The sequence below is a fragment of the Balaenoptera borealis genome, assembly GCF_965194805.1.
Source record: "Balaenoptera borealis genome assembly, chromosome: 14".
Taxonomy (NCBI): domain Eukaryota; kingdom Metazoa; phylum Chordata; class Mammalia; order Artiodactyla; family Balaenopteridae; genus Balaenoptera; species Balaenoptera borealis.
In genome coordinates, this window is record NC_138875.1 from 19,773,752 (window position 1) to 19,905,812 (window position 132,061).

General features: G+C 37.0%; 3 protein-coding genes across 19 annotated transcripts; 1 reads left to right on the plus strand and 2 right to left on the minus strand.

Moving 5' to 3' along the window:
- Positions 1 to 390: 390 nt before the first annotated feature.
- On the minus strand, positions 391 to 24,359 carry LOC309610479 (lung adenoma susceptibility protein 2). Of its 3 annotated transcripts, none has more exons than XM_082353416.1 (9): positions 24,140 to 24,359; positions 23,464 to 23,560; positions 21,419 to 21,747; positions 19,919 to 20,701; positions 19,435 to 19,585; positions 15,727 to 15,829; positions 9,268 to 9,399; positions 7,504 to 7,574; positions 391 to 2,276 (listed from the first exon to the last, which is right to left on the minus strand). In XM_082353416.1, the coding sequence occupies exons 3-9, from the start codon at positions 21,699 to 21,701 to the stop codon at positions 2,204 to 2,206; spliced, it is 1,596 nt and encodes a 531-aa protein (XP_082209542.1). In that variant the 5' UTR covers positions 21,702 to 21,747; positions 23,464 to 23,560; positions 24,140 to 24,359; the 3' UTR covers positions 391 to 2,203. The 3 variants fall into 3 exon arrangements, with proteins under 3 accessions (XP_082209542.1, XP_082209543.1, XP_082209544.1); XM_082353417.1 differs by lacking the exon at positions 391 to 2,276 and adding an exon at positions 2,283 to 6,805 and having other exon boundaries at positions 24,140 to 24,352; XM_082353418.1 differs by lacking the exons at positions 391 to 2,276; positions 7,504 to 7,574 and adding an exon at positions 13,292 to 13,326 and having other exon boundaries at positions 9,266 to 9,399; positions 24,140 to 24,352.
- Positions 24,360 to 24,445: 86 nt separating this feature from the next.
- STARD6 (StAR related lipid transfer domain containing 6) lies at positions 24,446 to 50,992 on the plus strand (the record flags this gene model as incomplete). Of its 6 annotated transcripts, XM_082353440.1 has the most annotated exons (5): positions 24,446 to 24,563; positions 24,937 to 25,228; positions 44,292 to 44,418; positions 46,977 to 47,068; positions 50,791 to 50,992. In XM_082353440.1, exons 2-5 carry the CDS (start codon positions 25,197 to 25,199, stop codon positions 50,990 to 50,992), a joined length of 453 nt encoding a protein of 150 aa, XP_082209566.1. In that variant the 5' UTR covers positions 24,446 to 24,563; positions 24,937 to 25,196. The 6 variants fall into 6 exon arrangements, with proteins under 6 accessions (XP_082209566.1, XP_082209565.1, XP_082209567.1 ...); XM_082353439.1 differs by lacking the exon at positions 24,446 to 24,563 and having other exon boundaries at positions 24,571 to 25,228; XM_082353441.1 differs by lacking the exon at positions 24,446 to 24,563 and having other exon boundaries at positions 24,571 to 25,228; positions 44,292 to 44,400.
- A 2,872-nt stretch (positions 50,993 to 53,864) lies between these two features.
- Positions 53,865 to 96,329, minus strand: POLI (DNA polymerase iota). Of its 10 annotated transcripts, none has more exons than XM_082353406.1 (11): positions 96,123 to 96,319; positions 95,074 to 95,130; positions 94,574 to 94,696; positions 92,407 to 92,571; positions 88,388 to 88,540; positions 85,974 to 86,210; positions 84,991 to 85,169; positions 84,074 to 84,162; positions 81,645 to 81,775; positions 76,533 to 76,738; positions 72,645 to 74,574 (listed from the first exon to the last, which is right to left on the minus strand). In XM_082353406.1, exons 1-11 carry the CDS (start codon positions 96,199 to 96,201, stop codon positions 73,753 to 73,755), a joined length of 2,241 nt encoding a protein of 746 aa, XP_082209532.1. In that variant the 5' UTR covers positions 96,202 to 96,319; the 3' UTR covers positions 72,645 to 73,752. The 10 variants fall into 10 exon arrangements, with proteins under 10 accessions (XP_082209541.1, XP_082209532.1, XP_082209538.1 ...); XM_082353407.1 differs by lacking the exon at positions 72,645 to 74,574 and adding an exon at positions 81,416 to 81,471 and having other exon boundaries at positions 76,586 to 76,738; positions 96,123 to 96,327; XM_082353415.1 differs by lacking the exons at positions 72,645 to 74,574; positions 76,533 to 76,738 and adding an exon at positions 53,865 to 54,104 and having other exon boundaries at positions 96,123 to 96,329.
- Between the last annotated feature and the right edge of the window lie 35,732 nt (positions 96,330 to 132,061).

Here is a 132,061-nt window from a genome sequence, read left to right on the forward strand (position 1 = left end):
CATATGCATCACACTTTTATCCCTTGATCTCAAATAATTTTTGGAATTAGGTTAAATTTTTTCATGCTCAATTAAAGATCTGAAATGTCTTATTAAAATTTTATCACTTTTTCTATTTAATATTTTTCAATATACCTAAAAGAGAGAAAAAGGTTGATAAAACTTTATATTCACAATTCTATTTTTAAAATCTAATTGTTCTCATCTGCTTTAAATTCCCAACTCAGCAGTCTCAATACGGTTGTCTCCTTTTTTTTCCTCTGGAAATCTCAAAATAAAAAATACTGAAATATTTAACAATTAACTAAATCAATTCCTTAAAGAATTTATTGAACATTTATCATTTACATTTTTTTCTTGTTTGAATCTCCTATATTTTTTTTTGAAAGGTTAGAATTAATCATTTAGATAAAGTTCTCTTTTTTGCTAAAAAACTTAAATTTCCATATTTAATACAAAAGGGTAAGTATAATCAAGTTTCTTAAAATACTAGTTATAACAAAATTTTAGAACAGGCTTATCTTATTTAGTACTGGATATATGTTCTTGCAAATGGGAGCACTAACCAAATCAGTGCTACTCAGAGTCAACACAGCATAATAATCCCTTTGGAGATGCTTTCTAGGTATACTAAACATATTACATCTGATCAACATATAATATATAATTATCTGATATCTTTGTCTGCTCTGCCTTTAGAAGTCGTTGAATACTGGATTTCGCTGGAACATGCTCCGCTCAGATCTATGTTCATCCACTTAAAATCTATCTGCACTTTTAACGGCCAACCACATTTCAATCATCAAAGTAATGTCTTGTTTGATTGTATGCAAACTATCTGCTGTGAAGCAGAACACCATAATCAGAAATAGAATGTCTGTGGCAAAAACACCTCCACAGAGTAAACAAAACAAACTTATTAGCAAGTGACTCTCAAACTGGGCAAAAAGAATAGTACAGTGACTGACGCACTAGGCAAGGAAAAAAAGACAGGATTGACTCCAGTCTTTGGCATGTAAGTTCTATAACAAAGGTCTTAGATAGTGCTTTAAATTGGGGGGAAAAATTCTTTGACCCAATGTACTTAGAAATTCCTATTTGACAGTGAAGCTACTTATTAGCAAAAACGCTCCAATTTGGGTAGTGTTAATTTGTACTATTTGTATACATACCTATTCTCTAATTTCATCAGGCTTTTTTAATATGCTTCGCCATGTCTTATGAATTATTTCTTCATTTTGTTGGTAAAGATGCTTCCTGCTTATTAGATGCTCACTTGGTAGAAGTTGCAAAATTATAGAGCAGTCCTAGCTAGTGACAAACCCTAAAGAAAGTCTGCTTTAAAGAAAGTTCAGCACTTACAAAATAGCTTTAAAATACAGTTACTTTCTGATTTTCCATATTCACTTAAGTTTAGTTATCAAATTTCATAAAGCAACTGGCCACTGATATAGTTTTTACTAGTTTGAGCTAACCTCAAAACTTAAATCTTGGAAATAATATCAAAATATTAAAATCTCAAATATCCCCCCCCCAAAATATTTTATAAACTGTCAAGTACTGTCAAGATTATCTTACATAGAATCAAAGCATTAATTAAATGAGGTTTTCCTGGAATTCACAATATAAAACATCCTTTTAGCACTGCATCAATTAATGTTATTTACAAATATAACATATTCTTAAATGTTTGCTTTATGAAACTTGAAAGTAACATACTTCCATATGGATAAGATACACCATAACAATTTTGACATTCCTCAAGCTCCTTAAGTGGATGCTAACTTTATAAAAGAGTCTATTTAAGAGATTTTGGATAGAAACCAGGAAAAGCTTCTTAATGATCCAGAATCAGATGATAAAATGATGAGGATGCTGAAGAAGGTTAAGTCCATGTAAGCTTCAAGAACGGAAATCATCCATCTTCGAATATTAGACATCTGACAGCCTGAAGACCAAAGTCAGACTAGGACATATGGTGAGGGTCCTTCTAGTTCACCTCCTGGTAGTTTGGCACAAAATGAGGATAGGCCACAAAAATCTATGGACATTTTCAAGTCTGGTTTTTAAAAAATATATAATACTTGAACCAATCACAGAATAATATATGGCTTCTAATTACTTTGTCAGTTTAAGCAATAGGAAAAAAAATACATTTTTGTTCTGTGGTGACTATTTATTGGTTAGACTTTTATTTTCCTCTTCACATTTTCGGTGACTGTTTCCCACTGGAATCATCAACCAGGTCTCTCAGGCGAGATAAATGGTGCAAAGCCCTTCATTAAAAAGTATAAAACACGTTATAAACCAGTATTAAGGAGTGAATAGGTAATGCAAAAAGAAATGGTGACTACATTGTTTCTTAACTTCAAAATTAGTATGAGAGATAAGTTTATGGAATAGTTTTAGTATCAAAACTGAAAATTTTTCTTTACAAAACCTTGCAATCTGAATAACTGAGGGTTAAAATAATTCATCTAAAATTCTATAAACACTTACTTTAAAAAATTATATGTTTGACATTTAAGGGTTTTTTTTTTGAAAGTGTGCCAAGTAGCCTAATAAGAAACAATAATAGGTACCATTTGTGTCACACTTAAAGCATCTTTTTCAAGTACTCTGCAGAATGAAATGATACCTTCTGATATACTGTGTATAACATTTAAGAAATAAAGGACATAATTCATTTTTAACATGTACATTCAAGGCAGCTAAATTGAAATAGCACTAAAGAATCAGTTACAATTGAGGAAAACTCATTTTTATTGAGCATGGGGGAAAACAAATGACAATTACATTGAATAATGTAGTATTATACCAACAACCTGGTTTTTCTCAATCAGCCCTCAGACAAACCAAGAAGATAGGAGCCCTTAAGTTTCCAGTCTTCCTCTAAAAGTATTCTTCCAGGTTTCCCTCTCCCTTACCCTTCAGATCCTTGAGGATCACTCAGAAAATATCAGTTAATCAACCATATTTCAGATCTCTGATAAATAAGAGACCAAGAAAAACAGAAATAATATACCAGTAATCTCTAAGGTGAGAAATTAGTGAGAAGTTACTGAAAGGTGGTGACTACAACACCTTATTCTACAGTCTCCAACACAGGTTCAACTGATGTATATTAAATAAAATACATCTTCCACTTTACCAAGGATAAGGAGATGGAGGAAATTAGTAGTGTTAATTACTGCATTACGTCTATTTCCCTGTACTCTATTTCTTAGACACTTTTACTCAAATGTATTAAGAATCTGAATTCTGCCATCCTTTTGGCAGCTTCTGTTAATTTTTGAGATTGTCATCTTCATTAACTAAATGACAATAACTCACCCAGAGTTACTAAGCAATCAGAGGTAAAATTAGACTTTATTATTTCTACATCCTATAGTAATATCTCTCTACTTAAAGAATTATTTTCTTCCTACAGACATATTTATGAGGAAGAAGATAATCTGTAAATATACTTGGGGCTTATCTTCCTTTTCCTTTTCAGGCTGTGATTCAAGAGAAAGAAGATGACAAGTGGCTAGAATCTGATGTTATTGTTTACAAATCGGAGGGTCAACAGATCCGTTAGATTTAGAGGGTCTATGAAATTGGATGGGGAAAAAAATCATCTTTATTTTCACTAAATGCTATCTCTAAATTAGCATTTCCTTCCATTATGAATGTAAGCAACAGCCAAAATCTGTGACCTCATATGCCATAGAAATCAGAGGTATTTTCATATCACATTATAGTCATTGCAAGTATGTTTTATACTCATCAGTACTTCAAAATTACAATAGTTATATAATAGTTACAAAATTATAACAGTTATTAAACCCACTGCTAAAACATACGTCCTCTAAGTCTTTCTGTCTACAGTCCAAAAGTTCATATGACATAACTGGCCAACTATTAGACAATTTTAGGTCTAGTTGTTCATCCACCAAATAGTGAAGTCTCACTGGTAACCCAGACATCAATGCCTTCCAATATTTCCTTTAATTGTTTGCTGATCAATATGTGAAAGGTAAGTAAAAGAGCACACCATGGTTTAATGCTTTTATTCAAGTTATGCAAAAGGCCTTCACACTAATACATGTTTTTACAAAATGAATTTTAGCTTACCTGTATTTTAAATGTATTCTTATTTTAAATGCAATAAAGAGAAGCATATATTACTTTTTAATATTTTCATAGTTAATTCACTATAACTGGTTTCCTTTCTAATCCCATGTAGTATATTTTATGCTTTTAAAACACAATGTCAGGTAGAAAGGGGAGTGGGTAATAATGGGAAGGAATAAAAAAGCTAAGTAGAAGTGTGAAATCTTCAGTCTCCCTACCTCAGCTACGCAATCAGTTGGCAGTTCCTTTCATCTAACCTCTATCTCCCGTTTTGAGAATAAAGCGATCTGTTTAGAGAAGAGTCTATCAAAAGTGATTGGTATTTCAAAGTTAAGTGTAGGGAGAAGGGAAGGATAAAATTGTAGAAGGAAATTATTCTTGATTTTCTTCTCTCAAAAAGTTAAAAAGCAGGCTAATGGGGAAAACATCAACCTAAGGGTTGTATTACAACATTGAATAGTCATTCACCTTAAAAACTGAAATTAAAAAACTCATTTCTTATTGTGACAATGTATCTATTGATGATCATTCAAGTAAATACTAATCAACCCACAGAAACTCAGTAACACTGATTATGTGATGGCAATTTAGCTATAATTTACTCATTGACATCTTACATTTGTTTTTCTACTAGTACTACTATACTGGCTGTTCTCTTAAATACTATGTTTACTGGCCTATATTCAGCCTAGTATCCAGCAAGAACTGAATGAAAGGCTTTTCAGAACAAACTGCCTACTATTTCCTAGATCTAAGTAAAGTATGAGTGCATTAGAATAAAGAAAAATATTTGCTTTAAGGTCAAGTTTTCCAAGTCTGAGAGCTAATTCTGTCTATCCCTAGTATAGAATGAAGACCAGAAAATTGAGCAAGAAAAGAGATCCGAGAAATGAGACAATTTTCCAGCTATCATTAAGTTTGGTTTTCACAGCATGGCCTTTAGTGTTGAGAATTACAAAATCTTACACATTCATATCCAAATTACATGTAAAACAACACATTCTGAAGCCAAAAATTTTTGGATGACTGATGATTCTGCAATCGTCTACTACTGCTCACCTTTATAGTATGCGAGCAATATACAATTGCTCATTTTTTATGACCAGCCTAAGCTTACATGACATAATAGAAGATTCTAGAAAAGGCCCTTGCTCAAAAACTACAATTTTTTCACTGCTTAAAGATAATAATTTTAATATGTAAATGCATAAGACAAAGCTAAGTGTTATAGGGATACAAAACAATTACAACTTTGATTCCTACTAAAAGCAAAATCCCTCTGGGAAAAATAACATTTTAAGCTGCTACCAATCATTTTATACTTCAGATCCAATGAATCTTTCTCAGCTATTTCTAATGAGAGAACATAAGAAAACTGAGTTTCCAAGGGAATAAAAAGAACCCACACTAAGATCCTGGAGTTTCCTAAGGCTAATGAAAGATATTTTAAAACCAGTCAGCAATCCAAAAGCAGTTATTTGAGGAATGGGGAGAAACATAATAAGAAAGCACCCAAGGTACAATCCGTAACTTTTGAAAAAGTTGGGTCTATTTATTTTAAAATATGAAAAGACCATAAATCTAAACAAAACATTTTACAGTCTAGAAAGAGGAATTCTGAGACTGAATTAATTTTAAATTATCCTTAAAACAGTCAATCTAAAGACTGAAAATAATGGGGAAAAATGTACTAACATGCTTTTGTAAGTCTAAACTTACTTCCTAACAGTACAAATGCCTTACTGATAATACTTTTGAAATGTAAAGTAAAAGCCAAATTAAGATTGCTTCAGCTACTCCAACAGAATCAAAAGCTAAAAGCCATCTAAGAAAACATGAATCTCACTCTCTAAAAATGGCATTCTACATGTAGCAAGACTACTGATTGCCTACGCTGGAAAGAAGTTACTACTATCAAAAAAAATTACAGAAAATGGTAAAAGCACCTATAATCAGTATCAATTTTTGTGGTTATTTAATTACTCATGGCTCAGGGTTCATTTTCACCGAGAAAAACATCTTCCAGGGTATGAACTTTAACTCGGAAAACACATTTAAGTCTATGACACAAGTTCAGTATCAAAGCTTGAGGTCATCTACTTTGAATTTTAAAGCAGAACGAGATCTTTATCCTAGATAATCAACTGAGGCACTGCACCTAGTCTAAAAGGATAATGCACCACTATCACTAATGAGAGGAGTGTTAGGAACACAGGCTATAGAATCAGGCAGTCTGGTATGAATCCCAGTGCTGTTTTACTAGCTATGTAACCTTGGGCAAGTTACTTTATTACTTGATTTTTATTACTTGATCTGTATTATGAAGATAATAATAGTACTTAACCTCATAGGGTTGTGAAGATCACATGAATTACATACAAAAGCACTTAGAACATTGATACTTGGTAAATGTTCAATAAATGTTAGTTATTAGTATCATTATTCACTGAATCCTACTAAATATGAAACACTATATCCAAGACTATGTCAAGCTACAAAGAAAGAGGCATTATTTCTACCCAGAATACTATAAGTAGAGGGGGAAAAAAAATCACACATATATACATATTTTTTTAAGTATGAAAACAGAAATGATACATATATATCATGACAATTAGAGTCATAAGTTTACATGTCTAGTGTTTCACTTTTCCACCGCTTCCTTAGGTAAGAGAATCCTAAGCAAATTCTGAAAGGACAAAAGGTAGACCGTATTTGTTTAGCCCCACTTACAGTCAAGCAAAATGGTGTTTGTTACAAAGTGAAAAATCTTAAACTCAGTATTCCATGTTTTTAGGGCACTTCATATTCACACAATCAAATCCATAAAATAAATACCCGTCTCTTCTAGCAATATCATGACTACAGGAAATTCTTCCCAACTTTTTAAGATATGTAACTAAGAAAATAAGTAGATTAACACCTTAGGGCATTTAGACCTATCTTTATATCCTGGACACTATATCCACTTAAATTTCTGTGGCGATATGTCAAATAATGATATACTTACTTATGATTATTTATCTCTTCTAGAGGGAATAAATGACAACACATTTCACATACAAGTTGTTCTTCCAGAATATCCACACCAATACGATCTCAAATTGTTGGTATTACTCAGAAATGAAAAGAGAATTTCTCTAGGCCATTCATATCTATTATACTTTAAGTGCTACAGTTATCTCATTAGGTCCTAAGAACATTTTAAATAGAAAATAGCACAAGTTTAAGAGAAAATCTCAGGATTAAACAATATGCTCCGAGAATCTTAAATATACCTAGCACACCTCCTCTTCCAGCTACTTTAATTCCATCCTGTAACCTTCTGATTTCAATCAGAGATGTTTGTATCCATAACATACTCAGAAATTAACAGAGAACACTTACTTTTGAAGTGACCTATTAATAGGAGCCATACTTTCCTTCAACTGTAATTTAGAGAAATCATCTTCTGAAACCTATTATTAAAAACACCAAATATAATAAAACAGTGAAAATATTATATAATTATAAACTTAAATGCTATTTAATATGTGTGATTAATAAGAACATTAAAAATACTGTCTGCATTCCCAAGGAAATAATTCTAAGCAAATAATTTTCAGTAAAGCATTAAATATATATATATACATTTTTATTTTTTATTTTATTTTTATTTTTTTTATAACTATATTTTTCTTCCCTCTCTTTGTTTGCCAAGTGCTATTTAATTCTATTTATTTCTTTTTATTTATGGTTGTGTTGGGTCTTCGTTTCTGTGCGAGGGCTTTCTCTAGTTGTGGGAAGCGGGGGCCACTCTTCATCACGGTGCGCGGGCCTCTCACTATCACGGCCTCTCGTTGCGGAGCCCAGGCTCCAGACACGCAGGCTCAGTAATTGTGGCTCACGGGCCCAGTTGCTCCGCGGCATGTGGGATCTTCCCAGACCAGGGCTCGAACCCGTGTCCCCTGCATTGGCAGGCAGATTCTCAACCACTGCGCCACCAGGGAAGCCCTATATATACTTTTTTATTCTAAAAATACTCCAACTTTTTCATCTTGCAACTGTCCTAAAGTATGCTTCTAAATGTTTGTTCATTAAATATCAAATCTTGGCTTGAAATTATGACTTTACTGAACAAGGCTTTATCTCAAGAATGTTTAAAAGGGGAAGGAAAAGAAGGATGGATTGCACTGTATGTTAGTGTTATGATCATTAGAATGTAAAGAGAAAAATTAAGAAATACAACTTAAGTGAGTAGCATGTGATAGTTCCCAGAATCTAGTCCACGCACTTGTAACGAAAACTGAATTTTGTAAAGCTCTACTGAATAACAAAATAAACAATATCAATTAAAATGTATTAAGTATTTTCCAGGTATTAAGTTTTTACCAGGTGCCAAGCACTATAATAAGTACTTTCTATAGTTTGTTTCAATTTGTCTTCTCAACAATCTCATTTTACAGAAGAGGAAACTGAAATTAAGGAGGTTAAGTGATCTGTACAAATACTGCACTTGCTAGTAAGTGGCAGAATTAGAATTCACAATCAGGCTTGGGAGAACATAAGCTAGGTTTGTAAACACTATACTACTGTGAGGAAAATTCGACCCCTATGAAATATCAGCCCAAAGCAGAAACAGATTTCCAAATTCCTAGGAAATACACAAAAACACACTACTTTAAAATAAAACTTTACATAACCGTATTAAGAGTCAATAAACACATGGTAACAAAATTAAACTTCAGATGACAAAGGTTATGGGGAGAAGTCTAATGTTGAAAGGTTCTTTAGGCCACCTCAAATATAAACACAAGAAGTTGGACTAGACAGAATAATTTTGTAGGGCATTAAAAAACAACTCTTACAATCCTTTCATCTACAGTTTTAATAACATCGTATCTAAATATGATGTTGTATTTATAACCATAAACTTAATAGAACAATCCATTCAGGGGTACACAACTGCAAAAATCTTAGTGTTAAATTTGAGTAAGTTACTTTCTAAAAAAAAGAATAACAACAGTACAACTCTACGACATGTGTTATATACCATGCTTATTAACATAAAATTAGAGGTCAAGCTAAGAAAGATCTAGGAGGAAATCTTACCCTTCAGAGATCTCAATTCACATTCATAGATTTCAATTCATAAATTAAGTTTGTGCTTACTTGTTTAATTTCGCCTTTTGGCTCTGTGGTTTTATTCTGATTAAAACTTTCTTGCACTGCTTGAAGATTAAATAACATTTGTTTCAGGGCTTCAACAGGACCATGATGTTTCCCTCCAGAAAGGGTACAGCTCTAAAAGTTAAAATAGATGAATGATGAACCATCCAAATTCAGAAGGGGAAAAGTTATATTTTGTATTATTTCCCCACAATATAAAATTAATGCAAAATCCAAACAATACACGTCAATAAAGTGTTCCAACAAATCAAAGCTGTAACTCATAAGCCTCCCCTTACCCAGTCACTTAAAGACAATCATTATTAACAGCTTGGCATATCCTTCCCAGTCCTTGTTCTTTTAAAATGAATGGTACATGTTTACATTTGCAATGCATTCACTTAGTACATTTAAAATTATAGATTTTTAGAACTGAAAGGTCCTCAGAGAGCAGGTAAGTCAATATGCTCTTTTCAAGTGTGTAAATGACGCTGGTTATCAGCTGAACAAGGACTAGAATTTCAAATATCATATTCTCTGCACACTTCCAAATACGTTTTCACACAGGGAATGCTGGTTTTTCACCTCTTTAAGGACCACACATTCCTTGCTACCTTAAAAAACACTCACACCTCGATTACCACTGATCTTATCTGCATCCAAAGAAAGCAACAGCACTTAGCCACATAAGGTGGTCAGTTAAGAGAACCTGTACAGGATATTTTTAAACTTCTTTTTAAAAGTCTTACCTTTATTTTTACATCTTTCAAATGAGTTGCTGTGTCCTGATAATCATCCACAAAGTGGAAAATAGGCCTCTTAAGATGTCTATGATTTAAAATATTTCAACATAGACAGTATAACATATATACAAAGTTAAGCATAGTGGCCAAAAATATTTTAAAGGCACTCTCCACAGTTATATGAACAGGGTATAAGAAACAAGGTGTGGGAACGTAATAAAATGGTGCAGCTCCTGTGGAAAACAGTATGGTAATTCCTCAAAAAACTAAATATAGACTTACCACAATGATCCTGCAACTCCCCGAGTATATACCCAAAAGAAGTGAAAGCAGAGATTCAAGCAGATATTTGTACACCTATGTTCATAGCAGCATTATTCACAATAGTCAAAAGGTGGAAGCAACCTAAGTGTCCATCAACAGATAAATGGATAAACAAAACATGATACATACACACAATGGTGTATTATTCAATCTAAGAAAGGAAGGAAATTCTGACAGATGATACAACATGGATGAACCTTGAAGACATTATGCTAAGTGAAATAAGCCAGTAACAAAAGGAACACTATAGTATGAGTCTTCTTATACGATGCTATGGATTGAATTGTGTCCCCCCCCAGAATTCATGGTGAAGCCCTAACCTGGAATGTGGCTGTATTTAGAGATAAGGTTATAAGGAGGTAATCAAGGTTAAGTGAGGTCATAAGGGTGGGACCCTGAAACCATAGGATTAGTATCCTCATAAAGAGACACTTAAGAGCTCAAGGAAAGGCCATGTTAGGACACAGTGGGAAGGTGGCTTATATGCAAGCCAGGGAGAGAGCCTTCACCAGTAACAGAATCAGTCAGCACCCTGATCTTAGATTCCCCCACCTCCAAAACTGTGAGAACCAAATATCTGTTGTTTAAGCCACCCAGCCTATGGTATTTTGTTATGGCAGCCTCAGCAGACTAAAACATATATGGTTCCTAGAATAATCAAATTCATAGAGACAGAAAGTAGAATGGTGCTAGCAGAGGCTGGGGGTAAAGGAGGATGGGGAGTTAGTGTTTAGTGGGTACAGAGTTTCAATTGGTAAAGCTGAAAAAGTTCTAGAGATAGATAGTGGTGATGGTTGCACGACAATGTGAAGGTACTTATTGCACAGAACCATACACTTAAAAATGGTCAAAATAGTAAATATTTTATATATTTTACCAAAATTTAAAAAGAAAGAAAGAAAGAAAGAAAAAGAAACAGGGCATAAGGATCCAGTTCCGCTTATACTCCTACAACCTTGGAGACAGCACCTGAGGCATTATCTCTAAATGATCTGCATCCAGCCACTGGTTTAGAAGAAATTCAGGTTGCCTAATGCTAACCATAAAAGTTACAAAAGCTTGCCTCTGCAATTTGCTATGTCTGCCTTGAGTGAACTTTTCAGGCAAAATTGTGGTCAGAATACCAAAAAAGAAAACTACAAAACAGATTATATGAACTGTTCTGTGCCATTCACGAATGAATGTTTAATAAACGTTGGTATGTTTGATAGAATTTGTTCTGAGACTTCTCATTAAATCCTTGTAGTGAATGTCTCTGAGTACGTTTTTTTGTATAGTATAGCTCTGACTCTCAGAACTATAGTAATGTTTCACGTATTCAAAAAACAATTATTGGGCCTTCCCTGGTGGCGCAGTGGTTGAGAATCTGCCTGCCAATGCAGGGGACACGGGTTCGAGCCCTGGTCTGGGAAGATCCCACATGCCACGGAGCAACTAGGCCCGTGAGCCACAATTTACTGAGCCTGCGCGTCTGGAGCCTGTGCTCCACAACAAGAGAGGCCACGACAGTGAGAGGCCCACGCACCGCGATGAAGAGTGGCCCCCACTTGCCGCAACTAGAGAAAGCCCTCGCACAGAAACGAAGACCCAACACAGCCATAAATAAATAAATAAACCCAAAAAAAGTTTTAAAAAAAATGTTTTACTTTTAAAAAAAAAAAATTATTTAAACCACATAAAATGTGGGAATAACCCAATTTACACAATAAAAAAATGAGCCACCTAACAGCATTACAAATGAACAACATGACCACACTGAAAGGAGTTGGGCAGAAAATAATTAACCACGGTAACTTTGGAAAAGAATATTTTGACTGGATATTGTAAGGCAAAAGACAAAAAGAACCATACACAAATAATATAATCTAATTAGTAAATGTGTTTCTTACAGCAGTATGGGTTAGCAATTCTGAAACTATGCATACGCTAAGACTGAAAAAATAAGTAAACCTATTATAGATAATAAGAGTAAAGATTCTCAACAGATGAGAAAGAAGTTACAAATAAGGAACAGAGGGGCTAAAACAAACCCTGTGGTATTGGACTGGAATCAGTAGTATCAGTACGAACTCATGATTTTATACCTACATATAAAATATACATATGGAAATAGATATACAAATATGTATGTGTGCATGCGTGGCTTAGTAAACTTATGTTTCCTAAGTCTGCCTGCTGAGAAAGTCTAGAATAAATAAAAACCCAGCAGCAATAAGCACACCTAGTGCCTAGATCTTAGTTTCTAAACACCATTTTCCAATAAAAAGAACCATGGCTCCTCAGAGAAGTGCTCAAAAAAGCATAGGGACATGTCAAAAGGACACAGGAGCAACTCTTTATGGCCTAAACTGAAACAATTTAAGCAACAAAATAAGTAATAATATTGTATTGTATTAAACCTAGAATAAAATAAATATCTATGAGTCCTAATATAAATAGTTTAATAAATAAATGGGGGAGAAGGAATAGCTCTTCATTATACAAGAATTTCAATTAATAATGCAGACAAAAAGTCAATATCCACCAAAGGATACTAAATTAGTAGATCAAAGTTTGAGACTACTTGCATAGTCTCACAGTATCTCCCCTACGATATTTATTAATTACCAGGGAAACCATGATTTTACTAAAGAGAAAACCAGTAGGCACCACGTGTTCAAGACCAACGTCACAAGTATTAATATATTATAATTTTATATATTACATATTATTGTATTAATATATTGCTCTAGACTGAATGTTTGTGTCCCCCTACAATTCAAATGTTGTAGCCTAACCTCAATGTGACAGTATTTGGAGGAGAGGCTTCTGTGAGGTAACTAGGTCATGAAGGTGGAACTCTCACGAGTGGGATTAGTGCCCTTATAAGAAGAGAAACAGAGAGCTTTCTCCCTCTCTGCTCTCTGCCGTGTGAAGATACAAGAAGATGACCATCTGCAAACTAGGAAGCAGGATCTCACCAGACACCTTCATCTGGACTTCTCAGCCTCCAGAACTGTGAAAAATAAATGTTTGTTGTTTAAGCCACCTGGTCTATGGCATATTTATTACAGCAGCCTGAACTAAAGAACATATCAATATTACCAATGATATCAATATATCATGAACCCTCTGATATGATGCACTGAGAAGGGCACAGCATGATTTCTGTTGCATTCTTGCCAAAAATTCATAACCTCATTCTAATCATGAGAAAACTTCAGATAAACCCAATTGAGGAACTATCTACAAAAAAACCAACTGACCAGTAACTCTTCAAAAGTGTCAAGGTCATGACAGACAAGGAAAGACTGAGGAACTGTCAGACTGAAGTAAATTAAGAAGACATGACAACTAAATGCAATGCTGTATCCTGCAACAAGACATTGGTAGAAAAACTGGTGAAATCAGAATAAGGTCTGTAGTTCAGGTAACAGTACTGGGCCTATGTGATCATTATGATATGAGATGTTAACATTAGGGAAGCTGGGAGAAGGGTGACAGGAACAACCTGTATTATTTTGGCAACTTTCTGTACATCTAAAATTATTTAAAAATAAAAAAACACCGTGGTAGTGAGGTTGTGTGTGTAAAGGCATAAGAAAAGGGATTAGTTGGTTAGTATTTAACAGTCATCCATCTCAAACTTTGAAAAACTTATGCAAATTTGTGCCTCTACCAGCGCTCCTTACCCAAGTAAATTGCACCACCCAATCCTTTAGTTGCTTGGCTCAAACATCTTGGACTCATCCTTTGAATCCTCTCTATCTCCATCCTACAAGGTCACCTTCAAAATAATTTCAAAATATTTCTGACCACCTCCAATGTACCCACCTAACCCAAGCCTTTACAATCCCTATCCTGGAAGACTGCAAAAGCCTCCTAACTGGGTTCCCTGTCCTTCTCTAGCTCCTTTCAAGGTCTATGTTCCATACAGCTGCCTGTTTATATTTTAAAATGTAGATCTGATAATTTCATTCCTCCAAAGTACTCCAGTGACTTCTCATCTCGCTGAAATAAAACGTAAAATCTTCATTCCATTGCTTACATAGCTACATGATCTGGCTCCTGGTTACCTCTCCATCTTACCTCTTAACCATTCTTCCTTGTTCATTCTGATTGAGCTACATTGACTGGACTCTGATATTCCTTGAACATGCCAAACACTTTTCTGCCTTGGGGTGTCTGCACTTACTATTCCCTCTACATGTAAAGTTACTTCCCTATGGGTACATACATGGCTTATTCACTCATTTTAGGTTTTGGCGCAAATATCACCTCTCTAGAGAGGCCATTCCTACCTACTCTAGTTAAAATTTCTCTATCCCAAGTAATTTTTCTTCATAACATTTGTAGTACTCCCTTATATATTACATTTTGATATAGCTTATCTCTCCAACTTGGAATAAAAAATCCAAGATGCAAGGATTCTTCTCTCTTATTTACTATCAGGAATACAGTTCCTAGAAAAGTGCTTGGTATCCAAATATTTGGCAAATAAATATTTGATAATTAAGCTTCACTTAATCAGCATCTGCTATAGTATCTTATACAGAGCTCTAAGGTCAGGGACTTCCCCGGTGGTCCAGTGGGTAAGACTCTGCACTCCCAATGCAGGGGACCCGGGTTCAATCCCTGGTTGGGGAACTAGATCCCACATGCATGCCACAACTAAGAAGTCTGCAACCCTGCATCCCACAAGACCCGGTACAGACAAAATAAATATTAAAAAAAAAAAAAAAAAAAAAAAAGAGCTCTAAGGTCAGACATATTCTGACAGCCTCTACTTTCTCTAGTAAATTTCACTGAACGAAAAGATATATATTGTATTAAAATTTTTAGCTAATTTTTGTTTTGAGTGTTCAATCTCTCAAATCTTCCAGATGTTAAAATATCAAAAGTGTATTTCAATATTTAACAGCCATGGCTTATATTTCTAAATCATATTATATATCATTCCTTATGTGTATATATACACATTTACACTTCATTTTAGGGTTACTTGCAAGATACACATCTGCTGATTTTATAAAACTGGATAATAAATTTCCCATTTTAAATCATAGGGATGTATAATTGTATCTTAGAAACATAACTCTCAATAAGCAACTGCTCTGTGGGAAAATATAATTTACTCTATAAGGGTCTGTTTTATATGTTTTCCAGAAAAAAAAAAAAAAACCATTGTAATGACAATTTAGGCTCCCTGTAGATTTCAATCCCAGGTCACTCTACTTTAGAATACTAAAATAAAATCAATAATTCTAGGAGTGATGGTTTTATGGATGTGTGTTGGGGAAGAAGGGATTTGAGTCATTTTTTGTTTTATACTATCTAAATAACTTAGAAATTAATATCTATATATATTAGTCATAAATATTCTTTTAATAAGTTAAAAAGATTTAACATCACCCACCTGATTATCATTATTTAAAAAGTCTTCAAGGAACCCGTCAGCATACTTTGCCCTTGAAGTTTGTTGAAGACTATCATCAGAGTTAACTGGAACAGGAGATTTGCTAGGATTTAAGGATACGAGACAGCAAGTAAGTTCCCAATTTACAAAAATTAGACAGTATATAACTGATGGTTATCATTTAAATTAAAGTGGTCGCCACTAAATAACCATTAGGATTCATATTGATGCTGCTTGGTGATTCCTTCACCTTCTCCCTAAACTTCTTCCTTCATCCCTCCCTATCTCCTTGCTTCTCCTTTAAAGCTTTAAGGAAAAACTATAAAGAAACTGAAGACATTAGTCTTCAACTAAACAAATAAGCCTTCAAATATAAGTATCCTCCAAAAGCTCATTTGTTTGAAATAAGCAGTGCATTTTTCCAATTAAACATTGTTAGTCAATATTAATACACAAAACTGCCAGAAATTTATTAACAGTTTCTACTGGGATGGCAGTTACATGTTCTTCTACGTCAAAGCAATAGGACAGACTTCTCCCCCAGAACTGGCACATATTAATATAGAGGACAGATTAAAGTGGGAGAAGGATCAATTCTGAAATTAAAATTCCTGAGTTCAAATACCAGTCCCACTCACTTATATGACTTCACAAAACTTTATCTTAACTTCAGTTTCTACATTTGTAGTCCCACTTATGTCACAGAAGTATTGCATAAATTAACTCCGTATACCTGGTACATTGAATAGAGCTCAATAAATAATAGTTTCTATCTTGATGTTCAAGCAGAAGGAAAGGGCATCCCCAGCAAAAGTAAAAATTTTCCCCAAACCAAATTCTATTAGTTACAGAGAATAAAGAAACTCATTTTATCTTTTTCATTTATATACCAATATAAGATGTGTCTCTAACTCAAGTGCTCAGATATCTAAGAATCTTCTTAAAACATTTAAATGTCATAATGCTAATTTTTTCTCAATAATTAGCAGCACTTCATTATTGACTCATTTGATTTGTAATTTACTAGGAACTTTTTCTCACTTCCAAGTAGTCTTTTCTCCCATTCTTTACGAAAGAGTTTGTACATCCACTATCATCAAAAAAGCATTTACCTGATTATAGAAGATGGGTGCTGGATACATGGGGAATCATTATACTATTCTTATACTTTTGTATTTGTTTGAAATTTTCCATTATAACAAGTTAAACCAAAAAAAAAAAATTGTCTGGTTGTAGTTATTCTATCTCTCAGTACACTACTTTGAGTATTTCCCAGTCAATTTTGTTTCTGATGACAGATTAATAATTTGTCATTATCACACTGAAGTCAGGTCTATTCCTTCTTCTCACACCATCATTAATTTAATGTAAAACATAACCATCATAATATGAATTTAAACTTCCAAAAATCAACTACTGTACCATAAGGTACTAGGGCAAACCATTAATAATAATTATACAAGTCAGAAGTCATAGTATCTAATTACAAAATACATTTGATGCATTCAAAAATTTTACTCTTGGGGCTTCCCTGGTGGCGCAGTGGTTGAGAGTCTGCCTGCTAGTGCAGGGGATACGGGTTCGTGCCCTGGTCTGGGAAGATCCCACATGCCACGGAGCAACTGGGCCCGTGAGCCACAATTGCTGAGCCTGCACGTCTGGAGCCTGTGCTCCGCAACAAGAGAGGCCGCGACAGTGAGAGGCCCGCGCACCGCGATGAAGAGTGGCCCCCACGTGCCGCAACTAGAGAAAGCCCTCGCACAGAAACGAAGACCCAACAGAGCCAAAAATAAATTAATTAATTAAATCCATGGGGGGAAAAAAAAAAAAAAACAACCAAAAAAAACTTTAAAAAAAAAAAAAATTTTACTCTTAATTTAAGCATCTCTGATATGATTTGCTCACCCATTTTGGTTCCATTTGAAAGCAAAGTATTGCAGCTATAGGATTTTACAAATACAGGTACAAATACAAATACAACCAACTGATAAGAAAATAAATTAGTAAACATGAAAGATAAGTTTGAGAATTAAGTGAGCTAATTATTAACCCAAGTTTTTTTTTTTAAAGATATTAATGAACCAACAAGTGCGAAATGAAGCTAAACAAACAAAAAATATTCTGGATGATCATCGCCACTATTACAATTTATAAGAGAGCATCATAAATCAGAAACTGTCCTAAGTACCTTATATTTACTTATTTTTTTAACATTTTTATTGGAGTATAATTGCTTTACAATGGTGTGTTAGTTTCTGCTGTATAACAAAGTGAGTCACCTATATGTATACATATACCCCCACATCCCCTCCCTCTTGTGTCTCCCTCCCACCCTCCCTATCCCACCCCTCTAGGTGGTCACAAAGCACCGAGCTGATCTCCCTGTGCTATGCGGCTGCTTCCCACTAGCTATCTATTTTACATTTGGTAGTGTATATATGTCAATACTACTGTCTCACTTCGTCCCACCTTACCCTTCCTCCTCCCCATGTCCTCAAGTCCATTCTCTACATCTTTATTCCTGTCCTGCCCCTCGGTTCATCAGAACCATATATATTTTTTTAGATTCCATATATATGCGTTAGCATACGGTATTTGTTTTTCTCTTTCTGACTTACTTCACTCTGTATGACAGACTCTAGGTCCATCCACCTCACTACAAATAACTCAATTTTACTTCTTATTATGGCTGAGTGATATTCCATTGTACATATGTGCCACATCTTCTTTATCCATTCATCTGTCGATGGACACTTAGGTTGCTTCCCTGTCCTGGCTATTGTACATAGTGCTATATATTTATTTTCTAATCAACTGAATCCTCACAACCCCAAAGCAGAAGTAATTTGTACAGAGTCTCAGCAAGGAAGTGACAGAGCCAAGATTCCAAACTAGAATTAGTCAGTGTCCACTTACAAAGAAATAAGATGCTCAACTGAGAAGTAATCAAAAAAAGGATTCAGGAATTAACAGACTCTGTCTATAACAGAATGAAGGCTTAGAAAACTGAAGATAATAAATTATCAGAGCCTAAGGCAGGATACAAGATTACCAAGAATGCATTTCTTATGAATATACATGTAATAATATCACTAAAAGAAACTTTCCTACCTAAGCTCTCGATTCTTCCTCTATACTCACATTCACAGGTATCTAGGTAAACACTTTTTAAATTATTCTGAGAAACTATGGCATAGAAAGGTTAAGTACACAAATGAAAACAATCTTAGAAACTTCAAACATTTACCATACAAAAAAATGTACCATTATTTACAGAAAATAATGACTAAGAAAATAAACTGTAAATGAAATGAATAACTCTAACACATGGAGAGAATATAGAGGAAGAAAAAACTTAAAATAAAAAAAATTAACAAGAATTTCATAGCCTTCTCCATTTGCAAAATAGCTGCTTTTGGTTCTAATTCCTCATATTTAATATATATCAATATTTTACAGTGCAACAAAAGGACCATGTAACAAAGACAAACATTATATAATGTACCTAAGGTTATGAAATATTACGCCATCTTGTGGTAACAAATGAAAAATGCAATTTAAAGCAAGCAACACTGAAAGCTATGCTCTACAGAATTACCATGTTAGTACCACTGTTAATTATCATTGTTACGTAAAAGATAAATCAGATGTTCACATGACATTCTTCATTTGGAAAACTGAATCGTTTTTCTATTGTAACTTACTTACAAAGTAACAGGAATATTTTCCCATGATCTTTCTGCTTCAAGTTTATCTAATGAACAAGGACTGTCATCCTTTTTCATAGACTTTGGTAATTCTTCAGTACAATGCTCTAGATTTCTCTTGGCCTTCAGGATAAGCAATTCAATTCTGTCACCTAATTTAAAAGATCACATTAATTCTTTAAGAAAAGAAATAAATGCAAAGCACAGCAAAACCTCACAAAGGCAACAAGACTTCAGATAATTTGGAATATACACATATCTGTAATAGCAAGCTATGTTAAAATGTGACATTTGTTGTGACACAAAGAAAAAAAGAAAAGACATTTTCCAGTCACAAAATGCTACATAAATGAAGACCATAAGAGTTCAAAACAGATATATCACTTGATGGTTACATCAAGAATATGACATAAAAACTCCTAGATGTGAGGTCAAATTTACAGCACTTTCTTTGGTTCCTAAAAACAACAAAACAAAACAATTACCACTGAATGGCTTTTCGGATCCTGGGAGAAGTGGATTGTCACACTGACATTGGCTATGTTCAGAATCACATTTATATTCATTAACTAATCCTTTATCATCACTCAAGGAATGTGAATTGTTTGAAGATTCAGAAGAATATTCAAAACAATCTAATTTATTCATTCGCCGAGAAGTTCTTCGTGCCTGGTAACTATGCCTAGGGGAACAGTGATCTTCTTTAAATATTTGATAAATCCTTTGACTATTTGTATCGGGCAGCAAGGCTTGATTGTAGAGCCAGACTGGGTATTTGAAATCCGGTATACTCGTTATCCCTGAAACATTAAGGTCAGACTTCTGGCTAGTGAGCCATCTTGGGTAATTCTTTTCAAGATTGTGTTCTGAACTGTCCCTAAAAGATGATTTCTTGTTAAAAGATAAAGATGGTACAGAAACACATTTATTAGCCTTTTTCACAAGTTTTGGGTTTTTCAGCCTACCACATTGCTTTCCTTTTACATTTGTGTATACAACTGGGGTAACTAAGTTATCCTTGCCCAGGAGAGAGGCTGGTTCTTGAATATTTTGATTCTTTTCCCTGTTGGATGAACTCAGTCTTCCAGTACGTTTCTTGCTTTTCTTGCTAATTCCGTGACCTGCTCCAACATAAGTGAAAGAAAATGATCCATCTGCTGGAAGTTTTAATAGATCATCAGTTGTTAGGCTAACGGAGTCCATGTCATTAATCGTCTGTCCTCTACAGGATAAGGACAAATCTTTTTTGTCATCAAGATTTTCAAAAGCTGAAAAACAAAGCATAGTTCTGTTTATCTTCGTGTATCACATATAAAAATACTTCATAATATTCAACAGTAAATGAAAATTAAGAATTAAGAATCATGTTTGCCATTTTCCCTTCTGGAATATATTACCCACTTCTAAGAGTAGAATGTAAACTTTTTCCACACTAGGGGCCATTCTGTAAGTGCTCAGTAAAGTGTTAACTGGATTATCAACAGATGCATTTTCCAAACTTGTATTCATGGAAAACTTACCAAGGAAAAACCCTTAACATCTTGTGAATATTACTGTCCCACAGAATACAGATCAGGAAGACTAATATAGCCCTATCCCATCAATTGGAATTGATCAAGTATAAATTCTGAAAGGCTGAGATTTGTTTAAAGTCATTAAGCTAGTTAATGAAAGCTAGAACCACCAAGTCAATGCTATTTCCATTATGCTATAACAGAATGGCTTAAGGGTTTAGGATCAGCCAGCTACTATTATTAGTTACATTTCATGATCTTCTCCTCCAAGGTCAAAAGGGGATCTTACCTGAAAACTCCTGAGAACCAGAAAATTACAGAATCATTTAAGAAATATATCCAGATCTCAATATTACAAGTCATTTTTACCCCAAAAGAACCAAAAAAAGCATTTAGTTTTCCAAGGCTACAATACATCTCTCAAAATGCTTTAAATCGGTAGGCAAAAAGAAAACAAAGAATAAAGCATACCATTGTTTGGTTTATAAACATAGTTGGAGAATTCTGGCCTATTAGCAGAACATTTATCGATGTTAATCTTTCCAGTGCTTGCACCAAGATACATTTGGCTTAGATCAAAATCATCAATATAGGCCTGTAGAGCCTGAGATGCAGAACTGTACAGTCTATCCTTATACTGAAAAAAGCCATCAGAGTTAGAGGAATTACTACCACTCAGGTTGCAGCTTGCTAACAGAGAAGATACTGAAGATTCCCGAGAACAAACTCTGCGCTTTGTATTTAATTTTGCCATGGCTTCCTCAAAATGGGTTATTTCTACCCATTTCTCTTAGAAACAACTGTAATACAAAAACAAGAGGTTAAAGTTCCAATTAAAAGGAATAATAGCTATACACAGAGAAATTACTAAATCTGTAAACGTTTTATAACTTTCTTTAAAAACTAAAATCCATTATCTATAAATTATTTTTAGGTAATGCACATTATAGATTATCTGTTTTAATTATTGTGAATTCCTTCATCATCAATTTAGAAAACATTTATTGATCACCTACTATGTGCCTGGAATTATGTACACAAAAATCATCTACGACTATGTATAGAAAGTACCAAGGGAAGAATACGCACTTTTTTTTTAAAGTCCTAAAAACTACTGATGTACAGTCTTTTCTTATGCTGATATAGTCTATGACATCACAATACCTAACATTCCCCTATACAAAATATTTTTCAATTCTTAAGCCTACCACCATTTGCTGCACATAGTAGGTGCCTGATAAATTTTTAAAAGGCATCAAATGACGTAGCTGAAACAAGAAGGAACAATGGAGAATACCCACCTTCAACATTTTAAATGCCAATATGTAACTTTAGCCAACCCCTTCCCCCAAGACTTGAGAAAACAAAATAATTTACAATATTCATCTATAAAGAAATAAACTGCAAGTCTTACCATATAATGAGCTAGCAAAATGCTCTTTTCCTAAAATAAACTGTTAATAATCGTTTTCTGACATTCATTTTTGATACTATCCTCACTATTTTCAATTCTTATGTAAAATGGATTCAGCCCACCTCTCTTTCAGAGCAGACTTAATAGTTTGGAAATTGCCTTAATGTATTCATCTGTTTTTCCATTATTAAAATTGAGAGAATTCCAGCCTACCTTAATATAGCAACAATAGGATCTATATTTGAAAACCTAAGAAATAACAGAATGAACAGGCACTACTTCAGTAAATAATATGACATTCTTTTAGAATTAAATCAATGGATTTTCTGAAGTAAAAATAAAAGCTTAATGTCTAGGACTTAACACATGCTATGATGTTATAAAATTAATATGTTTAATTTTTGGCTATAATTTTTGGCATGTTTAAGTTTTAACAACTTTTAATGTAATCTTAATAACTGTCAAATTTGACTTTAAAATATTGAGAAAGTTTTCCGTTTAAGAAGAAAAGAGTAAAGGTCAGAGCTGACACTAGTCAGTGCAAGCAGCAGCAGAACATAAGATAATGGTTATTTAGCCTCTGATTTCCCTGAATGCTGCGATACTATTGGTATACCTCTAAAGAATGGCTAGGCCACGTCAGCTCTGCCCTTTCTTCACCCCTCTCACTAATGATTTTAACTTTTCTCAAGTAAATATTGCTTGGATAACAAACCTCACCAAACGTTTCCTCCCTTATTCCAACACAGGACAGGTTACCGATTTTATCATTTATTTTACAAAACCTTGAAAACGAAAACAAAACCCTAAAAGGGAAAGCTGTTGGATTATAGTTCTCAGTAAGTGGGTAATAGGATTATAGTTCTCAGTAAGTGGGTAATAACATTTATCTTAATTCACAGGCAAAAGGAAAATCCACAACCGAATTTTTATTGTGCAAAGTTTCCAAAAGTACACCAAAGAAGAAAGAAAAGTTGAATCAACTCCTATGCACCCATCATCCTGCTTCAACTACCAACTACCAACACAACGAAACTCTATCCACCCACTTCTCCTCACTTCCGCCACAGAATTATTTGGAAGCAAATTCCCTGCATCTTACCATTTCTTCCGTTAACACTTCCGGGTGTATCTCCAAAAGGAAATCCATCATTCCGACGAATAGAACGTTAGCACGAGTGGCCAGAGATTTCTACTACCTTTCATTCAAAAACAGAACGTAGAGCGTTAAATTGCCAATGAGAATAGCTCACAGGAAACGAAGAGCAACTCTTGGAAATAACAGCTCTGTGATTTACGTTATGAAAATGAACATGTGTTTGTTCTGCAGCAAAAAGACAAGAATTAATGACCCTGGAAAGAGAAGATCGCTGGCGCCCCCGCAGCGGAGCATCTTCGGCTTCAAAGCTTCCGCCCTTAACTAGGAAACACCTCCCTCGGGGATTCCAGCACCCACCCACCCCACCAGCGCAGTCCCAGACACAGGCTTCTCACAAACCATTCATCAGACAACAAGAGCGAGCGGACAGTTTTGCCAAGGTGACGGCCCCTAAAGCCCAAGACCCTGCCTCCCCGCCCGCTTCTATCGCCGACAGCGCCTCGAGGTCCAGGTCAGGTCCTCTCCGTCCCGTTCCGCGACCCTCCCCCCTAAAGTTGCCCGCTTTCCACCGGGACTCTCATCCCGCCCCCTCCCTCGGGAGACAGCCCTCCCCTCCCCTCGGGCTGTCAAAGTATGGGACGCCTTTCAAAAATACACGCCCTTTTCCGGCCGAACTCACCGACAAAGGCCCGAAAAGAGAGAAAAGTGCACACGTCCTCAACTCTCCACCCAAAGCCCTGGCCTGCCACCCGACGGGAGACGCGACAAAGCACCCCGACCCGGACGCCACCCAGCCTCAGGCTCCGCTAGCTCGCACTTTCCTCCGCCGTCACAGCCGAGCGCGGCGCCCGCGCTCCCTTTCAAACTGACCCAACATGGCGCTGGCTTGCGGTGCGCATGCGTGGCGCTCGGGCGCTGGGGCTAGCAGGGCGAGGGGCAGGGGGCGGGGCGGGGCGTTAGGTCGCTCTCCCTGCTGGGAAGTGTAGTTTCTCCCTCCTGGTCTTTCTTGGGCGGGGAGGTTCTCGACTACCTCCGCGTCGCTACCCCGCGTGCCCTCCCCACCTCGGTCACGGCTCTGCGCGGCCGGTCTGCGCATATGCCAGGCTGAGCTTCCTTCGGCCAGTTTCCTGGGGCTTCGAGATGGGACGGGGTGGGGACGGGGCCCTGGGGCCCTGGCGGCTGCCGTTTCGGTCGCTGAGAGCCAGCCCTGCGGCCACAGTCCTTCCAACACGCTCGGCCTCCCCGCTTTCAGAGCCCCCCCCTCCCCGGATAAGACACCGACTCCGCCGGGGGGGGGGGGGCAGATCCCCCGACCACTTTTTTCCCTCCTCTTCAGCGCCTTCCCCTTCCCATCCCTGAGCCCGGCCTTCCTGAGTTTCCAGCCGGCCCCTCACCCTCAAAGCAGACGCGGGATTGGAGGAGGGAGTTTGGCCAGGGATGGGACTTAACAAACTCTTTGGGGACCTTGATTCCCAGGGAAGAATGGCAGTGACCCAGCACGGATTGGGGACCCAGTCAGGCAGCCCAGAAAGAGGGAGATTATGCAAACAGATGTAAAGACCCACTTAACAACATGTGTGAACCTGTCTACAAGGCTGGGACGGGATATGAGGTGCGAAGAATCCAGTTTCAACCGAGTGGTGTATCAGAAAAAGATGCCATCTCAGTGTTGGTTTGTGTTTATTTTCCGCTGACCCTATGGATGAAGATATCCTTGACCATTACTGCATCTGAATATGTTCCAGCTCATCCGATGTTACATCACCAGGTAATACAACTGTAGTCTTGCTGTTTGCTCTTTTCTTCTCTTGACCCTCTCTAGCCCACTAAGCTTAACCTTCCCTTTTTTTCTTAGCAAATGAAAAAGTCCAGAAGCTACAAAATTTAGTTGAGTGGTTCAATTAAACACATGTTTATTGTGGCAGTAAGTAGTGCTAGTGATTTGAAAATGAGTAAGACAAAGTCCCTGCAGGAAGTTTACATGCTAGTGGTATGTTCCAAAAACCTGCAATTTCTTCATCCTTCAGTATCAAGTATGTTGCTGGTAGGAAATAACCGTGTTATATATGCTGGGACAAGCCCAGGTCAGGGACCAGCCAGGGATTGTTAATGGCGTGACCTTAAAAACTTAGACATTTTTATCCACATTCCACCTAAGTATCTTTTTAACCTATTCTTTTTTTTTTTTTTTTTTTTTTTAAACATCTTTATTGAAGTATAATTGCCTTACAATGGTGTGTTAGCTTCTGCTTTATAACAAAGTGAATCAGTTATACATATACAATATGTTCCCATATCTCTTCCCTCTTGCATCTCCCTCCCTCCCACCCTCCCCATCCCACCCCTCTAGGTGGTCACAAAGCACCGAGCTGATCTCCCTGTGCTATGCGGCTGCTTCCCACTAGCTACCTATTTTACATTTGGTAGTGTATATATGTCCATGACACTCTCTCACCCTGTCATATCTCACCCCACCCCCTCCCCATATCCTCAAGTCCATTCTCTAGTAGGTCTGTGTCTTTATTCCCGTCTTGCCACGAGGTTCTTCATGGCTTTTTTTCCCTTAGATTCCGTATATATGTGTTAGCATACTGTATTTGTTTTTCTCTTTCTGACTTACTTCACTCTGTATGACAGACTCTAACTCCATCCACCTCATTACAAATACCTCCATTTCATTTCTTTTTATGGCTGAGTAATATTCCATTGTATATATGTGCCACATCTTCTTTATCCATTCATCTGTTGATGGACATTTAGGTTGCTTCCATGTCCTGGCTATTGTAAATAGAGCTGCAATGAACATTTTGGTACATGACTCTTTTTGACCTATGGTTTTCTCAGGGTATATGCCCAGTAGTGGGATTGCTGGATCGTATGGTAGTTCTATTTGTAGTTTTTTAAGGAACCTCCATACTGTTCTCCATAGTGGCTGTATCAATTTACATTCCCACCAACAGTGCAAGAGAGTTCCCTTTCCTCCACACCCTCTCCAGCATTTATTGTTTCTAGATTTTTTGATGATGGCCATTCTGACCGGTGTGAGATGATATCTCATTGTAGTTTTGATTTGCATTTCTCTAATGATTAATGATGTTGAGCATTCTTTCATGTGTCTGTTGGCCATCTGTATATCTTCTTTGGAGAAATGTCTATTTAGGTCTTCTGCCCATTTTTGGATTGGGTTGTTCGTTTTTTTGTTATTGAGCTGCATGAGCTGCTTGTAAATCTTGGAGATTAATCCTTTGTCAGTTGCTTCATTTGCAAATATTTTCTCCCATTCTGATGGTTGTCTTTTGGTCTTGTTTATGGTTTCCTTTGCTGTGCAAAAGCTTTTAAGTTTCATTAGGTCCCATTTGTTTATTTGTGTTCTTATTTCCATTCCTCTGGGAGCTGGGTCAAAAAGAATCTTCCTGTGATGTATGTCATAGAGTGTTCTGCCTATGTTTTCCTCTAAGAGTTTGATAGTGTCTGGTCTTACACTTAGGTCTTTAATCCATTTTGAGTTTATTTTTGTGCATGGTGTCAGGGAGTGTTCTAATTTCATACTTTTACATGTATCTGTCCAATTTTCCCAGCACCACTTATTGAAGAGGCTGTCTTTTCTCCACTGTATATGCTTGCCTCCTTTATCAAAGATAAGGTGACCATATGTGCGTGGGTTTATCTCTGGGCTTTCTATCCTGTTCCATTGATCAATATTTCTGTTTTTGTGCCAGTACCAAACTGTCTTGATTACTGTAGCTTTGTAATATAGTCTGAAGTCAGGGAGCCTGATTCCCCCAGCTCCATTTTTCGTTCTCAAGATTGCTTTGGCTATTCGGGGTCTTTTGTGTTTCCATACAAATTGTGAAATTTTTTGTTCTAGTTCTGTGAAAAATGCCAGTGGTAGTTTGATAGGGATTGCATTGAATCTGTAGATTGCTTTGGGTAGTAGAGTCATTTTCACAATGTTGATTCTTCCAATCCAAGAACATGGTATATCTTTCCATCTATTTGTATCATCTTTAATTTCTTTCATCAGTGTCTTATAATTTTCTGCATACAGGTCTTTTGTCTCCTTAGGTAGGTTTATTCCTAGATATTTTATTCTTTTTGTTGCAATGGTAAACGGGAGTGTTTTCTTAATTTCCCTTTCAGATTTTTCGTCATTAGTGTATAGAAATGCAAGAGATTTCTGTGCATTAATTTTGTATCCTGCTATTTTACCAAATTCATTGATTAGCTCTAGGAGTTTTCTGGTAGCATCTTTAGGATTCTCTATGTATAGTATCATGTCATCTGTAAACAGTGACAGCTTTACTTCTTCTTTTCCGATTTGGATTCCTTTTATTTCTTTGTCTTCTCTGATTGCTGTGGCTAACACTTCCAAAACTATGTTGAATAATAGTGGTGAGAGTGGGCAACCTTGTCTTGTTCCTGATCTTAGTGGAAATGGTTTCAGTTTTTCACCATTGAGGACAATGTTGGCTGTGGGTTTGTCATATATGGCCTTTATTATGTTGAGGAAAGTTCCCTCTATGCCTACTTTCTGCAGGACTTTTATCATAAATGGGTGTTGAATTTTGTCGAAAGCTTTCTCTGCATCTATTGAGATGATCATATGGTTTTTCTCCTTCAATTTGTTAATATGGTGTATCACATTGATTGATTTACGTATATTGAAGAATCCTTGCATTCCTGGGATAAACCCCACTTGATCATGGTGTATGATCCTTTTAATGTGCTGTTGGATTCTGTTTGCGAGTATTTTGTTGAGGATTTTTGCATCTATGTTCATCAGTGATATTGGCCTGTAGTTTTCTTTCTTTGTGACATCTTTGTCTGGTTTTGGTATCAGGGTGATGGTGGCCTCGTAGAATGAGTTTGGGAGTGTTCCTCCCTCTGCAATATTTTGGAAGAGTTTGAGAAGGATAGGTGTTAGCTCTTCTCTAAATGTTTGATAGAATTCACCTGTGAAGCCATCTGGTCCTGGGCTTTTGTTTGTTGGAAGGTTTTTAATCACAGTTTCAATTTCAGTGCTTGTGATTGGTCTGTTCATATTTTCTATTTCTTCCTGGTTCAGTCTCGGCAGTTTGTGCATTTCTAAGAATCTGTCCATTTCTTCCAGGTTGTCCATTTTATTGGCGTAGAGTTGCTTGTAGTAATCTCTCATGATCTTTTGTATTTCTGCAGTGTCAGTGGTTACTTCTCCTTTTTCATTTCTAATTCTATTGATTTGAGTCTTCTCCCTTTTTCTCTTGATGAGTCTGGCTAATGGTTTATCAATTTTGTTTATCTTCTCAAAGAACCAGCTTTTAGTTTTATTGATTTTTGCTATTGTTTCCTTCATTTCTTTTTCATTTATTTCTGACCTGATCTTTATGATTTCTTTCCTTCTGCTAGCTTTGGGATTTTTTTGTTCTTCTTTCTCTAATTGCTTTAGGTGCAAGGTTAGGTTGTTTATTCGAGATGTTTCCTGTTTCTTGAGGTAGGCTTGTATTGCTATAAACTTCCCTCTTAGCACTGCTTTTGCTGCGTCCCATAGGTTTTGGGTCGTCGTATCTCCATTGTCATTTGTTTCTAGGTACTTTTTGATTTCCCCTTTGATTTCTTCAGTGATCACTTCATTATTAAGTAGTGTATTGTGTAGCCTCCATGTGTTTGTATTTTTTACAGATCTTTTCCTGTAATTGATATCTAGTCTCATAGCGTTGTGGTCGGAAAAGATACTTGATACGATTTCAATTTTCTTAAATTTACCAAGGCTTGATTTGTGACCCAAGATATGATCTATCCTGGAGAATGTTCCATGCGCACTTGAGAAAAATGTGTATTCTGTTGTTTTTGGGTGGAATGTCCTATAAATATCAATTAAGTCCATTTTGTTTAATGTATCATTTAAAGCTTGTGTTTCCTTATTTATTTTCATTTTGGATGATCTGTCCATTGATGAAAGTTAACCTATTCTTTTTAAAGATAATTTCTTAAAGGTTCTTTTTCATAAACATTATCTTTAATGTTTCCCTTACTACCTTTTTCTTTCATCGAGGAAACATATATCAAATATTTCCAAATGAGTATATAAAGTATAAATAAAGGACACTGAGAAAATATTAAGGAAATTATCAAATATATTTACCTAATTCATGGATCAAAATAATTCTACTTCCACTTCATACCTTCACAGGTTGAAAGCTATGGAGATCTCCGCAAGGATTTGGAGAAGAGTCCTAATAGTTATTAAAATTCTGGACTAGATCTACTAGGAAAGGTAAAGTAACCATGGGTCTACTAGGAAGGAGGAATTATAATGGTTTACTAATGCTTTTCAAATATACATGTCAACTACGTGCTGTGCCTTGCCAGAGAACTAAACACGAGGAAATAGATTTATGATCCCACCTAAAGGCCTTTAGGTGAGAGCTAAGGAAGACATGTGCTGATAATTAAACTTTAAGAAGGTTTATTCAGGCAGCTCTTAGGAGAGTTGTTTTTTTTTTTTTAATAAATTTATTTATTTATTTTTGGCTGTGTTGGGTCTTCGTTTCCGTGCGAGGGCTTTCTCCAGTTGCGGCAAGCGGGGGCCACTCTTCATCGCGGTACGCGGGTCTCTCACTGTCGCGGCCTCTCCCGTTGCAGAGCACAGGCTCCAGATGCGCAGCCTCAGTAGTTGTGGCGCACAGGCTTAGTTGCTCTGCGGCATGTGGGATCTTCCCAGACCAGGGCTCGAACCCGTGTCCCCTGCATTGGCAGGCAGATTCTGAACCACTGCGCCACCAGGGAAGCCCAGGAGAGTTTTTTTTAAGGTAGATTTAAATGTGTCCATTTTAAGAAAAAAAAAAAAACTAACTTTTTGATCACCAAGAAGGGACCCGACACTGTTTCAATCACTTCTACGTATATTAACTCACTTAACCCTTACAATGACCCCATGAGATAGGTATTACTATCCCCAATCTAAGAAGTGAAAATTGAAGTTCAAAGTTTAAGCAGTTTACTCAAAATGATAAAGCTCGTGGTGAGTGGCAAAACCAAGATTTGAATCCAGTGCTGTGTTGTAGTATTCTTTCCACCACACCAGCCAGCTTCCCTTATTTGAAAACTGGGTGATGGGCCAAAGGACCAATGAGACTCCACCTTCCTGAGCTCATTCAAAGCAGAAACAGCATCTTACTCAACCTTTTTTTGCCACATCTGCCACAACGTCTAACCCTTAGCGAGGATTCAGTAAATGTGTTTGAATTGAATTGATGTGAATTTGATCCTCTCTGAAGAGGTAACATTTAAGCAAAGACACCAATGAAGAGGAGTCAGTCCTGTGAACATATTGGGGAAGAACATTACAAACAGAGGGAACAGCAAGTACAAAGACCCTGAGGTAGGAAGTTGCTTGGTTGTATTTGAGGAACAGCCAGGAGGTCAGTATGAGTGGAGCTAAGTGGGAGAGAAGGAGACAGGTAGGAATTGTCTTTGGAGAGGAAGGCAGGGGTCAGATCATTTAGTGCCACTGCCACTCACTTTAAAAAGATGAATTCCCAGTAACACGTGATCAACAGATTATGCTGCTTTACAAGAGAAAGGAAGCATGATTTAGCTGTTAGAAATAACAGTTTATTGAATAACTATTATGTGCCAGGCAAAGGGGTAAGACATTGAAGTGCATTATTTCATTTAATCCTCATATCAGTTCTATGAGTTTAGGTATTGTCCCAGCTTTACAACTTGAGAAAATGAGGAAAGAGAACTATGAAATAACATGGTTCACAATTAGTTTGTGGCAGAGACAGGATTTGACCCAGGTCTCTGTGACTCCAAAGCCAAAGCCTGCTCTTTTTACTATATCACATTTTCTCACTTGAAAGACTATGAATAAAAAGGAAGAGATTCGTGCATGCATGCCTTGCAAAAGTAGTTATTGTTCATTGCTATGTGACAGACATAGAAATAGTATTAAAATGTAATACAGCATTTAAAAAAATTTTTGTACAATTACATTCTCACCAGTCATTTGTTTTTAAAACTTTGCAGGTAGTTGGACTATAAGGCACTCGCCCAACAAACTGCTCAAGAAATTTTAGGTTACGATCAAGATACATCAGGCTGGAAGGTGGTTAAGACTTCAGTAAGAAAGCAAGTTAAATATGTTTGAAGAGTTTGTTTTTTAATGAGAAACAATTCATTGCAAAGACATTTTAAAAAATATTTTTTTTTACAAGCCAAAAAAAAGTTTTTACTTTTGCTTTATTTTTTGTTTTTTGTTTTTCATTTTTTCTGTATCTGACAGCTAATTTATTTGTGGATTTTTATTTCCCTTTGAGAAAAAGATAACTTTACAGCAAGGCTTCTAAGAAATTCCATGGAAATCTGTAAGTACAATCTCCTATTTACAATCATTGTTTTGAATTCAATGACATTGATGTATCTAGAATTCAATGCTACTTCATTAGCTATAAAACGTTATTTGATAGTGAACAGGAAGTAGAAATTAATTATAAAGTCACTTGGTTGAAATGTAAAATTAATAAAATGAGCAATATGTACCACCTACTTTTCAAATCGGAAGACAATCAGAAAAGAAAATCACTTCTGGTGAATAATTCACTAAGATAGGAAATTTCCACTTCAAGAAATAATTACTATAAAAATAGATTGATTTTTTCTTTCTAATAGTATTTCGTGGTCTTTTAAACACTTCACCTTTCCATTAAATGAACCACTTAAAGATAAAGTTTATTTCCCCAATATATTCCTCTTGCTAACATATATAATTTATTGTGTAAGCTGCTTTTAAGGGTTTGTTTTTTTTTTTTAAGCGCCTGATTTATTTATTTTATTTTTTTGGCTGTGTTGGGTCTTCATTTCTATGCGAGGGCTTTCTCTAGTTGTGGCAAGCGGGAGCCACTCTTCATCGCGGTGCGCAGGCCTCTCACTATCGCGGCCTCTCTTGTTGTGGAGCACAGGCTCCAGACGCGCAGGCTCAGCAATTGTGGCTCACGGGCCCAGCTGCTCCGCGGCATGTGGGATCTTCCCAGACCAGGGCTCGAACCCGTGTCCCCTGCATTGGCAGGCAGATTCTCAACCACTGCGCCACCAGGGAAGCCCCTTAAGGATATTTTTGAGGATCGTGTTATTTCAGATACAAGTACTCTAAGGGAAATTGTGCTGACATTTTTAACCTTCTTTTTAAGAGTTGTTCATTTGTTGCTCGTGATATCACATTAATGCCATCAGATCATCATATGTTATTGAGAAAACCAAATATTATTTAGTTTATTTTTGAGGGGTAGGGGTCCACTCCTTCTTTTCACCACTCTGTTTTGTGCTTATTACTCTTTTTTTCATCTGACTATAATTATCTATCTTGTGTTTCATTTCAATTTTTTTACTGTAGGACAAAGCTGGTATACTTTCTCCTATTCATTTTAATAATTATCAGGAAGGTAATCCCTACCTTTGTTATCTAAATAATTAATGATTCTAATAGTGGCACTTTCAAAAATAGATTGAGCAGGGGGTGGGTAAGGTCAAGCCCAGGCACACTATGGGAATAAACTTTTGGTTGTTGTAGTTTTTTGGTGCCTTCCAGGTCAGGCCAGTGTGGACAGCAAGCTATGCATCAAAGAAACCTTGGAAGGTATTTATTCTACAGATACTTGCTGGGTACTTTCATACAAGGTGCTCTACACAATGCCTAGAGCCATTCAAAAAATAGCCTCAATAAGGCTGTTTTAAAGCTTTATTGAAATTTTTCATCAACGATATTGTACTCTTACATGCCATACTACACAGACCAAAAAAATTGAAACTTTTTGCACTTGCTTTAAGAGAAATGTATATGCACTGCATACTAGTTTATTTATTAATACACAGTAATATCTTATCCCAGATCTTAGTGATTTAACAGACACTGTCTCATGGTTTATGTCATCAGGAATCCAGGTGTAGCTTAGCTTGGTGCCTGTGCCTCAAGGATTCTCACAAGGCTGCAGTCACGGTGTGGTCTGGGGCTTAGGTCGCATCTGAAGGCAGCTCTGCTTCCAAGCTCACTTACACAGTCACTGGCAGTCAGTTCTTCGTGGGCTTGTTAGACTGGGGGCCTCAGCTACTAGCCAGCTCTAGGCTGGAAGCCTTCCTCAGTTCTTGACATATGGGCCTCTCCATAGGGCTATTCACAACATGCCAGTTTGCCTCCCTCAGAGGGAGGGATTTAAGAGAGAGCAAAAGAAAGAGCAAACAAGAGAGAAGCCAGAGACTTTCTGTAACCTAATCTTGGAAGTGACCCCCCCCCCATCATTTTGGCAATATTCAGTTTATTAGAAGTGAATCACTAGATCCAACCCTGACTCAGGGGAAGGGGACTACATAAGTGTGTCAATACCAGGAAGTGGAGATCACTGGGGGCCATTTTAGAGGCTTCCTATCACACATCGATTTTGGCAAACTCTCTTTTAATTCTTTTTTACGGTTGAACTATCATCCAATAAATATCAAGCACAGCTTCAAAATTAAGACTGCTAGAAGATACACAAATCTCAATTTTGCATGCTTGTTTTTTGTCAAGCACGGCCCACTGATTCTTCTAAATTTAGCATGTTTATGTACAGAAGGAGATTGTGACTGGAGCAGTTAATACTTTTCAAAATATCTGTATTATTCTAAATCAGCTGGGGCAGATATTTAGGTTCTTCCAAAGGACATCAATCTGAACATGTTGATCAGGTTGGTCTGCCTCAGTCGAAACGTTTACCTCCCTCAGCTTGGAATGAGAAGAAGGTGAGATTGCCATCAAATAAATCAAGGGAAAAAGCTAGGGAAGCTTAAAATTTTCCAGTACTTCAAGCTTCACAGTTTTATTTATAGGGTTATAAATAATCAAAGCAAGAAACATATGCATGTTAATTTAGACTGGATGACCAAGTGTAAACATTGCACACTTTGGGGATATATAGCATGGTCTAATATGGTTTGCCAAACTAGTGTCTGGGAGAAATTATCCTTCAAAATGCCCTGTGGGGGAACATGGGTTGCATTGTCAAGTTTTTCAAAACGCTCTAGACTATTTTCTCTTCTCTAAGGTTCAGAGAAGTCCTAAAGCAAAGACATCTGTCAAACTGTAATTCAGACTCTTCCAAATGTTTTCAACAAAGAACATACTTGCAAAACATTGACCTAGATAGATAATGGGTCACTCATCTCAGATTTGGATTCTAATAGAAGCTCTAATTGACTAGGTATGTACAGAGAGAAGTGATTTATTTTTCATTATCTCCCTACTATCATTCTCTCGCATCTCATGGATTATTTCAGTAACTTCCTAGTGGATTCCTCATATATACCTTTACTCAACTACACCCCATTCTTCACACAATGGTTAAAGTAGATTTTTGAAATATAGTTCAGTGTTGCTCCCCTGCCTAAAATCTTCTACAGGCTTTATTATGCTCTGCAGGGCACTATCTGGCCCTCACCTACCTCTCTGACCTCTCCTACCACTGTGTCCTTGCTCTCCTTATGCTATAGCCACGTAAGACTACTGTTTGCACGAATGCACTGAACTGAAAGCCATCTCAGAGCCTTCATAGTTGCTCTTTTCTTGCCTAGCGTGCTCTTCACCCAAATCTTTCGAAGGCTGATGTCATTTTTGTTTTCAAGATCTCAGCTTCATTGCTTCTCTTCAGAGTGACCTTCCTGGCCAACCGGTCAAAGTTCTCAAATACACCAAGCCACTGTTTACCACCCTATTCTGCTGTTACCTTTTTCACAGCATCTATCACTAGATGAAATTTATCTTCTTCATTTGTTGTCTTATTTATTATGTCTCTTATTAGAATATAAACTTGAGAATAGGAACTTGAACAGGAACCAGACTAGAAATAAACTCTTGTTCATCGTAGTATCCCTAACACCAGAACAGTGTCTGTCACATAAACACTTAATAAATATTTCCTGAATGAATTTATGGACTTTAGTTATGTTATATTGGCTGCCAAATAGAAAGCATTTAAACATATTTGTTTCCCTTATAACTACAGAACAACAACAACAAAACCTGAAGATATTTTCTCAGCACTTTCACCTTTTCTTATTAATTTCCCACCCAAAAAGCTCCTTTTGTGGTTAGCTTTGAGCACTTGCCTATATGCATGAGAAGGGGGCCAGTTCTTTGGTTGGAATTTTTTTCCTTTCTACCCTCAAGAGATGAAATACAGACCTACCAGCACACAATTCAGCTGACACATTCCCCTATGTTCCCTATTAATTCCCCTATTAATCTACTGTATGTCACACACTAAGCTAAATAATTTCATTTTTAAATTTACTCATATATCCCACAAATAGTTTCTATTGCCTGTTGTTTTTCCTGTGTATAGATCACACTTTCCATGTTTCTCTGCATGCATGCCTCACAGTTTTCTTGAAAACTGGACATTTTAGGGAATTCCCTGGCGGTCCAGTGGTTAGGACTCTGCACTTGCACTGCCGAGGGCGCAGGTTCGATCCCTGGTTGGGGAACTGAGATCCTGCATGCCGCGTGGCTCGGCCAAAATCAATCAATTTTTTTTTTTTAATCCTTAAAAAAAAAAGAAAACGGAACATTTTAGGTAATATAGCAATTCTGGATACAGATTCCACCCACTCTCCCAGGGCTTCTTATTGCTTGGGCGTTTATTTGTTTAGTGATTTGTCTGGACTAATTCCGTGAAGTCTGTTCCCTCCCAGTCTGCAGCCTCAGATATACCTGCTCTGATTTTTGTCCTTGTTTTTATCTTTCAGCCTGGCATCCTATAGGTCATCCCTAGGTTAACATAAGCCATTATTGGTCACAAGTTGTGCTTAGCACCCAAAGCCAGTAAGATTTTTACCCTTTACTGTCAATTCTGTGTGTGGCTTGGAAACTGTTTTCACAGTTCAGGGAGTTTTATGGTTTTGCCCTGCATGTAGCCAGGGGGCCGGTAGCTTGGAAGTTGTGTCACCAGTCATTCCTCAGAGGACATAGCCTTGGGGTACACACATTCTTCCAGACCACCAGCGACGAGTGTGATTTTATTTTAAAGTGGTCGGAATAGCTTATTGCTCAGCCAGTGATGACTCAGAGATTATGCTTCAGTCTCTTGAGCCAGTAAGACTTCAGCCCTTCGCTACTTAATCTGTGTGTGGCTTGGGGAATGCTTGCAAGTCGGTCAAGCCGCATGTTGGACTGATTGCTCCTAAGTATGGGCAGCCTAGCATATCCAGCGTGATTTGTCTGAGTAAGGGCAGCCTAGTACAAAGCTCCCCTTGCTTCTCGGTTAGGGACAGCCTGCTACTTCACTCTGGATGTTCCTTAGCGGCAGCCTAGTACACCCACTCTGATTTCTCCTGAGTGTGGCAACCTCGTATATCTACTCTCATTACTCTGATTAGGGGCAGCCTAACAGTCACTCTGATTGCTCTGAGTAGGGACCTGTGCACTAATACACTGAAGCCAAGTAACACTTCTACTCCGTGAGCAAGTGGGTAACATAGGGGAAGGATGGTACCATGACTTTCTCAGTTTGCTCCTGTTATTCTAGGGGTGAGGGGCAATTTAGGCCCCAGGACTCACAGCCTACTGTGCCTTGGGCAAAGCCCTCACCCTACCAGTGAGATCAGGGTGTCGGGAAACCCTAGTCTTCTGAGCAGTGCATGCGGGGAAAGCTTCTACAACATGAGCTGAGAGTTTCGGTGATGAGAGATGTCAGTGTCCTGCTGATCCCAGGATGAAACCATAGCCCTACCCTGGATCTGGTGGGGAGAGAGAGCCCCTGTCTTCTAGTCTGCACCCAGCTGGAGCAGAGCTACCGTAGAGTGAGGGGGGGTGGCTGGAAGAAGGTCGTGGCTCAAATGCTACAGACTCTGACTTTTCCTACCTAGATTTAGTAGATTTTCTTGAATAAATGTTTCTTCATTTCCTGTGTGCTGTTAGGTCAATTTCTAGGGAATTTAAGTAGTTTTTGAAAGTAATGTTCACCAGTTCAGTGACTGTAGAAGAGGGTTTCCTTAGCTCCTCACATAGCCACTCTGGAAGTCCCACTCCCAACTCTAATTATCACATAGGAAATGCCAAAAATAAGATCACTAAAAAGCCTATCATCTTACAGGTGCTTCCCCAGGTTTATAATTTCTAGTATGCAAAAACAGGCACTTTCCACTGTTTTTCTCTTCCCTTATCCTCCTAGTTTACTGTTCAGCAGTACTCATTCACAGAAGCCATAAAAGGCTATAAAATGATTTAGAGACGCATGTTCAAATTAGCATGTTGAAACAAATGCACATTTACTAAAAGGTGTTCATTGCTTCATGAAATGATGATCTGTAAGAAACATAATTTCATGTATCAATTATCCCACATACCAGCTAAAGCTTGTCAGAAACTGTGAGAGACAAGAGAGAATAACTAAAATATTTTTCATTTGACTTGGTCACTTTATTCATAATGAGCATGAAGCTTTATTATAGATCTTAGTAAAATATCCAAAGAACCATTCATTTTAATGATCAATAGATATAAAAATATAGTTCTTAGATTCAAATATGACAAAATTGATATCTCTGAAGAGTCTTGAACACAGTAGATACTGAATTGCTCATTGAGTGATAGATTCAAGTATTCAAGACATAGAGATGTTTTATGTTTTCAAAGAGGCATGATATTTACATATTTTTTAAAAGCCAGTAGTAACTCCAGTACACCTCTAACTAGTGAATTAATATAAGGTACTTTTTTTTTTAAAGGTAGATTTTATGCATTTTTAAAAATTTGGTTCGTTTATTTTTGGCTGCGTTGGGTCTTCGTTGCTGCCCACGGGCTTTCTCTAGTTGCGGCGAGCGGGGGCTACTCTTTGTTGCGGTGCGCGGGCTTCTCATTTTGGTGGCTTCTCTTGTTGCGGAGCATGGGCTCTAGGTGCGCGGGCTTCAGTAGTTGTGGCACGCGGGCTCAGTAGTTGTGGCTCATGGGCTCTAGGGCACAGCCTCAGAAGTTGTGGCACATGGGCTTAGTTGCTCCACGGTGTGTGGGATCTTCCCAGACCAGGGCTCGAACCCGTGTCCCCTGCATTGGCAGGCGGATTCTTAACCACTGCACCACCAGGGAAGGCCAAGGTAAGGTACTTTTTAACTAGTAACCTACCCTCTACCCAAGACACAACTTTAATTATATTTCATAATCTTTTAGGAAGCAAAATAAATAATTTCTGCCTTGCAGTCATATAATACCAATAACAAACTTTTCTCACCTTTACAAATGACTGGAAAATGAACAATTAGCCATTGAGTAGACAGTCTAAGCCAGGAGTTGGCAAACTTTTTCAGTGGAGAAGCAGAGAGTAAATATTTTAGGCTTTGCAGCTCCTGTGGTCTCTGTTCTAACTACTTAGCTCTGCCATGATAGCACAAGAGCACAATACATAAGTAGACATAGACAATACATGAATGAATAAGTATGGCTGTGTCTCAGTAAAGCTATTTACAAAAGCAGGAAGTAGGCTAGATTTGACCTATGGGACATAGTTTGCCAACCCCTATCCTAAACAGAAGATATGAAAAATCACAAATCCTCAAATGCTGATAAACTTATATGTATATTAGGGACTCTTCTTTCCTCCCATAACAATTTTCATATCCAAGTCATAGAAACACATATGTAAACTACCCCCCAATGTATTAGTATAATATAGTGAAAAGAGTATGGGATTGGGAAGCAGTCAGAGTTTCAATCATGCATTATTATGAACTCAAACACATTTTTTTCTCTTCCATTATAGTTTATTAAACAATATTGAATATAGTTCCCTGTGCTATAAACCTTTTTGTTTATCTATTTTATATATAGTAGTTTATATCTGCTAATCCCAAACTCCTAATTTATCCCTACCACCCCCCCTTTCCCCTTTGGTAACCATAAGTTTGTTTTCTATGTCTGTTGAGTCTGTTTCTGTTTTGTCAATAAGTTCATTTGTATTATTTTTTAGATTCCACATATAAGTGATGTCATATCATATTTGTCTTTCTCTGTCTGACTTACTTCACTTCGTATGAAAGTCTCTAGGTCCATCCATGTTGCTGCAAATGACATTAGTTCATTCTTTTTTATGGCCGAGTAATATTCCATTGTATATATATACCACATCTTCTTTATCCATTCACCTGTTAATGGACATTTAGGTTGCTTCCATGACCTGGCTATTGTAAATAGTGCTGCTATGAACATTGAGGTGCGTGTATCTTTTCAAACTATGGTTTTCTCTAGATATATGCCCAGGAGTGGGATTGCTGGATCATATGGTAACTCTATTTTTTAGTTTTTCAAGGAATGTTCATGCTGTTTTCCATAGTGGCTGCATCAATTTACATTCTCACCAACAGTGTAGGAGGGTCGAACACATTTCTTAATGTCTCCAAGTCTCTGTATTCTCATCTGTAAAATGAGAATAATAATTATATAGATACCCCTGTGTTTGTGAGGTTTAGGTAAAATACTTTACACAAAGCTCTTAGCACAGTGTCTGGCACATATTAGGTGTTTAGTAAATGGAAGCTCTAATTATTATAATCACAAAGCAGCTTGAGGGTAAGAAACATTTTGTCTTGCAGCACCCCTGTAGCCTGAATACCTGGCACATAGTAAGTGCTCAATTAAGTATTTATCTAATGAATGATAAACAGGAAGATGTAAACATTTGAAATTAGATCTCTACCTCATAGCTATACCAATCTAAATTCCAGATGAATTACAGGCTTAAATGTGAATACAATATTTAATAATTAGACAATCTTAAAAGAAAGTCACAGTATTTTAAGACTTTTCCCTACAATAAATGAATGAATGAATGAATGGAGTGGGGAAGACTATGAGGTCAAAACAGGACGTTCCCCAAGACACTTAATTTATAAAGGCATGATTTCCAGCTATGACTTTTCAGCAGGGTATCTAGACTTATTTAAAATGATGTTGTTCATTATATTCAGTTATTCATTAATTACTTTCTAGGTGCTGGTAGTATAGTGGTGATCAAAATAAAATGCATATACTTGTAAAGCTTATAATCTTGACATCTCAAGAAAAAAACCTCTTAAAGTTAATTTTTCATTATTTTATCCAGCAAATTTGCTCCTCAAGGAATTTTTAGTCTTTGTAAGAGAGAAAAGTACATAAATACCTATAATACAAGGCAGAGTGGGATGACTATCATAAAAGAATCAATATATGTGAAATAATAATGGCTAACATGTATTGAACAGTTAATACATGCCATGTACTATCCTGTAAATATATTAATTTATTCAGTCCTCATGACAGCCCTATGAGGTAAATATTACTATCTCTACATATGAGAAACCCAAGACTTCGAATAAGTAACCTGCCTAAGGTCAGATAACTGGTAAGAACTAGAGCTAGAATTTGAAAACAGGTGGGCTGACTCTATATGCTACTCTCCTAACATTTTAATTTTATTGCCTGTGTGTACTAGCAACTATGAAACATCAGCAAAATCAAATATTAAGTATCTCAGCGTAAAGAACTATGCAGACACAGGTGTAAAGTATTATTAGAATTATTACAAGCCAACTTCAATCAAGAGAGTTTTTAATAAGTTCCTGTCTTTTCTAGGGAGCTTCTTTCAAATGTCAGGGAGGCTCTGCAATAATATATGGGTATGCTCAGGCCCTACACATGTGTGGAAACTTGATATGTAACAGATAAGGCATTACAAAAAAATGGAAAAGGATGAACTGTTTATAATCAATTGTGCTAACATAAGTGATTATTTATATGTAAAAAGTAAAATTAGATGCTGACCTCACACTATCCACCATCCATATACACAAATATCCATTCCAGGTAGATTAAAGTCCTAAATGTGAATACAAACTATAAAATTTTAGAATAAAATGTATGAAAGTAGCTTAATGATCTTGAAGTAGGGAAGGATATCTTGTAGAAGACATAAAAAAGCACAAACCACAATGGAAAATATTGGTCAGTTTGACTATGGTAAAGTGAAACACTTCTGTACCAAAAGAAATAAGTGAAAAGGTAGGCTGTAGCCAGAGATATAATATTTGCAATATACATAATTAATAAAGGATTTTAATTAAAAATATAGAGAACTTCTATATGAAGCATTTATAATATTATACAAGAAGTATAGCTAACCATATGCATAAAATTTTAAAACAAAGTTTTGAATGAAAAAAGCAAAATGCTTTTGTAAATTATATGTAATGTATGTACTGTTACTTAAAGTTAACTTCCTCTCCAAAATAGAAGAAACAAAGCAGCTGATGCCTAAATATCCTCCATTTCAATATTCTCCATCCCTAATTTTATCATGAATAACTATAAAAGGGTTTGGGCAAACCTTCCAAAAAGAGCTTCAGCACATTATTCCCCTTCTTACCTTGATTTTTTTTTTTTTGCTTTCTATCTCTTCAACACTTATCAAACCATTTAATAATTGTTTGATTATATGTCTGACTCTCTGCTAGGCTGAAGTATATATATAGTTAACCCTTAAACAACACGGGTTTTAACTTCGTGGATTTTTTCTTGATAAATACATATTACAGTACCGCAGGGTCTGCAGTTGATCGAATCTTTGGATGTGGAACTGTGGATATGGAGGAACCACAGATACATAGATCCGACTCTAAAGTTATACACGGATTTTTGACTGCATGAGGCTCAGTACCGCTACCTTTCACGTTGTTCATGGGTCAACATAATAAATAGTAAATGTTTGATCACTCAGTCAATAAAAGAGTGCTATTAAAAAATTAAGGGTAGTCATTATCAGTAAATATATAGTAAGTGCTTAATAAACGGTACCTAATTCGATGTTAGTTAGAAATACAAAAAGGTTAAAAACTCTTTATCCTCAAAATTTACAATATAATTAGAGAGAGAGAGAACAGATTAATAAAAAAAGCAATCTAGGGAGGTATATACAAACCTCTTAACAATAGTTTTGTGCTTAAATTTTAACTGTTTTATATCTGCCTTCTTTTTCAAAGGACCTGATAATTATTCAGGTTGTTTTGTCACTGTCTTCTATAGAGCTTAATAATAAGCTCTTAAAAACTTTGTAGATCTGAAGGAAGGAAACCTTACATACTAAGAAAATTTTAGGATATCTCACAGAGAAAACTAGGGACCAGCTGAGCTTTTAAAGAGAGACTAACATACAAAAAAATAGTCTAATGACTTACTTGTTTACCAAATCATAAAAACAAGGTTCAGGGGCTTCCCTGGTGGCGCAGTGGTTGAGAATCTGCCTGCCAATGCAGGGGACACGGGTTCGAGCCCTGGTCTGGGTAGATCCCACATGCCGCGGAGCAACTAAGCCCGTGAGCCACAACTACTCAGCCTGCACGTCTGGAGCCTGTGCTCCGCAATGGGAGAGGCCGAGACAGTGAGAGGCCTGTGCACTGCGATGAAGAGTGGTCCCCGCTTGCCACAACTAGAGAAAGCCCTCGCACAGAAACGAAGACCCAACACAGCCAAAAATAAATAAATAAATAAACCCAAAGTTAAAAAAAAAAAAAACTATGTTATTAAAAAAAAAAAAAAAAAAACAAGGTTCAGAGAAAGAACTCTTCATAAATATAACAACTATTTTCTGTAATAATAGCATTTAGTTTTTACCTCACTTCCTCCAAAAATTTTAACTTTTTAGAGGTTTAAAATTTTGATTTTACTTAAACCTATCTCCTTAGTTTAGAAAGAATGATTAACAGAGAGAGAAATTATGGCCAATATTATTCAGATTTCATTTTCATTTAACAACCTACTGCTAAATAGTGGGTTTTAATCCAGTTTTCTCACATTGTCCTAACTTCATTGATTGTGATAGCCCAACCCAATTCTATTGATGGATTAACATAAAGGTTAGTTACTTCTCCAAATCTTGACATGTGAAAAATAAATGAAATTCAGAAGTCAGTGTCTATAAATGGAGTTTGATTGTAACACAAGCGTGCCCATTATATATTGTCTATGGCTGCTTCACTGATACACTAGCAAAGTTGAATAGCTGCAACATAGAACATGAAGCTTGCAAAGCCTAAATTATTTACCATCTGGCCCTTTACTGAAAAGTTTGCTGACCTCTGCTTTAGACCACATTACATCCTTCAGTTAAGAATTAAGGCCACAAGATATTGCACAACCACACAAACTTCTTATCAGTTACTGTGGGCTTATGATAAATACAGTAGGTAAATGTTTATGAGAAAGAGTTTAGAAAAATTCTAAATGAAAGTAGGCCCTTTAAAAAGACAGCTATAGGGCTTCCCTGGTGGTGCAGTGGTTGAGAATCTGCCTGCTAATGCAGGGGACACGGGTTCGAGCCCTGGTCTGGGAAGATCCCACATGCCGCGGAGCAACTAGGCCCGTGAACCGCAGCTACTGAGCCTGCGCGTCGGGAGCCTGTGCTCCACAACAAGAGAGGCCGCGATAGTGAGAGGCCCGTGTACCGCGATGAAGAGTGGCCCCCGCTTGCCACAACTAGAGAAAGCCCTCGCACAGAAACGAAGACCCAACACAGCCAAAAATAAATAAATAAATTTTTAAAAAGACAACTATAGAAACATTATAAACAAAATTGTAGAAAAATGAATTTTTAAATAATTTATATTAATTATTACAATGCATATTTATATAAACCTGGCTACTTCCAATTGGATATTAGTATTTTAAATTGCTGATATTACCTTCAAGTTTTCTTTACATTATTTGCTAAATTAGTGTGCTTTATACTGTGATAGCATTATATTTTCAACTTAGACTAAACTTATTAAATTTTGAATTTTCTTTATTTCGCTAACTATAGATATCGTGTTGAAGGAATAATTCCAGAATCAACATCTAAACTATCTGATTTCCTCTACAAACCTGAAAACAGAGTCACGTGGGACAAATCATCGAAAGTGTACAACATGGTACAAAACATTGATTCGGTAATTTACTGTTTAATATTGGACTTTCACTGTATGAATACACTTTTAGTTTTCTATATTAGTGATTTGAGTTTATTAAATCTGTGTTATGTGGACACTTTGTATTTTATAGATTCAAATCAAGTTGAAATTTTTATAAAAAGCTTAAAACTTCCTTCTTTATTAGTCAAGAGTTCAATTCCAGTTACCTTTATTCTGTTTTAAATGAATACCACATTCTGAACTTGGTCAGCTCTCCTGCAGATGTGTGCCTTCGGTTATTGAGGGGACTGAACTCATGGATTCACCTCCTTCATTAGGTGGAATAAAAAGATTAAGCATGCCTTGTTGACAGTAAGTCAGCAGATTTATCTTAGTCATAATACACTAGATAACAGGAACATTGTAGACACTTACTGTAAGGACTTAAGAACAAACAGCATGTGACTTTTTTAAAGAGTAAGTGTGAAATAACATTATATTGTGGTTTTAGAAACACTTTCAAATACATCATCTCAGAAATGAAGAGGGAGAATAAAAACAGAAAAGAAAAATATAGGTAATGGAATAGAAATTTAAAATCATAGAGGTGAGAGAAAGAAAGAATGCAAGAGGCAAATAGGGCTTAAAAGGGGAGAGAAGATCAGGGTGAGATGAGGGTAGAGTGAAAGCTCAGGAGGAGAAAAAAATGAATGAAATGAGAAAGACTGTTAGCTGGTAGAAAGAAGGAGAAACAGGAAGAAGACAGGAGTGGGGTGAGCGATTCTGAACTCTGGTACAGCAAAGTATAGGTCTGACACTTATTAAGACTGCTAGACTTCACGGTATGTAAATTATACCTCATAAGCGGCTTTTAAAAATTGAGTCCTGCTGTTTGGCTAATAATAACTTTATTAGAAGGAGCTGCTAAATGTGAATGTTGGAGTAATGCAAACTTAACCAGTTGCATTTGTAAAATTCCACATCACTGAGTCTTTGGTTCTTAGAGTCTCCAAGCTGCATTTCACTTATCAAAACAAATGGCCCACATATCTGCCATCACCTTATCATTTATTTAGAACTCTGTAGGTTAACTTTACCTCCTTTTATTAAACTGATTTTGAAATCTGGGATGGGGGTGAGATTGTAGAAAAGCCCAGAAAGGTAAAGCAGTTTCATCTTGTAGAGAGGCCTTGAAGTTCTTATCCACAAAGAACACCTGTCCATGACCTTCTTGGGATTTGAACATGGCCCATCATAAATGAAAATCTGAACATTGGACTGTTTCATTCATGATTGTATGATACTAATTATACAGTTTCATTAGCATTTCAGATATTTCTGCTGTTGCTGCAGGTCAGCTGTAATAATGGAAAGTATACTAGATTTGGCATCAAAAATCTTGAAAACAGATTCAGAGGAATTTTGTGATTTGCCCAAGGTCACCACAGCCAATGTATGGTATAACCAGGACTTATACCTGATCTCCTGATTCCAAATTTGATGCCTTTTCCAGTATACCACAGTAACTCTGAATCACATGATACTGTGAGAAGAATTAGTCTGCCTTCCAGTGAATGTTTGTAGCATTCACTTCCAGGGGTGCATTTTAATTGACTCATTCACCCCATTGGTGAGGAAGGGATTCCTGCTCTAGGGTTATGGTGGTGGTCAAACACATGACACCAGCACTAGACAAATGAGGTCAACAGCACTTTGTTAATCCTTAATCACAGCCCAGGAAGGACTGTTAAGACTTTGTTAAATTAACATTTGTTAGTGGAGCACAGGGTGCCAATAGTGAGCCAGGTTCAACAAATGACCATAAGAGAAATTGAAATAGAGAAGTTTATTACTCACAGGTCCTGGAAGAAGTGTACAGCACACCTCAAGGGCCCCACGTGGGGAAGTCAAGGCAGGTTGCAGACAGAGAGAGGCAGGACCTGAGGCACATGCCTTTATTAGTGTCTGTGGGTAGAGTGCTTTGGGGTTCCTGGGCTAAGGCCAGATTGATCAATTGGAACCAAGAAGAGCACGGTTGTGGTAAGCTCCACAGGGGGCATCTTACCTAAGAGGCTCACAGGGGAAGGCCCTGGGAAGTGGGAGAGACAGTTGATCAGAAGCGCCGTTGGGGAAGTCATATCAGGAACTTACGTTTGCTTGTGACTCTGAGGGCTGTTATCTGGGGGTGTCACATCAAATATTTTATTTTAAAAATTTATAAACCAAAACGTCTATAAACCCACTATCCTAATAGAATAGTCTCTTTCTTTGTGATTTCTGCTTCAAATCTCAGAAAGTAATTGAACAATACTTTTAACAGTTTTTCCTGTATGTGAAAGATAACAGCATCTTTCAAAGTAGTACATGAAAAAGTTTGAGAGGACAGTAGTGATCATACTGATATTTTTTCATTTTTGGCCTGTGTATACATTCAAATGTGCAAACATACATACATATGTTTAAAACTAATGTCACTGCTGATAATAACTAAGTTAAATCAAGTGCTATGTCATACATTTTTTAAAATATGCTACTGGAAACAGAATTTTTCATCTTTGTGGAATAAGTTTCATTTTAATTTTTTTTTAATCACTTAGCTACTAGTGGATTTTCCAGCATATCCTTCATCTTCAAATTATATCCGTGGTTGTAACCATGCTTGTGGCTATATATGTTCACCTCTGCAAGAGTAAGTGTTATTGCCATATATTTATTTTTTAACAGTTTTTTAGTTCAATTTGTAATTTGTTAACTAACTCACCAGAAATATGTTCTGGTATATTCTCTTGGGAAAAAAATTGCCCCTAAATACAATTTTGAAAATAATTTTTTAAGTATTTTTGTCTTAAGCATAATCAGAATGGATAATTCCCTATAAAGTATGATTTGAGGTTTCTGGCACTAGTCACATATATACAGACATCCTCACCCCCTCCTACTAACCTTAACCTGATGTTTTATGTTTCTCCATTAGAGTCACTTCTGTGAATTATTAAGGAATTTTTGCAAATTAAAAATAAATTCTCTAGAATCATAATGCAGTTACGTTTATCAGCAATGAATGCTTTACCTTGAATAAATTCTTTCCAATGGACTACCTACTGAGAACAGATACCTGCAGAATGAGCCATCCAATAGGTAAATTCAGAAAGGGAGAAATTAGAGATGAGTCACTGCCCACAGGTGGCCAGCCTAGGGATAAGATGGTAACATCCAATACACATAGGCTTTAAATGCATATATATTAATTCAATGTATATCATTATACAAATTCGTTACATTTTAATTTTTGTTAAATGATTTTATATTAAATAAAAGATACTGACACATAAAACCAGGTGTAAAACTTTAAAGTGGTCAGATATAAACCACTCAATATGAGAAAAATATTTATGTGAAGGAAGTCAAAATAAAATTATATTTAGCCCCGTACTCCTTAATATTTTCTCTACCGAATTAGAGAACTAAAAGATATTCACAAATATTTACATTAATGGACAGGATCATTGATGCAGATGATGATGTTGATGACGATATGGCCTTTCTGCCCATCCATCAGTTTTGTATCCATGGCCAGGACTTTATTCTCCACAGCAAGAAAGAACAAAACAGGGAAGGATTATTACTCCAGATCAGCTAGGTACATCAGCTGCTGGTGGGGACTCTGGTTGGGAAGCTACACAACCTAAAGTGTGCTTCACAGGCAAAGTCCCCTTCTTGCTCCTCGTCACCGTTCCCTTTCCACCGCAAAAAGCATAGGACAAAAGCTCTGATTTGGAGATCCCACCTCGGGTGGAAACGCTGCCTAGCATCTCGCTGGAGAAGGGCACTGACAAAACAGTCACTTTGTTCCTTCTCTTCCCATACAGCCCAAGTCCTGTAGTAAACTTATAAAACATATTATCTGTAGTAAAGGTACCCTACAGTAAATGCTGGAAAGGCTTTGTTAAGTGTGTAAAGCCCTAGTAAACCCAAATAGAGATTTAAGACCATACAAACTGCTAGTGAGTCCAGCCATTTGAGACAATGTAAAAATAGTCTAAACTCTGCATAGAGAGGGTGTAAGAATATAGACACTCACGGTTTGTTGGCGCAGAGGTCTTCAAACCCCCCAAGAGAATTTTGTAAAACTGTATACTGCCTTGCACATTTTTAAGTTGATATTAAAATCTTTCATAGCATTATGTTAAGAGGGTGCAATTTCCAGCCTACTCTAAATCCTGACATTTAAAAAAAATGGTTATATCACCCTTCTAAGTGCATCCAATGGAATCTAAATACCATAACAACTTGAAACCCACCATTACGTTATCAATTTCAAAATACATATAACCTTTAACAGTCAGAAAGTTTATGTCATTTCTTTTCTCCTTGATCCCATATTTTTACTCTTTTTCCCTTGCATAATTTTATCCTAATAGAATACATCTTATGCTTTGGGTTCTTTTATTAATCACTATCTATCTATTTTCTATCATACCTCAGCAAAAATAAGTACCCAATTTTTAAAATTTGTTTTATTTTCTATGACCCCAAGTATCTAAATGTTAAAATATATATATGTGTACTGGTTTAAATTGTTATTGTTACACATTGATAAAAATAAAAATACATGACATAATTGTTCAATATAAAAGCAAATTGTTATTGGAAACACATATTATTAGCAAAACTTAGCACTTACTATGTGCCAGACACTGTTACAAACAATTTACATATACCAAATAAGTCAATTATTTGATCCTCACAATTACCTCACGAAGTCGGTTGTATTACTGTCCCCATTTTGCAGAAAAGAAAATGGAAGCCCAGAGAGATTAACTAACTTTCTCAAGGTTACACATAGGTAATAGCAAAGCTCAGCTTCAAACTATGCAGACTGGCTTCAGAGTCCATGCTTCTATCAGTTACACTCATTTAACTGTAAAAAACATGGGACAAAAGCGCTGATCTAGATATCCCATCTAATAGAATGAGACAACATTTAATATCAAGTCTACTTCTACTTTGCATTTTTATAAAATAAGCATAAGAAACTTTGTTCACATAAATGAGTGAGTTAAAATGGAGAGAGTGTAACCCTAGCACTGTCATTCAATCCCTTGAAATTCTTCTGAGTTATGTACTGTGAATTACATAGTGACCTATAATCAAAAATTGTTTTTAACGACCTATCAAGTGACAACTCAATTAGATCCTTACATTTTATTAAAAGCAAAGAATTGACATGACTTGGTAAGGTTTTATTACCCAGTCATCTGTCATTCACTTTCTCAACTCACTTGCAATAGATTGAATTTTCTCTTTAGCATCTCAAAGATTTTTATATGCCAGAGTAAAGCACCTTGGTACCATTCAGTATTATTCAGGGGGGAATGACAGGCATCCCTTGGTTCTGTAAAGCAATAGAAGGGTGGTGTGAACAGGCTGGTGGCAAGAGAAAAGCCAACATCTCCATCAGAAACGTATTCTCAGATCAGTTTAAGGAAAAGTTACATGGAAGTTAGAGATTTGAAAATTTATTCCCTTAAATGTTATTCAGTCTCTCATACCCCTTGGCAAGTCTTCATATACTCTAGTTTGAAGATCACTGGGTTAGAATGTAAAATACTACAGTCTTCTTGGAAGGCAATTTGGAGATAACATTTCAAAATGTTAAATGCACAAAAACTTTGACCTAGAAACTCAATGTAAGTATTTATAGAAGTGCAAATGGATACATTACAAGATGCTTTATTGCAGCTTTATTTACAGTGGCAAAAAGTGAGAAACAACCCCATGACAGTCAATAGAGGACTGGTTAATAGACTATGAAATACCATGTGCAGTCGTGAAAAACAATTAAGCTGATCTGTATAGACTGACACAGAAAGAGGTGCATGATATCATACTAAGAGGAAAATGAAACTAGTTCCAGAAAAATAAATATGTCTCATTTTTGTAAAAACAAGAATGTACATGTGCGTATATGTGAGGTACATATACATATATGTACATACATGCTATCTTTGTATATCCATAGACAATAACCTGAAAAGGTACAGTCAAAGTTATAAATAGTGATTATCTCTGGTGAACAGAGTGAGGGGGAATTGTGAAAATATAAGCATATATTACTTTTATAATTTTAAAAAGTCAATAAAATGACAAAAAGGAAATGATAACTAAAACTGAAGACTTTAAGATATAGTCTGACTCCTTAATATTTTTATGTAAAATAGTTATTTATGAGTGTGCAAATCACTCTACATATTTTTTCCTTCCTTCCTTCAGTAACTGTTTACGCTGTCATAAGCACTATATGGGCAGTCATTGGTGAATAAGATGAGAATCCTGCTCCTTATAAACTTGTAAACTCAATAGATAAACTTAAAAATTCTTTATATTTTTTAACTCTTCCTTTGTTTACAGGAACCCAGCATATTCCAAACTATTGATGTTTGTCCAGACAGAAATGAGAGGAAAATTGGCCCCATCGATAATTGAAGCAACAATGCCTTCCAATTTAATAAGCTTCCTCCTCAATGTAAAAGATGGACTAAAAACACACAAAATTCCATCAGGACGTGGATGTCATCATAATGGGCATTCATCGTTCCTAAAGAAGAAATGAGGCCATTTAAAATCATGTGTGGCAGTTAACTGCCTTTTACTTCTAAGTCAATATGCATAAATACTGTTACACTATTCTAAACTGTATTCTTGAACAAACTACTGAAGGTACTTTGTGAAAATAAGAGCTCATAGTTGCACAAGAGAAGCATTAAATATAGTTTTTAATCTCATATAAGAATAATGTTAAACAACAAGTGTTCTTAACGCACTTTTATCTTTTGCTTTTTTTCCCTGGAAAATGCTCTGCAAGAAAACATCAATAAGAACGCATATACAGTCAGAGGTCAGCATTAATTAAAGATTAAAATATATTTTAAATTGTTTTTCTTTCACTTACTGCTTAAATTGATAACTGTAGGAAACATGAACTTAAAAATTGAAAAGAATTCCACTAAAATGTTTGACAACTGCTATCTGGAATCTGCAGCTGAATCATGAATCAATTTTTGGTCTGGCCAGAATGTAGTAGCCCGTTCCTCCCAAGTCCTTCCTCGTAAAACTAGAAGACCTGCACTTACCACAACAGACAAGCGTAGGAAGACTCCAGCATAGGTGGCAAGAAGAAGGCAAACTGGCCAAGGACCTGGGGACTTGAGGAATGTCTTAGCAGTGAGTTCTCTGGGTTTCCTTATTGCCATCCGTATATTCCAGACGGGGCACTGCAGAAGCCTCCAACCTGGGACTGCTGACAGGAAAGAGGAAAAAAGAGGGGGGAGGCTTTAGGAAAAAGCCTGCTTCTCTGCTCCTCCTCGCCATAAGACTGCTCACAAACCAAAGGGGGGCCCAGCAGAACACCAGCCAAACACCAACCTAAAAACTGCGCCTACCCCGCCGTGTGGGCAAAGCAGAGCGAATCTGCCACCCCACCTCATCTCTGCGCCGCAGAAGCAGGCGGTGGTGCTTGGACACCCCCAGCCTGCGGTGTCGGCAAGGTTGAGCAGGGAGCTCATATTCCACTTTCCGTCCGGCAGAGGCAGGTGTGGTGCTTTGATATCCCTGCTGGGGTGGTGGTAGTGGGATTCAGTGGCAAAGTGAGCTTCCACCCGCACCTGGCAGCAGCAAGATTTAACCAGCTAGGTCAGGGAAGAGCTAGTCACCAGTCAGCTTCCCTGATCCTTGGTGTCACCAAGGCCCAGCACGATGTGAGCCTCCATCCCCACCCAGCACCAATGTTTTCCCCTCTATAGTGTGTTGAATGGTGACCCCCAAAAGGTACATCCTTGTCAAATCCCTGGAACCTTGAATGTGACCTTATTTGGAAAAAGAATCTTGGCAGATGTAATAGTTAAGGACCTCAGGATGAGATCATCCTGGATTATCAGGCTCTAAGTCCAGTGACAAGTGTCCTCATAAGAGATGCACAAAGGAGAGACATGTGGAGAAGAGAAGGCCATGTGAAGACAGAGGCAGAGATTGGGGTTGTGCAGCCCTAAGCCAAGCAACACCTAGAGCTGCCAGAAGCTGAAAGAGGCAAAGAAAGATTCTCCCCTAGAACCTTCAGAGGAAGTGTGGCCCTGCCGACAATTTAATTTCAGACTTCTGGCCTCCAGAACTGTTAGAATAAATTTCTGTTCCTTTAAGCCACCAAATTTGTGGTAATTTGTTATGATAGCTATAGGAAACTAATATACCCTCACTGGTGTCAGCAGGGCTCAGTGGGAATCTGGGCCTCTGCTCCTAGCTTGCATCAACAAGGTGAAACAAGGTGTGGGGCATGGGGTCAGTCAGCACTCCACTTCCCCTTCCCCTCCCTGGTGTCATTGGGGCCCAGTGGGGAGCTGAGCTTATATTTGCGCTTGGAGGCAACAAATCTATGCAAATCAGTGCCCATTTTTGCCAGGAAGGGGAGCTGAGCTGCCCACTCACATCTGCAATGAGGGTGGGTCAGTGCTCTACTTTCACCAGGGTGGTGAGAGCAGGGCCTAGTGGGGAGCCAAATGTACATACCTCCCAGTCCTCGCATTACACCTCAACTCGGAGACTGCCTGCTGAGATGGAAGGTTCAATAGGATCCAGAGTCCTTTGGAAAGGAAAGAAGAACATCAGAATGGGTAAAAAGAGGTGAAAATGTCAAATGTCATATACTATTCTCAGGAGTATATTAAATCACATTCGATGGTTGACAACGGTACAAAAGCAATTCAGTGGAGGAAGGACAGCCTTTCAGCAAATGGTGTTGGAGTAACTGACATCCAAAGGCCTAATCCTGCACTTTGTACAAAAATTAACTCAACATGGAACATGGGCTTAAATGTAAAACATTAAACTACAAAACTTCTAGGAGGAAAATCTTCAGAACCTACAGCTAGGCAGAATTCTTACACTGGATACCAAAAGTATCCATATAAGGAAAAATAGCAAATTAATCTTTATCAAAATTAAAAATGTATGCTCTAGGAAAGACCCTATGAAGAAGTATTATGGAAGGTGTCATCTGTAATAACAAAAATCCCATATAATGCAAAAGTTTGAAGGTAATACTGTCATCCAAATAATATGAAAAATAAAAATAATTTAATTCTAAACTTAGATTTGTCTTTAAATACTTTAAATAATCTTTCTAGTCATGCAACTCTCCTAATAATTTCAGATATTCAGACATTACTGGAATTACCAAAACAAAATGTTTATATTTAATCAAATGAAATGCTTATTCCCTATGCACCTTCAAATCTTGGATCTTATCTAACTGTGATGTTGGACATATAACATTAATGAAACAGAACCGTGCAACATGATTATATCAGTTAAGAAAATATTTGGCTGCAAAAAAAGAGGACTTTCAGAGAACATAAATGTTGAGAGGTTTATTGCTCTCACACAGGAAGTCTGGGAGTGCGCAGTACAGAGCTAATAATAATTGGGACCGGGGAGGCTCTTTACATCACTCAATTCTGCTTCGATTGTAGCTTCCGTCTTTCTGTCCCAGTGGCACTGTCCCAGGGTTCCAAGCAGGACAAAGAAGGGTAAAAGCTAAAAGACATTTTAGCTGATTTCATCCTGGTACGTAGCCTTTTTGGAAACCTCCACATTCAATCCAAGATGTTCACATCTCATTAGCGAAGAGTGGAACACACGGCCAGGCCTGGCATCTGAAGGTATTCTAGCATCTGTAGTAGAAAAAGCAAAAAGGAAGTTCTACTGGGGTGCAGAAATAAAATATTACAACTTCTACTTATGTTCATTTTTTTCAAAAAATCAATTACTAATATATGCTGTGTACCTTGCCTCCAGTGTCACACCTCACCAGTTATGAAAGGGTCCTGAGACATATTATAAAAGACATTCTGAGGAGTAAGAATAAGTTCCACAATGTGGAAGTTTTGAAAGTGATTGTTGGCTTTCAGTATATTTTGACAAATTGGGTTTTCTAGGGTTACAGTTAAATTGATATAGTTTTAATGAAAAAAAAAATCCTTGGAAAATGGAGAAGTGAATTTAAAAGATTTCTATAAAGAAACTAAGGATTGAAAATGCAAATAATGAAAGCAAAAATGAGAATATAGCAGAGCTGACATTTCATTAACGTGAGATCTTCGCAACATTACAAAGTAAACAACAATAACAATATATGTAGTTAGATCTCATAAGAAGTTAGAAAAATTATCAAGACTATTTGAAATATAAAATTGCATCCACTGTCAATGAAAATGAGCTTCATCCTAAATGTCTTTCATGTCTTAAGATATCTAACAACAATAGAATATAATTTTAAACTATGTAAAAATAGAAGTACATTGAATTAAATATATATTTTGGTCAAATAGTAGGTGAGTATTAAAATCAGTATTTGTCCAAATCAAGGCCAGCTCCTATTATCATCATCATAGAATGAACTGGGACATAAGGATAAATCTGAAGTTTTATCAAAAGATATGTATTATAATTTTGTTTAAAATTTTTAGAAGTCTACATTTTCAAGTTTGACATTAGTGTGCAGGGAAAAATAATTTCTCAGTATTGTCAGCTTCTAGACTATACCTACAGTCACTATATTGTACCCCTTCAGTACACAGGTGCAAGTGGCACACATAATGATATTACTAACTACTTTGGACATAAAATCTGGGAAAAGTTTCTTCAGTTCTATGAGTTTCAAAATGAACTTCGATTTAGGATTCATAGCTTTGGCAAACCTTAAAATTCCTTTAGCAAAATGGCAGTCTACAATAATCATTTTAATAAGTTGCTTTAAATTTTATCCTCCAGTTGAAGGCTGTTTTGGGATTTAATCGGTTGAACAAAATAAGTTGTTTTTCACTACCACTTTTTTTCACTAACACTTTCCTCACATACTTTATCTTTTTCATAAATTAAGATGACTTATGTATACTACTGTAAATTATTGTATAACTATCAGTTGCCACAGTAATGATGTTTAATAGACAACCATAAAACCTCAGAGGCATACAATTAACTTTATTTATCCTACGTCTGGCAAACGTCTGTGGGTCATCCGAGAAAGAATGGCCTGGGCTGGAACAACTGGAGTGACTTAGCTCTGCTTCGTGAGTCTCCATCCTCCAGCAGCCTCGCCTGGAGGTGGAAAAACTCTAAGTGCTTTTTCAAGTCTAACATCCCATTGGCAAAGCAAGTCACTCTGCCAAACTTGTAATCCTATATAAGCAAAGAAATAGAATCTGCCTTTTTAGTGAAACTGTAAAGTCCCATGGTAAAGGAGTATGAATACAAGAGGTGAAGAAGTGAGACCATTAATGCAGCTGATCTATGACAGTTCACCCTCTGGTCATAATCACATTCCTTCCACATGCATGATACACTCACTCATTCCCAAGACCCCCAGAGGTCTCATACAATCACAGTATCAGACTTCAAGTCTAGAACTTTGTGATATATATCAGGTCCAGATGCAGCTTCTCTTGGTCCAAAGACCTATGAAATAAAAAGACAAGTTTCCTAGCCCTCTGCCTCAACACACACGCAGCCAATATACAATAATAAAAAAGGAACAGGATAATCACAGTGAATAGTCCCATTGGAAAGGAGGAAGAATGGGAAGCATAGAGTCACTGGTTCATAACAATTCTGATATCCCACTAGGCCTGCCATTCTGACAACAGGGAAATGCTCCCTGATTAGACCCAACCCTGCTCTCTGGGAGCTGCTCCCTGACTCATTGTTCTCCAACTTTTTGTCCCACTATCTGAGATGCCCTCCTTTTCCCATCACCCTCCTTTATTCTTTGTGAAGAAATGACCCTTGTTAGCAGCTGAATAACTTTCTCAGGATGCTTCCTACCCAGAAAGTCAAGAGCCCAGAGGCCTTTGTATAGCTTGACCCCTCTTTTAGTCCAGGCAGTTGGTGTTTTCGCTAGTAGTACTCTCTTGAAAACGTCTGAGCTTTCTGTAATTGTCTGGTTATGGTCCATTACATATTCAAAAGCCACACCCCTGTAACTGGTATCAGCATATACTTCTCTAGATTTTCCTATTGCTAATTTTGGATCTGACTTCTGTGCAACCACACCCTTAGGCTTTTGTCCACTTCAGAAGATCTCAGCACCACCTTAACTCTCTCAGAAGTCTTATCAAAATATCTGATAGTCACAATCTTGATTTGATGTTTGACACATGCTCACATCTCACTTCGAGACTTTGCTAACTGGGATGGCTGGAGATAAGATGACAGGTTTTCCAATTTAGTAGTTCTGGCTCTCTATGTTACCTTTAACTTCTGCTTGCAACCTAACCATCTTTTTTTTTTTTTTTAAAGTTCAACCCTTTCTTGTACGTAGTATACTCCATGTAGCTAAAAGCCACCAGGTGGCGGTTTCTACATTTTGCCTGGAGATAACCTTGCCCAAACCCAAAAGTTAATTAGGTGTATTTTCTGTTTTCCAAGGTACCATAGGCAGCTGTTTTATCAAATGTTTCATAAAAGCTGTTCAATAAAGCAGTTTCCTCATCATTATTTCAGCCTCTGCTAACAGTTTTCTCAACTCCCTACTGAAACCAATACCATATTTTCAGGGTTTTGTTGAACAGCTCCCCACTTCTATGTATTAACTTTTGCAGTAGTTATCTATTAACGAAATAATGCCACAAAACAACCACAGATTTTTTGTTGACTCAAAAAGGATATGTGTTCACCATAAAGTTATCAAGTATTTTGTACTCTCTCAACATTCATATTAACTGTCAATATCTTTCCCTACTCAATAACTGAAAATTGTTCATTGTTTTCAATATAAAATTAATAGCTTTCATAATTATTGATTACTGCAACATTTTACTTTGCAATAATAATTACAAATGTATACTTTGACTAATGGAACTTGGTTACATCTAGAAAGCTTACCTATATTTGAAAGTGAATACTCAGATGCTCATAATAAATATAAGTGTGATAACAAATGACCAGTGGATTAACACTGATTAGATATGATGGTAGCCTACATAATCACATGATAATTTCACGCACAATTTCGGTGATGCCACAAATGATGCTGAAGTACTTGATTATTCAGCCACCCAAAAGCCAAATAACTCAATTTGGCTGAACACTATACCAAGGCTAGAGCTGAATTCTGGTGAATCCCTAGTCAAATATCCAGATATTGGGAATATGTGCCTCCACATTCTTTTCACTGCTATGACATTACATCAAAAAATTTGATGACTCTGAACTAGAATAAGTCCAAGTCTAAAGATGAAATATTTTATCAACATCTCAAATTTTTCTCTCTCAATATATGTCCATCCACATGTTTGGTTTAGATAAATCACATACACACATATATTTGACAGATTCTGTGCATTGGCTTACCTCCATTCTACCTTGCTTCTAGTTGGAGAGGTTGGGAAACAAAACAAAAAACAAAACAAGACAAAAAACACACATCCTAGGGGTTGCTTGTATTTAGTCTTCTGGCTGAAAATTAGGCTACACTCATTGTATGAAGTCTTGTGAGAGCTGTGAGTGACGCAGAGGCCAGTTTTCCTATTTTGTTGTTGTTTCTGCTGGCCAGCAAGAACAAGGAATGGTGAGAATTTTCTTCTGTGTTCCGATGTCCACAATTCAATAATTTATTTACAAGTGACAAAACAAATGTGGTAAATAAGAAAACAAATAATTAAATCTAAGTTTGCAGACAGAAGACAAAACCTTGGGCCCTACAAGGCAGGTAATGGGATGAGACCGCTCAGGAACCTCACAGGACTATCTTCTCAGTAAAATGGTGAACTAATAAAAATAATCCAACCACAAAATAAACGATGAATGAATGGAGAAGGGGGGAAGGGGGAGGAGTATCCCCTGAGAATCCATGCCTACAGTGAGCCCAGCTCTAGGGTTTAATTTTCAAGATGAGAAATTAAAATGATCCAAACTTGTGATTGCCCAAAGTGCTGGCAGAAGCAAGTGCAATTATCTTCTGGAGGGACACATCCATATCCAAACCTTACAGGAGTCCCATAGATAAAGCCCAGCAAACGTGAGCCCATACTCCAAAATCACAGAATACATGAGAGAAAAGGCCAGCATGAGTAAAATTGTCAGTAGAAATAATAAGACAAAGAATTAAAGTCTTCCACCAAAGAATTCAAACATTTGTATTGCCTAATACAGAATAAAAATGACTATGTTTAAAATAAATAAAATAAAGACAAGACTAATAAACTGGGTTTAATACAGACTATAAGAAAAAGTTCAAGATGATTTTTAAGAAAAGGAAATAGAACTTCATACCATTCTAGGAACAGTACAGAACAGAAACAATCTAGGTATTTTAAGCAGAAAGGGATGGATTTAATACAGCTAATTAGGCACCTAGAACATTGTTGGAAGAGTGGGAAGGACAGGTTCTAGGCCCTGAGGAATGTCTCCCAGAATACTATGGAGGCAACCTGCCAGGAGAGCAACTACCTCTAAGTCTATGTTAGAACCTTTAAATGCAAGAACATATATTACAGCTGTAATTCAAACGGCAGAAATCATTACTTATACTTCCACAAATAGGTCTTGGCATCCATGATCTGGTGACCAGGCACTGGAACAAGGAGTCTAGTCACCATCCCCATAACAATTCTATCTCCAGAAAACGGGAGAATAGACTAAGGAATGTTATTGCAAAGATGACTCATGCCTGCACAACCTTGACAGCAGAAAATAGCCAAAAGGGGCAGGAAGATAGATTCCATTTCACCTTCACCATGTAACTTTCATTGCACTTTCACCTTTCAAAAATTGTGGGAGTGTATCTAACTGGTAAAACCTAATTTTCCCCACAGGACTCATGCTACATTAGTGAGGTGATGCTAACATGACTTGCTAAAGATGAGTGGGTAAAAACTAATTGAGAATTATATCCCCAGATTCTCTCAACTCCAACAGAAGACTGGAGGTTTACTCTGCGGAGAAGAGCAAAACAGATGGACTCTGAATGGGACAATGCCAGGTACATTGGTTGACAACCTAGCAAGTGCACTAAAAACAGAATTAAATGACTTTATGTATATTGAATGCTGAAACTTCTAGTCCCCTTCCCCCAGTTTGTTCCTATAACACAGGTAGCCAGATAATCATAATCCAAGCAGGATAATTTAAGCATCATATTTGAGAAACATAACCAGCCTCAAAGGAAAGACATAAAGATGCTGATATCAGGAGTGCTCCACAAAATGGCACAGACAGATCATCCTTCATGGAATTTAAAGTTGACAAGTGCTACCAAGCTACCAGAGCTTCCAGGTTTTTAGTCCCACACTCTTAAACAAATAAAAGCAATTTCAAGAGAAATTATGCAGTAGGGGAAATCTTTGGAAGTTCTATCAGTAACATCTTTGAAGAGATAAGAATATAATGTATCCAAGAAACAAGAACATGAATAGAAAAGAACATTTAGAGAACTAGAAATTACTCTTAAAAAATAAAATAGCAGAAATGAAAACTCTGCAAATGAGGCCCAACAATTGCCCTAGATTACTTCTGTGAAGTGAGTTTCCAGGGTGCAGTACTGGATGGGGAAGTGAGAGAATCTAGCAGTCTCTGTGAATTGAGGAGACACAGCTAGGAGTCTGAAGACACCAGGATGACTAGAGTTGACAAGGCAAAGTACTGGACAGGAGAGAGCTGCACAGATAACTCTAGAAAATACCTCTCAAGTCTCCAGCTGAATACTGATTAGTACATGCATGTGAAGAAATTATCCAAGGCTTAGGGAAGAACCAGTGAAAGCAGCAGAGGGAGCTATCTTCTAAGACCACATAGGACCAGAAATATTTCATGTTATAACCAGCCAGAGTAGAAAACCTCACAAATCACAAGGCATATAATAGAGTCCTCAAAAGGATTTTGCCTCAGTAGTGGGGTAACATTGTCCCTAGATTAAAGGCTGCTCTGGTTGTACCTAATAAAGTAACTAATTAAAGTGGCCAAGAACCGAACTCATAAATATTTATGGAAAAACAGAAACATCTATTACTCAACAAGGCAAAATTCACGTCTGCAATACAATTTAAAAAACTGCAAAGCATGCAAAGAGTAGAAAAATATGGCTCATAATAAGGAGAAAAACAAATCAATAGAAATAGATGCAGAAATTACACAGATAACAGAATTAGTAGAAAAAGACCTTAGAACAATTATTAATATTCCATATGTTGAAGAGGGTAGAGGAAAAATTGAGCAATTAATTAGAGATATGGAAGATACAACAATAACCCAAATCACATATCTAGAGAAATAAAATGTCTGATATAAAAACTACACTGATCAGAAATAAGATTAGATACTATGGAAGAAAAAATTAGTGAACTTGAAGACAGAGCAATAAAAACTATCCAAAAGGAAACACAGAAAAAAAAGACTGAAAAGAAATGAACACAGTATCAATGAGCTATGGAACAACTTCAAGCAGCCTAACACGTCTTATTCAAGTCCCCAAAGAAGAGAGTAGGGGACATAAAAAATATTTGAAGAAACAATGGCTAAAATTTTTCCAAATTTGATGAAAACTATAAACTAATAGATTCAAAAGCTTGACAAATCCCAAGCACAACAAACATGAATAAAACAATACTAAGGAATATCCCAAACAAATTTCTTAAAACTAGTAATAAGGAGAAAATCTTAGAGGCAAAGAGACCCCTGCACCCCTCCCCCCCCAAAAACATATTATTTAGAGAAAAAACAAACAAACAAACAAAAAAACCAGTAGACTTCATTTTGGAAACAATGCAAACCAAAAGACCAATATTTTTAAAGAAGAAAAAGAGAGAAAGAAAAAAATGTCTGTCAACTTAGAATTCTATACCCAGTAAAAATATCTTTAAAAAATAAGGGTAGGGCTTCCCTGGTGGCATAGTGGTTAAGAATCCGCCTGCCAAAGCAGGGGACACAGGTTCAAGCCCTAGTCTGGGAAGATCCCACATGCCGCAGAGTAACTAAGCCCATGGGCCACAACTACTAGGCCTGTGCTCTAGAGCCTGCGAGCCACAACTACTGAGCCCGTGCGCCTAGAGCCCACGCTCCACAACAAGAGAAGTCACCGTAATGAGAATCCCATGCACCGCAACAAAGAGTAGCCCCTGCTCACCTCAACTACAGAAAAGCCCGCATGCAGCAACAAAGACCTAGTGCAGCCAAAAAATAATAATAATAGGGTAAAATTAAAAACACAAGAAAGACATACATAAGCCATAAGAAAGTTGAAAGAATTCATGCCCAGCAGAACTGTACTACAAAGAAAAATGTTAAAGATAATCCAACAGGCAGAAAGAAATGGTAACAGATGGAAATATGGATATACACAAAGAAAGGAGGCATACCAGAAAGTGGGTATGTTTAACAGCTTTTTCCATTATTTTAAAATCTCCTCTTAAAAGTTGATTGTATAAAGCAGAAATAAAAATAAAAAATATATTGTGGGGTTATAAAATACACAGGAGTAAAGTGAATGGTAATAATATCACAAGGCCAGTTGGGGAGAAATGGAAGTATACTGTTGTAAGGCCCTGAAACATGAATTACTAGTTTATAGTTTGAAGGCTGACTGTGATAAGTTAGAGATGTATAATAGCAATCCTAGAGCAACCACTAAAATAGCAAAACAAAGGGTTATGGTTAATAAACTAATAAAAGAGATAAAACAAAGAATGATTTTAAAAAACACTCAATGCCAAGAAAGGTGAAGAGAGAAAAAAGGGAACAAAGAACACATGGGGGGGAAAATAGAAAATAAATAGGAGATTGGTAGATTGAAACAAAACCATATCAGTAATCATGTTAAATATAAATGGTCTAGAAACCTCACTTAAGAGGAAGATATATCAGATTGAATGAAAAAGCAAGACCCAACTATCTCTTTTGTACCATAAAAACACCCTCAATTTATATATAAAGACACAAATAGGTAGGATGCAAAAAGACACTAGCCTAGGGACTTCCCTGGTGGTGCAGTGGTTAAGAATCCACCTCCAAGGCAGGGGACATGGGTTCGACCCCCTGGTCAGGGAACTAGATCCCACATGCATGCTGCAACTAAGAGTTCACTTGCCACAACAAATACGCAACTATGGAGCCTGCGAGCCACAACAAAGGAGCCTGCTGGCTGCAACTAAGAAGCACATGTGCTGCAACTAAGAAACCAGTGAGCCACAACTAAGGAGCCTGCCTGCTACAACTAACACCCAGTGCAACCAAAAAAAAAAAAAAAAAAAAAAAAAGACACTAGCCTAACATTAATCCAAAAAAAGCTATAATGGGTATCATCAAGAAACTGGTATTCAGAGCAAAGAATTTATCAGGGATAAAGTTCATTTCAAAGTGATAAAGGGGTCAACTAATCAAAACGTAATAGTCTTGAATATTAATGAATCTTTGAAATACCAATACATGAAGCAAAAATTGATAAAACTTCAAGGAAAAAAGATAAGTCTACAATTTTAGCTGGAGATTTGAATAATCCTCTCAATATACAAAAAAAAAAAAAAAGTAAGGATACAAAAGACTTGAGGGAGATTGGTTCAAGATGGCGGAGTAGAAGGACATGCTCTCACTCCCTCTTTCGAGAACACTGGAATCACAACTAACAGCTGAACAATCATCGACAGGAAGACACTGGAACTCACCAAAAAAGATACCCCACATGAAAAGAAAGACAAAGGAGAAGCCGCAATGAGACGGTAGGAGGGTGTTATCACAATAAAATCAAATCCCATAACTGCTGGGTGGGTGACTCACAAACTAGAAACACTTATACCACATAAGTCCACCACTGGAGTGAAGATTATGAGCCACACGTCAGGCTTCCCAAACTGCGGGTCTGGCAACGGGAGGAGGAATTCCTACAGAATCAGACTTTGAAGGCTAGCGGGATTTGATTGCAAGACTTTGGCAGGACTGGAGGAAACAGAGACTCCACTCCTGGAGGGCACACACAGAGTAGTGTGTGCATCGGGACCAAGGGGAAGGAGCAGTGACCCCATAGGAGACTGAACCAGACCTACCTGCTAGTGTTGGAGGGTCTCCTGCAGAGGTGGGGGGCAGCTGTGGCTCACCAAGGGACAAGGACAGTGGCAGCAGAAGTTCTGGGAAGTATTCCTTAGTAAGAGCCCTCCTAGAGTCTGCCACTGACCCCATCAAAGAGCACAGGTAGGCTCCAGTGTTGGGTCGCCTGAGGCCAAACCACCAACAGGGAGGGGACCCAGCCCCAACCATCAGCAGACAAGAGGAATAAAGTTTTACTGAGCTCTGCCCACCAGAGCAACAGCCAGCTCCACCCACCACCAGTCCCTCCCATCAGAAAACTTGCACAAGCCTCTTAGATAGCCTCATCCACCAGAGGGCAGACAGCAGAAGCAAGAAGAACTACAATCCTGCAGCCTGTGGAACAAAAGCCATATTCACAGAAAGAGAGACAAGATGAAAAGGCAGAGGGCTATGTACCAGATGAAGGAACAAGATAAAACCCCAGAAAAGCAACTAAATGATGTGGAGATAGGCAATCTTCCAGAAAAAGAATTCAGAATAATGATAGTGAAGATGATCCAGGACCTCGGAAAAAGAATGGAGGCAAAGATCGAGAAGATGTAAGAAATGTTTAACAAAGATCTAGAAGAATTAAAGAACAAGCAAACAGAGATGAACAATACAATAACTGAGATGAAAAATACACTAGAAGGAATCAGTAACAGAATAACTGAGGCAGAAGAACAGATAAGTGACCTGGAAGACAGAATGGTGGAATTCACTGCTGTGGAACAGAATAAAGAAAAAAGAATGAAAAGAAATGAAGACAGCCTAAGAGACCACTGGGACAACATTAAACGCAACAACATTCACATTATAGGGGTCCCAGAAGGAGAAGAGAGAAAGGACCAGAGAAAATATTTGAAGAGATTATAGTCGAAAGCTTCCCTAACATGGGAAAGGAAATAGCCACCCAAGTCCAGGAAGTGCAGAGAGTCCCATACAAGATAAACCCAAGGAGAAACAGGTCGAGACACATAGTAATCACATTGGCAAAAATTAAAGACAAAGAAAAATTATTGAAAGCAGCAAGGGAAAAACGACAAATAACATACAAGGGAACTCCCATAAGGTTAACACCTGATTTCTCAGCAGACTCTACAAGCCAGAAGGGAGTGGCATGACATATTTAAAGTGATGAAAGGGAAGAACCTACAACGAAGATTACTCTACCCAGCAAGGATCTCATTCAGATTCCATGGAGAAATCAAAAGCTTTACAGACAAGCAAAAGCTAAGAGAATTCAGCACCACCAAACCAGCTTTACAACAAATGCTAAAGCAACTTCTCTAAGTGGGAAACACTAGAGAAGAAAAGGACCTACAAAAAACAAACCCAAAACAATTAAGAAAATCATCATAGGAACATACATATCGATAATTACCTTAAACGTGAATGGATTAAATGCTCCAACCAAAAGACAAAGGCTGGCTGAATGGATACAAAAACAACACCTATATATATGCCGTCTACAAGAGACCCACATCAGACCTAGGGACACATACAGACTGAAAGTGAGGGGATGGAAAAAAGATATTCCAAGCAAATGGAAATCAAAAGAAAGCTGGAGTAGCAATGCTCATATCAGATAAAATAGACTTTAAAATAAAGAATGTTGCAAGAGACAAGGAAAGACACTACATAATGATCAAGGGATCAATCCAACAAGAAGATATAACAATTATAAATATATATGCAGCCCACGTAGGAACACCTCAATACATAAGGCAACTGCTAACAGCTCTAAGAGAGGAAAGTGACAGTAACACATTAATAGTGGGGGAATTTAAGACCTCACTTACACCAATGGACAGATAATCCAAACAGAAAATTCACAAGGAAACACAAGCTTTAACTGACACAATAGACCAGAGAGATTTAATTGATATTTATAGGACATTCCATCCAAAAAGAGCAGATTACACTTTCTTCTCAAGTGCGCATGGAACATTCTCCAGGATAGATCACATCTTGGGTCACAAATCAAGCCTCAGTAAATTTAAGAAAATTGAAATCATATCAAGCATCTTTTCTGACCACAACGCTATGAGATTAGAAATCAATTACAGGGAAAAAAACATAAAAAACACAAACACATGGAAGCTAAACAATACATTACTAAATAACCAAGAGATCACTGAAGAAATCAAAGACGAAATCAAAAAATACCTAGAGACAAATGACAATGAAAACAAAATGATCCAAAACCTATGGGATGCAGCAAAAGCAGTTCTAAGAGGGAAGTTTATAGCTATACAAGCCTACCTCAAGAAACAAGAAAAATCTCTAATAAACAATCTAACCTTACACCTAAAGGAACTAGAGAAAGAAGAAAAAACAAAACCCAGAGTTAGCAGAAGGAAAGAAATCATAAAGATCAGAGCAGAAATAAATGAAATTGAAACAAAGAAAACAATAGCAAAGATCAATAAAAGTAAAAGCTGGTTCTTTGAGAAGATAAACAAAATTGATAAACCATTAGCCAGACTCATCAAGAAAAAGAGGGAGAGGACTCAAATCAATAAAATTAGAAATGAAAAAGGAGAAGTTACAACAGACACCGCAGAAATACAAAGCATCCTAAGAGACTATTATAAGCAACTCTATGCCAATAAAATGGACAACCTGGAAGAAATGGACAAATTCTTAGAAAGGTATAAACTTCCAAGACTGGGCTTCCCTGCAGTGGTTGAGAATCTGCCTCCCAATGCAGGGGACACGGGTTCGAGCCCTGGTCTGGGAAGATCCCACATGCCGCAGAGCAACTAGGCCCGTGTGCCACAACTACTGAGCCTGCGCGTCTGGAGCCTGTGCTCCGCAACAAGAGAGGCCGCAACAGTAAGAGGCCCGCACACCACGATGAAGAGTGGCCCCCGCTCACCACCACTAGAGAAAGCCCTCGCACAGAAACGAAGACCCAACACAGCCAAAAAAAAAAAAAAAAAAAAGGAAGAAGTAGAAAATATGAACACACCAATCACAAGTAATGAAATTGAAACGGTGATTAAAAATCTTCCAAAAAACGAAAGTCCAGGACCAGATGGCTTCACAGGTGAATTCTATCAATCATTTAGAGAAGAGCTAACACCCATACTTCTCAAACTCTTCTAAAAAATTGCAAGGAAGGAAAACTCCCAAACTCATTCTATGAGGCCACCATCACCCTGATACCAAAACCAGACAACAATACTACAAAAAAGAAAATTACAGACCAATATCACTGATGAATATAGATGCAAAAGTCCTCAACAAAATACTAGCAAACAGAATCCAACAACACATTAAAAGGATCATTCACCATGATCAAGTGGGATTTAACCCAGAGATGCAAGGATTCTTCAATATACGCAAATCAATCAGTGTGATACACGATATTAACAAATTAAAGAAGAAAAACCATATGATCATCTCAATAGATGCAGAAAAAGCTTTTGACAAAATTCAACACCCATTTATGATAAAAACTCTCCAGAAAGTGGGCATAGAGGGAACCTACCTCAACATAATAAAGGCCATATATGACAAACCCACAGCAAACATCATTCTCAATGGTGAAAAACTGAAAGCATTTCCTCTAAGATCAGGAACAAGACAAGGATGTCCACTCTCACCACTATTATTCAACATAGTTTTGGAAGTCCTAGCCATGACAGTCAGAGAAAAAGAGATAAAAGGAATCCAAATTGGAAAAGAAAATGTAAAACTGTCACTGTTTGCAGATGACATGATACTATACATAGAGAATCCTAAAGAAGCCACCCGAAAACTAGTAGAGCTAATCAATGAATTTGGTAAAGTTGCAAGATACAAAATTAATGCACAGAAATCTCTTGCATTCCTATACACTAATGATGAAAAATCTGAAAGAGAAATTAAGGAAACACTCCCGTTTACCACTGCAACAAAAAGAATAAAATACCTAGGAATAAACCTACCTAGGGAGACAGAAGACCTGTATGCAGAAAACTATAAGATGCTGATGAAAGAAATTAAAGATGATACCAACAGATGGAGAGATACACCATGTTCTTGCATTGGAAGAATCAATATTGTGAAAATGACTATACTACGCAAAGCAATCTACAGATTCAATGCAATCCCTATCAAATTACCAATGGCATTTTTACAGAACTAGAACAAAAAATCTTAAAATTTGTATGGAGACACAAAAGACCCTGAATAGCCAAAGCAGTCTTGAGGGAAGAAAATGGAGCTGGAGGAATCAGACTCCCTGACTTCAGACTATATTACAAAGCTACAGTAATCAAGACAATATGGTACTGTCACAAAAACAGAAATATAGATCAATGGAACAGGATAGAAAGCCCAGAGATAAACCCACGCACATATGGTCAACTAATCTATGACAAAAGAGGAAAGGATATACAATGGAAAAAAGACAGTCTCTTCAATAAGTGGTGCTGGGAAAACTGGACAGGTACATGTAAAAGAATTAAATTAGAACACTCCCTAACAACATACACAAATATAAACTCAAAATGGATTAGATACCTAAAAGTAAGACCGGACACTATAAAACTCTTAGAGGAAAACATAGGAAGAACACTCTTGGACATAAATCACAGCAAGATCTTTTTTGATCCACCTCCTAGAGTAATGGAAATAAAAACAAAAATAAACAAATGGGACCTAGTGAAACTTCAAAGCTTTTGCATAGCAAAGGAAACCATAAACAAGATGAAAAGACAACCCTCAGAATGGGAGAAAATATTTGCAAATGAATCATCGGACAAAGGATTAATCTCCAAAATATATAAACAGCTCATGCAGCTCAATAGTAAAAAAACAAACAACCCAATCCTAAAATGGGCAGAAGACCTAAATAGACATTTCTCCAAAGAAGACATACAGATGGCCAAGAAGCACATGAAAAGCTGCTCAACATCACTAATTATTAGAGAAATGCAAATCAAAACTGCAATGAGGTATCATCTCACACCAATTAGAATGGGCATCATCAGAAAATCTACAAACACCAAATGCTGGAGAGGGTGTGGAGAAAAGGGAACCCTCTTGCACTCTTGGTAGGAATGTAAATTGATACAGCCACTATGGAGAACAGGATGGAGGTTTCTTAAAGAACTCAAAATATTTACCATACGACCCAGCAATCCCAATACTGGGCATATACCCTGAGAAAACCATAATTCAAAAAGACACATGCACCCCAATGTTCATTGCAGCACTATTTACTATATCCAGGACACAGAAGAAACCTAAATGCCCATCGACAGATGAATGGATACAGAAGATGTGGTACATATATACAATGGAATATTACTCGGCCATAAAAAGGAAAGAAAGTGGGTCATTTGTAGAGACATGGATGCATCTAGAGACTGTCATACAGAGTGAAGTAAGTCAGAAAGAGCAAAAGAAATATCATATATTAATGCATATATGTGGAACCTAGAAAAATGGTACAGATGATCCAGTTTCCAGGGCAGAAACAGAGACACAGATGTAGAGAACGTATGGACACCAAGGGGGGAAAGCGGCAGGGGGTGGGGGTGGTGTTGTGATGAATTGGGCGATTGGGATTGGCATGTATACACTGATGTGTATAAAATGGATAACTAATAAGGAAAAAAAAAAAAAGATAGCTAGTGGGAAGCAGCCGCATAGCACAGGGAGATCAGCTTGGTTCTTTGTGTCCACCTAGAGGGGTGGGATAGGGAGGGTGGGAGGGAGATGCAAGAGGGAGGGGATATGGGGATATATGTATCTGTATAGCTGATTCACTTTGTTATAAAGCAGAAACTAACACATCATTGTAAAAGAAATATACTCCAATAAAGATGTTAAAATAAATAAACGAATGAATAAGTAAAAAAAAAAAAAAAAAGACTTGAACACTAACTAAATTAATTGGCATTTATACAACACTCCACCAACAGCAAAATACATATTCAAGCACACACAGAATATTTACTTAGTTACAGCACATTTGCGGCCAAAAAACATCTCAAAACTTATTTCAAAACGTTCTGCAGTAGAATAAAGAATTTTTCTGCTCTTCGTCCAGAGTTCCTGGCATGGAGCTCCTAAAACCTTTAGAATTTCCCAAATAGGAATGTCTTTGTTATTCATCATGGACACTGACAATGTATGCTAATGAGGTGATTCGTGGTGGGCCCCTAGATAGCTTATATCAACAAGATGACTTAGGATGGAGATAGCCCACATCAGAAAGACCAACCACTTGATTAGAATGTTGAGACTTTGAGCCAGCCTGACATCCAGGGAGGGTAGGACAGGGAAGCTGGAGATGGAGTTCAATCACATGGCCAATAATTTACTAAATCCTCCCTATGTAATGAAACTCCAAGAATAACTCTTGACTTCCTTAGATCTTAAAAGTTCTCATCACAAGGAAAAAAAATTTTAACTATGTGTGGTGACAGATGTTAACTAGACTTATTATGGTGGTTATTTTGCAATATATACAAATACTGAATCAATATGTTTTACACATGAAACACGTTACATATCAATTATACCTCAATTAAAAAAAGGAAAAAAACCCCAAACTTCCTGATCCCTTGATATATTTTATTTCTTGACCTGGATAGTTACATAGTTTTTACTTATGATTACCCATTAACATGTCCATTCATTTATGTACTTTTCTGTACACATATTTCACAATAGAAAATTTTAAAATATTGATATTAATCCAGATTCGATGAAAGACATAAATCTGCAGATTCAGAAAGCACCCAAATCCCAAGCATGATAAAAATAAATATATATTTTGACATATAGTAAAAACTGCAGAGCTCCAAAGATAAAAGTAAATATATTTTAAAACAACCCAAGAGAAGTCAATTCTAAATCCACAGTTCTGAAGATGTAATTTCAGAAAGTAAAAATAATTCTATTTTGAAGAAACATCTGCAATACAAGAAAAAAAGGTGAGCCCCCCCCCACCCAAGATAAACATGTGAGCAAACCCAAACATTAACTATATTAAATACTAACAATATCCAATTTGGAGGTTATATAAAGAACTAGAGGAATTTGATTAAAATTAATATATTTTAACATCTTTGTGTTGTTTGGAAAGAGGGTACAGATATATACAATTTTTAGATGTTAAGTATGTTAAATTTTTAAGGATAATCAAAAACTTAGAATGTTTAAATTTCAAATCAGTAGAAGGAAAATAGAAAATTCATCCAATCCAAAAGGAAGACAGGAAAGGGATAAGGATGGGAAAGAAGCATAGCATAGAAAAAGAAAAAAATAGAAAGCACAAAATAAGATGGAAAAAGTAAATCCAAACAGACTTGCACTTCTGCACTATGGTGGGACAGATACTCTTAAGTGTTCTCCCAATACAAAACACTAGATTCTGAAGAAAACAAACGATTTAATTCATTGCTGGGTTGTGATATATAAGAGAAATTTCCAGGTTCCATCCCTCTACACTCACACAGGGGAAAAAAAAATTGAGCTGAAACAAAAGCAGGAAAGGAGCAGGAAGTATCAGGCAAGAAACAAACTTGTCTGGGTGCTGAAAATAAGACAAAGACAAACTGCATTCAGTCAGGAACCTTGCCGGGGCTACAGTGGTGCCAATGGGTTTGGTACTGCCTCACTGGAAGCAAATGCAAAATCACATCTGAAGGGAAGCATACACAATTTAGTTCCTTTGGTTTCCCACAGATTTAGCTTAGCCACACACTAAAGAAAACAAGCCAAAATAGTACACAACAATATTTAGTACACAATGGTACACACAAAAATTTAGACTTAGAAGACTTAAAATACTGAAATGATCAGAAATAGAATATGAAATATTTATGAAAATTTAAAAATTAGAAATGGACTTACAAGAGACTATAATGAATAAACAGGAAGATTAGAAAGAATAAAATAAAGAATATAATTATTGACATTAAAACCATCATTAGTGTTTTTAAATCGATCAGACATTGCTGAAAAATGAATTACTAAATAAGACAGAGCTGATGAAATTAACCAAAATGCAGCACAGATAAACAAGATGATGAAAAATATGAAAGATTAAAGGACATGATAGAGTAAGAAAGTCTCTCATTTGTGCAATCAGAGTCCTAGAAGAATAGAGAAGCAATATTTGAAGAGTGGCTAAAAATTTAACAGAACTAAAATGAATTGAAAGATACAGAAAGCCAGCATACACCAAGAATAAATAAAAAGAAATTCACATCTCCAAACATTACAGTAAACCTGTAGAACACCAAAGAAAAAAGAGATTATTTTATTAAAAGTAGATAGAGATAAAAAGGTAACCTAAAAAGTCAGATGCTGAGGCACAAAGATGTTGAAAGACCAACTTAAGGCCACAGAATAAATAAATAGCAGAGCGGTGATATACCCCTTGCATTCTCACTTAAGAAAGTGTACTTTTTACTACTTTATTTTCTCTTTTTAAACTGTCCCAAACTGTTTACTTTACTTTTTTTTTTTTTAATTTATTTTTGGCTGTGTTGGGTCTTCAGTTCGTGCGAGGGCTTTCTCCAGTTGCGGCAAGCGGGGGCCACCCTTCATCGCGGCGCGGGGACCGCTCTTCATCGCGGTGCGCGGGCCTCTCACCATCGCGGCCCCTCCCGTTGCGGGGCACAGGCTCCAGATGCGCAGGCTCAGTAGCCGTGGCTCACGGGCCCAGCCGCTCCGCGGCATGTGGGATCCTCCCAGACCAGGGCCCGAACCCGCGCCCCCCGCACCAGCAGGCAGACTCCCAACCACTGCGCCACCAGGGAAGCCCTACTTTACTTTTCTTAACCTTTTTTTTTTTTTCTAACTTTCCAGTTGTCCAATGATTTCTGGCTGAAAAAATTACAAGGATTATTAGAAACTTTGTAAAAATGTATTATCTAAAAAAGTAATATACTCCTTCATATGAATTTTAACTACCATACCAGAATACTGCATGTAGAAAATTCTATAGTCTTTGATCCTAAGCACTAAATATTTGCATGGTAAATAATTTCTGACATTCTTGATCCAAGTTATTGTTTTTGATAACCCCAAACTCCCTGTTAAAAATCCTTGATAAGTTAGGGAATTTTCAGATGTCAAGAAATCTAAAACTAATTAAAAGTCCTCACCAGGAAGAAAATATTTTTAAACAACTTTTATTCATGTTTGTACACTTTATCATCCTTTCTTTCTTATATCTGGAAAGTATATAAACTTGAGAACAGACCTCCTCCAAACCAGTGCTGACCCACACTTTGGTGTCTTCTAGAAACATCCCCTATGTCTTGCAAATTATAAAATGTCCACAAGCTTATATCTGATTCTTAATCTGGAAGGCAAAAGGGGAACGCAACAACAATGGGAGAAATAGGATACCCATCAATTTAGTCACTGTGTATATTTGTTGTGGGTATGATATCCTTAATCTCATCTCCAAATCTTCATCTACAAAATTGTAGAGAAGATTAAAACACACCTAATCCATTGTTTTTAGACCCTACAGACTGGCCAGAGGAAATGGACTTCTTCCATTATCTGACATTCTTAAAGACCTATCACTTTGAATTTCTAGTGTCATCCTTCCCTTAATCAACTTGTATGGAGAGTTCCTTCTAGTTCTTTACAACAAATACACTCCCCAGCCCAACTCCCCGCTGGGCCTCTGCCACACAACTCATTCATTCAATACTTACTGAGCACCCTCTGTATGCCAGGCATTGTGGTAGGTTCTAGGTATACAAAGAACCATTAATTGAATATACACTGCTTTGGTATTGTTTTTATCTCAACTTATCAAATGGTACATAGTACTTCAGTCAAAGACATATACATTTTTAGCAGGTTAGTTGGCAATAGAATTTCTTATAGCTATTTCCTAATGAGGTGAATTTCTTGAGCAACTCCATAGTTCATAGAAAAAACCTGCTCTTTGGTACAGCATACCAATGATTTGGCCACTCTATTTTTTATATACAGTCATATATATCTTCCTCCCAATGTTTCCACAATAAATGGAAAACGTACTAATGCTGACCATGATATTCTTTTTATTGAAAAGCAATATAAAATAGCTTTAGAAATAAGAGGAAGGTAATATTTTACATTATTTCTGTTATGAATATTTTTATGCTTTGTGCCAGAATTTACTTCCCATAACTTTGCTTTATCTGGAACATTTTATGTTGTGTTTCTACATTATTGAAAGTATTAGTGTTTAATTTAGAAGAGCTTAATAAACTGTTAATCCGAGAACAACGGTCTTTCCCTTTTTTCTGAGCATGCTTATTTATGTACAGTGTGGAAATCTGATCCTGTTCTCTTCCAATCAGCCAACAGTTCTTTTTGTACCTCTTCTGGTAGTTCATAGAAAACTTCAGGATCAATGTCAGAAGGAAAAGTAACTTTCTCTTCAGTAGAATCTTGCTCTCTATTTTCTGTAAGTCCTTCATGAATAAAAACTGTTGCCATCGGTTGTTTATGGCTGTCTGTAGTGCAGGTTTTGGAGAAAAGTTGCTCACTCTGCAAATTTGGAAACGAATGGAAAACAGGTACAGCAGGGTCTGTTTTTGAAAAGTGGAATCCTTGAGACTCTTTAGGTCCTTGACTCATTAGTTCATCTTTTAAGCTACTGTCTATATAATGTGAATAATCCTTTTGGTTAGACACATAAGAGGAACTACTGCTATTTAAGCCTGATGTTCCTGGTTCACAGGGAGATACAGAGGATATCTGTTTGGTATTGGATAAATGATCCCTAGGATTTAAGGAACCATCTTGCATTTGTTTTGTAGAAAAGAAAGATAATACTCCTCTAGAAGCATGTAATGGACAACTCAAACTTCCTTTCCCTTGAACTTTTTCTCTAGATTTTCCAGAAAGGATTTCTTCTTGAATATCTACTGGAAGTTGCTTAAAGACCTCTTGGTCAATACCCTCAGGAAGTGAGGAGAGTGGAAACTCGTTACTGTCTTTTTCTTTAGAAAAACTTGTAGTATCTGGTGGAGACTCCCCAGTTCTTGTACTTTCAATTCTTCCAGTTGGTAGAAAATCCCAATTTGTTTCCTTTTCTTTAGAAAAATCCTCCATATGAGTGTCTTTCATTTTCTAGAATATAAGGATAACAGAAAAATTTAGATAACTGATATCTTTTAAACATTCATGCTGCTGAAGTGTGATTGTAGCTATTATCCGACCAACATGTTTCTATCCTACTCCATAACTTCAATCCTTTTGGCCAGTTCCAAACAACTAGAAATGATCAATCCACCACAATTAGTCACACAACTGTGTGGATCTTTACTCACTATTCCAGGAAGGTGGCTTCCTTCCTAGATAGCACTGAGCCAGAAGGTAGGTATGTACTGGAAACCTGGAAAGGACCTAAACAATCATGTATTCAAACTTCCAATTCTGTGAATAAAAAGACTGGTGGCCTATAAAAATAAAATGATACCAAGGGTATCTAAAATATATGTATATGCACAGATAGCATCAAGGGCTGGTTTTCTAAAATTCCCTATTTTGAAGTGTAACATTTAACAGAAAGAAAAAAAAATACTTATATGGTAAAAACCCAGTATCATTATTAAGATGTAACATTATTCTATATTTACATGAAATAAAAATTTTAAAACACCTTCTATTTTAATTTGCCTAATTTTCCCTCTAGTTCAAGCACCATAAAAATGTACAGATAGTCAAATATAATTCAGGAAACACCAACACATTAGTAACTTCCAAAAAGTAAAAGAAGAGATTTGCGTCATTGTTTTTATTGAGCACGAACTGTGAGCCAGACATGTACAAGGTACTTTCACTTACGTTTACCTCTCTAATACTACTGTGAATGAAAAATCTTTAATTCTCATTCTACAGACTAATTAAAAAGTAAAAAGTAAACATCTTTTTAAATGTCAGTTAATAAACAGAATAAAAAGGGTCACTGAAAAAAAGTAATTTGAAGGGCACTAATTCAGTATTTCCATAACACTGTTCTGTTCTCATTATAAGCTTAAATGTAAATGAAAATATTACTAAAATTATAATGACTGATTAAACAATAAAGCTAAAGAAAATAATAAAAACATTTAAAATTAAGAGTTGGACTTCCCTGGTGGCGCAGTGGTTAAGAATCTGCCTGCCAATGCAGGGGACATGGGTTCGATCCCTGGTCCAGGAAGATCCCACTGCAGCGGAGCAACTAAGCCCATGTGCCAAAACTACTGAGCCTGCACTCTAGAGCCCATGAGCCACAACTACTGAGCCCATGTGCCACAACTACTGAAGCCCACACACCTAGAGTCCGTGCTCTGCAACAAGAGGAGCCACTGCAATGAGAAGCCCACGCACCGCAACGAAGAGTAGCCCCCGCTCGCTACAGCTAGAGAAAGTCCGCGCGGAGCAACGAAGACCCAATGCAGCCAAAAATAAATAATAAAATTTATAGATAAATAAATAAAATAAAATTAAGAGTTAATTGTAGGCATAAACAATTTAGTAAAAGATGATTATTTTTTAAAGCATTTGGTAAACAAAAGTTTGCATTTTCTTTTAGTCATGTGAAAATATGACTAGCCTCTGCCTCTCTATTGCCACACTCTTAATTTCTACAATTGTAAAATGAGGAGTCATATTCTATCAATATTGCTAACAGAATTTTATGTAATTTCAAAACCAAGAAAATTTAAATATTTGAACAGAGACATCTGGGGGGGGCTGTCGCTGGTAGCTTATGTATAAATTGACAACAAGATTAGATTTCCAGTATTTGAAAATATTTTCATATGAGCTAATCATCATATTCCTATATACTGTTATAAAATGTTTTAACAGTTCCAAGACAGAGAACCTCTATCAAGGTTTTCTCTTTTATCCAGCGATGTTTATGTTTTATTCTTAGATCACAGTACAATATACTTAAGGCTAGAAACCATAATATGAAAGGCACTATTACAAGTAAGTCATTCAAATCATATCACCCAAAAGAATCTCTAAATTGTATCAGTTAAACACAAATTTATATCTCTAATTTAACCATACAAATCCAGTAACAGTGTACTTACAAAACTGTGCTTGCCAGAGCGTGAAGTTGTTGATAATGATGGTGTTAAATAATAATCAATAGTCCCTTTCTTAGCAGTATTTAGGGCTTTAAGGTTGCAGAAGCACACACTTAAAAGGGTAAGATGAAATGGCATCTTCACATTCACCATATTTCGAAAAAGTTTCATAAGTACATCAACCATTGGGGTCATCACATCATAATTTCCTAAATAAAATGTTTAAGAAGACAATATCTAAACACATTATATCATAATTAATATTAAGAGCTTAATCTAATTTATATTGCTTAGATTAAGAAGTTAAAATCCTAAATAGATATCATTGGGACATCTTGACATTATTTACTGAACTGGGACATCTCAACACTAACACCAACTGCCAAATGAGTTAAGGTTTTCAGAAGATTTGAAATATGGAACTTTTAGTTATGGGAGAAAGATGAGGTCAGAAAATCTCCCCATAAAATTAAAATAAAACTGAACAAAATGGTCAAAAATAATCATTCTGAGATTCTGGAATGAACCAAAGGCAAATAAAGTGAGAAGCACTGATTTATGAAAAGCTGCTAAACTTAGGTAATAAAGTGGGGACAGCAGTCTTATTGGTTGGAGTTGCTTGTATCCCCATTTACACAGTACAGTTTGTATAGTAGTTTTACCAGGATGAGGCTGGCTGTGAAAGCCGGAAGCTTTGCTGCCAGAAAGGACTGACCTGACTTGAGGTAGAGGGCAAAAGCCCACACCCAGCAGTGTTGCCAGAAAAATGAACAAACTTGGTAGGAAACAAAGGAAATCACATAGCTCTTGAGCCTGCGGTTGCAACTGTGGTTGGGATGAGTGAAAGATCAGTGGACCAGCCATAAATTTAACCCGGAGATCTGGAAATGAGAGAACCACAGAGGGACTAGATAAGCTCTCCTCACAACCCCAGCTGACTGAGAGCTGCACACACAGAGAGGAGCCAAGCTTTCCACATGTCTCTCACCAGAATGGCAACAAGCATACCAGCGGAGATGCAAGAGGGACTAGCCGAAAATAAAAGCCAAGGCAGACTTGAAAAAGGCCTAAATTTTGAAAGTGCTCTCCAACCCAAGCACTTGTCTGTTGACAGAAAATGAAAGCCTTCCAGGCTGTAGTATTTGAGCAAACCTTTGACCAATTATTGTCTAACCACCAAGCTTTGCAGACACAGGGTAACCTCCTAAGAAGACAAAATTAAAAATTTAAATTTAAATTTAAAAAAAGAAAAAAAGTTAAGCAGAGAGATCAGGGGCAACACATCACAGGGGAGGTAGATTTTGCAGCTTAAGTCCAGACAGGTTACAAAGAAAGAAAAGGAAAAAAAAGCCCACAGGGGAAAAAAATCCAAATCCAGAGTTTCTAGAATACATTACCTAGTCCAATTTTCAACAAAATATTACAATACATACAAAAAAAAAACAGGAATGTGATTCATACTCAGGCGGAAAAAGCAGTCAATAGAAACTGACTTTAAGTTCAATTTAGCAAAGACTTCAAAGTTGTTATTATAGATATTTTCAAAGAATTAAAGAAAATCATTTTAAGGAATTAAAGTAAGATATGATAACCACTACCAAAAAAGAGGGAGTCTCAATAAAGAAACAGAATCAAACAAACAAAACAAAACACATGGAAATTCCAGAGCTATATAGTAACCAAAACAACAACAACAAAATCACTAGATGTGTAACGACAGTTTTGAGGTGACAGATGAATCAGAGAACTTGAATACAGCTCAAAAGAAATTATCTAATCTGATAAAGAAGAAAAAAGTCTGAAGAAAAATGAATAGAATTGCACACACCTATAGGACATTATTATCAAGCATACCATCATATGTGCAATGAGAGTCCCAGAAGGAAAGGAAAGAAAAAGAAGGAAAGAAAGAATATTTGAAGAAGTAAGAGCCCCAAACTCCCCATATTTCATTTAAAAATTTAGTCTACAGAATTAAGAATCTCAATAAATCCCAAGTAGGATAAACACACACACACACACACACACACACACACACACACAAAACCACTTAGATACACCATAGTCAAACTGCTGAAAAAGACAGAGAGGTAAATAACTCATCACATAAAGGAGAACAACAATACAACTGTGCCTGGTAACAATTTATTGCCTCTCAGCTACAAATCACCCTTCAGTAACTGCTGTGTGATAATGCACTGGACTCTAAAATTTTTTTTACATTGAACACAACTGTTAAGTTTTGTCAGTAGAGAGAACTGGAGGACCATTAAAGGAGAAAGGGTGTTTCTCTTCCTGGTTCCGATGTACTGTCATTTACCTTTTCTTGCTCCCGTAACATGGTCTGTGTGCAGTTACATATGTGTGGAAATATCCAATAGTGCTCGCCAGACCACATGTGTGTGGAACGCTCAGTCCCTCAGCAACCTCCAGCCCCAGTCCAAGCCTAGTGACCATGTTACCATGGCACTAGCAACTCAAACACTGCACATACCAGGCCTGTGCCATAAACAGCACCCTGACTCTTCCTGCATACCCACCTAATAGGCTTGACTTGCGTATGCCACAGAGGGTTGTTTCCTCCAGCTCTTCCTATGCAGGCACCATACCCTCCACCTTTGCACTAGCAGGAGAATGAAGATTCCTTCAGCACAAACACCTACCAATCTCAGCTTGCCCACATCCTGGAGGATTGTTAACAGAAGCCCTCCCAACATGGACACCTGCATACCCCAGCGCGTGCACTGCCCTGCCAGTGAGCAAACTCCCAACATCCCAACACCCCCTGTGCACCCACCAATCAGCCTCAGCTCATCTGCAAATCAGAGGGTGGTATTCTCTTTGCCCAATAACTATGGACCAGCTCTGGGCCAGGTAGCTCAAAGGATTTCTCTACCATTCAGTGTTCTGCAACCATATCTTCTCCTTGAGGGGTAAGAGGACTCTCTTTTCCAAGTTTGTCCTTCCCTGGATACTTTTCCTTAGCCCTCGGGGACCTCTTAGAGTATCTTTATATCTTTATAGTCACTCCCCTATCATAATTTAGTAATTCTTTGAAACTTTCCCTGTTCAAATTTCTGTGTGGTTATTCTCTCTTGATTGGAACTATTAACAGGAATCTCTCCTGATTAAACTATTAACAGCTGCCTCCTCATCAAAAATAATGAAAACCAGAAAGCAATGGAATACTATATTCAAAGTATAGAAAGAAATCAGTAAAGGATTATATATCCAGACAAACTGTCATTCAAAAATGCTATTTTGGAGAAGTAGTCCATACATTTTAGTTAAGTAGAATGGTTTGATAGTGTTGCTCAACTCTTCTTTTCAAATGCAAATGGAACATTCTCCAGGATAGACCATATGCTAGGCAACAAAATAAGGCACAATATATGTAAAAGGACTGAAGTTACTTTAAGTATGTTCTCTGATCAACTAAAATCAAAATGGAAATCAGCAACAAAAAGAAATTTGAAAAATAATCAAATATTTGGAAATTAAACAGCAAATTTCTAAATAAGTTTAAGGGTCAAGGAGGAAATCACAATGGATATTAGAACTATTTTAGCCGTAATGAAAAAGAAACACAACAAAATTTATGGAATGCAGCTAAAGCACTGCTTAGAAGGAAATGTATAACTTTAAACTTGAATTACTAGAAAAGAAAGTAAGATAAAATAAATAATGTAAGCTTCCATCTTAAGAAACCAGGAGTGGAAAGGCAAATTAAACCTAAAGCAAGCAGAAAGAAGGAAATAACAAAGATCAGAGCAGAAATAAATGAAATAGAAAGTAGAAAGACAATTGAGAAATCAATGACACCAAAAGTTGAATCTTGGAAAAGATTAACAAAACTGATAAACCTTTGCTAGAATGACCAAGGGAAAAAAAAAAAAAAGAATACACAAATTACCAAAATCAAGAATGAAAGAGAGGACATCACTATAGACCCTACAAAAATTAGGATTATAAGGGAATATTAACAACTTCATGACAACAAATTAGACAACTTGGATGAAATGCATACATTCCTAGAAGATACAAATGACCAAAATTGACTCAAAATGAACAGAAAATCAGAATAAACTTATAGCAAATAAAGAAATCAAATTCTTATCCATAAAAGAACAAAGCTAGAGAACTTACACTACCTAATTTCAAAACTTACAACAAAGTATCAAGGCAGGGTAGAACTGGTATAAGGATAAACATATAGATCAATGGAATAAGAAGGTCAAAAATAAGCCCTTACATTTATGGCCAATTAGTTTTTGACAAAGGTGCTATGGCAATTCAAAGGGGAAAGAACATTCTTTTCAACAAATTCTGTGGAACAACTGGATACCCACAGGGAAAAGAAGGAACTAAGACTCTTACTTTACACAACACATAAAAATTAATTCAAAGTGGATCTAAGTGTAAATCTTAAAACTATAAAATTTCTGAAAGAAAACATAAGAGGAAATATCTATGACCTTTGGGTTAGGCCAGGAATTTTTAGATGATATCAAAAGTATTATCCATATAAGAAGAAAAAACCAAAACAATGAAATACCATTACACAGTCATGAAAATGAGTATAATAAAAGAAAATGACAGTACTAAATGTCAATGAGAATATGAAAAAACTGGAACCCTCTATACTTTGTTGGTGAGAATCTACATTGTTATACTCACTTTGGAAAAAAATTTGTCAGTTTAGAGTTCAACTTTACCATACAACCCAGGAATTCCACTCCTTGTAATCTACCCAAGATGAACAAAAGCATATACTTGCCCAATGACTTGCACACAAATGTTCACAGCACCATTTTTTGTAACAGTCAAAAACTGGAAACAATCTAAACGCCCATAAAGAAGTTATCTCATGCTATATAATTAATTACCATAGTTTTGTTTTCTCTGGAGTTGGGAAGCATTCCTGAGTCTTTACTTTTAATATCTATTAAAAAACAACAAAGTTTTCTAGTGAAAATTTCATATAGAATAAAAGTATTTAATAGTTCACTAACTCCCTGTGAAGACTACCCATCTTTGTATCATATTTCTAACTCAAAGTTTGTTTTTTTAAGAGTTTGACCTGCCAATTAAATTATCAGAAAATTAGTCCATTACCTATCCCTAACTTCTGAATTATGTGGGATGGAATTGGGCACTGACGACTCTCACGGTTATAGTGCTTCTCAGATGAATACCGACGGATTATTAATCTTATTGTATGTGGCTTCCTTCCATCTTGGCAGACTCTAAAAATAAAGAGAAAGAGGAAGCAAGGAATTAGAAAAAGTATTATCTAAAGTTTTTTTAATGGTCCAATATACCTCATTTACCTAAAGGTGCCAGATTTAGTAACTGTAACAATTATACAGTTGATAATTAGGCAGTAGGCAATAAAGGTCCCTGAATAGTTCAAGCAAACTTCACAAAGTCTACATAATAAAGCTCTGAAACTTAAATACGGCTCTCAGGTCTCATGCAGAATTGAGTGCTATCAGAAAAAGAACAGAGATAAGATATAATAATAACAAGCCATTTTACAATCCAAATCCAAAACATAACTAAAAGCAACATATTAAAATCAGCAGGAAATTTAAGAAACAGAGAATCATTTACTGACAGAAGCAAATATATAAAAAATGACAATTTTTTTACACACATAAAAAAAATAAGATTACAAAAAAAAAAAAAAAATAAGATTACAAAAAGAAAAAAAATTTTAATGAGATTATTTCTGTCAAAAAGCATTCCTCAAATAGATCCAAGGAAGTCAGTAATATCACCATTATATGGCATTAGAGAAATAATGTGAAAGATTAATTATACACTATATTTAGGAAGGTAAGTACTTGTCCATGCATCTTAAAAAGTGTTCCATCCAAATAATCTTGGTTTTAGTGTTGAAAACAAAACTTTTAATGACATGGAAAATCCGCTTATAAAGCAGAAAATCTAATTACTAGAGAAAATAAATGTCATCAAAGAATAACATTTTCCTTTTTATATGCGTCACAAACATAAAATATAAGTATTATTAAACATACTCAAATTGATTTTGAAATAGAAAATTTGGATTTTTGTAGTAAACAATTATTTTCTTATTGCTTTATCACAAAACTTCTTGATTGCTGCTTTAAGATAATATCTTAAATGGTTCCTGTAAACATGTTACTAGTTTAAATATCTTCCAGCTCTATTAAGTTAATATGCAACTCAAAGAGTGTAATTTGGTTCCTATAACTAATTAAGACATACTAGAAAAAGGTTATACTCTAAGCAATCTTAAGACCAGTGCCTAGAGAATGGATTAATGGACCAGTGCCTAGATGTATGATTTTATACCTCTTACATATCGATAGTATTAATCATCATATGCTTGAGAACATTCACACACACGCAATTATTTTTTTTGCCAGTTACTTAGATGGCATTATACAACTCAGTCACTGATATAAGGGGCCACTATGTAGAAAAGGGAATACCAAGCAGAGACAAGGAGAAATGGTTAATAGTTATTTCACAGGTTTAGAGCATCTAGACTCATTTCTGGGTTGATGCTTCAAATAAGAGAACCTATAAAACGTAGACTTCTTGTGGTTTCTCTATTTGAACAACTTTTTCCAGTGACCAGGCATTTCACAGTAGTCTTATACTTAGCTGAAACAAAGCAGATAACCCAGTTTCACTAGCATACTCACAGGCTCAGCCTGAGTCATATCACTGCAGCTGGGTCATACAGCCAGCCAGCTGCATGCAGCAAATGATGAGCGGCACGGCCCTGCTCAAGACATGGGATTGCAATGCATGTGACAGCAAAGTTGAAGGAAATTTCACTTTATCAGTTTTCTGAGAGTTACAGCCATCCAAAAACCATTTTCTCTAGTCACATTAACCATCCTAGCATCATTACAGAAGCACACCTACCCAAAACTGTTAGACCCCTGACACCCCACTTTGACATATCAAAGAAATGGGAGGAAAAGAAATGGAGTATTGAGAAATAGATATATGATGGCAAAGGAGCATCAGAAAACTAAATGTCTTGTTCAGTTTATGCAATGCTATTTGTATACTCATAATCCCAATTGACACTCTTCATGTATTTATAGGCCAGTAACCCTGCACATACCCACAATCACTCTCACTGCTCACACATAATCCCATTAAGCTATTCCTTCATCTGACTCCATTTTCTTTCACATAGTCCGAGGCACAGGAGATAAAAGGGTTCTTCTGCTTTCTCCATTAATTTCCTATCCTCAATCATCACAAAGTTTATAGGTGCAGCGATTCTAGAGATACGCATAAAACTCCCTTAGGTTAATGATCAGCAGCTTAAGATCCACAGTAAACCACAATGTTACTAAAATTAAGACCAATGGAAGTAGGTGAATTAAATTTAGTTACAAACATGTTACTTTATAATGATCTATCTTTGCATGTTTAGTCTCCAGTTAATTGGTAAGTTCCAAGATAGAACATCAAGTATTCTTTCCATGTACTAGACACAGAATCTATAAGATGATATGGCAAAATGGAAAAATCACCTGTTCAAAAGACTAGCAAGTAGTTCTTCAATCTTATTTTTAGCTTCAACTTCTGATGAACATTTAAATGAATCTTCCTCACTAAAGGACTACCAAAGAAGCACAAATAAGGATTAATATAAACCCAAATAAACATATCCAATTATCAGTGTATATGTCAAATAAATATTCAACACATTCTTTACTAACTTACCTCACGTACTTAGTTTGAGCCATTTAGTTCACTTTTACATTAAATCTTTTTATCTGCAAGTTATTGTACTCCACTAGAAAGTGCACTGGAAGTCAAGAAAATTACAAAGCTCTAGTACCAATGCCAAGCTTTACTGTACGATTACAGTGAGGCTCTTAATCTCCTAGGACTTGAATCTGAGTTTAACCTTGGGCAAGTTATTTAACCTTTCTAAAGTACAGTATCTTCATCTTAAAAAAATAATGGGAGGAAGAGGGAGTAAGGGAGGGGGAAAAGGTATGAACAAACAATAGCACTACCTACCGGGAAGATTCATTGTGAAGATTAAATGGGATAATGTATATATTATTATCCCTCAGGAAAAAAATTAATCAATGTTATCTGGGTGATTATACCTTTCTCCATTTCCTAAACCATTAGACTACTCTGAAAACAAGATTTTTAAAAATTATAATATTTTGCCTCCTGTATACAATATAGGCTATTAAAATTAAGTAGTATTCAATCAGAGTGGCTAACTTGAGACTTAAATACTAATTCTTAGATTCAATTTAAGAATATTTATTAATCTAATATAATAAATAGCCTTCTTATAGGAAAGGGATCATGTACTAACCTAAAACGCAAATTAAAATAGTAAGAACAAAGTAGTAAAACTAGGAATCTTTATCTCAAATAATGTGACAACCAGTATTCAATTAAAATAAACATCATCATCACGTACCTGAGGTGGTCCTGAGGGTGTCACAGGAGAGTTATCCTCTCCAAAACTGAGCTTCTGGATACGCTGAGCAACTGAAATTCCTAATTCCTTTTCTAATATTTTGGATGAAAAGGTTTGAAGATCACGCACACTACTGATACCCAGTGCTTCCAGACGTTTGGTAGTTTTATAGCCAATACCTAAGCGAAAAGAAATGCATACGGTGTTACAATAGTTTTTCTCTTTAAAATTAGCTAATTAAAATATTATAAAGATATCAACCACAAGTTTTGATACCATAATTGGTATTTTGTTAAGCTCAAACTTTATTAAAAATTAGGTTATTGTTCTGCTCAAGGCCTCTGAGTTATGAACCACCTCGAAAACCTAACAACCATAGTATAATATAATGAATAAGGAGACAACCAATAAATGCTGTCTTGATATTGATAAAATGAAATTTTTACCACCTGTTACATAACAATGTGGAAGTACTGAAGAATCATAGTTATTATTCATGTAAAGAAAGACTGTCACTACAGCAATTAAAATTCATTACCATTTGCTAATTATTAGCTAACTTGATTGATTTCTATACACAATACCACACATTTATATCTGGAGGTAGTAACCATCCCAAATACAACTTCGAGCCAGAAAGCGAACAAATCTTCTCATTAGCGAAACTCCTATGACAAAGTTCTTGCACCAAAACTCAGTCATACTTTAGCACAGGAAAAAAATTAATGCTGTGATAAAGGACCATACGTTTCCAGGTTATAACTTTCATGATCATATTCAAACTATACAAAAGTAGGTAGAACTAGGAAAATACTTTCATAAATATAGATTCCTAATATAGATTCCCTCCAGAAAACGTCAGGTTTTTTGGTTTTCACCAAGAGCCAAGTACACAGGTTCTATGAATTAATTACCCGTAGCTGTAATTTTTAAACTTAAATACAATAAAACCAATATATATTTTTCAAATATATTTGTCTTACCAGGCATTTCCTTTATGTGGTTCAAACTATGAATGAGATCTTGAGAACTTTCAGGTAGTAAGAGTGTTTGCTGATTTGGTTTAAAGATGCCAGACACTAATTTTGCCAATAGTTTATTAGAAGCCACTCCAGCACAGCCTGTGAGACCCAACTGATTATACATGGCCTCCCGCATCTCAGCTGCAATCTGAGATCCAATAAGTAGTCTGATGTGCAAGATGTCATGCAGGTTTATAGCTATAAAAACAGCCAATGTTGTTAAAAGTCACCACCACAAATTTTAATTTTCTTTTTAACAAATGAGTTTTAAAAAGATAAAGGGCTTAATCTATATCCAACCCCCCTTCCCCACCACCATACTGCTACACACTTAACTAATCTCTCTTGTCCTTCACAGGAATTCTGTAAAGTAACTACCACAAGTGAATTCCAAGGCCTGTGATAGCAAATGCATACTGGGAGTGCTGAATGATTAACAGATTACGAAAACTGATCTCTCATAAAAAATTCCGAAAGACATTAGTAGAACTTTTACTCATGTTTATCTGGAAGTAAGTATAAAAGTAAAAGTGTGACATTAATGATAAAGCTAACATTACAGCTTTAAAGATCTGAATCTAAACTTTACACACTAGTGGTATGTGCTATTAAAAACAATTTTGGATTTGTTTATAGTTTAAGAGATCTTTTATTAAAAGTATAGGGAAATTATATAGAAACAAATTTTCTTAGGTGTGAAAATGACATTAGAGTTATATGAGACAGTCCTTAATCTCAGGAGTATTTACATTTCAAGTGTTATGATGTCTGTAATAGTGGCTCAACAACCTATCAACCAATCAATAAACAGCAAGATAAAGCAAATGTGGCATAATGATAACAATGGGAGTATCTACAAGGAAAGGCATAACGACTGTTCTCATTGTATCATTCTGTCAACTTTTCTGTAGGTTTAAAAAAATTTTTTAACACAATCTTACGTGGAGGAGAAAGAAGAATTCATGAAGAATTAGATATTTTAGGATATAAGACCTAGCTCTCTGTAATATGTTCTAACAAATAGAATCTAAGTTTGCTTTAAAAATTACACAGAAACACATTTGGAACCTTCTTGCTACCCAGACCTTGTAAGTGACAAAAGAGCACAGGTACAAAAGACACATGAAAGCTTCATATCTTCTTCTAAGACAGAATGGCAGCTCTACTTCTTTTCTTCTTTAATATCCGGGAGGTGGATAATGACTGGAGATTGATCCACCAGCTCTCAAAAAAGGGGGATAAGAAAAAGCACATGCTGGCTGAGACCTATGAGCAAGTATGTCAGGACAAGTCTTAGAGAAAAGCAGAGTAGCTTGCCTTCTACGTGGTATGATTTGGAAGTCACCAGCAGTCACAAGATGTTTGAAAGCCTAATTAGATATTCAGTAGGGTTGATTGCAGCTTATTTTCAAATGCAAATACCCCTGGAAATACCATCAGTCATTCATACTTTAATACGCGAAGGAGAGGAACCATTCTGTTTTCTTGCTAAGAGTTGGCAAAGATTATTTGAACTGATTAAATATGAGCTTGCAGAAAATGGCAGGTAGGCCTGGACAAGCTTCCACAAGGGCTAACTTGGGAGGGTCTTAGTGCCTTGGGAGAATAGAAGTGAGCAAGCAAAGAGGCAGCAAAGGCAAATTTAGTCTACCTATAAAATTTTGCTTAAAAATGGTTTTAACAAAATCAAAAATTACTCTAAAAAGCCAATTCCTGTAACTTAAGGATGACCTGAAGAGTCATCCTCTTTAAAAACGATAACACAGGGACTTCCCTAGTGGCGCAGTGGTTAAGAATCCGCCTGCCAATGCAGGGAACACGGGTTCGATCCCCGGTCCGGGAAGATCCCACAGGCCACAGAGCAACTAAGCCCGTGCGCCACAACTACTGAGCCTGCACTCTAGAGCCCGCGAGCCACAACTACTGAGCCCGCGTGCCACAACTACTGAAGCCTGTGCACCTACAGCCTGTGCTCCGCAACAAGAGAAGCCACTGCAATGAGAAGCCCACGCACCGCAACAAAGAGTAGCCCCACTCACCACAACTAGAGAAAGCCTGTGCACAGCAACGAAGATGCAACCAACGTAGCCAAAAAATACAAAAATAAAATAAAAACTGTAATACAGGACTGTATCAGAGAAATGAAAAGTGCACAAAGCACTGAGCTACATGTCATCAAAATACCATTTTCTGCCTATTTAATATGGAATAGCAATACCTGATTTTAATCATCTTAGACTGTTGAAATATGGCTAATATATCCAACAAAAGCCAGAATACTTTCAGAAAGACATAATCGACTCTCTGAACTGACTGAACATTAAGAAATGTAGATACTTTTAGTTACTAAATAGAATGAATAAGAACCCACTTACGCTGATTATCGTATACATGACCCGACACAGTCAGTGCTGAGGGTTCATCACTTTGAAGCTGCTCTAGTCTCTTCTCAACCATTTCTGTTAGATCCACAAAATTTTCATCAAACCCGAGTCTCTCAACAATTGGACTAAATTCTTCCAACAACTCTAAATTAAAATAACATTGGAGCACAGATGTAACTGAAGTTATAACTAGAATAGATTTAACTCTTTTATGCTTAAAAAATAACAAAATATGTTGTTAAAGGTTTTACATATATTCACAGTCCCATAATATCTTTAATAAAGTCCTCAGTTAACTGGGATTTTTTTTTTCTGTACCACATTCTGAGTAAAGGCAATATTTTCCAACAAAATAAGTCCAAAAATAACATTTCCTGGGCAGATACTCATAGCAATAAGTTTCTCAATCTCCTATACCTATAATTTCTCTATCTGCAGTGCATTAATTATCAATGCTTATAGTTAATTATGATCTTGAAGCAGTAGGTCAAAGAATAAATTACAGTCTGCTTAGAGAAGTAAAAACAAGTAATAATATATTCTAGCTATGTTTTTCGTAAGAATTTTTAAAAGGCAAAACAAAATAAAATTTTAAATTTCCAGTTAATACTAATCCACAGAGAAAAGTTACTTAATTTTCAAAATATACTACAATGCAATATTTTTTGATTAGTTACCCTCCAGCACATTCCTTAAGGGCAGAGATGGACCATGACTTACATGTATTTGAATGTCCAGCCTCTAGCACAATGCCTAGTCCATAACTCAAATGTTTACTAAATTGAGCTGAACCAAGATTTGAAATAAGTTCAAAAAGACTTATCGATTCTCATTTTTAGGATTAAAACTAATAATTTGAAATCATTAAGAAGAATTTTCACTTCTCTCTGAATCACCTATGATACCAGCTGGATGGCAGAAAACAAATTATTAGCCTCTTATTATATAAAAATGCATAGGTTCTTAAAGTCCTATAATATGAAAGCTCTGTTTTATTGACGCCAACACTGATAACAGCAGGAGAAAACAATTAATAAAGATAACAGTGTGATCTGGTGACCACCAAAAATCACTTTCAACCTACCTAGAGAAAACCATATATCTACTCTGAGGAAAAACTGACAATGTGTCTGACCATATAAAAGGATTCTTTTGAATTTCCCTCATCAATTTCTGCTTTTCTTCCCCAAAAGTATATACCTGATATCCAGCAGTAACAGAAAGAAAATAAAAGTTTATCAAAACAATACTATATAAAAAACAAAGAACAAGTTAAGTGCTAAGGAGAAAAGCAAGTTAAGTACAGAATCATGCACAAAGCTGGTGGATCGCTGAATATTGATTGATTATATTGGTTCTATTACTAGGTCATAGGAATAAATCACTTATCCATTCCTGAAGTTAACCTCGTTTTTGCTGTCAACTTGTCAACTCCATAAACAAGAGGCATTTATTAAACATATGATTACAAAAGACCAAAGAGAGGAGTTATAATTAGAGAAAAAACTAGACAAAAATGTAATACTGCAGAATAAAAATATGAAATAAACAATAAGGTTATACATCATAAATAGGTCTGAAATAAATTCAGTATAGGACTATTAGGCTATGTTCCTATTTCAACTCAGAAAATACCATGAAAAAAATTAACAAAATAACATTTTATCAATGCATAAATCATGCTTAGAATATTTATTGTTATTATATTAGTGCATTATTAATTCTTTCAAGATACTACTTTATAAGTTAAGAATCAGCATAAAAACTGAGATTTACTCATTGAATTTCCAGTGATATTTTCACTGTGAAGAGTTGCAGTGGCACAGAAATCATAAGAGAAAGACTGATAAGTCTGACACCATAATGTCAGCCAAAACACAAATTGGAAAAGTAAAAAAGATGAAACACAAATTGGAAATATATTTATAACACATGGCCATCAAAGGGTTAATTTCCTTAACTTCCCCAAACAATGACACAAACTAATCAGAAAAGACAGGAGCAATCTAAATAAAAACGGGCCCAAGTGAAAAGGCCATTCACAGAAAACATATATAAATGACCAAAAATACATGAAAAAATGCTCACACTTACTTATAGAGAAATGCAAATCAAAACAATGATTTACTATTTTTTCTACCTATAGGCAAAATCTTTATGAATATCTAATACTGTCATACATACTAGCAATATGTTGGGACAACCTCAAGTGCAATATATAGCAGTATTCAAAATTTCTAATGCAAATTATCTTTGATCTAGCAATTAAACTTTAGGAACTTACTTTAAGGATATCTTCATGAAAGTATGTGAAAATTTCTGTATGAAAATGTCTACTGAAGCATATATTTGGAAGAGCAAAAAGTTGGTAACAGAGAAATAATCCCTCACTATCAGGGAAACCACATAATTTACAAGATATCTTTTGAATAAAAGGAGGTGCTATTAATAATTACGTAGGGACAATGGGCATAAAGTGGGACATACTGTCTTCCTGTCAGTAAAGGAATGGTTAAATAAGTTTGGGACAAAATACAACAGAATACTGTGCAGGCATTAAAAAGAATGAGGAAGAGCTATATGAATGAGATGAAATATCACCAAGAACAAAGGCAAGATGCACACTGTCTGTATTATATCATCTCTTCTATGTACAGTAAAAATTAACTTCTGAGTATTCAGATACACACACATAATTGTGCACATTGTCTATTCACACATAGACATATACACACATGTGGCGGAAGGGGTTTGGGTCATTGTTTTACACATATGGAAAAACCTGATACTGGTTTTTGCATCTTGCCTTTTACTCAACAAGGCATATCTCTATGAGTCAAACAGTACAGCACAAAGCATTCTTTTTAATGGCCATATAATATTCTATAATAGAGAAGTCTTAGTTTATTTAGCCATTCTCATCCTGATGAGCAATTGTTTTCATTCCATATTTTTAGCAATTATGAACCATGCTACAAGAGACATTCTTGTACATATACATTATTTTAGTTCTATTAGATAAATCCCCAGCAGTGATATTATTGGGTTAAAGAACATAATAGGTATCTTTAATTTCAAAAAATGTTTCCAGATTGCTTTCTTGAAAAGGCTGTAATACTTTGTTTCTACTTTTTCTCACATTCTTATTTTTAGTACTAATGAATCTGAGCATTCTTTTTCCACATTGTTGAATTTGCTCTTTTTGTTAATTGCCTATTCATATCCTTTGTCCATTTTTCTTAAGTTTCTTTTTCTTCATAAGAGGTCTTGGATATTATATTTAATGCTTTCATCTGAAAACTGCTACAAATAACCAAAGAACAAGTAAACAAAAACAATAGCAAACAAGATAAATAAAAAGCTGATCCTTATACATTTTACAACTGTATATATTTGCCATATGCCAGTACAACACATGGTTTCATTTTTCCTGTAATTTACTAAAACACTAAGATTCAAACCCAAACCTTAGTAAGGGGGAGTTTATCTACACTGAAATATTTAATATATACATAAAATCAAACAAAAAAATATACTCATCTTTGCTAATACTTCCTAACAAATTGGTTTTTAATTATGTTAATCAAACATTACATTAATCAAACATTAATCAAACATTACAGAAGCCTCTCTCAACTACCATTAGTGCATTAGAGTACAGCATATTTCTTCATAGTTCATTTAAACTTGGCATTTAAATTTATAATTAAAAATATCTGGTTCTTTTTGGTTTATTGTCTCCCATTTTCTCACTTTAAAATTTTTTTTACATTTTCTCTTATTTATGTAAACATCAGCATGACAGAGTTCAAATTCCTTCCAACTATACATTTTTGTCACCATTACTCATAATATATTAAGTCATTCTCATATAAATTTTTTTAAAATGGGAAAGCCCCAAAATAAAAGGAAACTGACTTATCCATTTTACATTTATTGAAAGATTCATGTAGTTAACAGGCATCCTATATAAAAATTAATGCTGAAAGTATATTGCCCATAATCTGTACCTGTAACCTTATATGACATCTCTCTGTAACGAGTCAAGTCTTCTCCGTTAACTAATACTAGTTGTGGACACTTTTCTTTTGCATCTCTGACATTCATAAGTTTCTTAACTCCAAGTTTCCTAGCTTCATAGTTGCAGGTAACCACCAAATATTTCTGCTGAACCCCTATAAGAAATAAGTATTTTATGAGAAAATTGAGCAGGATTAAAAATTAAAATTAAAATATATTTTACTTATTCCATATTATAATTGTAAGTTGTAATACCATCTGTTTTGATAAGAATAAAAAGCTCTCAGTTAAAAAATACAGCCTCCATTCATCAAAGTTCTATGAAGTACAATTTAACAAAAATTTCCACAAACCAGCAATTCTATGAAGTCTTCTGCAAAAAGATACAAATAAAATCCTCTGAGGATTTTTTTCAAAGAATTAAGTTATATTGAATTAACTCTATATAACTTTATATATAACTCTAGGCCATGTTTTACCAAAAAATAAAGCAGATGAAAATAACTGAGTACAATTAACTACCGGTTGCTGCTAGAAAACCTAACTTGTCTTCTGAGTAACTTTCCAATGAATATAAAGCAATGTTCTGTTACAAGTGCCAACCTACAGCAATTACTAGGGATCTCCCCCAATCAGTGTTCTAATTATTGAACTGTTCTTCATAGTAATCTGCAGAAAAGATTATAGACAGAGAGGTGGCATTATGAGCCCCCTCCTTATCAAAATGATTAAGTTATGATCATCTACAGACTGTTTAGAAATTCTAGTTTTCCGGTAGCTTAAAATTGCTAAAATTATTTGCTTTTCTCTTTACACAAGTTGACTACTTGTTTACCACTACTGAAGTAACGTTCATCTAAAATATGTAAAACACAAATATGTAGATGGGGAAAAAAAGGTTATGTCCATTCCCCTAATGTAAGACATTTTGTTTCTAAAATCTTGATACTATAAACAAGGCAAAGAAACATTATTTCATACATTTTTGATATATCAGATTATGCCCCAAAATAGAATCACTGGGTCAAAAGTAATAATTTATGATTCACCAGTGAACTATGTAAAAAATCAGATTAGTAACTTCCTTAACTAAAAAAGTAGTCTTTTAATGCAGGATTAATGGACTCACCATTATGTCACCAGCCCAAGTTAGGTAGTCATATATTTGCTGAGTATAAATGAAAGACTATGATGCTTTCTCCTAGAAACTTTCAGCATTATATCCCTCACTTCCTGGTAATCATTCATTCCTGCATCTTCATTACACAATACCTTTTTACTAATCATTACTTACAGAACATCTTGTTACCATGCTACTAGTTAGAAATGCCTTCAGAAGAAAATTGAGGTTCCCTAATCCTAACTCCTTGACAGCCTTAATTTTAAAGATCCTAGACTGACCTTGGCATACCAAAAACTAGTCATCAGTCATCCCTCTGTTCCTTAGTAAATCAACTAGGCTGAGTTGAATTGGGGACTTAGCAAAACCAAAATAGACACCAGAGGGAAGCAGCAGGTGAACGAAAATTGCTCTTTATGATTTTACTAAAAGATAAATCCTTACTACATGCATAAAAGAAGTTTTTAGAAATTTAAATTACTTTTCCAATTTAAGATATAATAAAAAAAGAAAGTTTTTTTAAAAAAAGCCAACATAATAGTAAGGAAATCCCCAATGTAAAATTTTTCTTTGCCTTTTATTTTAAAAGATACTTATGATTTTATGGAAAGCTTGTACTGTATGCCTTAACATTTTGGGTTATGTGCAAAATCCAACTGTTTTGTCGAATGTTACACAATTCAAGAGTTAATTTCAAAAGTGGGAGAATAAATGACAACTTCCATTAAAATTAATAAAAGAGATTGTTCTTGAGATAAGATGGTTGTAAAATTTCAAACATTGAGAAAAAGACTAAAAGTTTATCATGGTCTCTCTGTTCATCCGTTTGGTTAACTATTCTACTTGTGTCACATTCACCATTGATTAAACGAGGCTTATAAAGTTTACACCTGTAGTGAAGCAAAGATTACTATCTATAAAGCATCATAGAACTGCTTCCAACATTTATTAATATGGTTAATAAATCATAACATAATAAACATAATAAATAAGGAATACTATTATACAAAGAAAACAGTATCAAACTCCAGAATTACCTAAAGGTTTGCCCTTTAGCTCTGGATTTGAGATCATTTCTACTTGTGCGTAAAAGCAATCCAGATCCACGTGTACTATGACTCTAGAGGAAGAACTTCCTGCTGGCACCACTTGATCATGGACTGCGGCACGATATGCAAAGAAATATAAAAATACATTCAGGCTGCTTATCGTCTCCGAGCAACTGCCAGCCCCTTAAAACATGGCAACTGAGAAAAGAAGAATGCAGAGTGATTTTTAAAGTTTTTTTCCTGGATTTATCACATGTGTCAAAGCATCTAAAAATTACAAAGACATGAGAGAAGCTCCACCCACAGTAGAGTCTTCAGTCCTGTTTAGTTACTATTTCTTTGTATACTATATTTTTCTCAGGATAGTAATAAATTTAAGGAAAAAAATTTATCAATAATGGAAGATTGCAAGAGGTAATCCTAGGATTTGGAAGTTTATGGGAAAATTCAGAGTAAGTTGCAAGGGGCAGAAAAGTTTAAACACTGACCTTTCAACCAACTTAAAAAGTATTCTAAGTGGCATGTCCTTAAATTAAAAAAATAATCTGAAATACAAAGCAGCACAAGACAGAACCTATGGGTCCCAATGGACTACATTTAGCTCCCATATGAGATCAAGATTAGCTGGTTCAATGCTGAATACCCAATACCTAAAACAGAGCCTGGCATATAACAGACTACCAATAAATACTTGCTAAATTGAAAGACAGAGTAAATATTTCCTGGATTTTAAAAAGTAGTTCATATCTTGAGGGAAGGGGCAGAGGGATAAGACAGAGGAGATTCCAGCTCTTAACACCAATTAAAAACAAGGCAGGCTAAATGCAATGTGGTTTTCTGGTTTGGAGCCCGGAACAGAAAAAAATTAAGAGGAAAAAAACTGGCAAAATCTGAATAAAGCCTGTCCTTTCATTAATAGTATGCCAATGTTACTTTCTTAGTTTTGACAAATGTATCATGGTGATGTAAGATATTAAAGTTAGGAAAAGCTATCTGTGCATCTCTGTAAATCTAAAACCATTCCAAAATTTAAGGTTTTAAGAAGGGGGGCGGGGGTCTAGGAGGCAGGGAAGGAGAGCCTTGGCCCCAGCCCCGGGGGTTGGCGCGGTGCAAAGTAGGGTCCAGAGGCTGGAAGTGGGTCACCGGAGAGGCGGCCACTGCAAACGTGCCTCGTCCCCGGTTCTGAGCTGAGCCGTCCCTTCCCGTCTGGGCTGAGCCCGGGCCCCAACCTTTGCCAAACGGGCGACAAGTTCCCCCGCTTCTGCAACCTTTAGGCGGCCGGGGACTCTTCCGCTTTCACTGGGCTGTTTGAGGGATTACAAATGCACCCTCGATTAACCAACTGACGCGCCCACCCTACTCCTACTGGGCAAAAAAAATCCCTCTCGGGATCTTGGCCTCAAAACACCGGGCAGCGAAGGGCAGCTCTCTCAGCGGAGCCGGGAAGAAGAAAGGACCCGAGCCGGGCGGGACCGTCGCACCCCAACGGCCGCCGCCACTGCCCCGGAAGTCCGCCCGCCCCGCGCTGCTCATTTACACCAAGGGAGGCCGCCGGGCTCCTCAGACCCCAGCGCACCCAGCGAGCTGCCGGCTGCCCCCGCCTCGGCCGCCTCCATGACCCGAGCCGCGTCCTCTTCCTCGTCGCGGTCGCCTTCCTCCTCGGGCTCCACCCCCTGCTTCTGCGTCCCGCCCCAGCGGCCAACCACAGGGCAGCTCCCGACCGCTTCCGCCCGGTCTCCAGGGAAGCCGCTCCGGGCTGACGCCTGCGCGGTCTGCGCCGACCCGCGGTCTGCGCCGACCCGCGGGCTGCTCCGAAGGACGCGCCGGCTGGGAATCCTCCAGACCAGCGTGCGGGGGTTCCCTCCCGCCCAGCCGTGAATGAGAGATTGTCGTACCAAACAGCTCATTTTTCTCTTAAGGTCTTCGGGGTGAGTCCCACACCACAAATTTTAACTGTTTATCTTTACTTAGAAGCCAGCCTGTTCTCCTGATCAACTGTTAGCAGAATTGCTAACCCTTAGACGCTGAATGATTTATGCTGATGGAGTTGGGGGAAAGGATGGAAATTATGGTGACAGCAAGGCGACCATGTAAACTAATATGATTAGCAAGTAGGTTAAAGTTTGCATTTTGTTTGTTTGGTGTTTGATTCAAAGATACTGTGACAGATTGGACCCCTGAATTTTTAATCATTTAAACTGAATAGGATTTTGATACATGAGCTTTGGAGTCGGGTAAAGTTCTCAATCCAGACCCTCCAACTTGCTAACTGTGACTTTGGGCAGGTTAAATAACTGCTCTGGGCCTGTTTCTCCACTGTTTAAAAAAAAAAAAAAAAGGTCTTGAGTGTATTGGGATTAAATGAACGAATGAAAACTAACGTACGCTTTAATATTCCAATGAATATAAAACACCTGGGACATGGAAGGTTAGAAGGTGCTCAATAAATGTTCATTCTCTTTGCTTTCTGTTGAGATGCCTTTTGTGCCTGTGTGTGTCTGTTTCTTCCAACAGAGAAAATTTGGAAATTACTGTGCGCGTGTGTGTGAATGAATATATATATATTCACACAATTATTTTGATTTTTTTACAGGATTCTTTCATAAATAGGTTGTGAAAACTTTGAGAAACCCATTAAAGGACATGCTGGTGCATCCATAAAGAAGGAATAACAGGCAGAGCTGGGGCTCGGTGGTTTGGAGACCAGGTCTTCCTCTTTGGGTATTTTACACTTAGACATTTGGACCAGTTCCTTCAAAGTCTCCAGTATGGGATCTAAGACACCAATTTAAAGCTATCCTGCCTTCTTTGCGATTGCTATTTGATAAGTCTAGATAAAGTACTTTTGAATTAAGTGCCTCTTTGGCTATCATCAAGGGTCCAATTACTTGTAGACAGCTAAGGTATTTTGTTTCAATTCCTCCATGTTGAGAATGATACAAACCAGGGAAGTACTATGGCAGATTAAAACAGTTCCTTTATAAGAGCCCTAGGGTCACTAACATTCAACAGCTTGACTAAAAGTGAACCAGCATTGAAAAACAACACACATAATCAAGCCCTCTTTAGTTGAATTTATTTCCCTGTCAATTGTCAAACTGAAGAGTGACTTTAAATTTAGTAGAAGAATAGACAAATGGAACCTTGCAACCATAGGGGAGCGAGCCAGGCTGGCTTTGTGAGTGTACAACCTATGAAATAACACAGAGTTCCGCACTTAGAAGGGCCCCTCACTTGATTTAATGTTCTCCTGTTGCTGTCTTGAAACTCTTAATAATTTTTGAACAAGGGAGCCCTCATTTCCATGTTGCACTGGACCTCACAAATTATTAGCCAGTGCTGGGAACAGAGGAGGGAAGTGGCATAGAAAAGAACACTTACAAAACACCTGTATGTCAGGCACAGCCCTAAGAGCTTAAAACAGATTATGTCATTCAATATGCCTTAAGAGGGTAGGTATCATCATTCTTATTTTACCAAAGATGAAACAGGCCAGCAGAGACTAAGACGCTTACTCAAGATTATGAATCTAGTAATGGTAAATCTACTTTCCAGAGTTTTCCATAGAGAAGAATTCATTAAGAATGTTTCTTCCACAAGAAAAGGGAACCCTCCTACACTGTTGGTGGGAATGTAAATTGATACAGCCACTATGGAGAACAATATGGAGGTTCCTTAAAAAACTAAAAATAGAACTACCATATGACCCAGCAATCCCACTACTGGGCATATACCCCGAGAAAACCATAACTCAAAAAGAATCATGTACCACAATGTTTATTGCAGCACTATTTACAATAGCCAGGACATGGAAACAACCTAAGTGTCCATCGACAGATGAATGGATAAAGAAGATGTGACACATACATACAATGGAATATTACTCAGCCATAAAAAGAAACAAAATTAAATTATTTGTAGTGAGGTGGATGGACCTAGAATCTGTCATACAGAGTGAAGTAAGTCAGAAAGAGAAAAACAAATACCGTATGCTAACACATATATATGGAATCTAAAAAAAAAAAAGGTTCTGAAGAACCTAGGGGCAGGACAGGAATAAAGACAGAGACATAGAGAATGGACTTAAGGACACGGGGAGGGGGAAGGGTAAGCTGGGACGAAGTGAGAGAGTGGCATTGACATATATACCCTACCAAATGTAAAATAGCTAGTGGGAAGCAGCCGCATAGCACAGGGAGATGAGCTCAGTGCTTTGTGACCACCTAGAGGGGTGGGATAGGGAGGGTGGGAGGGAGACGCAAGAGGGAGGGAATGTGGGGATATAAGTATACGTATAGCTGATTCACTTTGTTATACAGCAATTAAAAGCAATTATACTCCAATAAAGATGTTAAAAAAAAAAAAAAAAAGAATGTTTCTTCCATAGAGGAAACCACTCCCTCTGCCCATTTTCCTTGGTGCTTCCTTGGCCCGTTTATATTATCTCTCTTCCAACCCTACCCAACTTGCCATCTTCAGGTAGACATTGTAGTTTGCATTTTCTAGAATTTCATATAAAGGGAATCCTACAGTTACTCTTGTATGGCTGTTTCCACTAAGTGCGTAAATATATTTTTAGTGTTATTCATGTATGTGCAAAAGCGTGGCATCAAGTAAGAATAAGCAAGGCCCTGCTATGTATTAGAGCTGCGTTGTTTATAAGCAAAGGGGCTTTTTATGTACTGACAATCACTGAGAAAGTTGTTTAAAGTGAGAAGTGAAGTTGCAACTAAGTAAATTGAAATTCAGTTTCATATCAATTCATTATCAGTAAAAGAATTTTGAATCATCTGCCTCATTAAAAAAAAAAACACGACAACTTGGATATATTAGGAGGCATAAAAATAAAATTTATTTGAGCTAATATGTGTTGCTTTGTAGTGGGATGAATTAGGGAAAGTGTTTTTCTTTTAATCTATAAATCCCATCCCCCAGTTTTAATTAATTGGCTCTAAATCTAGGATAATTTCAGGAAATAAATATTTTGAGCCTGCATCATAATTGCGTATTTAAGTGCCAAATGAGAAGAACAATTGCAAGGCAGAATAAACATTTAATTAAAGGAAATTATGGTTGAAACAATATTCATGGAGGAGCATGGGTTTGCAGTGTAGGTAATGGATAAAGAAACTGGGGGCATTCATGAGCTTCAGAAGTCAAGACGTTATGAACTTACATACCTGAAAAGTGACAAACAGGACTTCCCTGGTGGTGCAGTGGTTAAGAATCCGCCTGCCAATGCAGGGGACACGGGTTCAAGCCCTGGTCTGGGAAGATTCCCACATGCCGTGGAGCAACTAAGCCCGTGCACCATAACTACTGAGCCTGCGCTCTAGAGCCCACGAGCCACAACTACTGAGCCTGTGTGCCACAACTACTGAAGCCCGCGTGCCTAGAGCCTGTGCTCCCCAACAAGAGGAGCCACCGTGATGAGAAGGCCACGCACTGCAACTAAGAGTAGCCCCTGCTCACCACAACTAGAGACAGCCCGCCCGCAGCAACGAAGACCCAACACAGCCAAAAATAAATAAATTAAAAAAAAAAAAAGTGACAAGCATGACCGGCCATGTCAGTGAAGGCTGGGAAAGTTACCAGCATCTGCTTATCTCCTCCTAGACAAATTGGCCACATATTATTCAGCAGAAGAACTTTAGATGGTGTTCTTCAAGGGCTTTGAGATGAAGAGTGTGAGGGCGTTTATGGGTATCTGTATTTTATGTTGGTGGTGGCTAGGTAAATAGAGGTTGGCCGTGGGATCAAAGGAACAATTTGTATTGGTGAGAACAGAGGCCCTGTTGTAGTCTTTCTGTAGTCTTTGATCTAGTACAGTGGTTCTCAGTTGCAGACCATGATTTTGTCCCCTAGAAGATATTTGGCAATATTTTGGAGACACTCTTGGTGTTCACATCTGGGGAGTTGCAGCTCTGATTACTGGCATCTATTGGGTAGAGGCCAGGGATATTGTTGAACATGCTACAATACACAGGACAGCCCTTTACAATAAAGAATTATCAGTCTAAAGTGTCAGTTGGGCCAAGCTTGAGGAACTCTGGCCTCGTAGTGTTTATATCATCCTGCTCCCAACTCCCTCCTCAGCTTATGGTCCCCAGCTGTAAACTAATAATGTAGAATTGGTCTTTGGTTATGTGCTTTTAATTATAAATAGGACAGTTTTAGAGAAGGGAAGATATAAGAGAGGGAGACAAGTATTATTCAATTGCTTTTCACCATGGGGATTTACATTCTGAGGCTAAAAAGCAAATGAATGCATTGGCTGGAAAAGAGATTTCAGAAGCATATTCACACTTTTTGTGAAGCTTGTGAGTTGCCCCCAGGGTGAAAGGCTAATGAGTCAGAAATGATTTACACGGCTTAGAAGCTGAAACCAGAAAGCAAAGAAAGGCTTCAGGTGGTTGAAAGCAAACTAGAATTATTTTACGCAGTTGTACAATGTGCATGTCGTGCAGTATTTACTAAATAACGCTCATCCAAGGATCTCACACCCTTTGCATAAAATTTTCAATTGTCATGAAAAAACCCTCTTCTCTCTCTCTTTTTTTTTTTTTTTTGCACATTGCACACCAAAGCTGCAGTTTCAAGCTTTCTCAGTGTAACCTAAAAATATTTGCTGCATACCATGTGATTGTGGCTAAGAGAAGGTGTAAGAGGCTGGAGTTTTTCTAACAGTCAGCTTCTCTTTGCTTTGACCTTTCTTTGTGGTTCTGTAGAATTCAATGAAAGGCCTGCATAGTCATTTTAGTAATGACCTTTAAAAAGTTGCTTGTCAGGGTGTGCTCAATAGATATTGCCTTGTCATTTTGGATAGAGAGAGGTAGGAACCAATGGGATCACGATAAAAGTCATTTGGTCCCAGTTTGTAAATAAAGTCTGCAAACTTCCGTCATTGAGAAAAAGAGAACTACTTGATGCCATATAGAAAGTGCAAGCAGATTGACATTGATCAGATACACTGTGTTACATTTATAGACACCTAACTTTAATGGACCAATTTTTTTAATTGCAAAAGTGATTTGTGATTATTATGGAGAATTTGGAAAATATAGAAAGGAGGTAAAAAGAAAATGGTAGTCATCCATAATAATCCATAATCTGGTGCTCAGAGATAACCAAGCATTAATAGTCTTTTCATAAAGCACAACTTAAAAAGAAAGCTTTCGTTTTATTTCACAAATAAACTTCTGTTTCTCTTTCGTTACTAAACCACAAAAACCATTGCCTAAATAAATGACATAGGAAAATCTTTGTAGACTTGTTTTTGATGTTACTTGAAGGAAATGAATAAATATGTTTTCAACATCATTTTGGAAATATTAATAATTTCAACTTAATTAATAATATTCTCCATTTTCCTGGTTTGAGTATAATCCATACTCTTTATAAAGGAAAATTATATTTATAGGACTTATTTCTTAAAGTTGATTCAAAGACTTCATTAAAGTTCCTATTAATCCTAAAAGTACTGCTTGTGTCTCTGGTTTAAAAAATTTTTTTCCCCTTTCCCCTCCAAGAGTGTCTGCATCAGGGATGTGACTTGGTGAGAAGAGGGAAGAGGAAAAACTGAGTTTCTAAACGACCGCCTCTCCTGGGTTAGTGAAATGCCTGCAGAGCAGACACAGGATGATGTTGAACCTTCGGTCTCATTTGTGAAAACTTGTGCAATTTTTTTTTTTTCTGTGTTACACTACATACAAATCACCAAATTACAAATTAACCCTTTGTGATCCTTGGTGTAATGAGCAGTTTCTTTGGGGCTTTTTCTTTCTTTCCGGGAAGTGGGAGGGAAAGGAGCAAGGTATTACCTTGCTCTTCATTTGTATTTTGGTCCCAAAATGTAAATACAATTTTCTATGTTACTTTTTTGTGGTAACTACCAAGATGAATATTTTAATTAGATAAGTTATATGGAAAGGAAGGAAAATTCCACGTCTAAATAAAAAAAAAATTTTTTTTTTCTCATCCATTTTTTAAGATATTCTAGTAAGACAGAAAGGTATAAGGCATAATGTAAAAATCCCTCATAATCTCCACTGCACCGTGACGTGACCACTGTCAGCAGAGTTAACCACTGTTAACATATGTTGATACACTTCATCAGACTTTTTCTTATAATATTTAATATAGAGTAGACATAGTGATAATCACTTCTAATTCACATCAGTGGGATCGTATTATGCAGACTCTTCTGTACCATGCTTTTTCACTTAGTATCTCTTGAACATCATTTCTTTTCCATGCACAAAAATCTACTGTGTTCTTTTTTAACGGATGTTCTGTTTTACCAATTCCATATTTATGGACACTTCTTTCTGATTTTTTGCTGCAGTGAACATCCTTGTACGTATATCTTTGTGCTCTCCCTCAGGAATTTGATCCCACCCTTCCCTAGGACAAATCTAACCTCCTAAAATTCTGTAAGAATGTTATCTTTATCTTTTTAAAATTAATAAAAACCACTTGAGAGAGCACCATGATACAGGGGACCTGTCAGTTCTACCTCCAAACCTTCTCTGGAACCCCTTCAATTCTCTGTATCCAGGCTGACACAGAGCAGGCCACACACAGACATCTCCAGCTCAGCCTACAGCGCTGGCCTCAGAGCATCTGCCCTTTACCGTCTGTGGGCCCTAGAATGATCTTTAAATAATGTAATATGCAATTTAAGTTTCCTGCTGAGAATCTTTGAAAGGCTTCCCACAACCTTCAGAGCAAAATTCAAACCCCTTTCTCACATGGTCCTCAAGACGGCACTGGGGCAGGCTTCATAGCAGTTTATCATTCTTCCTTCCTGCCCCTGCTTCTTCTCATAGCAGTTTATGTTTTTCTCTTGTACTTGGGCCACCCCAGCCTCCTTTCTGTTCTGGGGGCATATGTTAGTCTGAAGTCAGCAAGCTGGAGACCCAGGAGAACTGATGATATGGTTCCAGTCTAAGCCCCAGGGCCCAAGAACCGGGAGAGCCAAGGGTGTAAATTCCAGTTCAAGTCCTCGTCTGAAAACAAGAGAAGACCAATGTCCCAGCTCTAACACAGTCAGACAGAGAGAGCAAATTCTCTCTTATTCAGCCTTTTGCTTCTGTTCAGGCCTTCAACAGATTGGATAAGGCTCATCCACATCTGCTTTACTCAGTCTACCCATTGGAATGTAAATCGCAGACTCAGAATAGTATTTAACCAAATACCCAGGCACCCTGTGGCCCAATCAAGTTGACACGTGAAATGAAACGTCATAGGACAATTTCCTGCCTCCAGGCCATCCTGTCATTTGAAAGGTTTTGTAGAATTGGCTTGTTCTCTTTCTCCAGTTCTCAATTCAAATGTCAACACCTCTGACTTTTCCAAACGGCACTCTCTCAGGTGACCTACCTCAGAATTACCACATTCTCTCGCAACATACTGAGTATCATTTATAACACTTATCCCGATGTGTAATTTTTTCATTTGCTGTTTACTTGTTTTTAACCTCTCTCTCCTACTAGGATATATTAGGTTAGGGGCCTAGCATGCCTTGTACTTTATTGGTATCTACCCAAAACATGTGTGCAGTAAATGAATAGCATTATTTCAACATCAGTTGGATAATTTAGTAACATTAGATTTTAGAAGTCCTGTGTAGACAAATCTCCTTGTAGAAGAATTCCAAATAATATATGGAGATAAGCCCCCCTCCAGGAGGTGGAGCTTATTCTTCTCCCTCTTGCAGGTGGGCTAGACAGTGACTTGCTTCCAAAGAATAGAAGATGGAAAGGGAGGGATAGTAAACTTACAGTGGAGACACCTGGCAGTCACTACTTAACCAAACTATCATGTGGAGATCATACATCCCTGATAGGATGCGTTCAGAAAGGCATGGCATCACTTCTGTGGAATTCTTGCCAAAAAATGTGTAACCTCAATGTAATCATAAGGAAACCTCAGACAAACCCAAACTGAGGGGTGTTTTACAGAACAGTTAACCAGTTTCTATCAGAAGTGTCAAGATCACTAAAGACAAGATAAAAGGAAGTGTCACCGGTTGGCAAAGACTAAGAAAACATGACAACTAAATGCAATGTGGCCCCCTGGAATGAATTCCAGAACAGAAAGAGGATATTAATGGGAAAACTGGGGAAATCTAAATAAAATCTCAAGTTTAAGAAATGTGCCTATGTTCTGTTTCTTAGTTTTAAGCAAAGTACCATGGTAGTGTTAGATGTTAACAACAGCAGAAACTGGCAAGGGTTATGTAATAAGAACTCTCTTGATTATCTTTGCAATGTTTCTGTAAACAAAAATGTCTTCTAGGGCTTCCCTGGTGGCGCAGTGGTTGAGAATCTGCCTGCCAATGCAGGGGACACGGGTTCGAGCCCTGGTCTGGGAAGATCCCACATGCCGCGGAGCAACTAAGCCCGTGCGCCACAACTACTGAGCCTGCGCGTCTGGAGCCTGTGCTCCGCAACAAGAGAGGCCGCGATAATGAGAGGCCCGCGCACCGCGATGAAGAGTGGCCCTACTTGCCGCAACTAGAGAAAGCCCTCGCACAGAAACGAAGACCCAACACAGCCATAAATAAATAAATAAATAAAATGTTATATAAACAAATAATTTTTAAAAAATGTATTCTAAAATAAAAAGTTTACTTAAAAAAATAGGTAATCACAAACCAGACTCTAAACAAACCACAATATTCTTTCAAATCTTAGACATAAAAGAACAAAAAACTGAAAACAGAAAGTCCTCCAGACTCATCACACACACACACACACACACACACACACACATACACAAACTCTGTGAGGTGATAGATGTGTTAATTAACTTGGTTGTGGTAATCATTTTACAATGTGTGTGTTTATTAAATTATCACGTTTTACAACCTAAATATATACAGCTTTTATTTGCAATTATACCTCACTAAGGTTGAGGAAAAAAATCTTATATGTTGCTACTGATATTCAAAAGTGCAATGAAAAATCTATCTTTTTATTAGTTAATATATATATAGATCGATGACTACTATCCTTTGAATTCTGTTTACAAAATTTTTAAACCTCTGAGGTCTCAACCATTATTTTCCATTTCTATTACCATACTTTAGATTCCCTAAAAGATGCTCTCATGCCCATTTAATGTTTATAATTGAAGGATATTTTTGCATATACTGGCACCAAACAGATAATTACTGCTGTTAAAATGATCACTGCTAAGTAAGTTTCTGCATGAGATGATTCTTACTTATCTATACATTTTATCTCATTTTTCTTTTAAATAAAGCCAGAAAGATTATTTTTTTAATAAATTTATTTATTTTATTTTTATTTAATTTTGGCTGCGTTGGGTTTTCGTTGATGCACGCGGTCTTTCTCTAGCTGCAGCCAGCAGGGGCTGCTCTTCCTTGCGGTGCACGGGCTTTTCATTGCGGTGGCTTCTCTTGTTGCAGAGCACGGGCTCTAGGCGTACTCACGGGCTCGGTAGTTGTGGCTCGCAGGCTTAGTTGCTCCGCGGCATGTGGGATCTTCCCAGACCAGGGATCGAACCCATGTCCCCTGCATTGGCAGGTGGATTCTTTTCTTTTTTTTTCTTTTCCAGCATTTATTGAAACTTCAAATGGTTAAAATTGTCAGATAAGTGACTCCACAATGATTAAGCAGCTGCGTGTGTGCTTCTTTCTTAACATGTATATTTCTCCATTTAAATGAGCACTCGGCATAAGTGCTTCTTAGGCTATGGCAGGTGGATTCTTAACCACTGTGCCACCAGGGAAGCCCAGAAAGATTATTGAGAAATCAAGGGTAATGAGCACCTGAAGTCAAGATTGCTGAATCTCCAATCCATCTGAGGGGTTAGAAATGGAGACCCATCAACAGATTCTTCCACCAGTGCCTGAAATGGCTCCGACTCTAAAATAGTCACTATCCAAAAGCAAGAACAGTTTGTTACTTTTGTTGTCACTCAGGTAGTTATATTCATTCCAGTAAATGGCACCTGGTACATTCACTTGTGTAATAACAAACTGATAAATAATCCCCTGTAGAAAATATCCTGGTTTGGGATTTACACAAGATTTTTTAGCTAAGAAATCAATACCTACTTCAGACATTCTTAAAAATGACTTGATTTACTTTTCTTTATCTTCCTGGAGTCAGATGAAAGTCATGAAAGGTAAGAAAAATGAGGAATCGTCACAGTTTGGAGGAGACTAAGAAAATGGAACAAATAAATGAAAGGTAGGAGCCTGGATCAGATTCTGGGACAGAAAAGTGACATTGGAGAAAATGTGGCAAAGTTCGAATAAGCTTTGTAGTTTGGTTAAGAGTTTTATACACGTTTATCTCCTGATTTTTTTTTTTTCCCGCACAAAGTGTAAAGGTTTTTTTTTTTTAAATTATGTGTAACATAGACAAAATTAAGTCAATAAGTTTTTAAGGAATTTCACATGTTCTGATTCTTTCCACTGCCAGTCACCTTAGTTCCTCCAAGCTCATAATCTTCAAGATAAAATAGCCCTTTCAAAGAAGAAGCTGTCATGTGAGTCAGCCCACAATTCTTTTAGTTGGGCTTCTTTGATCTCCAGTGGAATATGGAAACACTTCAAAATTCCCCACCTGTAGTCTTTGGGATCCAATTTCCTCGAGCAATTTACTTTAGGACCCTAGAAGTTAAATATAGCAAGTACATTGCTATTTACTCCTTCATCTTTTCTAGTACTGAAAAGCCTTGTTATAGCCAATTTTTACTCATGAGCCTAGCCAAAAAAAAAAAAATGTTGCAGTTCTCATTGTCACCACTGCAATAAAATTACAGTGATGGAAGCAAAACCTGTGTTCTCAATGTAGCCACATTAACAATTTATGGACACCATGAACAACAGTGTCCATTTTCAGTAGTATGAGGCTTTTATCTCCTGCTTTTGATAATTAGACTACGGTGATGAAAGTTGTTAACACAGAGAAACTGGGTGAAGGATAGACAATAACTTTCTGAACTATTTTTGTAACTTCTGTGTCTAAAATTATTTCAAAATAAGAGATTTTTAAACATTGCATTGGAAAGCTCCTCAGGAAGTTGTTACTTCAAAGAGAGACACAGTATTTCTCAATAGTTCCAATACAGCCAGTTTTCCCTCCAGCTTTGAAACAGAGAGCATTCTTTCTTCAGTTAGCAGCAGATAAAGTGCAGTTGCTGGCCTGCACTTTAGGAATATTTTGTACAGAAATGTATATGTCAAGTTCCTAGAGTTATACTTTGGACAGTGAAGTGTTCACGCTTTGAGAGGCATGAACCAATGGAAGCAAGACCAATGGAGAAAAAGAGCCACATTTCTCATCTTATATTTACACCAGAATATTTATGCTCATTGAGCAGAATATTGGGTTGAATTGCCTAGACAATTATAAATTGGGGGATTTTCCCCCTCTTTCCATGTTTTCTCTTTCATGTTAAGTGCATGTAGTTGAATTTGAATAAGTAAAATGTAGATATCATGTGACTTCACTGTAATCCAATGAAGGAAGTACATACGCAAGAACTTTGCTAAACCGGTGATGATGGAATTCATTCTCTGAGATTACTATAAAAGTGATAATCAGTAAAAAGAAGTCCTTTCAGCAGTTCAGCAATGATGCCCTGTTTTATTATTACCATTCGTTAATCACCTACCACATGCTTGCCCATTCATCTACCGCTAGTCTAATACATAACTCAGCAAGGAAATGTCCCTATTTTACAGATGAGGAAATGGAGGCTCAGAAAAGCTACTTAACTGGCCCAATCTAGGTTTGAAGTTCAAGTTGAGCATCTCCAAATGACTAATATTTATATGGGTTGAACTTCCCTGCAGCAAATTCCACCCTTAGTGAATTGTGTCATAGTGAGATTTCAGTATACTAGTCTTTTGACATATTTGAAATATCCTGTTAATTTTAAAAGGAAATGTGATATTTCATTTGAAAATTGGTCATATATAATTAGATTTTCTTAAAAATATAGAAATATATAAGAAAATTCAAGGTCTTCCAGTTATTAAGTTATTAGGTTCCATTAATAACAGAATGTATCAAGCTAATAAATTATATTTGTTAAGTACATTAACTTAACTATACCAAGATCCTAAAGTGCCTTTTAAGCACATACAGTATTGCAGTACATTAAGCGTGTTTTTTAAAAGCCAGAAAAAAATATCAGTGATCTAAAAGAAGTAACTCAATGTTTACTTTAAAAAGTCTACTTTGGCCCTTCATTTCCTGTTCAGAACTATAGTGAAAAATTTATGGGTAATCTCCTTGGTGCAAAGTAAACTTTTCAAAGCAGAGATAAATAACCAACCTTACTTTAATCGCATTGAGAGTTTCTACTAAAAAAGTTAATTATGTAGTTTGGACATGGTAAAAATTATTCCGATGAGCTTCTCTTCTAGAATACCGATTGTAACTGGATTGGTAGCGAAGATCATTTACCTGATAAAGAGGGAAAGAAAACTTTGTGGCTGTTGTTGTTTTCACCTTACAATTAAGAGTGGCATAATTAGATACTATACTTTAGCACCCTGTTATAATATACAGGTTTAAACCTATCCCTTACGTCATGAAACTGACAAGTTTCATTCCGGTGCCCCAGCAGCCCTTCTCAGTGAAGTTGAAATGCATTAAAGGTTCTGAGCAGATAATGTTCTGCTCAAACTCTCGAATAAAGCTAGAACACCAAAGTTCCTCACTTCAGTTCCAAAACTACAGTATCACCTAGGTAATCATTGTTTCCTAAACTTTCCTGATCACAAGAATCAGCTAGGTACCAGCTTAAAATACCGTTTCCTAGGCACGCCATCTAACAACTTCAATTTAATAGATTGGGGTGGGGCCTGAGGATCGGAAATTTAGACAAATGTTACAGGTGACCAGGCATACTTGAGACACAAACTTTAAAAAATAAAATAAAACATTTGTTGCTCTTACTGGATGCTATTAGAGTACTGGAAAGAATAGGAACTTTGCTATACGTCAAATTACAGTTTTTCTCACTTATGAATTTTTAAATCTCTCCTTCAACGTCTGCTTTTTAAAAAATAATAATATCTATCTCTCAAATTTATTGTATTAAATATGAAGGATCTAGGCTTTTGCTACACAAACTGTGGTCTGGGGACCAGAAGCTAGTAGTCACCGAGAATTTGTTAAAAATGCAGAATCTCAGGCCCTGCCCCAGACCTGCTGAATCTGAATATGTTTGTTAAGAAGATGCCCTGGGTGATTCATACACACATTAAAGTTGGCCAAGCCCTGACCTCGTCACCTAGTAAGGGTTCAGGAAATGCTAGATTCTTTCCTTCTCATTATATTCGTTGTACGAATAATTCAACTCAGCTGGGGTTCAGTGATTGTCACCACCATTGCTTACTGTTGGTTTAAGCCCATCAGGTACACTTTCAGCTCTTACACAGTGGAAAGGCATTCAAAAATAAACAAGTGCATGGGCTGGACATCGGGCTACTGCCAAAGGTAACTGAGGATTTCAGTTTCAGGCCTCTACTCTCACACACTGCTGCACACGAAGCCTACAGCACATTTTCCAGTCTTTTCTAGGGATTATTTCAGAGCTTCTTACGTGTGCTTCACTGATAGTTTCTTACACAGCTTTCACCACTATTTAGCAATTGTTGGTAGCAGGAGAAGTCAACTGGTCACTGTTTGAATAAAAATTGAGGGAAGGTTTCATAAAAAGGATTGGGGGTTTCCTTTTTTTTCCCCTTTTACTTCCAGAGTTTATCTTTGAACTCTGCAGAGTCAGAAGAGGAGAATTAGGTACAACTTGTCTTACTGTATCAAGGACATTTTCAGTAATTGCCTGCAGTTAAGGTGTAGAGCACGTGTTAGTACATGACAAATGAAAATGAGGACTATATTTTAAACTTTGGGGGTGCACTCAGGGAACAAGGGAAAAGGCTGGCTGCTGCAATGAATATTCGAGATGAAATGCTTTTATTAAAACAGCAAAAAAAAATTAGTTTAATGGTTAAAAATAAATGAATAGGATAATTCTCAGATTTATAGATATTCTGGCCACACACACAAAAAAGGCTTTTTCAATGCCTCATGTGTCTTAAAAAGTGTGCTCTCCGACAGAATGTATTGATATCTGGTATTTGTAAGTGTTCTGTCACTGATGTGTTCATTATAAAAATATTTTTTTGTACATTCTTGCAGAAAGTAGTAAGGTGGGTTCTCACCTATTATTACTAAATTCTTGGGGAAAGATCTGTATACTGAAAGACTGGAACACCCCATTGGCTATGCCTGGAATACCACCTGGTAGGTCTTTGAATTCACTGCCAATCCTTTGCACTATTGTGGAGGGCAAGCCTATCTCTTCTTCCCCATTTCAATGAGACAGATTCAGCAGTGGAAATGAGACATGCCTTGAAACTAAGAAAGTAAAGAAGGGAGAACCATCTCTCACTGAATGCACAGGATCATCAAAGAATTCGGTCTTTAAGAAAAGGACCTACATTCACAAAAGAAACCATTCTTCATGCTATGGGTTGAATTCTTTTGCCCCAAATTTCATATGTTGAAGTCCAAACCCCCAGTACCTCAGATGTGGCCTTATTTGGAGAGTAGGTCTTTACAGAAGTGATCAAGTTAAAATGAGGTCACTAGAGTGGACCTTAGTCCAATATGACTGGTGTCCTTATAAGAAGAGGGAATTTGGGCACAGACACTTGTAGAAAAATACTAGGTGAAGAGACATAGGAGAAAACAGGCATCCACAAGTCAAGGAGAAAGGCCTAGAACATATCCTTCCCTCACAGAAGGAACTAACCCTGCTGACACTTTGATTTTGGGCTTCCAACTTTAAGAACTGTGAGACATTACATTTCTATTGTGTAAGCCACCCAGTTTGTGATGCTTTGTTACAGCAACCCTGGCAAACTAATATGCTTCATGAGTCATTGGGAAAAGAAAAGAGCAGTGGATTTGTGTCTATCAGGATTAGGGCAACTAAATTGTCTATTATGCGTTTATAGTAATAAAAAAACAAGTCTACCAATCTGATGATTTTTTTTCCAATGCTAACCTTGGCTTTCTTTTAGCTTAATAGTAACAACTGTGTATACATTATAGTTATATTGCCACAGTTCAGGAACGCTTTCATTTTTATTATTCCATTGTCATTATCAAGTACTTTCTCCTTCATTAGCTCAGTTGATCGTCAGGGAAACCTTGAGCAAGACAGGAGTTTAGCATATCCCTCTCAAGAATGGGGCCACGTACCAGGACGTAAACATCGCTAATACCTTCCGTCTATAACCTTTGCCTATCTCCCGTATCCTTATGGAACTGGGTGGAGTTTTATTCCACCCACAGGAATAATTGTGTCAGAGAGCAACAGAAAGCAGAAAGTTTTCTGGTTCGATCTACACCCATACATTTTTTTTCTGAACTATTTGGGAGTAGGGTCCATACATCATTCCCTTTACCCCTTAGTTTTTCAGTGTGCATTTCCTAAATCCTATCACATTTTGGCATATGATTTTGCAGTCACAAACATTTTTTTATTGCAATCTAACCATCAAGTTTACATCCTTTCCTAGTCTTAGTTCATTCCAACATGATACATACTTGTGATTTTCGTGTGCCATTGTTTTTCAAATATTTTTAGTCTATGTGTTCTTCTACTTTACCTAGCTAAGTTGTGAGAATTTCCCAGTTCCTTGTGTTTCCTCATGACTTTGCTCCCCTACCACCTGTACCTTATCTCTACATTTCTGGTAAGGAGTGGCCATACTGAATCATAACGTTGCTCCACATTGCAGCCTCAAACTTACCCACCCAGAGCTCAGCTGTTATCTTTCAATCCCTCGTAATTACCCCATATTCATATCACAGTAAAGCACTGGTCATTTTGTTACTTTTATTTCTGTTACTTACTTTGAGTTTAGTGTGCTTTAAGTAGTAGCTCAAGGGCATATCACTAGGAGAAGAAATTCATGCACACAATTAACGATTCCAAACAAACAGTCATGCTTTCTCTTGCATCTTTTTGTGGCCTACACAGGCATTTGCTGGAGTCGAAAGACCAGAGTTCTTGTTCCAGTTCTGCCATTTATCAGATAGGTAATCTTTGCCAATCACCTAATTTCCCACAATCTTCATTACCACAGTTAAAATGTTACCCAACTTCTCTATCTGTTCTGCAAAGACCAGCCTTATCGAATTTAATGATTCTTTTGAGGATGAAATGACATGTACGTGAAAGGGCTTTATGAGAAATGCCACGGTATTTAAAAACAGTATATATTCAAATATTCTGAATTGGAAAGGATCATAGAGACTAAAATGACTGGGTCATTTTACAGATGAGGAAATGAACGATCAGAAAGATTAAATAACTTGTTCACAGTCATTGAGCTGTTTGGCAGAGCCAGGCTTCTTAATTCCTAAACCAGTGGTTTTTAATCTCAGCAAACTATCTTCCTAGACAGAGTCTACCTCTCAGGTTGCTCAAGCTTATGCTTTGAGGTTGTAAAGAACACAACCCCAAGTGCTAAAAAATTTTAAAGTGCTAATTGTGCAGAGTATTAAAAAAAATACTAGTTTAGAAAGAGAGAGACAATTTAAAGAAAATGCACAAGGATTATAGGTGACAGAATTTTATTTGACATTATTTGAAATATCTGTTAAGAAATCATTCTTGCTCACTGAGGTTCAGGCTTTGTAAAAGCATCAACAAATAGGATTTATGTAAAGCTTGAACAGATTAGCCCTCAGTTCAAGGTCAATAAATGTCCAATATGAGCTGTCAATAATCCTCATTTGTCAACTGATTTTATTACAAGCATGCAAACACAGTATAACAGGTTAACAGTGGCATATTCTGCCTAAAGCTCAATTCAATATTGTTCTAAAAATTGAGACACAATTATTGAAGAGGCTACTAGCATACATTTTAGATAAAATAGGCAACAGATTCATTTGTTTATAGTGCTGAGTGTTGGAAGAATATCCTCCTGGACATTGGGTTGAATCTCTTCTGTGTCCGTTCAAACAGAATCCCACTAATAGAATTTTTACTAAGGTATAAAGGGAGACAAGGTTTGAAGCTCACAAACCTAAGAAGATTTTTGAACTGTTTTGATAGCAAAAGTCTTCACTGTGTACCCTATTTAAATCAAACTTTTTATTCCAGTGAAATATATGAAGAGTTATTCCTAGGTTTCAAGAGAAAAGGCTGCAGTCTGCAAAGTTCAGAGCAATTGTCTTAGGATGTTAGAGCTGAAAAAGGCCTCCAAAATTTCTGTCAGGGCTCGGGCTTCTAAAATCTCACATATCAGAGTTATTCTACTGTTCTCAGCGAAGGTTTGAATGCGAAGACCCAAGATTTTACACGTATTTTTACAGATAGTACATTTATAATAAGATTGAAAATCACTGAGTTCTCAAATAGCCTCATCCAGATTGTGCCTCTGACTCACTAATCATGGAAGTTTAAACCTGAGAAGGATAAAGTCAGTTGTAGGTTGTTATTGATCCGTTTTTTGAGATCTGAGGGAAATTTCAATAAATAATAGAATTTGAAAGCCCATGCTTTACAACCAGGTCATTTAAGTTTTCGTTTTTTAATTTAATAACTCCCTCCCCTCCCCCAATATAAAAGCAATATGGCAATCCTTTATCAATTATGGAGGTTAAACTCCTAAAAAGTACTGTGGTTGGCAAAACCACTGTGGTTATGATCCTAAACACAAAAAATATAGTGTGAGGAGAAAAATGCACGTCATAAAAATGTGATACGTGTTTTTAACTCAGTAAATAAAAGCAGAAGGCGTCTGCTTTAGAAAGAAACCAGATTTGTGGGCATTAAATATCTGCTCCAGTAAGTCACCCTTTTCCTGAGTCGCCTTTATCCATTATTCAGGAAAAATTGCTGAGGTAGATACACAAGTTAACAGCATGTTATCAGACTATAGCTACTTAATGCTTTCGAATCATCCCTCTCTACCTTAAAATTTACTGTTTTTTTTTTTTTTTTCTTATGCTTTCCTTTGTTTTTTGCAAGTCTCAGCAAATGCTTGGGTAACACCCAGACTTTTTACAAGGTATCTCAATATTCAAGTATTAGGGGAGAGAGGAGGGAGTCTGGTTTTGAAGGCATGTCAGAGAGGGTGGGGCAAAAAACAGAGCTGGCCATGAACCTCTGAACTGGGCCATACTTCCATGAAGGGAATAGAATGGAACCACACATTCACATAAGTCAATGCAAGGTCTTTTTTTGAATCTCAAAGGCCATAGCTCAAATCCCCTCCAGATTCTGCTAACTCAAACACAGCCCCAAGGAGATGGAAGACATTTTGATTCAAAATTTTATTAGCAGTAAAACTAGGTTCGAAGTAAAAAACTTTTTTCTGAGGTCCCTCCCCTACCTCCCATATTGCCCTACCCACCATGAATTGAAGATAAACAACCAAATGTGAACAGCCGCGCTGATTTTTCCACCCAGGAACAGGGTAGGAAGCTGGTTCTGAGGGAACAGAGGCCTGTTAGGGCCTGCGGGAGGCTAAACACACCTGCCAACTGACTGATTAGAACCTGGAAGCACAGTGAGCCCACAATGCCTCGGGGGAGGCGGTCCAGGAAGGATTCTAAAGGCTGAGCCCACCTGGCTTTAGGATTGTCAGGCTCTCCCCACTAATTAAATAAATAACTGTTCTTGCCTGGGGGAAGACAAAAGAGAGGATGAAGAAAGTAAAAGAGAGAAAGAAAGTAAATACACCACCTCTGGGAGAGCAGAGCAGAAGTCCTCTTCATTATTAAAATGTTAAGAGCAAATCTTTAACAAACCACCCCCCATACACACATCTGCAATAGTGTGAAAAATAGATCACCGCTATTATTTTGGATGGGACTCCTTTTTTTTTTTTTTTTTTTTAGAAATTCTATTAGCCACTCTATATATTTATTTATTTATTTTTGGCTGTGTTGGGTCTTCGTTTCTGTGCGAGGGCTTTCTCTAGTTACTGAGAGCGGGGGCCACTCTTCATCGCGGTACGCGGGCCTCTCACTGTCGCGGCCTCTCTTGTTGCGGAGCACAAGCTCCAGATGCACAGGCTCAGTAGGTGTGGCTCACGGGCCTAGTTGCTCCGTGGCATGTGGGATCTTCCCAGACCAGGGCTCGAACCCATGTCCCCTGCATTGGCAGGCAGATTCTCAACCACTGCGCCACCAGGGAAGCCCGGGACTCCATCATTTTAATCTGTATTTTGTTTTATCAGGTAGTACAGATTTCAAAGTCTAAGTATGCACACCACTCAGCTCAGAGACAGCTATTCAAGATTTAGAGTAAGGAGATACAACACCGTCTATACAGTCCAAAGAATCTACCCTGAGGATGGGAGAGAGCAACGAGAGCTTAATTGTTTTTCAATTTGCCTCTCTCGTTTTAAATAAATAATTCTAAGTCTAAGGGTAAATATGAGTTATTTAAAAAGTATCCCCTAGATTTCTACTGGCAATATCTCATTTACTAATTGATACAGTTAGAGAAAATTTTCTGTTTAAGTTGACATTCTCTCCCTAGAAGGATAACCATAAAAACAAAAACACACACAAAAAAACTTTCTTCCATTCTACATTGATTGCAAGGAGGCTTTCAACAGCCCCTGCACTAATTCTAGTGCTCATGTCTCCAATACTAATATCTACCACAAGGTATGTGAAATAAAGAGGGCACCAAATTGTAACAAGCAGCACATGCCCTGGCAGGAAAGATATAACTATAGAGATAGGGGACACCTAACATACTAGGTGATCAGATTGAGCAGTCCAGAACAGATTCTTATTATACAGAGAGGAAAGAATAAGTCCCCTCAAGTTTGGTAGAGATCAAAGTGGTTAGCTTATCATTTTCTGAGCCAAAATGTTCAACATGAGGAAATGGATTATTTGAATGCCAAACCTTTCCCAGACATACTCATTAAAAACACATTGGACAACCCAGTAAGAAAATGGGCAAAAGCTTTGAACACTTCACACAAAAAGATCCTTAACATCATTAGTCATTGGGGAAATGTAACTTAAGACCACTACACACCCATTAGAAAGACTAATCTTCTAAAAACTGTACCAAGTGTGGATGAGGCTATAGAGCGACTAGAAGTCTCATACATTTTTCATGGGAATGCAAACTGGTGCACTGACTTTGGAAAGCAATGTAGCAGTTTCTTAAAAAGTTAAACATAACACCTACCATATGCCAATTCCATTCCTAGCTATATGCCCTAGAGAAATTAAAACATATGCCCACATAAAGACCTGTACGTGAAAGTTCATATCAGGTTTATTTGTAATAGTCCAAAACTGGAAACAACCCAAATGTCCATCAATATTGAATGGATATCAGAATGGCCATCATCAAAAAATCTACCAAGAATAAATGCTGGGGAGGGTGTGGAGAAAAGGGCACCCTCTTGCACTGTTGGTGGGAATGTAAATTGATACAGCCACTATGGAGAACAGTATGGAGGTTCCTTAAAAAACTAAAAATAGAACTACCATATGACCCAGCAATCCCACTACTGGGCATTTACCCTGAGAAATCCATAATTCAAAAGAGTCATGTACCACAATGTTCATTGCAGCACCATTTACAATAGCTGAGACATTGAAGCAACCTAAGTGTCCAACAGCAGATGAATGGATAAAGAAGATGTGGCACATATATACAATGGAATATTACTCAGCCATAAAAAGAAACGAAATTGAGTTATTTGCAGTGAGGTGGATGGACCTAGAGTCTGTCATACAGAGTGAAGTAAGTCAGAAAGAGAAAAACAAATACCATATGCTAACGCATATATATGGAATCTAGAAAAATAAATGGTTCTGAAGAACCTAGGGGCAGGACAGGAATAAAGACGCAGACGTAGAGAATGGACTTGAGGACACGGGGAGCGGGAAGGGTAAGCTGGGATGAAGTGAGAGAGTGGCATGGACTTATGTATACTAAAAAATGTAAAATAGATAGCTAGTGGGAAGCAGCCACATAGCACAGGGAGATCAGCTCGGTGCTTTGTGACCACCTAGAGGGGTGGGATAGGGATGGTGGGAGGGAGACGCAAGAGGGAGGAGATATGGGGATGTATGTATATGTATAGCTGACTCACTTTGTTATAAAGCAGAAACGAACACACCATTGTAAAGCAATTATACTCCAATAAAGATGTTAAAAAATATATATATATATCCCCTAAAAAATAAAAAAATAAAATAAAATAAAAATTAAGAAAAGAAAAACATATTGAATGGATAAACAAATGTGGTATATCCATACACTCAGCAATAAAAAGGAATGGACAGTTGATGTTCACCACAAGGAAGAATCTGAAAATGAGTTAGCTGAGTGAAAGAAGCCAGGCAAAAGGAGAAGACATAGTGGATGATACCATTTAATTTCAGAAAATGTTAATTAATCTGTGATAACAGAAAGCAGAGTACTGGTTCTCTGGGGGAGGGGGTGGAGGCAGGGAAGGATTACAAAAAGGCAAAGGAAACTTTTTTTTTCTTTTTTTTTCAAAGGAAACTTTTGAAGCTGATGGAAGGATTCATTTTCTTGACTGTGGTGTGTGCATATGTTAAGATGGATCAAATTGTACTCTCCAGATGTGTGTGGTTTGGTACATTTCAATTGTACCTCAGTAAGATTCGGGGGGAAAACCCCTGAGAAACCTAACACTTTAGGACGTTTAGATTTAGCTCTTTCCTGACCCCAGTCCAGGAGAGGAAGTCTTTGTCCCATAGGAGGCACAGACCAAGGAATACACTGTGTTTGGAAAATTGTATCATGGTTTTTAGGCAGCCTACAGTTAACTAAAACTACAGCTGACAGTTGAAAGAACTGACCTTGTCTGGTAAAATGCGTCTAGTCAGATCTTAGTGGTGGGAGACTTACTTATTCAGATTTAAGGCTTACTCAGCGACAAAAGAAAGGCTATTGCATATCTCTGTAGCAGAGAATGAATCAGGTTCAACAAACCTTAGCTAGAGGAGGTGATGTCAGTAGTCCTGTAATCAGACTGGGTGGATATACAAATGATCAAATTATATAAAAGCTCCATTAGTTCTATTCAAGAAAGAATTGAATTAAATTATTAACTTGATTAAGCTCCTGAATTTCCTAGATTCATTTGCTAGCTGAAGATCCAGCCTTCCCAATACTACCTTGTTCAAACCCTTCTGTGGCTTTCAAATCTTTTTAAAGCAATAGACTCTTTAATCAAGCAAAACCTCACTCAGGACACCCACCTCAGTCACTGCCCCTGCTGTAGATAAAAGCAGAACCTTATGACCATAAGTCATGTTTATTTTATAAGATTACATTTTAAAATCCTTATCAATGAGTATAATGTAACTAGAGAATAAAACACAGGCTTGGATGATCGTTGTTGATTTATCTACCTCAGCATCCATTTCTGTATCTTGTTGGGATTGTCGAGTTTTCAGAAATTCCAGATTCATACAGATAAGGAATTTCAAGTGGTATTTTGTTATCAGCGCTCCTGGAAAACTCTTCAATTAAACTGTTCCAGAAGCTTAAGAGGATGTTAATGAAGGTTTGCCCCTGAGTGGAATTCCCAATAATACCTAACAACTGATTACATTCCTTACCAAAAAAAAAAAAAAAAAAAGGCAGGCAAAAAGCACAAAAGATTTGCAGTAAGTGTTAAAATCACTTAACAGGAAAGGATCACAACCCCAGGGGCTGTGCATTTACTCTCATTGCACAACTTCATGGTAAGCACCCATAAAGCAGATGTACCCGAGCCTTGCCTGATATTTCACAATGGTGCACACAGGCTGTAACAGTGTCTTTACTTGTACAGTTTTATGTGTTCAGACAGGCAAAAACTTAAATTAAGATTGAGAAAAGAAAAAGCTGAGTCAGAACCGAGTGACAAACTCAGTCGCCAGGGAAGCAGTGCAAGAGGCTCAAGCATCTAATCTGGATGGCAAAGGTGAAGAGGTTTTGCAAGGTGTAATTAACGTGCCTGATTAGTTTACACTGAGCTAATCAAAAGGGAGATTATCCTTGTAGCCTGACCTTACCAGGTGAACCCTTTCAAAGAGGGCCCTGAGATCAGAAGCAGAAGCCAGAGACCCTTTTGTGGATCTTGAAGAAATAGGCCACTGTGAGTACTATGGCTACAAGGAATGAATACTGCCAACAAGCACGTGGGCTTGAAAGAAGACTGGGCTTCGGATTGAGACCCTGGCCCTAGTCAACGCCTGGAATATTCTCAAAATCAGAGGACCCGGAAAACCATGCCCAGACTCCTGATCCGTGGAAACTGTGTGATAATAAATATGTGTTGTTTTAAAAGGTGAAATTGGTGGTAATTTATTATCCTGCAATAGAAAAATGAATACAGATGCTTTATTCCCAGGCAAATAAATACTGTGAGCACTTCAGGGCTGTCACTCAGTGTTAAAAATTCTTTAAGCTCAGAGATATAGCTGAGAGTGATTTCAGATTAGCTCAGAAAACTCAGCTCAGCTAAAGAGAAAACGCTATAAAGAATCACTCAAAATTATATTGTAAGAACCTGAGAAAGATAGTAAGCAACAGGCTAGGCTCTATGCAAACGTGAGTTAAGCCAGCAACTTGAAATGGCCTCCAAGGTGTTAAAAGTTGATTTATAACATATTCTAGTGTGTTTTACCATGATTAAAACTTTTTTAGGCTATATACTAAAATACGTACAAATTACAAAAGTAAAAAATGTAACCTTACAGTGGAGGAGCTTGCTAGACACCACCATCAGGTGATCAAAGTTAACATGACCAGTAATGGGACAAATAGAAATCCTGTGTCTGCTGATAGGATGTAATGAGAACACAGCATCGCTTCTGTGGTGTTCCTGCCAAAGTCTCACATTACCTGCATTTAATCACAAGGAAACATCAGACAAACCCAAACTGAAGGACGTTCTACAAAATAACCAACCTGTAATCTCCAAAAGCTTCAAGGTCATGAAAATCAACGAAAGACTGAAGAATTGTTCCACAATTGAAGGAGGCTAAAAAGACATGACATCCAAATGCACTGTTATGATTCTGAACAAGATTCTTTTGCTATAAAGAATATTGTTAGGACAACTGGCAGAACTTGAATGGGGTCTGAGGATCATGATATATATAAATGTTAATTTCGATTGATTGAATGGTTTTACTGCGATTGTTTTGGAGGAGAATGTCCTTGTTTGTAAGAATTACACATTAAAGTATTTGGGGTGATAAGACATCATGTTCGCAATCTAGTTACAAATGGTCAGGAAAAACATGTTCTTTAAATTTTTTTGTAAGTTTGAGATTGTTTTAAAATAAAAGGTACACAAAAAACTACATACTTGGACTTTGAAGAAATGATGGGTTTGGGCAACCCCTAAAGTACTTCTCAGGGAGCACTGTTTTTAAAAGGCTTTGGTTTATTTTTTCCAAATATAACACGATGTTAAATAAAACTACCTCTCATCTATATGGTAACCATATACTTTTCTATTTATTTTAAAAACTGCATAATTTATCATTTTTCTGTTTTGTGGTTTCACTAGTTGTTTAATTTTTTTCCCCTTTGTGATTAGGTCATGATTTGTATAATCATAGACTGAAAAATTTGCAGGAGATGTTTGCTAAAGTAAGTACACATTTCTCTTCTCATATCTTCAGGCATCCACTAATTCTCCATTTCTCTCCAAAATGTAATTTAGTTTGGGATTTTTTTCCCTTATGCATCCTCCAGTGCTACTTATTTTTTAGAATCAGTTAATTACAGTATTCTATAAGTTGTAGGGGCTAATAGCAAATCCACCATGGATGTTCAAATGTTATTTTAGTGTAAACAATAAAAAGTATACAACTGGAAAACCATTCCTTTCTGACTTAAGTTTAGATACTAAAAAAAATCAATTTATAACCCTATCTTCTTTTTACTGTTAACTAAGATTCTAAAAATATCTTTCTCATATATAATTACCGTAGACAAGTTACATGTTTAGAAAAGTTTGTAAACATTTCTGTGTTTCACATCTTTTAAAGAAAAATACTTCCCACTGAACTTTTTGACATTAATATTTTCATACATTTTTACTGTCATGAAACCCCTATATTGGAATAATTACTTCCTGATGAACAGATGGAGATGAATAAGGGAAGGGAATGAGGATATAATCCTCATCAAGAGAGCAAGCTTTGCTCTCTCTTGCTCCTGAGGCTGCTACTATATACTAATATTTGGCTCTGTAGTCAGTGACACTACAGAAACTCTTGACTTTCTAGACACATCCCACTTCTTCAACTAACACTTTTCTTCTCCTTACACCAAGCAATCCAACTTACAGATGAACACTGTGAACAGTTCAGGTCTATCGTTAAGTGCTAAAAATTTCTTTAAGCTCAGAGTTAGAGCTGAGAGCAATCTCTGAAACTCAAATCAGCTAAAGAAGAAACAATATGAAGATTTATCAAAAATGATACACTAGAAACCTGAGAAAGAAAAGTATGCTGCTTGCTGAAAATGTCAGCTTAAGGAGTGACAGCATAACGGACAACAATGATCCCTCGCCCTCTACATAAAAGCCATGCAGGGCTTTATGTAACACGTGCCACATGTACAAAAATTAAAATTATATAATCAAAGGTAAAGCTGTATTTCACCACAATATGTAATTCAAAGAGCCTAGGTTTTGAAACCAGATGGCTACACTCTAGCTTTATTATTTACCAGTTAGGTAAATCCTGATGGGTAATTTAACTGCTCAGTGCCTTAGTTTCCTCATGTGTAAACTGGAGATAATGCTATTTACTTTGCACGGTGTTGCAAAGATTAAATATAATGCACGGGAAGTATCCAGCACAAGGACTGGTGTGTAATAAACACCCAGGAAAAAATGGTAATTATCCTTCGTATTCGTGAGGTGGTGAGCGAAGGTACCAAAAGGAAGTCACATTACAATTTTTTAAATTGTTATATTTTACCAAAATCATACATGCACATAGTTCAAAAAGTTAAATAATACTAAGAAGTATATAAAGAAAATATGCAATACTCTGCTCCATCTCTCTAATCCTCTGTCCCATCCTCCAGAGGCAACACATTTCTGCTTTATTAGCTGCTTTCTCTAGTGTACATTCACCTTCTCAATATTTGGTTAAATCACTCAAATATTATTACTTATTACATAATATCACAATATTATGACCATGAGTATATTTCATTTCTTTTTTTCCCCTGAAGTTAATGATTACCTCTTTTAAAAATTTTCTGTGTTCTATGTAATTATCATTGATTTTCTTCCCTGCAGTCTCCAAGAGCTTTCTTTTTTTAAAAAATTAATTAATTAATTAATTTATTTTTGGCTGCATCGGGTCTTCATTGCTGCCCGTGGGGTTTTCTCTAGTTGTGGTGAGCGGGGGCTACTCTTTGTTGCAGTGCGCGGGCTTCTCATCGCAGTGGCTTCTCTTGTTGTGGCGTACGGGCTCTAGGCGCGTGGGCTTCAGTAGTTGTGGCACACGGGCTCAGTAGTTGTGGCTCGCGGGCTCTAGAGTGCAGGCTCAGAAGTTGTGGCGCACGGGCTTAGTTGTTCCATGGCATGTGGAATCTTCCCAGACCAGGGCTCGAACCTGTGTCCCCTGCATTGGTAGGTGGATTCTTAACCACTGCGCCACCAGGGAAGCCCCTCCAAGAGCTTTCTGCTATAATTTTCTGCATAGGCATCAGCATAGATAAATGGTCCTCTTTTTTTTTCTAGAAATTTGCCTCATATAACCTTTGTCCTTTTCGCCCAGATATTGCTCCCTGGGCCCACTGCACAACTCTTAGGAGCTCTTTTCCCCATCACCCTGGGCATTCCTTTGCCTCTCTCCGGTGTTATTGGAATCCCCCTTTCCTGGATCCCCCCATCTTCCTCAATCTTGTTTCACCCCCATGTTTTGGTAAAGAACATCTTTTAGCAGCCGCCTGAGAAAGACCCCTTAGAAGATTCACTTTTGAGACGTACCTTGAAGTTCTGAAATTGATTGTTGATGGAGTATAAAATTCTAGTTTAAAAATAACTTTTTAAAAAAAATTTAAGGCATCGTTTCTTTGCCTTGTAGTTTTAAGCGTTGTTGAGAAGTTCAGTGGTATTCTTACTGCCAGCTCTTTGTATGTGAATTCTCCAGAGTTCAATGGCGTTGTTATTGCCAATGCTTCGTATGTGAACTTTTTTCTCTCTGGAAGTTCAGGATCTCTCCTTTAACTATGATGTTCTGAAATCGCATGATGCTATATCTAGGGGAGAATTTGTGTTTTTCTTCATTATGCTGGGGTCTCAGTGGGCCTATCAATCTGGAGACTCATGCCCTAAAATATTCCTTAAATTTTTTTTGATAATTTACTCCTCTTTGCTTTTTCTATTCTTTATTTCTGATACTTTTATTGGTCAGATATTGGAATTCCTAGGTTTTTTTCAATCTTTTTTCTGGGGAATTTCCTTAATTTTCTAATACTTCTATTGATTTTTAAATTTTGCCATCATAGTTACATTTCTAAGAGCTCTTTCTTATTCTCTGATTGTTCTTTTTTAATATCATCTCGTTCATCCTGAAACATCTTCTGAATATGTTAATCTCTGAGTATATTAATTAGAATTTTTTTTAAGTTTATTCAGTTCTTCTCATTGCCCTGTTTCTTCCAAAACTATTTTTTTCTACTGTTTTTTACTATGTTTTCCCATGTAAAGCTTTCCTCAAATGTCTGGGGATCCTAGAATGCCCATAATAGCGAGTAAAACATGAGAAAGTTGTTTGGAAGCTCTATGTACACGGACAGGAGAGATTTTAAGAATGTCTTCAACAAATAAAGAAATAGTACAATACACAGAAAGCAGGGCATTTATGTCCCAAGAAAAAGACCTGGGGGTAAGTGCTGAAGAGTTAAATAACATCCTCTGAGAAAAATCCATCTTATATAAAGAGTGGAAGAAACAGGATAAGAGAAAACCAAGTAAAGGTGCTTAGGCCAGCTTGGTGAAGCATTTGAAATGTAATCAGTTGAAGGACTTGATCTGATTAAGATACAGTGAGAAGGTACCCTAAGAACCTAAGAATGGGGTTGGTCTGATCTAAATGATAGTGAAGGAAATATTTGGGAGTGAGTTAAGTACAGGCTGTTGTGCTGAGGAATCTCGCGATGACATAACGTTAGTTCAAGGGAAAGAAGTCTGTAGTCTGGGCATCGTGCTGCTTCTGTGGGGGTAACAATGACATTTGGCATGACCTACCTTGGGTTATGAAGACAAGGTCCACACCAAAGTACCAATGAGTGAAAGAAATATTAAAATTTGACATCGTATTATCTCTCTTATTTCTACAATCCAACGATCTCAGTAGGGGACATGCCAAAAGTTGTGCCTGCAACCACCCCACCCCCCTTATTCAGGTGTATCTTAAATGATTAAATAGCTTATACTCTAAAATAATGTTTCTCTGGCAAAGAAAGTTCACATTCTCATGATGGTCACAGGAGACTTACATTGCAAAATATGTTCAGAGATGATTCCCTTATCGGTTCCATGATAAAGCAAGGTTAGGCAAAAACTAGACCCGAATAAAATTATATTTCTTTCTAGTCACATTACTGACTTCTCCTGTGTTCCTCCCACCCCTGCAATATACAACCCAGTGAAATATCACAACTTGCTTCACTTTACCATAATATTATAGCAGTATCTTGTCCTTCTATGCTATTAGACCACTCAGATCTTATTATTAGTTATTATTCTAAGTCTAGGGTTAAATCATTTGAATATTTTCCAAACTTCTTAGAAAAAAGAAGCTTTACCATATGATTTAAAAACATTTAAAGGGACAATTTTCAGTGCTCACAAATGATACTGCTACTAGAAGGGAATGTCTCTTTTCTACTCTTGTTTTTAAAGAGAGAGCTGCTTTTGCTTTGTTTTGTTTTTCCTAAACACGCCTGGTCTCTTGTCCCAATTCCCCGAAGAGATAAACAGTGAATTTGGGAAAAAGCAGAATCCTTGTCGCTCAGCCACTTTCTCTCTTCTCTTCGTCTCTGGCATTTTGATGCCTGTCCAGCCCATTTGTTCTTGATTATTCTTGGCCAGGTTATAAAGACTAAAATTAAAAACCAAGCCCCTGGGGGTGGAGGGAGAGCCCCTATATAGTCTAGTCCTAACCAGGCAGGTTAGTCTATTAAATTTTGGGGTTCAGTGTCAAGCCCATTCAGCTGTCACACTATGCTCTGTCCTCTGGCCAAGCTTTTCTCAGTGAGAAAGGAGTTATTTTAGACATCATCTTTCTTATTCCTTTTCTTATTTCTTTATTAGATTCACTACTCAAGAGTGATAGAGGGGTTCCAGGCTTTGGGCCCCTCAAGGCCTCACCAGAAGCCAATGAGTGTGATTCCCTTTTCACCTGGAAAACTGCTATCCGGTATCTATAGTAGGATGATCTTGCCATTGCTGCCTAAGCCATGTCGGCATCAGAGGGCAGGGGTCAGCTCCTGTGGCTAAATCTGGTGAGTAGGTGACATTGCCAAGGGAGAGCATGTAGAATGAGAAGACAAGTCACCTAAAGAAGGACCTCAAAGAATACCGTTATCTAAGGGACTATTCAAGAAAGAAGCTATACCACAGGCAAGTGGAAAGTGATAGAATGAGAACAGAAGAGTATGATGTCTCATAAGTCAAGGAAGGAAAGAATTTCAAGAAGTAGGGGGTCACCAGAGACGAATATCAATTTCTCAGAAATCTTTTTGCTTAGGAAGAAAGGATATGACCAGGAGACTGCAAATTAGGGCCCTTTTCCTTAACCTTGAGAAATACACATATTTCTTTTACAAGGAAAAAATTCTTGAGGACCCTCCCCTCCCTGTGTTGAGTTAAATTATTGTTCTGATGTTACTTAAATATGTAAAAATATGAAACTTGTTTTAACCTCATGATGCTTATGGTTCTTATGTAATTAAAAATGAACAAATTTATAAGTTAAATATAAGTAAAATTATCAAATTAACTCAGTTTACTATTGTGGATGATTCCCAAACCCTCCAAAGCCTGTTCCCCCTCCCTGAAGCCAAATTACTGATTTCAAGTGAACATGGCGCCGATTGCCACTAGTCAGATAGTTTGGGTTTTGGCCTATGAACACCACTGTATTCGTCAAGTAACAAGCTTTCCCACCGCTTTTCTCTGATTGAAAGAGAGCAAAACTTTTTATTCGACGTGCCCTGAAGTTATTTGGCTTTCATATGGCACAACCTCATCGTTCACATATTAAGTTGGCATCTGTCCCTCCCTTTGTCATTAGTCAATGTCATTCAAAATAGCACTGTTACCAACTAGATCAATCTTGGGCAGTGAAATAAGGTGGCGTGACTCAGACACCAGGTGTTTATTCTTACGTTAGGGATTTTTTTTTTAAACAAAAGATTTTTTTGAAATGGAATTTTCAGCTGTAGAAACACTGCCTAGGCTCTCCCTCCGCATACTTATTACTCTACTCAGGGCTCAGATGACAGTTGCAATGAAATGATCAAGTTCAAAGATAACTTGAACTCCAGATACTCTCTGGAGCTGGACCTGTCATTGTGTGAAGCAAGGGGATAAAAATTAGAGCCGAAGTAGAGGGGATCTCTTGGAATGCTTTTCCTTCTATCAGAGTATGAAAGGGGGGCCTTTCTTGGTCTGCTACTGTTAGGGGCAAAGCCTACCAACCATTCTCCTTTGCTTTCTCTCTTCCCTTCTCCCTGACTCTCTCCCTTACCCTTTGCGATCTCTTACCCAGCGATCTTAAGCTTGGGAGCTGCCCAATTTCCAGCAAGATACACACACTTCATTGAGGGTAGGAACCATATCTCAGTAAAGAATGCTTTCTACTTCAGTTATCCAAAAACCCAAAAGTGGTTTAATCCAAACATGGTCTAGTTCCTCAAATAACACAAAGGTCTGGCGATAGAGTTTTGCACGATTTGGTTCAGCCGCTCAATCAGGCCATTCAGGCTTCATCCTCTGGCTCCACTGTTCTTAGGATGTCTGCCGTTTATCTTTCTGTTCTTTGCTTCACAGTTGCAAGTGGCTGTCAAGGCTTCAGAGATCATGTCCGTGTTTAAGGCAGGGACAAAGGGACGAGGGTAGTGCCAATCACGTTTTTGTTTTGCTTTAATAGAGAAGTAAAGACTTTTTCAGAACCACTGCCAGTTCTTCCCTGTTCTCATTTAAACTACACTGGGGGCTTCCCTGGTGGCGCAGTGGTTGAGAGTCCGCCTGCCAATGCAGGGGACACGGGTTCGAGCCTTGGTCTGGGAGGATCCCACATGCCGCGGGGCGGCTGGGCCCGTGAGCCACAATTACTGAGCCTGCGCATCTGGAGCCTGTGCTCCGCAACAAGAGAGGCCGCGACAGTGAGAGGCCCGCGCACCCCAGTGAAGAGTGGCCTCTGCTCGCGGCAACTGGAGAAAGCCCTCGCACAGAAACGAGGACCCAACACAGCCAAAAATGGATAAATAAATAAATTTTAAACTACACTGGGATAGCTAGTACTCAGAGTTTTTTAGTCTTTATAATAGAGGCAGGCAAGGGAGATTGGTAGTGGGTGTTGCATTAGACCAACCAACGTGTCTGCCACAGATGGTGACAGACAGCTGCTGGGTCACTGCTGTTCCCACCTTCCATCTCAGAGGACAGACTTCCAGGCTGTGCAGAAGAATATGTGACGTTAATAATAGATGCTTGGAGATAAGCAATATGAGGACTCAAGATTGTACAATTGTGATTAACTTGTTGGGGAGTCGAGGTAGTTGAAAGGTTGGGATATAAAATCTGAAAATATTTCAGAATGGAATCAAAAGGCCAAATCATGGGCTTGCTCTTAGTTTTTTTAAGCTATGCTAAAAAGTACCACAGATTAGGGGTAAGGCAGAAATTAGCAACTCAAAAACAAACAAACAAACAAAAAACACTCAGAACTTTGTAAAAGATTCCAAAATAAACAAAAAGACTTTGAAATATATGTGTGCATATAATTTCAGACTATTAGGAGGAGTCAAGTTATTCGAAGTCAAAGAGGAGAAACAAATGTAGATAAATATACCAATTCAGGAATGGTTGTTTAGAAGTAGACTCTTATTTTGTTATTCTTTTATGATACATATTCCTCAAAATTTTTGGGGAACCGATGAATAGTTACTTTCAATTCATGTAGGAGCGGCTACCCTAAAAAAATCTTATAATTGTTTTATAATTACACATGTTTGTAAAATAAATTTAAGCCTCATTTTTAATTAAGTCAAATTTATTGTTAAATAACTCTTGGGACATGGAAACCTATTCACATTTTCTAAGATAAGAACAGCTGTTAATACTCTGATTCCACATAATCCATGTGATTATATACTTCCATTGAGAATAAAACGTGCTGCCCATTATTTTGAGAGTGCACAGTTTTTACAAAATGCGTTAATTTGATTTATTCATCAAGTATCTAATAACCTCTCCCATGTTCCAGGCAAGCCCAGTCATAGGTACTGGGGGTGCTAGGGTGAACATGAAGAATGGCCTTCTAGGCTGGTAGGGGAAGAAAGACAAATAACAAATTACAATAAAGTACAATAAGTGGATGGGGGAAATACCTAAGGATAGTGTGGCATCCAGAACACAACCCAGGGGGGTGCAGGAGAGGAGGGTTAGGGGAGGTCAGAAAAGGCTCCTTGGGGGAAGTGATGTCTAAGGTGAGACCTAAGGGATAAATAGGAATTAGCCAAAGACAGGTGCTGGGGTGGGGATGGGGGTAGAAGCAAAGGAGCTTTTTCCACTCTGAAGTAGGAACAAGTTCAAGGGTGAGAAAACCAGAGACAATGGGGCAGTTTGAAAGCAGCTAAGCAGACAAAGCTCTAAACTTGGGAGTCAGGAGGATTGGGGTCTAGCCCTAGCTCTGCTACATCTTAGACATATGTGAGACATTGGGAAGGCCACTCAACAGCATGAAATCTCCTGGCAAGATGCATTTTCCGATTTATTCAGTTACTACTCCTCCATTTCTTGTGAACAGCAGCCATTGTCAGCCCTTATTTCTCTGGATCACGTGTCCTAGCATTCTGGTGGTTTTTTGTTTTTTGTTTTTGTTTTTGACAGATCCTGCCTCAGGTTTATTTGTACAAATAGCACAGGAGGACACCAGCCCCATGCAGCCCAGGGGTCACACCGGTCCTTCTGTCCTCAAATTGGCAGAATTCATCAAGACATTCTGTCCTCACAGAGGCCTCTACTCTGGAGCCTTTGTGAGGGCCTGGGCATCTTTGGGAGCCTGAGCCTGAGCTGGAGACACAGCTGCAGTTGGCTTGGCCTTGGTTTGAGCCTTGGCCTGGGACCTTGGCCGGCAGAGCCTGAGACCCTTGGCGACGTGGGCACGAGCACGTTTCCCGAGCTTGGGGTGAGCAGTGTAGGCAAGTCGCCTGAGGTTTGCGGCTGCCACCCTTTGGGAACTTGGGCTTGAGCATTCTGGTGTTTTGTAGCCAGAATTAAGTTAAAAAATCCCACTGTTTGGCGTGTTAAGTGGTATCTTAGGACTCTGAAACCTAAATGTGGTTTTCTTTCTACTCCTAGTACTGTGTTTTCTATTTTTTAGGATGTTAAATCAAATAAGCATCTCTCTGCCCCTTAATCCTAAACACTTAATACCAGCCACATACCTATGGCTAATGTAACAACCAGCAGAAAATTTAAAAAATACCAGACAGTATCTTCTGAAATAATTTCCCTTGGTACAAAACTTACCTTTCCTTGTTTTCTCTTGCCTTTCAAGTAATTAACTCTTCTCTTTTTAGTTTGAACTATGCAGTGTAAGATTCCTCTGGAGTCATTCCAAGTGGCAGGTTAAAAAAAAAAAAAAAGCAAAAGAAACTTTATTTATACTGCATATACTTGAAAGTGTCATTAGGTTTCCTGACATGCCATGCCAGCAGCATTTTGTTTTAGTTGGGAATTAGGTGAACGGTAGTTGGGCCAACTCAGTGAATCATAAAACCTGCTAATTAGAGCTGGAAAATGGTTTTTGGCTATGCCCTCACTCTTATTTAATGTCTTGATGAATTCTGACCATACTGCTTGGACTCTGTTAAGAGAGGGAAAGTTATGCCCCTGTTATCACTTGATGCAAATATGCTCATTAGAAACAAGAAGAATTTCCAACATTTAAATCCTTCATTTACTTAGTATCTTATCACACTCGAAAATTCAAATGCAGGTTATGTACTTGTTAATAAATATACAGATCTAAAAACCGGCCACTACTTCACGTTCTTTTAAGTTTCATTCCCTGAATTTGTTCTATTTTTCTTAATACAAATCCAAACTAACACCTATTTTTCTTGAAAACTGCATTTTCTGTAGTGCCTTAAACTCAGCTTTCCCTGGAAATAACAAAGCGAAAATATTTTAAAGAATAGGTAGTCTTCCAGGGGTGACAGTTGGTGTCTCAGCACCTGCTTTTACACCTGGGAGTAAGAGATCAGAGGTGGTTAAATCTCTATTGTTTGCTTAATGGGCCAGATTTCATACATAATTCTCTCTTGTTGTCTTTCACTTTTTCCATTAGGTGAAGCCAGCAAGACCTTTTCCACTGTAAGAGAGATGAAATTGAAAAGTTTGGTCACAGCTGTCCTGCCTGAGAAAAACAATGTTGCTATTCTTCAAGGAGTGATACAAAATGCATTTTCTCAGAATTAGAAAAGGGTTATTATTTGTCCAGTATTTTAAGGGAAACAAAAGGACCTATCTCTTAGGTATTTAGCATTTATCCTCAATACTTTTAGATGTCAATCTAATCCCTGTGAGAATTTAATGTTTACTTAATTACACTATTTTCTTCTTTTAGTGGGAGAATAAATGTTTTTTGTTTGTTTGTTTTTATACTTTGGTTTATGGTATCACAACAGAAAAATTCAAATGTGACCAGAAAAGCTTTTGAAATGCTCTAAATGAGATTTTTCTTAACAGAGGGAACATTCCACTATGTCTAGTGGGATTTAGCATATAGAATCTGTTAATAGAAGTCAAAGTAATTACCTTAAAATGATAGTGATTTATTCTTTTGAACATGCTTTTATATCCATTACATCATTTGATCTATAGCCTTGTCAGACACAGCATGGAAAGGTAAAAATTTCCAAAATATATCTTTTCCCATCTCTTATCTCAACTACCATTTCTACTGAGATTTTTTGCTCACATTTATCCTTTCGTTTTTAATTAGGTGTGAATATCAAGCCCTTCCTCTTACAGAGGTTGTTTTTTTCTGTTTTTTGTTTTTTTGTTATTTTTTTGCGAACCGCGTGGCTTGTGGGATCTTAGTTCCCGGACCTGGGATTGAACCTGGGCCCCCAGCAGTGGACGCATGGAGTCCTATCTCTGGACCGGCGGGGAATTCCCTGTTATCC

Coding starts and splice junctions, on each gene's coding strand:
- LOC309610479 (XM_082353416.1), bottom strand. CDS start 21,701: ATGGCAAAATTAAATACAAAGCGCAGAGTTTGTTCTCGGGAATCTTCA. Junction 7,575..9,267: donor CAAAAGGCGAAATTAAACAA/GTAAGCACAAAC, acceptor TTTTAATAATAG/GTTTCAGAAGATGATTTCTC. Junction 2,277..7,503: donor ATTAATAGGTCACTTCAAAA/GTAAGTGTTCTC, acceptor TTTTTAATGAAG/GGCTTTGCACCATTTATCTC.
- POLI (XM_082353406.1), bottom strand. CDS start 96,201: ATGGAGGCGGCCGAGGCGGGGGCAGCCGGCAGCTCGCTGGGTGCGCTG. Junction 95,131..96,122: donor GCCCGGCGGCCTCCCTTGGT/GTAAATGAGCAG, acceptor TTTGTATTTCAG/ATTATTTTTTTAATTTAAGG. Junction 84,163..84,990: donor CACCCTCAGGACCACCTCAG/GTACGTGATGAT, acceptor CTTCTTTGGTAG/TCCTTTAGTGAGGAAGATTC.